At 41.6% G+C, this 137,954-nt stretch overlaps 2 protein-coding genes across 6 annotated transcripts in view; both read right to left on the bottom strand.

The window, feature by feature from the left end:
- PLLP (plasmolipin) overlaps positions 1-2,220 on the bottom strand; it is a 13,955-nt gene extending 11,735 nt beyond the window's left edge. The window contains exon 1 of the mRNA XM_072422493.1: positions 1,943-2,220. Coding sequence (XP_072278594.1) covers positions 1,943-2,077 — 135 coding nt within the window. The 5' untranslated portion in view covers positions 2,078-2,220. The remainder of the gene's footprint in view (positions 1-1,942) is intronic.
- Positions 2,221-16,509: 14,289 nt separating this feature from the next.
- On the bottom strand, positions 16,510-123,322 carry FHOD1 (formin homology 2 domain containing 1). Of its 5 annotated transcripts, XM_072422487.1 has the most exons (26): positions 123,055-123,322; positions 94,612-94,718; positions 61,436-61,500; positions 58,974-59,041; positions 57,855-57,960; positions 57,284-57,378; positions 56,182-56,293; positions 54,663-54,757; positions 49,401-49,424; positions 48,646-48,789; positions 42,378-42,742; positions 41,981-42,091; positions 38,324-38,347; positions 36,690-36,743; positions 34,890-35,056; positions 32,908-33,051; positions 31,002-31,864; positions 29,976-30,131; positions 28,534-28,716; positions 27,990-28,109; positions 26,783-26,944; positions 25,962-26,152; positions 24,975-25,167; positions 24,438-24,600; positions 23,343-23,519; positions 16,510-23,060 (listed from the first exon to the last, which is right to left on the bottom strand). In XM_072422487.1, the coding sequence occupies exons 1-26, from the start codon at positions 123,217-123,219 to the stop codon at positions 22,978-22,980; spliced, it is 4,137 nt and encodes a 1,378-aa protein (XP_072278588.1). In that variant the 5' UTR covers positions 123,220-123,322; the 3' UTR covers positions 16,510-22,977. The 5 variants fall into 5 exon arrangements, with proteins under 5 accessions (XP_072278588.1, XP_072278592.1, XP_072278589.1 ...); XM_072422491.1 differs by lacking the exon at positions 32,908-33,051; XM_072422488.1 differs by lacking the exon at positions 49,401-49,424.
- Between the last annotated feature and the right edge of the window lie 14,632 nt (positions 123,323-137,954).

The raw sequence follows: 137,954 nt of genomic DNA, 5'->3' as shown, positions 1-137,954 counted from the left end.
AGACTGGGGACAGGCTAGGGGAGATGGTCAGAGACTGGGGACAGGCTAGGGGAGATGGTCAGAGACTGGGGACAGGCTGAGGGAGATGGTCAGAGACTGGGGGCAGGCTAGGGGAGATGGTCAGAGACTAAGGACAGGCCAAGGGATATGGTCAGAGACTAAGGACAGGCCACGGGAGATGGTCACAGACTAAGGACAGGCCGGGGGAGATAGTCAGAGACTAAGGACAGGCTAGGGGAAATGGTCAAAAACTGAGGACAGGCCACAGGAGATGGTCAGGGACTCAGGGCAGGCTAGGGGAGATGGTCAGAGACTAAGGACAGGCCACAGGAGATGGTCAGAGACTAAGGACAGGGTACGGGAGATGGTCAGAGACTAAGGACAGGGTACGGGAGATGGTCAGAGACTAAGGACAGGCTAGGGGAGATGGTCATAAAATGAAGATGTACTATGAGAGATAATCAGAGAATGTGGACGTGCTACAGAGAACGGTCAGATGCTGAAGACGTGCTACAGGAGATCATCAGAGATTGAAGACATATTACAGGAGATGACCAGAGACTGCAGACATGCAACAAGTAACAGTCATAGGCTGCAAACATAATGGTCAGAGACTAAAGACATACTACAGGGAATGGTCACAGACTGAAGACGTACTATAGAAAGCGAGAGATTGAAGATGGTCAGAGACTACAGGCCTGATTAGAGACCACACACTTGGCATACGGAGAATGTACTGTTGTTCGAAATCTATATACAGTTTTTTTTTCACAGTAATAATAGGACAGTTGGAGAATGAAAATGAGGTGTTAAGGAAATAAATGAAAGAGCAAGCACATAAAAATGGTTATTTGTGACTATTAACTGCTGTGGTTAAAGGGTCACATAAGAGGTGCCAAAGAAGCACATGTCATTCTAGGGTCATGGACCTGAACTATTCAGTGTATGAAGACATACAGATATTCCCAGCCTCTCCATCTCCTCAAATGGAGGGCAGCTAAAGGTTGTCCAGGAACGAGGTTAGTTGAAGCCAAACTGTGGTAGCAACAGCCCTCCTGACCCACTGGGCTTACTATCTAGTCACCCTAACCAAGTAAGAAACTGGATCTCTGACCCGAGATCTGAGATTTCCGTGGCCCCCTTATTCATCGCGATCAAGGTAAGTCACCATTTACCACCGATGTTATCTTAGTACACGCAGCTGCAATGGATACAGAGTACAGGGTTACAGATAACAGGTAGTTCAATCGTCACACTTGTACTTGGCAGCACAATTGTTCCCAGGGGGAAGGAGGGAGGAGAAAGGAAGCAAACAAAGGCATGGAATGTAATATAATAACCAAAATGGCTTTTAAGGGCTCAAATTGGCACCTTAAGCTGCGGCTCCAAATCCTGAGACAGGAAGGTAGCTCCAAAGACAACGTAGGTGTTCCTGGTTTAGGAAATGTCACCTTGTAAAATGTCACCTTTTCAAATTTAGGATTTTTTATAATCCAACATCAATAGGAAAGGGGTTAAGAATGGCACCTCTTATGGTAGCTTCAGATGAAACAGATAGCCCAGTAGCATTGTGATAACTTTAGAAGAGGAGTCCTCAACTCCAGTCTCTGAGGGCCAAATACAGACCAGGGCTTGGTATGAACAGAATAATTTTCTGTAAAACATTTTTATATAATTTATTCCGATCTATTAGAGAAATACTAAACATGTGTGCAGATCCTGGCCATCAAGGACTGGTGATGAAGACCCTTATTTTAGCATTTTGAGTAGAGGAAGGTACCAGGGAAGGGTACCTCACTTATTCTGTGGTGTTCCCCATAACATGAATTAAATGAGTCCTCCAGCAGCAAAGGTAGAATCTTCTTGGACCATGGCAAGTTGGCTACCAGTTCCAAGATGGAGACATTTGTTCCTTGTTCAGAAGAAAAGAACAGGTACTCACGATTTCGATGATCATTAGGATTCCAGGGATGGACCTGAGGAAGGCAACGTCCGGCCTGAGGAATGATAGGAATCCATGACTGGCAGCCTCCTGCGTGCTGGTCTGTGTGCTGACTTTGGCAGGGAATTCGGCCATGGTTGTACGATGGTTTCAGCTTAGAGCAGAGGTGTCATAAGAAATACCTGGATCTTGGATAAGGTGTGTGAGTGCAGCCAAGCAGTACAAGGCAGGTCTGCGCCTTCTCTACCTGTCAGACCTAGGCTTCCCTAACAACGCCCCAGACATCAAGGTGCAGGTGGGCGGAGCAGGCAGGTTAAACAGTAACAGGATCCTTGATATATGGTGCAAAGTCTGGGAGGACTGGTTCCCACCTGTGCTGGCACAGAGTAAGCCCTCTCCCTTTTAATTAACCGTTGCAGCACCAACATGCCTCACAATCTGCCCAATTGCCAGTAAAGCCTATTAAAAATCTGAAGACATAGATTTATTATATTGCAGCTCACCAGCCTTTAGATGTGGGTGTGGAATTTGTTTTCTTGTATATGCTACATACAAACAATATGTATACTGTGCATGGAACTGAAATCTGGGACAATTAGTTATCATTCCTTGCTGCCTTCTGTATATCACAACCCCCCACTATGTAATGGAGATAAGGAGAGAGGGAAGTGTTTGTAGTCCAAATAATGATTACAATTCCTGCTATATTGAATAAAGTGACGTCTTATTGAACTTTCAGAATTCTCCAACATGCTTAGCTGCCAATGCCACGAACTTAAACAATGGTGTCACCTTCCCATGATGTAAAACAAACAAAGGGAGATTGTAGATGTAAGAGGGTGATTTTAATAGCTAGTGTCCACCTTAAAATAACTGAGACACTTTTGTTCGGTTATCATCCAGGAATCATACAGAGTTTGCTAGGAGTTCCTTCATCAATGAGCAATTGGCACCTCTCAGATCAGTGTAAGTGACACCAATGATCTTTTTGGCTACCTGTAAGGGTGACATTCTTCCCAATGGCCAGCCATGTTAGAGACATTCTTCCCACCACCATGCTAGAATACTGTGAGCTCTGGATATAGTAATTATAGAAGGGGTTCCCATGTTAAAAAGGTTGATCCAGGATCACTTGGACTGAAATTCCAGCTTAGAAAGGAGACATGCATGGAAATCTTTGGTGCCTTGCTGCAACATTACATTGTATAGTCTGATCACTGGAGGAAAGGAGACTGGGGAAATGTTACCTTCTACCTGCATGGCATCATCTTAGCATAGGCAAAATCACTGGACTGGTGCTAAAGGATGGATTTTATTAGGGTGAGCTGTACTGATACAGGTATGCCATTGCTGCATATTGGGGAGCATTAGAAAAAATAAATGTAATGTGTAAAGTTACTTAAAGGTTTATTTTAGGTGCAGTTATTATTATTTTTATTAAACAGGATTTATATAGCGCCAACATATTACACAGTGCTGTACATTAAATAGGGGTTGCAAATGACAGGCAGACACAGACAGTGACACAGGAAGAGTAGAGGACTCACTTGCAATGGTTCTTGGCCGATAATCGGCTCAGGGCCGATATCGGACGAGAATCTGGTGCGTGTACAGTGCCTGTCGTCCATTGTCCGAACAACCTTCCTGGCGGACCCACGGACGATGGACAACGAGCGACGAACGTTCTTAATGGAAGTGAAGGAGGAGAGAGCGCAGCGGGGTGCCACTCCGTCGTTCTCCCCTTCCCCTCTCCATAGAGCAGAACGGTTCTGTATGTACAGCACTCATTCTTAAATTTGTGCAGTAGTTTGTTGTTGGAAAGGATCATGAAAGATCCTTTCCAAAAACAATTATTGCACGTGTGTATGCAGCTCAAGAGGTGCAGTTGGCCTTTAACTGTGTATTTAGTTCATAGAAATGGCAATTTTTTCCAAAGCCTAATCTGTCAAATACTGTCCATGTAAGTTGAGGTTCCTATGGAAGCTGTGATTACCTGACCATTTAATAAAGGTATATTCCAAGCTCATTTAATCCAATAAAACCCATTCAGTGACAGCAGTCTACTTTCTCAATATTATAGTCAGCCATGCATTGCTGTATTGCATTGGTCCCCTCTACTCCCTTTTGTTTGTAGTCTGGTGGTCTGAGAACCCCACTTGGGATGCAGTAGACGTATTCCAAAACGCACCTACTGCTAGCTCCTTGCTGCACCAATTAGCAGGGAGTGTGAACTTTGCTGATTGGGGAGCTCAGCAGAGACCATGTTAGACCTCTGCGGAGACACTACTGCTTTCACACAGAGAGCAAGGGTGCTTCTCTGCTGCATGCGGACCCTTGGATAAGCTCAATAGACTGTGGCTGATTTCTGAATATACAAACACCTTCTATTTTTCCTTTTTTATGCCCCTGATATATATTTAGTTTGAAGAATTATTTGGGCTTTAAATCTTTATAGGCAGGCAGAGGCATCTGTAAGTGAAGGAAGGCTGCACGCTCCAATTGCATTCTCATTCCTCTGTTTGCTACACCTAAAATGACTTGGAGTGGGTAAAGTGCACATCCACACCCAAACATCTTCATGATTCATCTGTTTAATTATCTCCTGGTCCTAATAATATGGTCGGTGGAGAGCTGTCATGTGGTGAGGTTGTCATGGGTTGACAGTGCAGTACAAAACCCAAAAATACTACAAACCCAATCATTAATCTTTTTTTAGAAACTTGAATTTGCTGTTGCAATTTAATTACATTATCCTATTTTTAAATCTGAAGCTTTCAACAGTACCTTAAAGTACCTTTGGGTTCTTGGAGAGAGTGGGGGAGATTTATACCCTCTGTAAGGTTTTTTTGCTGTCTGTGTCGCTGATAAGTCACCCTGATCACCAATCATAGGAAGAGTGCAGGTAGTTCATTTTTATTAATTTATTATGAAAGTTTTATTGGTATCCCCACAACAAAAGACAAGGAGAAATTTGTCAATTGAGGATCCCTGTTCTGGTGATAACTGAAGGAGATTTCCCCTAGCTTTGGGAGACTTCTTCTCTTCCTAAATCCATGTGGTCACTTCCTATTGGCTGTCCACAGACTTCCTTTTGCACCTTAGGAACAGGAAGTCAAGGAACATTTCCCTAATGGCCCACAGATATAAAATAAAGAGAAAAAGTGTAAAAAGTGAGTGAATCGTTATTTCATATCTTCAAAAAAGCCAATCAAAGCTTGTAAAATGTTTTCCAATGCTTGAGATATAACAAGGGCTCATTCTTGTGCAACTTGGGCTCATTAATTTGTCAAGTGACATCCAGCAGTGACTTTTCTTTATAGGAAGAGACATCATCAGTCAGGTGGAAAATCTACTATGCTTGCATTGTCCGTTAATGTGTAACCAGCTCTGGAAAATATGAATGGATGAGCTGACATAATGTGATGGGGCTGCATGTGAGAAGGTTGAAATTAACTTTTTACCTTAATACTAAAACCCTCAGCATCCTGGATGGTGTGATGTGAATATCTAATGAGCCACCAGTGCTCTGGACTATGACCTAGTGCAGCGCTCGCCAACAGGTGGTCCATGAAAAAATCTTAGTGGTCCACAGAAAAATGTGGGCATTATTTGCGATTTTTATGTTTTATTAATAATAAAACAAAAATATTATTCTAATAAGTTCTTATATTCTGAATGACATTTTTCACCTTTATATTGAACTAAATTCACAAACTGTACTAGAGACTGAAAAACAAGGGAGGCGCAGCGTGACGTCAGTGTAGTCTTAAGTTGAATGAGGCAACCGGTGCCGAGCCGTACGCTTCACTCCACCAATACCGATTCTCATCTGATTGTTTTTTTTTTTGTTTATTTCTCAGATGCTTTTTTAGGTAACTGTGTATTTTCTTTAACTGGTATATTTAATGGCATCAAATAGTTTGATTTTGATAACTATCATTTCTTGTTTGGTCTTAGATTGAAATGGAATAAACCCATAATAAGTGAGAAAAAGCAAAATAATATTTAGCATTTCTTTAGTAATACCAAAGATAATACAACTAACGATATAAATAACAATAGTAATACTTCACTTAACTGTTAGCTGATCAATATATCAGAGCCTTCACAGTCTTTGTCAGGCACCATTAGGAGGATCATTATTTTACAAACGTATTTATCTTTAAAAAAAAAATCATATTATTGGTCCGTGGGATTTAAAATTATGAATTTAGTGGTCCGTGAGGTCTGAAAGGTTGGCGACCGCTGACCTAGTGGTTAAGGGAACCCTGTCACTAGACCATTTATTATTTAAAAAATCCTCCCATAACAATATATGTGCATTAAAAGGGTAACTTAGGTAGCTTACCTCGATGGAGCACAGAAGAGCACCAGCTGGTTATAATGAATAAGACACTTTCACTTCCAGAGTAGAGAAAGGTATGAATCTGCTACAAAGTTTGTTAATGTCTTTGCAATATACATATATTATGCTGAACAGACTGCTATTTTTCTGTAGTTATTCTTAGTAAGTCTATAAAAGCCTCCTTTATGGAAATCTAAAAAGCCCTGAGAATGATGTTGGGATATCAGCAGCCCCATCAGACTCACAGCTGTCACTCTGTAATATTCTCCTTTCCTCCTCTCCTAGCTGATACATAAAAGAGTATGTAAAGAGGTGAGGACAGAGACAGAGGAGCTGGACCAGCATAAATAGTATGGGATGCTATATTATAAGGAGGGAGGGGGCTGTGCTAGGGGATTAGGAGTCCATTTAGACATGGCCAATATTAGTCTGTTCCAGGGGTGCATGTGTAAGGATGACATTGCAATGGCACAATTGGGAGACAGTTGTCACTCTATACCAAGAAGTGTTTAAACAAGGACCTTCATGGTAGGATCACCAGGTATTCTTTCGAAAAGAATAAAAACAACTTCTAAAATGAATTAAAGTATAAATGTATCCCAAACTTTTTTTGTTAGTCTTCAATAGAGTAAGGAAGTATTAAAACCTCCATCAGTTTTCTTGTTGTCGGTCTCCTGGCTTAGTAGTTTTTCTCTCTCCATTTGTCTTGGTCACCATTTTCATTGAAACAGAAAGTTACAGAAACTCCAAAAATGTACAGTTGCATAATTCACAATTTTCTGAGATGACGACGAGGGAGTGTTTATAGCACAAGCTCCTCTTGTAGAGAAGAGTGCAGGTAAGTGACGCACACAAACTTCACACCTAGTGAATACAATGAAGAATTCATAAAGCAGCAAAACCTGCATGTGATTCTTTCCTACTACTTCCTTTATTTTCCCAAACTTGGTCAAATGTAGTCATTTAAAGCTTGGATGAACTATGGGAGCAATATAATGATTCTGATTGGAAATGTATTTGTAGAGGTAAATGTATAAAGATGATGTTCAGTATGATAATCCCACCTTATCCAAGTGGTGTTCCATCCCAGAATCTTCTATTTTACTATTCTTCCAGCTGGACTCTTCTTTGGATGTTCTGGTCACTGTCTGCATGATGCGGACACTTCCTTTTGTTAGTCCAGTACTGGCTTCAGAGCTGCGTTAGGAAACCCCTTGACCTGAGATGAGCACTATCAAGGGTGTTTGATGATGGATTTAGGTAAATCTTTCTTCAGAAGGTACAGAAACCTGAAATTGTAATTGTAATAGATTAAATCAGGTAAAAAGTGTAGGTAGAAGGATTTTGTGTAAGCAGAACTAAACCCATGTGACTCACCTATCCCCATTCCATTTTAGGGCGCCCACATCTTCATTCTTTTCTTCCTTCTAGAGATGTTGGCTATGTTGATTGGCTGTGCCGGGATGACGTAACTCCCCCACAAGCCGGGATTTATCTGGCAACCACTGCTGAGCTACACATGCTTTTTTGGCATTCCCCTGGCACGATCAGGCAGATAAGATGGATTATTGCATAGGGGACTTTATCTATCCCTTTCTGCAATAACCACCTATTATGTGCTGAGTGCTAGGGACGATGGGCCAGACCGCGTAGTTAGCCGACAAGCAGGTCCCTCAGAAACCAGATAGCACAGATAGCTTGCTCCAACTTGATGTTTCCTGAATTTTGGGTGTGTTGTAGATGTGTGTTTTTTGCAGCCCTCTTGCAAATTGGTCTTTGGTCACCTTATTGGGTACTTATTGATACAATAAGAAAAATACCATTATAATCATTCCTGAAGAAGCAGCCCAATTCTGCGAAACGCGTCGGACTGTTGATTCCCCTACCCTGGATTTGATCCTGAGATACAAATATGGGTCTCATCTGAGTCACCAATAGAGGTCATTTTGGACATTCAGGTTCATTGCAATGTATAGCAAAATACCATTTAATAAGTTTTTGTCAATGTGTATGAACCTTTTTTTTTTAATGTGTTGAAATAACATTTGCAAACTTTCAATATACTGCCTTTTTTTTTTAGTGCTTGTAAAGCCCCACTTTTGTGAACCTATTGGTTCCTACACCCTTTAGATATTCTTAGGTATGTAGCATATTTGTTCTGATCCTATCTTTCAGGACCCATTGCTAGGGACGATGCAACTTGTCCGTATGTGTTACAAAATTATTAGTGGCCAACCAATAGTCAAAAATGAGATTTAGGAACCCAGCAGATGCGGAAATAGCGATGGGCAGGAAGGGATGTTACCGCTTGCAATGCATGGCGCTGGAGAAGGGTTAAGTATGCAATGTTGTGCAATACATATGGCGAATTTTATCCAGCAATGGCAGTTGAGGTTTAAAAGGCAAACATTAGAAAAAAAAATGACCCTCAGAGGGATTGACTTCCAAAAGGGGGACCGAACTTATACCTGAAGTGGAGTTATTAGTGAAGGAACATTTCCCAATGGGAGACAGAAAACTGCAGACTATTTCTTATTCTATGCAAAAATTAAAGGAAAAATGTAGGCAATGCAACCCCTAACATGGTAAATAGGTTCAGATCTACTAAAATGAAGTAAAGTGTTTTATCTGAACATATCTATATCCAACCACTATCGTACATCTCAGAGACAAGCCTTTGTTACATAATGGACTTTATGGACAGATGGTGCACAGAATGCTTATCATGCAATAAAGTGACATCAGTCAGAACATGGGACCTGTTATGAAAATTATTACACAGTATTTATATAGCACCAGCATATTACACAGCGCTGTACAAGTTCATAGTCATGTCACTAGCTGTCCCTCAAAGGTGCTCACAATCTAATGTCCCTACCATATATCTTTAACACAGTCTAAGGTCAATTTTTTGGGAGGAAGCCAATTAACCTAACCTGCAAACTCCATGCAGATAGTGTCCTGTCCGAGATTCAAAGCTGGGACCTAGCACTGCAAAGGCCAGAGTGCCAACCACTGAGCCACCGTGCTGTCTGATTGGATAGCTGCAGTACGTCCTTTATTAGTGGACCATTCACTAAATGTAGTCTCTTCTATTTCTTCTCTCTCATTAAATTGCTTCCATTTTCTTTTGATTTCTAAACCTTTTTTTTGTTTTAAGTCCAGGATTCCCCACTTAGTTTATTGCCCAGGAATGTACGTCAGGCATCCCAGAAGGCTGCAGGGCTGCAGTTGTGGAAACCTAATGAGATTTTGCACTTGGATAGATGACCTGATGCCAGATAATAGGCAATGATAGGAAGCTAGATGTTGTTTTTTGCATGTGCAATATCTAGCACGGGGGTGTGTAAACAATGAATTGACTGCCGGCTCTATTATAGTGGTGTAGAATACAGGTCCACAGTGGTGGTGTAGAATTTAAAGCCAAGATGGCGGTGTAGAATTTAGGTCCAAGATGGCATTATAGAATTTAGATCTACAATGGTTGTGTAGAATTGAAGTCTAAATACCAGTGTGGGATAATTCCAATATGGCAATATGGAACCAAAGTCTACAATGGTTGTGTACAATTTAGGTTGATGGCAGTGTGGATTCCAAGACATTAGGTCAGGGGTCTGCAAACTCCGTCCTTTAGGCCAGATACGGCCTAGCTGGTAGTTCATTCCGGCCTAACGCCCCCTGGCTGCTCCCCTATTTACAGCGGTAGACCTGAAACTTCCACTGGCGCAGTGAATAGGGAAAGCTCCCTGAAGGGAAATCCCTTTCCTCCGCAATGCATACGAAGGAGAGGAATTTCATTTCAAGGGGCGTTCCCTGGTGCTGGGCAGGGCCATTACGGCGGGAGTCCGGCCTACTGTGCTCCCGCTCACCCCTGAAATGGCCTAGTGGCCATCAAAGTTTGCCGACATTAGGCAAAACTGCAACTATGAGGAATATATGCTCTTCACTCATTGTCAACTCCTATCCTTGTAATTGCTCACATTACCAATAAACTGGACTTAACTGGAGCTCACACAATTGCCAATGTTCAATTTGGTCATCATAAAAGGTGGCAACAACAGAAGCAATTAATCCCCAGGCTGTTCATTCTGGATTGAGGACCAGAAACTCTTCCTCTTTATCTCAATTCCAATAGGTGAAAATGTCCGGCTCTTTTTCCTCAGAGAACCATGCGATTCATACTGGCACACTTTCTCTTGACCACAAAGAGGTCCACCAGTCTTAGAGACAACATGCCACAATGGAAGCTTCTCCTCAAGGAACCTTAATCAGATACTGTAGACCATTGTTTCTCAACCAGGATTTCTCCAGAGGTTGCTAGGGGTTTCTTGAGTAATGGGTAATTTGTTCCTCTTTCCAAATGACACCAATGATCTGTAAGGGTGTCTGCCTTCCCAATGGCCCACATTGTGAAACGCTTTCTTCCAACTGACCACCAGAGTATAGTTGTAGATATAGTAATTATAGAAGGGGTTCCTGAAGACCTGAAAGTTATTTCAAGGGTTGCATCATATTAAAAAAGGTCGAGAAACACTGCTGTATAGTTTTCTTCCAGTCAGATGAATTTGACCTCCTCAACCTCAATATTGGTTCTTAAATAAGAACATAGGCAAGCCTGACTTATTCATTAAAAGTCTGGGCTTCCTTCAGCTTCCTAAATCTCTGTACTGGTTTTTAATTGCCCAATTTTACTTTAAAGGACTATCAAACAGAAAAAAGGAACACCAAACCCAGGTAATTGTGCTATGTAGACCATTTTTCTTTATCTGATGCCATTATAGGCTGGGACAGGCTCACAGGTGACAATGAGCAGTATTTATAGGATTACAGAACAGGATGATGTACAGAAATATACAACTTCCTTGTTGTTATATAACCACCCATGTGCAGTTACTGCTTTCTGTAATCCACCCGGAAGCTGGATCAGTAACTTTTTACCCTAGTAGTTAAGCAGAAAACAACTTATACGGCTTCCATTGTTAGCACTGACAGCGAGTGATTACTTTCCTACCAATGTGTCAGGTTAGAGGCAGGAACTCATGATGAGGTGACACATCTCAAGTATGGGTTGTATAATGACATCATCTGACCTCTGCACACACAAGGAGAATGTCTTACCACCGACAGAATGGATTCTAATACCTCAACATTGCTGGACGTATGAAAACCCTTAACATGGAATAGTAAAAAAAAAATTATGGAGATTTGCCTTTACTTCATGTCCAGAAGACAAAGGTCCGAGTTGTCATCAGAACATTGAAATATGTCTTATCTATTCCCGTTCTGATAGCTTTTGCCCTCAGTGATTTCCCCCAGGGGGAACATTAAGGTTGGTAAAGAATCACATTGAGAGGACATCAAGCTCATTTTATATTGGTCATTTTGGGTAAGTTACATCCAACACGTTACAGGAGTTCTAATGGTATTTTTAGGGGCCCCCCCTTCATCAGGGCTGCATTGTATAACTATTCATGTATGTGAGGAGACACTTATCTGGCCTGTGATTTCATGCCATGAGCCAACACAGTCTAGGTCGCCCTGTTTATCTTGTCCAACGATGTCGCTTGCAGCAGGAAAGGAGAGAAAGCAATGAGCTGTCTGTTCTCTGCTATGTAGCTTGTGCATCCCCGGTTTCCCTTTAGCCTTGCATGTGAATATCTCAGCATCCCCTGCACATATATTGAGACTGTGAAGGGAAGTGTAGTATGTGCTGCAGCCAAGGAGCAGATTAGTTCCTGACTATGATATTGCCCTGCCTGGCTACTGCTCCTTTATATCTTCTCAGCTCCCAGCCAGTTGTAGCGTTTAGCCTGGCTAACCTGCTGGAGGTGGGACAATCTGTTTGGATAACCTGTTGCTGACCCTGTGATTGTTTGCTTCCTAGACTGACCTTTGATAGTGACCCCGACTTTGTCTTACTTTTGGATAGCTTGTTTGGTGGACTGACTCCCTGTGTATGTATCTGTTTCCTGGACCCACCTCTAATGGACTCTTATTTACTGCTTTATCAGTGGATCACCTGGTTACTGACCCTGGACTGTCCGACTTCCCTTTGTCTTGTTCTTCTGGGCTCTTAGTCCTCTGTCAGTCCTTCCACAAACGCCAAACTTTGTACCCAGAAGACCTGGGGACAACTGTGTGCTGGGATAGTGCAACTAACCTCCCGAGGCTGAGCAGGGGCTTGCTATGGGTAAAGAGTTAGATTGGGGGGTTTGGCATCTGGTGAGCACTGGTTCTGCCCCAGGGCCTTACAATATAATGCACCAATTACCCAGTCATGGTTGTTGTACACCAGATAAATGCCAACTGGAAATTTTTCAACCTAAACATTTCTACAAATAGGCTAAAAAACAAGAAAAAAATCTGTCAGACCAGCAGTGCTGAAACACATAGCCGAGGTCTTGGATGTGAAACACGTTGTGTTATGGTCCACCACCCGTTTCTTTTTTCACCAGAAGAATGAATGTTTATTCAGTCCTCAGATAAGAGGCCCCCGCCTACCATTAATCTGTCTCCGGCCCGCGTCTCATTGCTTTTTGAGTCACTTTACACATAAGTCAACATAAGAAAATAAAGAAATGCACTGGAGAGATCCAATCAATACATTCTATAAGCTCTTATGTGTACAATGTTATCAGAAGGTTTACATGGCTGGATGACCTGTTGTGTCACCGATATACTCTAGTTGATGTATAAGTATTGCAGGATTCATCTCATGGACAGATTACCTGTTGTGCACAGAAAACCATCTCTCATATGTGATAGCGTGGGGGCAGCCATTTTGTGCGGGACTTTAAAGCCAGTAAAGCTGAATATTGAGCACCATTGGCTGCCAATTGGTTCAATCTCCCTGTGATGTGAAATTGCTCAAGGTCTCTTTGTATGGAGTGTCTAAGCCCCCTTACAGTAGTCAATATAGGAGGAGCAATGCTCAATTACCTTCTTTATAATAGTAATAACAGGCCTGAAGTTATGTTGGGAAGCTCATTAGCCAAATCCCTGACTTATAAAGGATTCAAGGTGGGTCATTTACCACTGACCACCCATACCCGGGCACCTGGGGCATAGTGGAGCACAATTAGGTCACTGGTATTTTATTGGAAGCCTCCAATCATCATATCTATTTGTTAAAAGGTTCTGTAACCAGCAAGCTTTGTTTGGGGCCTGCAATGATGGGCTTTTGCTCACTTCAAGAAGGTTAACAAGTCTATGGAAGCAAGGACCAGGTGAAAGCAGCCAGCGGAGGTCAATGCAGGGCCATTGCACCTCTCAAAATGATGTCAATAAGCCAAAAACCCTCCATCATCTAATCTGCACAACAAAAACACAATTGACCTTTGGCCACCATGGGCACCACTCATCATCCTCCACCAATTTTCATACATTAGCACAACTGTGGTTCCAGGCTGCTCCCTGATCTGATATAATATTACTTACAGAGGGGGGAGGATGAGGTTGCTTTGGCCAGCATAAAAGTTTTAAGATAGCAATGCTCAGAATGTTTTCTTTATGGAGGAAAAAAGTGGCATATGCATAATTTAAAGGGTCATCCAGCCTTTCTTAGCATTGGGAACATGAAGATTCGGATCCGATAGGTTATTATGTGCAGCCCAGACAGTTCTGATTATTCCTTGGTGATTGGGTCAGGACCCTGTGATTCAAGAAGCTGTAAATATATAAAAATGGTCACATGGTATGAAATTAACTGCTATTGGAAGCCATCAGGCAGGTTGCTCTGCCTAAACACCGACCGCCCCCTGTAGCTATGATCACATGACCAATGTCTGGGCGGCTGGCAGTTTATCAGTGCCAAACACATCATAAAGTTAGGGAAAATCCATCACCCCCTTCCCCAAATATGAGAGCCATATACAATCACAGGGCGTCCTTTTTACAATTGCTCAATTTTGTGGCAGCGAGATTCCTTATCTTCTAGAAACAATTTTATGAACAGATAAGGATGGTTTATCTTTATGATCAGGCCCATAAATACCATACAGAGAATTATCACCACTTGATAAAAGATTTCCTTGTTTCCTGCAGCAAGCTGATAAGAGATATGATAGGAATGGAGTAATGTGATTGGCTGACGTCTTGCTGTGATATGATAACAATGGTCACCTGACTCCAGGAATTCTTACATCATAACAGCTTATACAATGTAGGCCGGGCAGATCATGGGAATGTCCATGTACAAACATTTTGTCATGTGTATTACATGGATGACGTAGTTGGCCGATTTCCTGCAGCCTCGCCACTGATGGCTCCATGTTGTATCAAAAGACTGGCTTTATGACTGTGACAACCATGGGCACCCCGCTTCTAATACAAATCATGGCTCCATTGGTATCAGTGACACTGCTCTCTCTTGGTTTGCTTCCTATTTGTCTGACCGCTCCTTTCAAGTTCCTTTCAATGGTAACTCCTCCTCACCCACTCTCCTCCCTGTTGGTGTCCCCCAAGGGTCAGTCCTTGGACCGGTCCTCTTTTCTCTGTACACCTCCTCTCTCGGTAGTCTCATATCCTCCTTTGGCTTACATTACCATCTGTATGCTGATGACACCCAAATCTATCTGTCCACCCCTGACCGGTCTCCCTCAGTCCTGGATAAGGTCTCATACTGCCTGTCAGCCATCTCATCATGGATGTCTGACCGATTCCTGAAACTCAACCTGGATAAAACAGAACTCATCATCATCCCCCCCTCAAATTCCAAATCTTCCCCTGACATATATCTAACTGTTAACAACACTGTTATTCAGCCCTCCCCCCAGGCACGTTGTCTTGGTGTCACCTTTGACTCGGCCCTCTCATTTACCCCTCAAATTCAGAAAATTTCCAGGTCCTGTCACTTTTATCTATGCAACATCTCCAAAATCCGCCCCTACCTGTCCCCTGAGACCACCAAACTCCTTGTACATGCTCTTATCATTTCTCGTCTGGACTACTGTAACCTCCTCCTCTCTGGTATTCCACTAACCCGACTCTCTCCTCTACAATCTATCATGAATGCTGCAGCCAGACTCATCCATCCTTACCACCGCTCCTCTTCCGCTGCATCTCTTTGCAGTTCTCTTCATTGGCTTCCATTTCACCTGAGAATCAAATTCAAGCTCCTGTGCTTCACATCCCTCTGCAGTTCTTGTCCCACTTACCTTTCTGTCCCCCAGATGCTCTCTTCGCTCCTCCAATGATCCACTAATGACTTCCTCACTCATCACATGCATGGATACAAGACTTTTCCAGAGCTGCTCCAACTCTCTGGAATGGTCTCCCTCGTCCTATTCGGCTTGCTCCTACTTTCTGCTCATTTAAAAGAGCCCATAAAACCCATTTTTTAAACTTGCCTACTCGTCTTCTTCTGTCTTTTGAAACCGTCACTACTTCCCACCACTACATATCTCCCATCCTATTGTGTGCTACTTCCCCCACCTCCTAGATTTTAAGCTCTTTGGGGCAGGGTCCCCACCTCCTCCTGTGCCACTGTCTTTCATTTGCAGCCCCTATTTAATGTACAGCGTTACGTAATTTGTTGGTGCTATATAAATCCTGTTTAATAATTAAGCTTCTGCACAGCCACCAGTAGTCTCCATCAGGGGTGCATGTGACAATATGACAAGGCAATAAAAACTCAGGGTCAGGACAGAACGTTGTCAGTGCATACCATGTACCTGAGCAAGGAGAATCACCTGGTAACATTTTTTATAAAACCTGCAGATGTTTTTCCAGCCTTCTCACCACCTAATCAAAAAGTGCCCATAGACCAACATTGCCATAAATGTAGCAGCACTGGCCTCTAGTGGCCACTTACTGGTACTACATCTAACAGTGGAAAAGGGGCAACAAGTCCAATTAAAACAAACACCACCAATCCCCATTGTATCAGAAAACTTTCACAAACAAGAAGTGAATGATGACTGGCAATTACAAAGTGGCAATAAGGCTGATCACTATCTTTCAATACGCATTGTGCCGAGGTACATAACACTGCAATCCTGCACAAAAGCAGCGTTATTATTTTTAGCTAGCCACCACTTTTATAAACAAAGAACAAACAGAAACATGGAATTATTTCTGCATAAATTACACATTCATCTTTGGAAAACCCCCAGAAAACATTGAAGAACCCTCGATGAGAAACCCTGCTTTTCCTTGGGGTCCCATATAAGTCCTTGGAAATCTCCATCAACTCTAAAAACAGAAATCTTTGCAACACACAAGCTTCAAATTTCAATAATTTTATTGGAGAACAAAAAAAAAAATCCAACAACAAAAAAAAGTATGCTTTACAAGAAAATACATAGCCTATAGGTACAATCAGAGTGGTAGAATTGTCTTATAATACTGTTTTGTTTGCTCTTCACTCTCCGAATGGCACAGAGTCTTTGCTCGGCCCCGCAGGCGCCCAATGCCGCCAGCACGTGGAACATTTACTATATACAGGACGCCTTCGGTTTCCAGAAATTTTATTAAAAACAGCTTGGGACCCTGCAGGGCCGTTTTTTAAAATTTTCCTCATTATAAAAACTGTGCTAATAAGACCACAGGGTCACCCATTGTATACCAAGGCACTATAAACCTGCGACTTCTGAATAATAAATAAGAGTGAAAGTCCAGAGATTTGGATCCATTGAAGGATATGCGGGACGGATCGATCCAGCAGGAAACTGGGAATACAAGAAATGTTATAGTGTATCATCATCTTCCCAATACATTTGATGTCGGGGTGCGGGACTATTTATAAATGGGGTTTCTTGTGAATTTCGTTCCGATAGGTCAACATGCAGTGCTAGGATAAGGTGCTTTATTATCTTTATTAAGATCAAAGTGCCGGCCCCAATTTCCCAATATGTGAAATGCGTCAGCAGTATAGGTTGCAGCCCCTACAATTTTTATGCCCACGTCCTTCTGAAGCAAGCAAGTCAACCCCTCAGCCCTGCCATACCTACCCAAACATTATGTGCTGAGAGGCAAATGTTTGGATGGGTTTTGTTGCCTTGTGAGTGGAGCTACAACTAATCAAGGAATCGCCATGTGGTGTTATATTAGGTAAGGGGTGCTTTCTCATGCCCAGAAACCACGCCTGAGGCTGATACCCTACATAAAGTATCTCAACTGAGTTCTCCTATAAGAAATGAATGGTTGTGGTAGTAAAGGAGTGCTGCCCACTTTCAAATGTTAAATGGGCATAGTGGTTGGAGGCGCCCAATAGCTGGGCACATCTCATATAAACAAGTCTATAAAACGTATTTAAACCCAAGATCCAAAACATAACATATTGCAGCTCACAAGTCTTTAGATGCGGCAGCTGCATCCATATTAATGCTACTACTTCCTGTCCTACAGTGACAACGCTCCATGCACTGTATGTGTAGAGGAGCAGTGTTGCCACCCTAGGACAGGAAGTAGGTTAGGACTACAGAATGCCACTACTGTGTGTTTGGTTCTCCCATGCCAGGCATTTTCAATCTTTTTAACATGAGAAAACCCCTGAAATGACTTTCAGGTGTTATGCCCCTTCTATAATTATTATATCCACAGCTCACAGTACATTAGTGTTGTGGTCAATAGGATCAATACATTGCTGGCCATTGGGAAAAATGTCACCTCTACAGATAGACCATCGTCAGGTAAAGTGAACAGAGAGGCACAAATTGCTCAAGGAACCCCTAGTAACCTTTGGAGGAACCCTGGTTGAGATGTCCCATTCAATGAGCTGCACTTGTTTTATCTGCACAGTCAATGCAGATAAAACAGCTCAAGGTATTTATTACTGCCCAGCCTTTGACATATCAGCGGGGGATATTTTAAGTACCCAATGTTGTAAAAGATTTACAAGGGTGCAGCAGCGCTCCACTCTTATTCTGTTTTCATGAGACGGGACAAGCCTGCCATGACCTTTGTCCTAACTGGATGGGATCATGGGAAACGGAGGGAGCCAGAGCAAAGACGAGCGGGGAAAATATGCAGGGCATGGAATCAAAAAGTAATTCTGCTAAAACCACATGGACAACAAATGACGTAGGCGAGCGTCCAGTCCAAACTTTTTTTGTGGATTGCCACCTGGGACTCTGTCTGATCAGCTGTGAACAGGGAATCTGCAACAGGACCGGGGACAGAGCTGAAAGATTGATAGTGGTTATACATTTTTTGTTTTTGGCAGGACACTTGGTAAAGTTGGGTGCAGATCTGGTTGGTTGGTGGCTCATAATTCACAAGCGGTTATGGGTATCTAAACACCTGCCAGCTGCCCCCTTAACCACCAATCTACTGCCCCATGGTTTGACATGGAAATACTGAAATACTCTTGAGTATGGTTGAGTAGAGTATATTTGAATATTAATAAGGTTATAAAGGTTAAAAGCAGATGTCTCCATTCACAAAGTTCCCTTATGTTGACAACCCCATAGTATTGCTAAAGCATTAAATTGAAACAGAGAAAAAGAAGAAAAAACAGGGGCTTATATTTGTGTAATCTATTGTATTATATGTTTAGTAACAAAGAACATTTCCACAAAAGTAACATAGATGCAAGCAGTTAGATATGAGGTCCATAGCCCATTATTTTGTCTCTGGCTACCTGACACTATAAGAATCAGTGACAGGTCTTTGTACTATGCAGTCTTCCAACGTTCCTAACATACCTGAGGAAGTCTTGTGGTGAAACGCGTTGAGAAACAAAACGTTACTTCTTCTTTTATCCATCACCTTCATCTACCCCTTTAAACAGGGGGTCAATTTTACGATATCTACTATACTATGTATAGGAGAAGGTCCCATTTCCCATGATGAAATAATGGTCCATGGAACTCATATCTAACTGATTGCATATGATCTATATATAAATCTTTGTTACTAAACATATAATACATTGGACTTGCCAAATGTAACCCCTCATTTTCTTCCTTTTTCAATTTGATGCTTGAGTATATTTTACCTTTTTTCTGACCTCAAAGTTGGGGGGGAACTCAGGGACCGCCCTTTACCCCATATGTGCCAGGGAAGGGAAACTCACCATCAATATAAACAAGCATGTTATTGGGAGGATCACTGACCTGGAACGTAAGACGGTATTTAAATGGAGGGGTGGGTGGGAGGGGGCTTGCTGTTAGAGAGCATGTAACTGGGGAAGGGGTGTGGGGGGACTTGCTGACCACCAATGTCGGAATGAATGGTATATGGGGGTGATGGCATACCCACAAAAGTTGGGCACATTGACCACAATGGTTTCTTCCTTAAACCTATACATATGAAAGGGTTTTTTCCCCAATGCAAGATCAGGAAGGGGGCACTTATACTTTAGGTCATCTTTATTCCAGGTATACAGTAGTTTTGGATGGACTTTGCTTTTACCCCCATGGCCAAAATATAGATCTATGAAGGTTAAGTCAAAGCACCATTCCACACAAACCCAAAAATAATCATCAAAGGGGTCCTCAGCTAGATTGTATTATTCTAAACCCCCCAGCATAGAAGTTTCACCCCTACTGCTGCAAATGTAGTGTTGTAACATATGCAAACAATTCACAAGGAGAGACCCCACTGGCATGAATAAACCAGGCACTGCCAGAAACAGATGGACCCAGAGGACTGCTGACAGTAAAATAATTACACAGAAAAGAACCAAATATTCCACAGGGTTATAAGAAACGCTCATTAGTGGTTTAACATAAATTTGCACTTTCTAAGTTGGGGTCACCAGAACAGAGAGCCGGGGACACTTGTGTGCATTGTAACAGGCCGGGCTGGGTAAAGTGTTTCTCATCAGCGTTGCCAACTTATAAAGTGATCTGTGCAATTCCAAGGAAGAGGCCGGGTGGGCTGTGACTGTCAGTGGTGATCCAACTCCTATTTAATCACAGCGAGATTCCTCAGTACATGATAAAAATAGGAAGAGTCCGGCCTCCTCTGCCTGGGAAAATGCCGATGCCCTGGGCTACCCTATCATTTCATGGAGTCAATCACAGATCGGTCTCATTGGAGGAGCTGTACACATTGTGATACATTATTTGTGTGTCAGGCTGCCTACACGGGGCATCTAAATGAGATCTTCAAACAGATGTACAGTGAACATTTTTAGCAAATGATGGGCTTGCTTCTGGTTAAAGGATAATTGTATAGGGGGGGGGGGGGGGGTCCACCAGCACACTTTTAGGTTTGCAAGAATGGAAGCCATATTGCTGCGTTAAGATATTTCTGATAAGTTCAGCCCCAAACTATAAACTGTCTGAGCTCCCAACGATGATACGATGATAAGCCAAACATTAAAATCACCGGCCTGATATTGAATAGGTCCACCAATGCCAGCAATACAGAACTGGCATGGACTACACAAAACCTTTTGAGAGTATCTAGAAACAAGACGTTAGAAGAATATCTTCAATGCTTCCACTGGCAATAGTGAACCCTGCCTGCTGCCATCCCTTTCCCAGGTAAATGACACAAACACACCCAACCATTCTTATGATCTAAAAGAAAATGTGATTCATCAGACTGGCTTCTTGTATTTTTCTATAGTTCAGATTTGACAGTCCTGTACCATTTGTGGGCACTTTTTGGAGATGAAGGGGGTTTGGCATGGGCACTCCGACTGGTCTACAGCTACACTGCCCCATACACAGCAAGCCATTGTAACCAGATAATCCATGGGGTTATCTCCACCCATCAGTGGTTTTATTTTGCTGGTGATCAATGAATATATGAATGCAGAGTGCATTTCTAGCAAAGTGTGCTGGGGACTCCCTTTCATATTGATTTGCATACTGTCTGCTCAATGTGCACCATGAAAAGAGGTGTATATCAGTCCATACCGTCCTGATTTTTATATATTCTGCCACTTATATTCTGCACAGCTCTGTCTGGCAGAACAGAAGACCTAATTTTATTTGTGCAATCTCCTGTAGTCAGGTTCAGGCAGGAGAAATATTAACAGCCAATCTGCACAGCAATCTGCTGCAGTGTTCTCCCCAGGCCTTTTTAGCTGGGTGCACCACCCTGCCCTTTTCATTAACCACCGGCTGTTTTTGTGTGGTTTATGAAAAGCTGTATTACAATACAGGGGCTGCCACCCACCTACAGCTTCTTCCCACCCAGGTTAAAAAATCTCTGGGGAGAATACTGTACTGATAGGAGGAGGGAAGCTGAATAAGCAAATCAACCTCCTGCTGTTCTTTCACTGTCCAGCCAATAGACCTAGGTGGATGAAGAGAGGACATGACTGTATTCCTTCTACAGTCTATAACACAGAAAGTGTTGTCATCCACCGGGCTTTGCCACATTACAGAACTGGATAAACAAAAATACAAATCTATTTTTTCAGGTAAAACCTGACAGGTAACGGTTTGCTTGACGTTCAGCTGTAAAGAAGATCCACTCCAAAAGAAATAAACATTTTTATGGCCATGCAAATATATTGTGGCAGAATCTTTCTATAATTGCCAAGAAAGTTCTAAATGTGCAAATGAGTTCTATTAACCCAAATACCACAATAGATGAATGACCAATCTGGTTTGTCTTACAGCAGAGCTCAGGAGAGGACAAAATAAAATTATATAAACTTTGGCATTCCCAACATCCTTGTTCCAAGGTCCACTCCTGTTACGGATCATATATGGGTATGCTGCATGCAAAGCCCCACCTAGTGGCTAAAGGGAGCAAGCACAGTCATTTCAGTAAGTGGTGCTGTACTCATCGTTTCAATGGTTCAGAATTGACAACAAAGGCAAGGGTCTTTCTTCCCGAAGTGTTCCTTAGGGATCATAGCTATAAAAAGAGCTTGTAATATAATGGGTGCGCCAAACTAAAAAATATAATGTTCTACCTAGCTCTGTTCAGCCTGTACAGTGTCGGCATGGTTTAGATTCTCCTTTTTCTCTGTTCAGTCTCCGTAGAGGGATACTAACTTCAACCCATGCCTAGTGAGTGCACAGAATGCCAATATGGATGCCATACAGAACACTGCAGGAAGTAAACACTGAACCGGCCCCCCTACGGGTCAGTTATCGCACAGGTACTCTGATATTTTGGTTTGAATGTACAGCAAGCCTGTAAAGTGGCATGAAATGGGCAGTCAGTAACCACAGCATTCCCACTTCTGCTATTCAGACAATGGACATAACCTTTGCTTTGCCACCATTTGCCAGGTAGCCATATACAGCTATGGAGATGAAGGAGAAGAAGCAGCTTCGGTCCAAATCCATTCCTTGTGAGCAGATTATTTTCCCATCCTGCTACAATCTGCTTCATATAGGTCAGTGATCCCGGCTGGGAAGTGTAAAAAATGCAGATAAAGTTTGTGCTGTACCCACGCTGAGTTTTGCCTGGGCACAGACCTCTGTGGCTTTTAGGAAGACAGTATTTTGCAGACAGACAAGACAGACAAGCCCTTGAATGCGTCCACATGTAGAAGTCCTGGGAGCACAGAGCTTTCCGACACAACTCCTGGAATAGATGAGGATGGACGGACAGGCGGCTGTCGGAAGAAGTCTTTAAGGACGGTAAAGTAATGCAGCAACGATAACCGGGTTCTACATGCGCCACCTCTCTGGCTCCTGCTTGACATTGTCCAGGGGTACCATGCGTGTTAACCCTTCCGCTCCAGGAAAAAGATTGTTAAGCTTGTTTGGCCGGTGGCCAGATCCCACCACAGGGGGCAGTGGACTAATACCGAGAACGTTTATGGCGGAGCTAATTACACGGCCAACTCTGAGGTTTTGGACAGTCCCAGCGCCTGCACCAGATCGTCACTCAAACCGCTCTTCAAGGTTCTCCGCACTGTGGAGAGAAGTTGACAATTATGGAAAGGAAATGATAACAGCAGCAGATTTTAGGGCAGGTTCTGTTGATAGGGAACCCCCTCACGTCCAAACTCATGCCAGAGCCATATGGAATTTCTAATACATCTAAGCACTAAGGATCATGTGACCTTTTCCCCTTCCTTACTAGAAACAGCGATCAAACCCAAGTGACCAAATACAAGGCCCAAACACAATCACGTTGGGGCAGAAGCTGGTAAAACCTCCCACAGACTTTATACTCACACAAACTTATACTTACAGGATTTCCTGTTTGCTCTTGATCTCTTGCGTTCTTTAGGAGCCACCACCCTTGGGTTAGGGTTCTGTGTAACAGATTGGACAAGTCTATCCATAATCTCATCAGAAGCATCTACAGGGGACGCCCCAGATTCCTCTTTGTTCCCAGACAGGTCAGGTGGACTGGCACGGCCTAAACCTAAAGCAAGGATAAAGAGAAAGTGAAAATAATTGCCATTGTATAACAGAGTATAGTCTCAGGTCATTTGGGAAGATTCATAATTTAATTTACTTAAACTGTATGCTTATGGAAAACAGAATTGTGGAAATCTCTACAATACATTTGATCATGTTTGTTGTCAACCCTGCAGCATTGTCAGCCCACTACAGCAAGTTAGAAGCTTACTAGATAATTGGCAGATCAACAGGTGGTTTACTGCACTAGAAGAGGTGGGTTCCGTCGTTGAGCCCAGGGGTTCCTCCAGAGGTTTCTGGGGGTTCTTTGAGCAATGAGCAGTTTGTGCCTCTCAGGTGAAATTACTGACACCAATGAACTTTTTGTAAGGGTGACATTCTTCCCACTGGTCAGCAATGTAAGAAGCATTCTTCCCACTGACCACCACACTAACGCACTGTGAGTTGTGGATATAGTAATTATAAAAGGGGTTCTCTGAAGACCTGAAAGTGTTTTCAAGAGTTCCTCAATGATAAAAAGGTTGAGAAACATTGACCTACAGTTCTAGGTAACTATAAGTACCTTCTCCTGACCTAAAGTAACCCATCTTTCCCCATTCACAGATGAATACTTTCTGCATTTAGGTGGCCTTGGTTCTTCTCTTTGTTCACATTCAGTGATCTAAGTTCTCACTGTCCTAGCAACATCTGTCCATTACAGCCACAGACTTCTATTGAGCTGTGCCCAAGGCTACAGATGAGATGATCCCATTGAAGTCCATGGGGCTGTAATGTGCTGGTATGGCCAGGACAGCGAAGATTTGCAGAACTTGATGGAATCAAGGTTAGTAAGCATCGGTAGAGGGGGGTTATTTAGGACAGGGAAGAAGAGAGACAGGACAATTGAACATTTCAACAAAATGGATGAATGGACAATTCATACTTCGGACACCTCTGCTCCTCCGTGTGTTCTGTTCTCCGCTGGAAGAGATCAGGATGTTGGTCATGTTTTCATGGCCCTCCTCGGTTGACTGTGTTTGTAACCTAGAACTGGTCATTGTTACGTTGTTTTCAGTGGTGGTGGCTGCACTTGAGAACTTTGCAGTCTGAGAAAATCAGGACATCAACATTAGTAAACAAGAATAAGTAAATTCAGCCATTACCTAATATGAACAAAACATAATCTATAGATCATATTCGCAGTATTGTTTAACTCTCTAAATATTTTAAATATTGTTTTTTTGTTTCCGTTTCCCAAACTGGGAAGGAATCCTTAATGCCCCAGGTAACTTTTACATTCACAGATTCTTAAAAATAAATGATAAAGCTGAAGTTGTACTTTCAGCCAGTTGTGTGTAGTATATAAACTTGTCCACGAGATGGCGACATTGCAGCATTTATGGTGCAGCTGCATGGAACCACTGTGCTCAGTGTGTAAAGTTTCAATGGGATAAAGTGATTGGTTCTGTACTGGAATTACCTCTGTGATCATTCTCCCTCGTGTCTTGTTGCGTTCTCGGTAAGCCGCCCGCTTCTGCTTTTGTTGCAAGACTCTCTCACGGGTGGTTCTGTACTCCAGAGCAAATTCACTGATTATCCGGCAGAACCGGGTAATTTTCATATCCCGAGCAGATGAATACGTGTACCCCAGATACAGGAGAAATGAGCGGAACCTGCAGAAGAAGCACATGGTCTAAATATAATGACAACAAATCCAAAAACTTTTAATATAAATTATGCTATTGCTCACCTCCTTTTGGAAAACAGGAGAAGATAAAAACCTGCTAATCAGCTATTTTGCTGTCTCTGTCATGTTGATAAAATATACCTGCACTTCCTGCCTTGGAGACACAGCAAGAAGTAACAGTGACAGTTCTTGTCAAGGAGACAAAATATGACATATGTTACAAATATCACCAGAACAGATTTCACCTCACCAGTTGCTGTGAGAACCAAGAACTGGGCAAAGATCAAAGGAATTGGTCAATTCTTCCCTGTTTGCCCCAGTGATATGGGGTAAGAAGGGGGGGGGGGGAGTTGTTTAATTAAGCATGGGACAGCTGAGCAGGTCTAACACTGCTTGGGATCTCATATTGGACTCCAGGACCCTTAAATCTATAAAAGTCACAGTGGTTTATCTCAAACATGCTATGCTTTCTTCAGTATCTCATCAACAACATTTTTTTTTCCAGAAGAGCACCCAGCTGGGCACTATTCCTCCTCTAGTTCCTCCTCTAATGCTTCTTACTTTTATTTTGGGGCTTTATTCACAACAGCTATGCCCTATCTGAAGGCGAAACGCGTCAGGGAAGACAGAACCCAGCAGATAAAACGAGAATTTGTGGTGGTGCAGCCCAATCTCCCCCTTTGCTCTTTTCGGGGGTATGGTGCATCCAACAAATATTCCCTTGAAAGTCTGCTAGTGTGGTCTTTGTGTCACTGCATACAAGACTATCTCTTGGCTGACCTGTTGAGAATTCTGCGGTGTACAATCTTGAGGATGACGATTTTGTCAGTGCAGCTCTTGAGGAAGTCGGTCATTTTGTTCTTCAGGCCGGGCTTCGTCTCGTGCTTGGCGATGACTTTCAGGCTGTCCCATGATTCTCTGCACCTTTTCTCCAGCTGAACCAAACTCTCAGCAAGATCATCAAAGTCCACCTGGTCAGCACATGGGAAAAAAACGAACAGGTTAGAATAAATGCTGTCGGTCCTACTGCATAGACTAGCCCATCCTTCACTTCCAACTGCTTTATTCTCTCCCCAGAATAAGGATAAATACCCCTCACTTTTGGAGGTGGGGAATCATGTAACATTTCTCTTCCTCATCATGCTAAGGTGTCCCAGCCACCAATCAAGGGCCAAAAGGGTGAGAAGGAAAAAAACAAAGACCATGTACAGCTAATTCAACCAATCAAAGAGGTTCCCAATAATGTTCTAATCCAAATATAGGAATAGCCTGACTCTTCCCAATAGGGCACTAAGCCTTACTCTAGTAGCAAGCTAAGGTCTTAACCTAGCAAAACCTCAAAAATAATTCAATTGTTCATTTTAAGCAACTAAAATGATCGAACAGAATAAGAAACCACAGACTTTCAATGTGATCATTTTGGTGAGATTTTGACACTGGCAAGTTGATGCATCATTCAATAGTTTAAACAATAAAGAACTATTTATTTGTTTGAGATTCCTCATATTGAAGTCTGACTCATTGAACCCTATTTTTACCAATGATGTTACAATATCAGATGAAGTTGCACATAGCAAAGGCTGCTGGGCGAAGACATTTACCTTGGAGGACCTGGTTATAGCTGCGATTTCCGAGTACAGATCTGTTGTGTCTGGAAACTTCTCTATGACTATATTGCACATGTGATGGAGCAGCGTTTGTCGGTGTACTGTGTCCTTCACCTCTGATACCTTCTCCAAGTAGCTGAGGTCAAAACCCTTGGCCTAGAACAAAAAAGACACTTTAGAGCAGTGGTAACTTTACAGAGAAAAGACAGAGGAGAATGCAACAATCACTGGAATAGATGTACAACAATCATAAACATCTGCAGTGGCAGACCAGCATTGCTGTCTTATTGAAAGGTGCAAATTTAGAGTTTGTCCTATTTTTGTTAATCCCTGTTAAATATTGTGAAAATATATACTCACACTATACTTTTCAACTTAATATAATCGATTCAAACAATGCTCTTTTATTCTTTTATCTCTAGAAATGATTACTAACAATTGGTAGCCCTATACAGGGCTTAAACCATTTGTATTATGGAAGAAATGGCTGGGAAAAATTTGGTCAGAAAAATAGTGGTCCCATTGCATTTGTATGTCCAACCCCCTCTAGGGCTCATCAGACTTTAGACACACAGGTCTATGCAGGCTGTGAAGAAGAAGGAAGACAGATCACAGGATGAAGGCCAAAATACAACCCAGGAAGGGTTTTCTGCTCATTTTAAAAAGCAAAGGATGTAATGAAGACTATAATTATTATAGTATTATCCTTATCAAGTTCTGCCTTAATGAGTTACTATTATTATTATTACACAGTATTTATATAGCGCCGACATATTAGGCAGCGCTGTACAAAATCCATAGTCATGTCACAAGCTGTGCCTCAAATGAGCTTACAATCTAATGTCTCTGTCATAGTCATTAGTCTTGAATACAGTCCAAGGTCACTTTTTTGGGGAAGCCAATTACCCTAAATGCATGTTTTTGGGATGTGGGAGGAAACCGGAGTAGCCAGAGAAAACCCACGCACACACAGGGAGAACCTGCAAACTCCATGTAGAATGTGCTCTGGCTGAGATTCAAACCTGGGACCTAGCGCTGCAAAGGTCAGAGTGCTAACCACTGAGCCACCGTGCTGGCCTTACTATCATAACCTTTTTGCATAAACATACATGACACTCAGACAATAGCAATTATCCCATGCTGATTGCTCCAATAAAATGCTTAAATTATACAGGTAGTACAAGAAAGGGAGAGGACTTACATTTGAACCGTTCAGGAAATTGCCGACTGCCAGCAGTGAGGCTAGGATGACTTTGAACGTCTTGTTCTTGGAAAGTTGCTCCATCCCTTGCTTCAGATCAAACAGCGGCTCTGCGATTTCCTAAGAATAGAGAGACAAGGCAGCGTTTACCAATGTACTTACTAGTCCATGTGTGACATGTAAAAGCTGCATAAAAAGCCAGTTTAAATAAAATCAGCTCTTTGCCCATTGTGACCTCCTGTTCTGCTGACAACTATAACATTTTGGATTGCTGCTGGGCCCTATAGTGCTTTCCGCCATCTGCTACTACGGAACACAGAGGCCATCAGGAGGAATCACAGCACCAGCAGGGGACATGCTATCTTACATATCTAGAAATGTAAGATAAAAACCATGCCTGGAGCTGTTCAGGGCGGCAAAGATTTCACCAGCAGGAGAGGTTAAGTGTGCAATATAATATTTTACAGGGTGCTGCTGGTTCATCTTGCTTATACTGCCGACAGGGTCACTTGAAGTGCTCTGTGATTAGTGGAAAGTTGATTACCTTTTCCATGGTCTCATAGTCCAATTTAAAGGCCCAGAGCTGAAGGCGGGAGGTCAGACCACTAATAGAGGACAGGGTAAGGAGGAATTGTTCAGCTGATCCGAGTGGCATATCAGGGTTCGCTATCTGAGCTTCCTGAATCTTCTGCTTCTCCTCTTCCGTTGGGACCATCGTCAGGATTTTCTAGGGTAATTAGAATGAATAAAAATCAGTTATATTGGACAACACAATGGGCATTCAATAGCCGCCTACATGTAATTATGTCAGTCATTTCCAATTCTGGTAATAACCATCAATTAGGATATTACAACGTGAATCAGGGACTTGATTATAGACATTAGGGATTCGTCTGAGTTTACATGTTTAAACACTTCCTGGTAAAGACAGACAATGCTCTCTTCCTATCTCTTAAGCCCGGCTTTGTGACCTGGTTACACTTCAAATATGGAGACTACAATTGGCTATTTTCAATTGCATTACACAGGCTTGGGTCCACGGTTGGCACCATTATTATGATTATTATTATCATTAAATCAGGGTTACAAATGACAGATTGATGCAGACAGTAACACAGTGAGGATAGCCAAGATGGCCTGCAGTACAGGGTCCTGTACTGCAGGCCATCTTGGCTATTCAGCCATTGCTGGTGTGCATGTAGACATAATGTGTGCAACAGAGGATGAAAAAACTTTAATGTTGCCACTACTGACACATAGCCATGAGTTCCACTGACCCTTCTCAGAACAAGCCACCCACATAAAAGCTGATTAGCCTAATTTGATTTGCAGGAGATGTTTGATAAGTGAGCAGTCAGCTGCTGTGATGGGATTACCCTACTTACGTCACCAATGTATCTAACCACAAGATTAGCCGCTACAGAGGTGAGCACACCAAACAGGGTGTTTATCCCAACAAGTCAGCTGCAGTGCGTGACAATTTACAGGCGGCCATACTGTGATCTGAATCAGTGTTTATGGAGGAATGAGGACAATACAATAAAGAAACTCTTATCATTCACTTTATGGATCTGTGCTCTTTATGCCTTTTATTGCTCTTGATATTTTCCCTACCACTTATGCCCCCTAACCAATAAAGCCACGCACACAGTGGCAAAAGATCAATGACCACAAGCAATACTGGTCCTTTGTCCTCTGTTGCCTTCTTTTTTATATTTACACAGTACAGGTCCTCTTTAGGTTATCAATAATACGTCTTTTTTAATTTTTATCTCATTTAGGATGTCTGTAAGGAACTTGGCAGCTGACCTACAAATTACAGAACCCAGGCAGAACATTACAAGGTCACTGGTGTGTAGTTGTTTGCTGTACCTTCCTACTTTCTGTAGCACTAATACAAATAAATGTCCAGGGCAGATTTTAATCTAATGTAGCTTACAACATAATCAGTAACATCGTGTACAATATAAGAGGATTGGTACTCACCTCTATTCCCTCTTTGCTGATTGCATACTCATCAAAGTTCAAGATGGCTGTCTTGATGATGTGCACAGTGGGGAGGACGGTAAGGCCAATGTTGATGGCGTTGCTTCTCTTGGGGTCCAGAACAACTAAAGACTGCTTCTTCGCATCTGCTCCTTTCTGTGGCAAGGAAAAAGAAATGGCTTAGACTGGTACCTTTTTGAATAACACAACTATTGTTTAAAATAATCATTGCCTATAGCATGAGCCTGAATACTCAGAAGACGTGACGCCACTCCTGCTGGCCACACATAATATTACAATTACTTTATATTATGCATTTGTGGATTTGTGCTCAATCTGAATTACTGCTGCACACTTCTTGATTTGGGTTTAATTTCTATAATTTAAATAAATATTAATCAGCGCCAGTTCTGAAAAAAACAGAAGTCTACTGCTATATCCCATCAGCAGATACATAAACATTCAGGCCTATTGTTAAGACATATATCTAAAAGCAATTCTATTGGCTGGTGAATATAAATCTTTATACTAAAGACTGTAGAAATGTATGAAGAAATAATATTACATATTATAGATGGAAGGACCAATAGCAAAGCTACAACATTACTACAGCAATGCTTTTTCCTAAGTAGAAGGTAAGTCTTGCTTAGCAAATCGCAAAGCAATGGGTTTATTCCTCATTTTAGGACAATGGGCAAGCCTTGCAAATAATTCCTGTACACCCCTAGGTGTGCCTGGCTTCACTTTCTATCTTTATTTTGCACACTGCAAGCATAGGGTAAAACCTCAGCCATAATTTTTTTTTGTATTTTGTGAATCATTTGGAAGATTTTGCATTGCTTATGGTCCCGAAGACACAACAGGAAATATAAGATCTATGAGTTTTACCCCCTTAACTGTCAAAGAGCAGGTGTTTCACTCAGAGTTCTTACCCCTTCTGTGACAATTTGCCCTCACGGTAAAATCCTTCACAGATCCCCCAACCCTTCAATATTATATACATAGTATTTGTCATCATATATTCACCTTGGAAGAAACCAGCTCTTTGGCTTTGGATTCAAAAAGATGTTCAAGCTTTTCGGTGTCCACCATGACTTTATCCAGAGACTCCCACACGGTGCCTTTGCCAAACTTCCCCCGGCTCTGGCAGTCTGCCTCTTTCATCTCTTTCCAGAACAATTTCACTGTCTTCCTCTTCTTATTAAATGCTGGGGCTATAGAGTCCGTAGAGGTGGAACTGAAACTAGGAGGAGCTGGGGGAGGTGGTGGGAGTCTTGCCCCAAGCGGAGGTGGAGGGCAGGCAGGGGGTGGTGGAAGAGGTGATGGAAAACCAGGGCACCCACCAAGAGGGGGTGGTGGAGGAGGAGGTGGCAAGGGAAGTCCTGGAAAAGATGGGGAAGAAGAACAGTTTGCCATGGATGAACGGGAAAGAGAAGCTGACTCTGAGGCCTCAAAATCGAGAACGTCAAAGTCTTCCTCCTCACACAGGTCAGTAAAGTCTAAATCTTTAATCTTAAGCTCCGTCTCTGACTGTGGTGCAGACTTCTCCCACAGGGTTTCAGCTGGTTTTTTAAAGGGTGTCATAAGTGTTTTTTCTAGGTTCTTGGCATTAGTCTCAGCATCAATGCTATACTGAGCTCTCACAGCTTTGCGAGGCTCCGAGCCATTCTCAACTGGAACTTTGGTGGGAGAGCTCTCCGCCTCGCTTGATTCGGTCCTTGCTGCAGGAGCTCTTCTGTCCCTTGGCGGTTTTCCTATGTCATTGGCAGCAGTGTTCTTCGCGTTGAGCAGTTCTGTGTCCAGGTCGGTGCTTTGTTTTTTGTTGAACATATCCAGCATGAACTTCTTCGAACTGCTGCGGTCTGTGGTAGGTGGAGGAACGGGACTGACTAAAAACAAAAAACAATACATATTAAGGCAATGGAAACACAAACTATACGTGCATTGTTCTTGCAGTTTGGCAAAAGACACTTTTTAATGGAGGCTACTGATAACGGATAATTTAGGGTTTGGTAGATGTTGTATTTTTGTCCCCTCTTTGGGTTCATTCTTTGTGATGGGGCAATTCTGCATATGTGCTGCTGGATGTTTATTTTTAGCTATGGAGAATTTAACAGAGTGGGCAGGATCGCCAAAAGCTGAAAAGTGGGTGGAACATTGCTACCGAAGATAGATTAGACCCCCAAGAGGAGCCAGTTGACTAGGCCACAAAACTACTTTTGCAAGGAATATCATTGTAAGTGCTAGGTGCAGAGAGGTGTCTATGGAGGGATTGGGATCAGAATAAACTTGGGATGCAGAGCAGATCCGACTGAATACAGTACAGTGACTAAGGTTTGGCAGCTCTCAAAACATAAGGAGGCCTCTGGAAGGCACCTCGGATGAAGATCAAGGTGTTTTGGAAGCCAGACCAAAGACCATAAGAGCCAACTTTAAGATGAAATATATTTATTTCAATCTATTTTAACCATTTGAGTCAGACACTTTTGTAAGTTTTCAGCATATTTTGAATGAGACCCTAAAAACCTCCAAAACTAATGTATTTTGGACTCTTTATCCTTCCAAAAACCTTTGTAGTAACGAGCCTAGTCTACATGTTATGGTGTGTTTTATGCAACTATCTGCATGGAGTTTGCAGGTTCCCCCCATGTTTGTGTGGGTTTCCTCCAGGTACTCCCGTTTCCTCTCACATTCCAAAAACGTGCAGTTAGGTAATTGGCTTCCCCCAAAAAACCTTGGACTGTGGTAATGACATATGACTGAGGTAGGGACAAAGGATTGTGAACCCCTTTTGGGGGACAGCTACTGACATGACAATGGAAATGGACAGTGCTGCGTAATGTCGGGGCTATATAAATACTGTGTTAAGAAGAATAATAAGTGTTGTGTAGACCAACTGGAGTGCCATTGGTAAGCCGATGGGAATTCTTGCCTGGCTCTGATTCAGGCTCCTGTTTCTCTCCTCGTTCCTCCCTCTCCAAGGTGCTGCTGGCGGAGGAATCGCTGGACCCAGAACACAGCTCTTTCTCATTCACACTTTCATTTTTCTCTTCCTTCTCACTGAGGTCTCCCTTTCCTGTGTCCAACAAAGGGTGGTCATTATATGCCCACCCAAGGGGCAAAGGAGAAACCATGCTCATAAGGGGTGCACGCACATTCCAAGCAGGGAGGAGGTTATATGGACATTCACAGTGTCTATATGTTATACTACGGATCAATATATGGATAAGGGTGGATGGTGGGGTAACATGCATGTGGGATATTGGTTAATGGGAAAGGCCGAGACTACACAGAGACTAGCATGATAAAAAGCATTCATTTAGTAGATCAGAAACAATACATTTGGATTGACCACACAGCAAATGCAATACTGCCATGCAATGTTATATTCAGTGTAACTGCATTCATCACAATGAAACACGTGACAAAGAGAAATTATTGCTTCTAAAAATTAGGAGTCCAACTGGCTTTATTGCTTTTTGTAAAAAAAAAAAGAATATGGCTTCCTGGTCTCTAAATCTCTATTAGTACGGTCACAAAATCACGACACCAACAGCTAAAATGCTACTTGTGTAGATGGCTGAGGATGCCTTGCATCTAAAAACCTATTCCTGGAAAACTGACTAGCTTGGAATGGTTATATATAGTCACCCTGACATCTAGAATGTAAAATCACAATACAAGTCTTTTGGCTTTTATTACTTTTTTGAAGTCATAATGTTGGACCACCTTTTTCACAAGAACTCCAGAAGTATTGCTACAAAAATGGCTCCAACTCCAGTGCATACAGGTAATATACCGTGCCATGAAAACTAAAAACAACTTTTACAGATATAAAGGTACAACATGGCTGCTTTGACCTCTAGAACCCTGGATTTATGGATACAGCGGGGGCGGGGGGGGGGGGGGGGGGGGGGCTGTGTTGACTTCTAGGTCTCTAGGTATACAGATACATGACTGCCTTGACTTCAAATATGCAAAAACAACATGGCTGCTTCAACCTTTAGAACTCTAGATATATGGATATATCAGGTTTGAGTTGACTTCTTTAACCCTAGATATACAGAAACAACGTGGTGGCCTTGACTTTTGGGAACCCTAGATTTAGATATATAGATTGGCTGCCTGACTTCTAGAACCCCAGACATACAGATACAACATGGCTGTGCCAACATCTACAACCCTAGATATATGGATATTACAGGGTTGAGTTGCCTTTGACAGATACAGAAACAACATGGATTCTATGACCTGTAGGACCCTAGATATACAGATACAACATGGCTTCTACAACCCCTAGAACCCTAGATATATGGATATAACAGAGTTTAGTTGATTTGACTCTAGCTATACAGATACAACATGGCTTCCTTAACCTCTAGGACCCTACACATACAGAAACAAAATGGCTTCCATGACCTGAGGGATCCCAGATATACAGATACAACATGGCTTCCATGACCTGTAGGATCCCGGATATACAGAAACAACATGGCTTCCAGGACCTGTGGGATCCTGGATATACAGATACAACATTAGCATCTCTAAGATACAAGTTGTAGATATACCATGGTGTGCTGCTATGTTTTTTGTTGGGTTACGGGAGTGAAACGGTGCACCATACTTAAAGCTGAACTCTGAGCAGATATAGGATGCATACATTAATGCTCCTCTGTATTTATCAATAAATCATTAGCTGGAGTGTTACTTTAGCATAGAAAAATCTGGTCCTCTGCCCTGTCAGATGGGGCTGTGTTATGCGAGTTGAAATCTCAGGACTGGTTTGACAGAAACAAATCCTTTGCCAGGAGCTCTCATGTATAAACATTAGCCATGTGCCTGGAGTTCAGCTTTATTAAGGTGTTTCATAGCTTGCTGGACAGAAGGTAAGTAAGCATGCACCTACAGACATACCTTCATTCTGCTCTCCAAACTCACTGATGCCAGGCTGTTCTCCTGCCGACTCTTCATCCTCATTGCCTCCAGTGCGCACGGCTTCTGCCAAAATCTCCTGCCTTCCTTTGGACAAGGCCGACATTTTCTCCAGCTCAGTGGCTGCCAGATTCTCCAGGAATCGATTTCTGAAGCAAAATACAAATCTGTTATTTAACCCACAAGGAATGTAAAAATATCTAGAAATATAAAAATTCTCCCAGTCCATGGACTAGAAAACCTGAATGAAAAATGCACATTTCAGTAAAAAGAAATAAATCTGCAATGGTCCCCCATACGTGTGGAGATTTTACATTGTGGTGGCTGCCCTTTTAACTTAAGCAGTCTTATGGTGGCCGTGAACTATTTTACAGCCTAGTTGTTGTCCCATTTACTAATCTGCTCTTTACTAAAGTCATTCAGTTCCATCACTGCAGCACTGTCAAAGGAGGAATGTGTGTTTAAGCATGGTCACCGATTGGTTGTACGCCGACCCTTTGTGTGCCCCGGGGTCAGTGGGTAGAGGTGCTGCTGATATAAGTTAAAGCAGAGGAGATCAGAAGTTTCAAATTCATGGCACAAAATTGGGTTACAGCTTGTCCCATCACCACAGTCCTTCTGCCCACCAGCCAGTGCCCCAGCTTCTACAACTTGTTCCCCCATTATGGAACTCTTATCGGAACAGTGCCCCCATTAGTGTTCTCTTCATTTTGGTGCCCTCCATTAGCACTCCCTTCCTTATAGTGCCCCATTAGTGGTCCCTTCATTATAGTGCCCCCCATTAGTGCTCCCTTCATTATAGTGCCCCCCAGTAGTGCTCCCTTCATTATAGTGCCCCCCATTAGTGTTACCTTCGTTATAGTGCCTCCCATTAGTGCCCCCTTCATTATAATGCCCCCCATTAGTGCTCCCTTCATTATAGTGCCCCCCATTAGTGTTACCTTCATTATACCTTCATTATAATGCCCTCCATCAGTGCTCCCTTCATTATAGTGTCTCCCATTAGTGTTACCTTCAATAAAGTGCCACCCATTAGTGCTCCCTTCATTACTTCATTGTGCCTTCATTATAATGCCCCCTTTTAGTGCTCCCTTCATTATGATGCCTCCATTAGTGCTCCCTTCATTTTAGTGCCCCCCATTAGCGCTCATTTCATTATAGTGTCCTCCATTATTGCACCCCAGTTAGTGCTCTCTTTATTTAATGCACCAAAGCCCCCCCACCCATTAGATATTATGTATTAATATTGCACGATATATTCAAATATTTTATATGGTGTGTTTTTCCTTTTTAATAATTTTTATACACATAAAATATGCCCTTTTAACTTGATACAAAGTGTGACTACTTCAAAAGGAGTCAATTCCCTAGCAGAGCTTTTTTTCTTGCATCCTCTTCTCTTCTTGAGAGTCTAATCACTGTCTATGCTGGCCCAGCTCCTTGGACCCTCCCCTTCATTGCATAGCCTTTAATGTAGCTACCAGGGAGAGTTGGAGGGGACTTCTCTTATATATCCTGCATACAGGGCTCAACTTTTTGGCAAAGATTACCGTGCTCGTTTCTTCTCCCCTCTTGCAAACTGAATTACATATATGATGTGAGACTTAATTTATGTCTACAATGAAATTAAAGAACCAGTTTGCTGGTTCATCCAATCGTTATCTCACAATGAAGTATCAGAGAACACCATGGTGTCATAAATACCGCTCAACAAAACAACACATTCCGTAAATAAATCCGGCGTATGCACTTTCACACTTTTGCCTTTATAATGATACTTACTGAAATTTCTTCAGGATGGGTTTGTCACCATAACCATGATTATTCCTGTCATCCCTGCAGGAAGAACGGGTTAGCAGTTCTCAATGGATATGGGACGTGCCTACACTCCACACACGGGTAAGTGACAAAGGCATGCGGCTTCACACCACAAATGTTATTGGTCAATACAGAACGATGGCCACGGGGTCACATGCTCACTGTCCTTGAGAACCCAAACTATGAAAAAATGTGTTCTGCATGGCTTTCCTTTTTTACAGCTATCCTCCTACGGTGTTCTCCCCGGCCCCTTTTAGCTGGGCGCACCACCCGCCACTTTTCATGAACCACCAGGTTGTTTATGGATGGTTAGTGAAGAGTGGGGCCAAAATACAGGGGCTGCCACCCACCTACAATTTCTTCCCACTGAGCCTTAAAAATTCTGGGTTGAGCACCGCACCTATAATGTGTGATTCCGGTGTGTGATTTTATGTTGTAGAATCTGAAGATAGGTGGCTTGTAGTTCTGGTTTGCCCACCACGGTCATCTACTCCCTGTCCTGACATCACTATGGCACTGCTCACCCTATCTGCTCTTTCATGGCTGTGAGTTTGCCATGCAACCACCAACTACATTTCAATGAACCAAATCATTATTGTTTATAAGAACAGAAATTCTCACCAACTTTCAGGAAAATTGTAGAAAGAAATAAGGAGGCTGAGAATGGAAAATGCTATCTGCTTGGTTCTGCCTTTAAGCCGGGCGCACCACCCAGTATTTTTTGGAGATCACCCGGCTGCTTTTGGGTGGTTACTGAAAGGTTAGTCATAATACAGGGGCTGCCACCCACCTACAGTTTCTTACCACCCGGCATAACAAAAATTCTGGGTTCAACACTGCTGTCTTTGGTTTGAGTACATAAGAACAAGTGTGCAGCTCAGGAACGTAAAGTCAGGACTCCTGATACTTGTTCCGAGTTCCAAGCCGCTGGATCTCTATGAGAATCAGGCGTTTTCAGGTCAGCAGATGCAGCCTCCATACCTCCCTATTACAGGTTCTCTTTATGGAGTACACATTGCCTGGTGCACTTCTGCTTCAGCCCAATTCATCCTACTGGCCTGTGTATCAGAATGAATACTGCACACTCAATACACATATGTAAATGAGCTCGCATTCAGAGGAGAGGGGGTCTTCTGCTGATCACCGGGCCCTTCGGATGAATGCACGCCACTTTAGAAGCTTTACAAAGCCGGCTTCCTTTAAAAGCGTTCCATATGTACACAGGCTGATGGGATCTTGCAGAAGACTGGGCTTCTATTCCAGAGTTGGAAAGAATGGTTCTCTTTAATCAGCTTAAATCCCCCCAGCAACTGAGGAACTACAAGTCCTACATGCCTGCACAATCACATACAGGACTTGTAGCTCTCCTATACAGGAGGCTTTGGCAGCTCTGCCTGCTATAAACGCTCCAATTACAACACCACGGGGACACAATGTGTTACAGATGACGCCGGTTATAAAACCACACAATGATTCTGTTTTGCAATAATAAAACACACGCAGAGCCGTCACAGGACTGTGGGTGAAAACAAGAGGCTGCTAGTACAGGGAATAATAGGGAGTGCAGGGGTTATGGGGTGCACTCTGGAGGCACTTACCAAACAGGTTCAGTTTGGGGGATTCTAGAAAGAGAAAGGAATCAAAGACAGGACAAAGAGAGAGTTTAGGAATGAAGATGAGAGAATAGATGTAAAGTCTGGAACAACTGCATAAGACATCGGTCCGATTTATCAAAACTCACCAGGACTGGAGAAGATAGGCTATCATGGGAGAACCTGGGTGATCCAGCAAACTGGGAATGGATCTGATCCAGGATAGAAACTATTTGCCAAATAATAGTAAATGAGAAATCGATTTGCACGTTTGCTGGATTATCCTGGTTCACCCATGATAGTCTATCTTCTGCAGTCTTTGAGAGCTTTAATAAATCATCAAATCTATTTGGGGGGCATGGCTGACCCATAGATATTAGATGCTTGAATAAAAATCACAGCTGAGTAGTAGGTAGGTATGATAAGCAGTTGAAGGAAGCCAAAAGGGCAACGGTTTGCATGCTTGCTGTAAATTAAGTCAACCCTCTACATTATTCTCTGCATGTCTGCAGCTGTTAATATATCTTTATAGCTCTGACGTATACCACAGCAACGTACAGGGAGCACAGATCCATTCCCATAGCAGCTTACGCTCTAATGTCTCCACTATAGACAGAGACAATGCTATTATTCATCTGGCCTATTATTTAGCTCCTTATAAAAAGAACCGGGCCAGTTACATCATCATCTGCGTCACAGGAGCTTCAAATCTAATATGTCCACCCCCGTCACATTATATTTTTATCGAAGAGAACGTAAGGTATTTTTAATGACTGGTATCAACATGAAAAGAGATCAGTGTGACATAATATTATTTATGTGGGTTAACAAATACAGAATAAAAAACATATCTATGATCATAGCTAGCAGTTATCTGTGTACTTAGCAGAATCCACATGAGTTTGTTACATAATAAGTCATTGCTTGGTGCTTTGCAATGCTTTTGATTTTCTGCTTCTTCCCAACTCACTAAATCAATGCAATCCATGTGAGGCTTACAGAGATTGCACTGAGCCACAGAGAGCTCCCTCTAGTGGTTAATCTGCAAATCCTTATACTTAAAGTATATGTTTCAGTAAAGAAAAACACAATATTGTATCCCTTTATTATAGGAGGATACCTGTTGATCCTGCTAGAAATACAGCAAGTGAAAAATACTGCATTGAAGCAGTGTTGCCAGCCTTGCCCTGCCCTTCCATATCTATAATAATGGGGTCATATTGTTTTTTTCCAGCTTGCTTGAAATGTCAGCTCACTACAGGACATTGGGGGCTCACTGAATTTATGAAACATCAGAATGTATAATGTATATTGCAGCAAACTTCAAAACAAAACAAATCAAAACTTTAGGAAATTGCATATGTGGTTTTATTTTGCACAAAAAAATTAACGTATTTCAACCCAAATATGAAAGGGCAATGTTGTAAATATTTGAAATTATAAATACAAGAACAAGGAAACCTTTGCTAGTCTCAGAACCAGAGGAGCTTACACTAAAATGTCCCCACCATAGCATACACACATGTGAGTAATTTGGGTATTTCTAAATATGCCCCAGCATACCAGATGCTGCACCGCAGGAGCTTGCAATTTAACACCCCTTACAAAATCACAGTTTTGCTGCCTTATACTGAGGATTTTGGCCGGAATGTAAGAAATCAGCCCACAATTCTGCATTGCACGGATATGTTTGCATTGATGGGTGACGACTGTTGAATGGTTGGAGGGGATCTATGTTCTAAATGACACTCAGCGTTACAGGACGGCTCCCCCCCAGCAGGGGGTGCACAGGTGAGCTCCTCCCCTATTGCCCTCCTGTCCCCGCACAGCGGGACTCACCTTCACATCCTGTCCTGGGCCCAGTCCGAAGGTTCTGAATAGAAAGGCCTGGGGAGAAAGCCTCAGCCATTGGCATGGTAACCAGAAGATGACAAAAGGCAGCACTCTCCACCCCCATCCCCCTTTCTAGAGACTCACAAGAGCCCACCGCAAGGAACTCAACAATTTACAGCCCGCAAACTAATTTACTTTTCCAACAATGAACATCAGGCAGGTACCAAAGTCCCGGATCTGTTCAGCAATCACATGTTAAATCACTGAAACGGGGGCAAAAAAGCTATCCGATGCTACCCAGCCATTCCCATAGCACAACTGCGTCATTTATTTATCCGTACACTTGTTTTTTACACAAAGGAATGGATTGCATGGCAGTGGTTTGTGCATGTAACAGCAATAAGAAATGCAAAGATGCAGCATACAGCTCACCCTACAATCCATGGAGACCCTCAACCCTCTTCTCAGAGCTAACACATAGGAAAAGTGCAAAAATTGTGTATTTTGTAGTTTTGGACATATATGCATATATACATATGAAATTTAAAAAAAAATATATATAGAATAGATATATATTTATTATGATATGGTAATGCTTCATGTATTCTGTATGCTTAGACTTTAGGATCTGTTCTTATTCTGTATGTTGGGTGTACCTCTTGGTGTCTGTTCTTATTTTGTATGTATGGACCCTGCACAGTACCCATAATCTTGTCCTGTGTGCTGGGTGTAATTCTCGGTATCTAATCTTATTCTAAATGTTTGGACTCTGCATAGTACCACTTTTCTTGTTCTGTGTGCAATTCTTGGTATCTACTCTTATTCTGTAAATATGAACTCTGCACAGTACCACTTCTCTGATCCTGAATCCTGAGTGTAATTCTCGGTGTCTGTTCTTCTTCTGTATGTATGGACTCTGCACAGTACCACTTCTTTTGTCCTGTGTACAGTTCTTGGTATATGTTCATAGTCTGTATGTATGGACCCTGCACAGTAGGACTTCTCTGGTTTTCTGGTTTTCCTGTATTCTGGGTGTCATTCATGGTATCTGTACTTATTTTGTATACATGAACACTGCACAGTACCACTTCTCTGATCCTGAACTCTGAGTGTAATTCTCAGTATCTATTCTTATTCTGAATATATGGTCTCTGCACAGTACAACTTCTTTGATCCTTAACCCTGAGTGAAATTCTCAGTATCTGTTCTTATTCTGTTTGTATGGACTCTACACAACATGACTTCTCTTGTCCCATACCCTGAGTGTAACTCTCAGTATCTGTTCTTATTCTGTATGCATAGACTATGCATAGTACCACTTCTCTTGTCCTGTACCTGGGTGTATTTCTCGGTATCTGATCCTATTCTAAATGTTTGGACTGTGCACAGTACCACTTCTTTTGTCCTGTACCCCAAGTGTAATTCTCAGTTCTTACTCTGTGTGCATTCATATAAAATGATGCCGCAATGATGACACATTTACGAGGATGGCTCTCCAGCAGTAGAATTTATGTAGAAGAGGATTTTGCATGTCACATGACCAGCCTGAAGACTTCTAGGAAAGGTAAGTATACACAAGGGAAGGAAGTTTGAGGGAGACCTTTCTCTTCTGCACTGCAGCTAATTAGGAAAGTTTGGTCACCGACTCATCCAAAGTGACGGAGAAGCAAAATGCGAGAAAATAATATTTTTAGACCTGCCTGGATCACTGCTACAACCTCTAGCACCTGGCAAATACTGAAATATCCATCTGGGATGGAATGACTATTGAACTGGAATACCGGTTGAGGTCACCGGTCATCATCAACAAAGTCACAGGAGACAACTTACCTGAATACCCCCCGGTCAGCAACAATGGGCAACGTTTCAGCCTCTGGAGTGGATTTAGAAAGGGAGATATTACAGCTGCTGCTGTGAGTGCTGACACTTTCCGGGCTTGACCTGCACACATGTGAAAAGGATTTTTTGTTATATCATGGTATGCCATAGGATGGATATACATAAATGGATTCACAAGGACAACAAAGAGATGATTTCAGCTTTATAAAGAGGAGGATGGTGTGCCATGGCTTTACAGGGTTGTGTCAGGAATCTCAGGGATAATGGGATTCCCTCAGATTCCAAATTTGCTTATATATTTTTATGATTTACCCCTGAAAAGAACCAACCAATAGGAGTGCTCCCTGCTGTATTCAGACCCCCACAGAAGTTCATAGAAGACACTTACTGTTCTGATGGTGTAGAGGCGACAGGAGATTGAACTTCTGGGCTGCTCTCTCCGGCACTAGGAGGGGGACTGGGAGGCTGAGAATTTTCCACCGGGGGCTTTTTGGGCGGAGAGGGTGGCACAATGCAGACCTCAGGCTTCTGCAAGGCCTTTGGTTTAATAGCAGACTTCAGGGGAATGCTGTTCTCCACAAGAGGCGATGCTGGTGTGGTAACATGGTTGGTTTTGGCCCACAACTCGGCGCTGTTACCCAAGGATCGCCTTGGGCGCCGTGGCTCTTCTACCCCCAATGAATTCTTCCTACGATTCGTGCGGGGGCCACCGGAAGATTCCTCACTGTCGCCATCCTCAAGTCTTAATGCACTCTGCACAAAACACAGTAGAGTTCATTATTAACTGGTGGTACGCGCTGCCTAAAAGAACATCTCAGACATTTTGAATGTTTAAAAAGCAAAGTTTGCCTAAATGCTTACCAAAAATATCCGCCATAATCTTTGCCATTGCAACTAAACCCCTCCAAATACCACTGCCCTGTCCAGTGACCTACAAGTTACTGAAGCATTCTCACTGGACATGGAAATTGTGGTTGGCAAGGCTTAGTCTTGACGCTGGTTCTATTATTCCTTTATTCTATGATAACACAGCCTGAGGTTTGTGTTGGAATGACCTCACGAGGAACATTTCAATATGGCTGCTGCCACAAAGTCAGGCACACGTTACACAAATCCAAAGTATGGATACTTTTTTCTGTCATTTCTGATGTACTGATCACAAGGATGAATATCTTCCAACTTTACCCATTACTGTATATGTAATTTGTACATGTAATCTCTGCAAACAATGTCTGATTTTACAATATATACACATTGTATGGCTGAATGTTTGTAGACTTCGGCCCACCATCACTATGCCAAAAACTAACTAACCATCACCATTCTAATTCATTCAAATTGTACCAAGAAGGGTTGGGGACAGGTAATATCCCTAAACTGACCATCAACATTCCAATTCATCCCAAAGCTATTAACTTTAAACTGTTAACTTTAAAGAAATGTGGTCTGGTTATCCAAAAGAACATTTGTGAGGTCAACTACTGATGTTCAATGAGAAGACCCAGATTGAAAGTGTCATTCCAATTCTTCCCAAAGCTGGTAATTAGAGTTGGGGTCAGGTACTGTTGTTCTATATTATCCCAAGACTGTTCAGTAAGGTTGGATGGCAAGACCTTACTCACCATCAGCATTCTAATTCTAGTTTAGTAGGCTAAGGTCAAGCAATGATCTGAGATGCCAAAAACTAACTTACCATCAGCATCCTAATTCATCCTAGTGGTAACAAGAAGGGTTAGGGACAGGTAATGTTGTAAAATGGGAAGACCAAACTGGCCATCAACATTTAAATTCATCCCAAAGCTGTAGTCTCCTGCCCACCATAACTAGGACCTTGTTGACATCCCATTCCAAACTTGGGCCTGGTTATCCAAAAGAACTTTGTAAGGTCAGCTACAGATGAGAGCCATCTCAAAAGTGGCATTCTAATTCATCCCAAAGATTTAAGGTTGAGATCAGGTACTAAAAATGGACGAGAAGACCTAGTGGGACATCAGAATTCTAATTCAGCATGAAGGTGTTCAGTAAAGTTGGGGTCAGGTACTGATATTGGTTGGGATGATCTAACTCATCATCAGCATTCTACATTATCTTAAAGGTGTTTAGTAGGGTTGAGGTCAGGTAATGATTTTGCACTAGAATAACTAACTTGCCCTTGCCCCTGAAATTCCTATCAATTATAATGGTATTAAGTAGGGTTGGGGCCAGGTGCTGATATAGAATGGGAAAACTAAACTGACCATCGGCTTTCTAATTCATTCCAAAGCGATTAGGGTTCGGGACCAGGTCCTAATGATAATGGTGAACAGTATTTATATAGTGTAAGCATACTACATAGCGATTTACATTAAATAGGGGTTGCAAATGCCAGACAGATAGAGACAGTGGCACAGGAGGAGGAGAGGACCCTGCCAAGAGCTTACAATCTAAGAGGTGGGGGGTATTAAACAACAGGAGGGGAGATAAGGAGTGGTGTGAAGTAGTGAGGGTTTAGGAGACAAAAGAAGATGGGTAGGCAAGTTTGAATAGTTGGGTTTTGAGTGCTATTTTAATGGAGCAGAAAATAGGAGCAAACTGAATAGGACAAGGAAGACCATTCCAGAGAGTTGGGGCAGCAAAAGTCTTGGAGTTGTGCGTGTGATGAGGTTATGAGTGAGGAAGTCATTAGTAGGTCATTGGAGGAGCGGAGAGAGCGGCAGGGGGAGTATTTTTTAACCATGTCAGAGATGTAAGTGGGACAATAACTGTGTAGGGATTTGAAGGCAAAGCACAGGAGCTTGAATTTGATTCTCAGGTGAAATGGAAGCCAATGGAGAGAACTACAAAGAGATGCAGCGGAAGAGGACAGGAGGGAAGGATGGATGAGTCTGGGTGCAGCATTCATAATAGACTGTAGAGGAGAGAGTCGGGTTAGTGGAATACCAGAGAGGAGGAGGTTACAGTAGTCCAAACCATGTCCATGGTTTCGAAATTGGATGGCCATCAAACTCGTAGTTGTAATGGTCAGGTGCCAACAAATGGTTTGCCATACGGTGTATATAAATATATTTGTTGATATGGTAGCATCTGTGAAAAGTATGATCACATGTCCTTAGTAAAATGTCACACACTAAATATACACCTACAGCAAATACCATAACATTCCTAAGGCAGTGCAAACTGTATTGACGTCAGGTAAATCCTCACACTTCAGCTGAGTCACCGGAGCCACCTCCTAGTGACAAAATCCACACAATGCCAGTAAGTAAATATTAGGATCGAAATTCCCTACTAAGCCTGCCAGAATATATGAGCAATAATGTCACACTATCTCTGTTAACAAGCTGGCAGAATATTAGCAAACAATGACTGTTAATGATCCATCAGCAGTAAAGTGGAAATTAAAGGTAACCTGTCATGTACATAAGCCAGCTTTCTGCCTTTATTATCACATGGTGATCCTTCTAGGAATATACTGTCTGTCCAGGGGTGACAATCTTCACTCTTGTATCATGGTGTGCAGTGTTGTCACTCAAGGAAAGAAAGCATTTAAGAACCACACAAATCTCCTTTTCTCCTAACCTCTGCAACAATGCTGAGGGTGCAGGGTAGGCACAGAATCAGCTCTCAGGATTTCTGGCAGGCTCAGTTGATATTTTTTTTTTCGCACTTATCATTCAGATGCAACAAAAACCCTTTCCAGGAAGTAAATATGGTTATGAAAAGTTTGTTAGAAAGGCTTACATATAAACCATGATTTTTTTACCAGAAAATGCCATTAGAAAAAGAAGCCTAATTAAATACCCATCACTAGATGGCACTGTATCCTCATGTAAAGTGTACAACAAACTCTGGCCATCTGAGACAATGGGCCTAATTTATTAAAGCTCTCCAAGCACTTTTATCAGTGAACCTGGTTAATCCAGCAAACCTAGAATGTATATGATTTAGGATTTAAAATATTTGTTAACAAATAGCAAAAGCCTTTCAAAAAATCTATTCCAGGTTTGCTGGATCTCCCAGATTCACTGATGAGAGTATATTCTCTCCAGCCTTCACGGGAGGACACTGCAGCACAAGAGATCATTTAACAGTAAATGACCCATCATAACCATTCCAACACATTTTGTGCCCTAGGCTTATACTCGAGTCAATGCAGTTTTCCTGTTTATATTTACAGTACTTCAGAGAATTCAGTCTGACACATACCTGATTCTCCTCCAATACTAGTAAAACTGGCTCCTAAACAGAAATTGACTTTTCACTTCTGATCTCTTGTCTTATTTTATAAAAAGTAGAATCCAATTTCTATGGAATTTTAATTATTCTGCTGTACATAAGCTGACCAATAGTGACAGATGTATGGGTTCAGAAAGTACAGATGCACCAGAAATAGTAAACACAAAAACAAACACTCCGGCCCCCTGCAGATACTAAGCAACTGCAGCCAGCGAGTTCCCAATTCCCACTTTCCTGCTATGGACCTTCTGTTATTTACCTAAAAGGACTAAAATCTCATTTATCTGTCCCAATACAAACACAGAGAGAAAGCAAAACGGAAGACTCGAATAGGAAAATGTGGCTAAGACAGACAGTATACAGAAGTGCAGAGATTCTAGAAGAAAAATATAGAACATTGGAAAAACGGACAATAAAGCTAATGGGGACAAATACACTGATGGAAATGTCATGAAAGATTGTGTCAAAATATTCTCAGTGCTGGCCCAGCTACTCAATCCATCCACGTACAACAAAACATTTTATGAAGTGAAGGGCAATACTATTGAAAACGTTTTTTAGCTTGGGTTCTGTGGAACTCTGAGGTATCTTCGGAGGGTGAAAAGGTTCCTTCAACAGTGAGCAATTTTAGCATTTGAGACATCAATAGTCATTTGAACCACTTACAGACCACCAGTGTGATGGGGCCCTTCTCTCACTGACCACCAATGTAAAAAGCATTTATTAAAATTAACCATCAATGTAATGGGGCCATTTTTACACTTAGAGACCTTTCTACTACTGACCACCAATGTACGGTGGTTATTTTTCAATTGACCATCAACATAATGGGGCCCTTGGCTCCATGACTTACAATGCAATGTGGTCCTTTCCTCATTGACCATCAGTGTAATGCGGCCCTTTTCCCAGTGACTTCCAACTTAAAGTGGTCCATTTAAGGTGGTTATTTTACCACTGACCACCAGTCCAAGGTGGTCTTGCTTCAAGGACCAAGGAGGTCTTTCTCTAAGGACCAGAAAACGCTAAGCTTTTTACTGACAACCAGCGTAAGGTGGTCCTTTACTCATTGATCATCAGTGTAATGGGGCCCTTGGCCTAATGACTTCCAATGTACCATCACACTTTTTCCACTCTTTCTTCGCCACCAGACGAAGAAAGCCTTCTCCCTCTGATCACCAATGTACAGTGGTTATCTGCCTATCAGCCATCAGTGTAATGGGGACCTTGGCTCCATTATTTAAAATGTAAGGTAGTCCTTTTCCCACTAACCATCAAAGTAATGTGATCCTTTTCCCCTTGACTTTCAATGTAAGGTGGTCCCTTTCCCACAAACCATCAATGTAATAGGGCCCTTGGACCACCAGTCCAAGAAGGTCTTGCTCTAAGGACCAGAAAATATTAAGGAGCTTTTCACCGACAACCAGTGTAAGATGGTCTTTTTCCCACTGATCAACAGTCTAATGACTCCCAAAGTAATGTGGTCCTTTTAACACTGATCACCAGTATTAGGAGGTCTTGCTCCAGGGACCAGAAAATGTTAAGGAACATTGACACAACAATGACCAGGGTAAGGGGTCTTGACAACTTTTAATGTTGCTACATCCAAGATGGCGGAGCCCAGCAGCAGTCTTGGGTTTTTTGGGTCTTCACAAGAGAGGTAAAAAAACATGCCTGAAATAAAAAATCAGTGTTTCTCGACCTTTTTACCATTGGGGTCCCTCTGCTATATTTACTATATCCACAGATCACAGTATATTAGCATGGTGGTCAGTAGCAAGAACAATTCTTACATTGCTGGCCAGTGGGAGGAATGTCACCCTTACAAATAGCCAAAAAGATCATTCATGTTAGTGGTAACGGACCTGAGAGGCACAAACTGCTCATTGCTCAAGGAACCCCCAGCAACCTCTGGAAGAATCCTAGGATTCCACGTAACCCTGGTTGAGAAAAACTGTTGAAAAAAATAAAAGTTTAAATTTTTGGGGAGGATTGTTGTTGACATGAATGGTCTGGTGACAATATCTCTTTATGGATTCCAGGAAGTGTACATTTGAGATAACAATTCCCAAATGGAAGGGATACAAATCTTACAAAATACCGTTGAACAATTATTAAAGTTTGGCATGTCTAGTAACACTAAACATCGCAGAAATGTATTTCTGGAAGGTATGTAAGGAATTTTCTGACAATAACATGACAGTTCCACAGGCTTATTACTGACAGCACGTAATCATTAACTGCACTGCCGGTAAAGAATGAAAGCGGCTTCCTGAGTAAGACAAGGAGCCGCTGGATGTTGTGACGGACAGAACTCGAGACATCTGGAAGAGACAATGTCTCACATGTCCCAGAACCCTCAAGTAAATCACAGCTTGGGGATATTACTCAGCTGTCAGCCCTTTCCTGTGGAGAACGCGATTACAGCAAAGCCTCGTACTGACCTCGTAAAGAGCCAGCCGCTGCTTGAGATCGGGGTCTGTCCCCTTGTTGTTCATGTGTCGTTGGATCAGCTTCTCCATCCCCTGCTGCTCCAGACAGTCGGTGACGTCGTAGAAAGAGTCCTGATCAGGAAGAGCGGCCAGTGTCTGCACAAACACAAAAATTAGCAATGTGAGAGCTGTAAGAACAATGGGGCCCCGCTATTATTGGGGATCACAATCAACAAGAAGGTACGTCAGTCTACTGAAGCATGGTCACACAACGGCTCTCCGGCTGCTGGGGAACTACAGGTCTATGAATGCCTTGAAGGTCACTGGTTCCCCAACTGGAGGAGAGTTATGGTTTGCTTGACCTTAAACTATTCTATAAGGGTTACTTCAAATTTATTTCACCTTTCAAACCAATTTGATATTCTAAGGCAAGGATGGCAGTGAATTAATAACTGTCTACTTTTTTGTTCCACAACCACTGTACTTTTACAGGCTTTTGAAGTTTCAACAGCACCTAATTGCATATATTTTCATTGTTGATGCTAACAATCTCTCCAATCCAGCAAATAATGTTTAACACTCCCCACTAGGCACAATAGAAATTTCCAGAGCCTGTACAAAAGTTCTTTATCTTGCAGTTTCGCCCGACAATATCAAATTTGCCAGAGAGATACAAAAAAAAAAAAAGGAAGGGTTATACTTTGACAGTCCAGTGCACAGCAAAATCAAAACGTGGAAAAGGACTTCACCGCCATTAGAAAACTCACCTTTACTCCTGAATAATGGATATGCTAAAAAAGATAATAGCTAGATTAGAAGCTCCAGGGAACAGATATATCAAGCAATGCTTGAAGTTAAGGTGCATGCATAATGGTGAACAGGCACAATTCCACGTGGTGCATCGTCATTCAAGTTACACACACACAGTGATGGCTAACGCGTTTCAAGTTTTGGTGCAAATAAAGGTGTTCATACACATACTAGCAAAGTGCTCGAAATGATGGGGGTAAGGGTGTGGTATAGCAATACAACATAACAATCAGTTATAGTTCATCTATAGTCAAAACTTTGTTTAGTTCTGAAAAGAGCAAGGAATAGGTAACACAATCTGTCAGTGCCTCCTTTGGAAAAACTATCCTTAACTTCCTGTCCCAGATATACAATAGGAAAAGAAAGAAAATTTCCCCAAAGGGAGGGGAAATATGCCTTAGACAGTTGTCATTGGAACAATTGTCTCTTTTGTTTTTGTCCTAAGGACAAAGCTCCGGAGGATGAATGGAGAGAGCAAATCTTCCCAGCAACAGACACAGACGTAAAAGTAGTAGTTTGGTATTTCTATAATATAGTACCGACACATTTTTTGGGGGGAAAGCCAATTATGCTCCCAATATGTTAAGATGTAGACGGAGACCCATGCAAAAATGGGAAGAACATACAAACGTCATGAGCAAAGTGTCCCATATTGCAAACCTGGGACTCAAATTCAGGAAGACACCATGCTACCCCATGGTATATGAGATATTAAAGATCATTACTGAATGTTTTCAAGTCCAGGTAAAAGTTTATTCAACAGTAAATTCAAATGAAAGGATATACAGGACAGCCAGTGAGTTTCGGGGGTCAAACCTTACCCCCTTATCTAAGCTTTGAAGCTGTAAACCAATGTACCACCCTGGTCAACCCAACTACTGCACCCATCAAAAGAAAAAACAGTGGCACCAAATAATATTAAGTCTTTACAATGTCTCATTGATGGATTTTTTGAGAGACATACAAATTCAAGCAAGTGATTCTACCACCTCAACCAGAACTGAAATTTGTTGGACACCATAGGATATACGAGGTGTTCCTGAGGCTTCATGCAATGTCTTTATTGGAAGACAGCTACACATCAAAAAAATATGTCATCTCAGGATCAAAAATGTATCTTGGTCACATTTAATAATCAATAAAGGTCTTGTAAATATAAATTTCAGTAAGCATTTTCCAACGCAAAGCTTTCCTCAAGCCTGAAGTAGCTTCGTTGAAGCATTTAAAGCAAACTTCACTTTTAATATCGAATTTAAACAAAGAGATTCAAAGCAATGCTAACTATCACAGTGCTTGTCAATATTTTAAAACCCCAAAAAAGGCTTTTATTGAAGGGTTAATACTTTCTCTTTTCACGCTGCCAGTCACTTTGGATTACAAGCCATCTTTGGTATCTGGGAGAATTGCAAAAATGTCAAAGGCCCGGCACCCCCTACGGAGTGCAAATATTGCAGCCACCAGCACCTATGTTTCCGAGTCTTGTGGTGAGGTAAGGAACAATCAAAGATAGAAGAGCACAGGGGATGAACAGGCATCTGACAAACCTAGAAGTATTCTTCAGCAAGCTCTTTCAGACATTGAAGACTGGCGGTGTGGTTGGTGGGACAGTTCGGGTTGGTTCAGATGAATGATATTTGCTGCATTTAGAAGATGTGGTTATCGGGCTGGTGAAAGCCAACCAAGTGCTAGCTGACTGCTTTCTCTCATGCTCAATAGTTTTGAACAAATGAGGGAGTTCACAAAGGTGGTTGTGAGGGGTTCTCAGGTGTTTTTTGGAGTTGATTGTTTATACCAATTTATCCCAATGCCTGAATTGCTGTAAATGCCTGAACCCACTATGGACAGCATCCATGCAGCCATCGCTGAAGTGCATGTAGAAGGTAGCCACCTTCTGCAGGAGATCAGCAGCAGTGAGATGGAACAACAGATATAAAAAGATGAAATTGGCTTCAATTTATATAATGGCAACTACTTATACTACACAGGGGTTCTAGTCTAGATATCATATAGTTGAGGTTTACATATCGGGCCTGATTTAATAAAGCTCTCCAATGCTGGAGAGGATACTCTTTCATCAGTGAAGCTGGGTGATCCAGCGAACCTGGAAAAGATCTGGTCCAGAATTGGAAACATTTGCTAACAAAAAGCAAATGACTTTTAGGAAATCCATTCCAGTTTTGCTCCCCAGCCTTGGAGAGCTTTAACAAATCAGGCCCATCAACTCAGGTCTGTTGTCACCAAGATGGCACAAATCAACAAAAGCAAAGCCAGGAAAGAGCTGCCACTCTCCTATGCTAGCTATGCAGCCGCAGATCACAGTAAGATGGGAGGGGGGCTGCTGGAGTACGTGCATTACATATCTTTGGCAGCTAATGCAGTTCCCGCATATGTGTTAGCTGCTTGGCTAAAGTTGCCCATAATATGAATCTATCGTCTCTTTAAACTCCTTCCCTCTCTCCTGCCTGTATTTGGTATTCTGCACTTTGGACGACGTCTGGCGGTGTTGGCTGTGCCTCTGCTGATGTCACCCCCGTCCTGCAGGCTGAGGATGTAAAATACAATATAGTGAGGCCTGCCTATGATGAGGTGGCTGCTCGGCCATAAAATATATTATATGCACGGCCTTGCTGGGACACGTAATGCTTACAGAGAACTCATTTAGTAATCTATGTGAAGGAGAATGCTGTCCACATTTCAGGGAAATAATCTCCATAATAAAGTTCCTGCATGCTTTGAATGTTTTTAAAGTATCCATAGTGCCCAAAAGGCGATGTCATTTTATTTAATGCACAGATGAAATCTATAAATGGGATTGGTTTTACCTGACCTGATTTGTATTTCTGTCTATACAGTCCTGAGAATAACGCAGGACCCTTATACAGAATACAGAGGTGTCATCTCTCCAACCCAGCCTGATGATTGGTTAGTAAAAGAACAGCGGATGTCTGATAGGGCCATCTCTCTGCACCTATCAGCATGTTCCTTGCATGAAGCACTTCTGATTGGCTTTCAGGCCCGCCCCTTTCCTCACCATTGGCCCTTATAAGGACCAGGTGGAGAAAGGAAGTCAAATAATATTCTCTGTTGGGGTGGTAATTTATTAAAGGACATTGATACTAAAAAAGAAGCTTTGTAACAGAAATGCAAAAACGATTTCGAAACTTTTGAAAGGAGTTATAAATAAACTGAAAAGGTTGTTTTTTCTGTATTTGGCTGGAGTTGGTCTCCAGCTATAACTATACTTTTTCTGCCAAAAGGTTTATCCGCAAACAAAAAGCAGACACTGCTCGTGGCTGAATGCTGTATTTTGAATGGGGATCTGGACTCGGTGACCCCTCAATGTCTGAACAGTCAGGCCAGGTACAAGGAGAGCCACAAGATGTTCTCTCCGACACACGCCGGGCTCCTTAAAATTATTAGGCTGTACACACCGGGCTATTCTGGATGGACAACAAAGCATGAAACTTTGCTGTCATGTGCGCTATAAATTTGCGGTTTCATGGGTTTGCCAATCACATAGGAACATAAGGGAGTGAGACCGTTCACATAAAAATCTGGGAGGATTATCCCTCGAAAGTACAAGTGCCAGAATCTTTGGAGTCGGTATTGATGAGCTTGTGTCAATGGCAATGACATCAAATTGAGATGGTTCTGGGATCATTCGGAATTTATCACTAGCTACATCTAACCTGTATTTGACCTACTTCAAGAAGGTTTTGTAGACAAGAATCAAAAACCTGTTTGAAGTGAACATAAGCCTGACGCAGGCCAATATTTTATATTGTATTTTCAGTAATGATTTTTGTGTATCAAAACCAGTTTTGGAGAGGATAGGATTGACAACCTTGTTTCTCCTGTTTTATTGATGTTTGTGTCCCAGCTAGGAAGATACAATCTCTCTACTTGTCCACCAGGAAACACAATGGATCTGATTTATTAAAGTTCTACATGACTGAAGAAGATAGAATATCATTGGAGATCCTGGGTGATCCAGCAAATCTGGAATCGATTTGGTACAGGATTGAAAATATTTGACAACTGATAGCAAATAATGCTGGGTTTGCTGGGACTTCCATAATTGTCTATCCTCTTCCATAATTGCCTATCCTCCTCATTCTTGGAGAGCTTTAATAAATCAGGCTCATTGTGGGGAGACCTTTCACCTAAATGGAGAATTCACCCTTTCACACTCTATCAGAAATTTAAAAAAAATGGTTTCCTTTTATTTGGACCCATATTCATTGCTTACTGTCTGTTGGTTAAATCCTACGCCACCCAGTTCTTCTAGAACCAAGTCACCTCCCAAATATTTAAACACCTCATTCTTCAATAACTCATTTATATCCTTCATATTTAAAGCCTTCTCTCACCTCCTGGTATTCCATCACTAAGTCTATCTTCACCCATTACTTTTAAGTCCACCATGTAAGTCTTATGTCCACCATTTCTAATATATCTGTATTACAGTAATACTGTATTACTCTTTTCTTCAAATTTAGATAATTTTTTTAGATTCTTGTGTTTAAGGATAGCCCAATGGATCTTTCTATGAACAATAACACCATATGACCCATGAGCCTTCCAAAGGTGTCACCCAAATATCTTTTTAGCACTAAGCTGAACTTCTTTCTAGGACACCAGGTCCATTTTTCTACAGACGGGGTAATACCCCAGAGGTATGTTGTGTAACCACTAAGTGTTCAGAAAAATACACCCAGGTGATAAACCAGCCTCGACCCTTTCACCCAAAAGGTAATCTTGAAAGAATTTTTGTCTTAATCAACCAACTTGTCCAACCAAGTCCTAACCAATTTATTGAGGATGAACGACCCGCCAAGATGGTCAGAATGCCACCCTTACAGACAGCTAAAAACAACGTTGCATCTGGCTCTGCTAAGAAGCATTGGCCCTGGGACTAGGCAGGTGCCATCAAATGGGAGGACAATTGACCACAGGTCAAGGAATCCCTAACAACCCCTGGAGAGAAATGTTCCTCTAAACAATAGGCCCACCTCACGTATCTTTTTTCTATTAGTTACAATCAGCACAACCTATTAACCAAGAACTGTGAATATGCCAACATAAGCACACAAAACTGCCAAACAGCCACAATGAAAGATCAGCGCATTCATAGCCAAAATACTCAAGTAGCCAGATCACAAGCCTGCAAAGCTCTTAGCAGTTCTGTGAATGCAGCGTGCAGGGCCATCTCTTCTTACCTTGTTGATTAACGTCATGGCATACACCAGCAGCTCAGAATCTGCGCCGTTCTTCTCCTCAAGGATATCGATCAGGTTTGACCATGAGCTGGTACCTGGGCAAAAAGGGAACTTTTAGAACTATTGAACACCCAACAGTTAAAATTAATTTGCATGGCTCCAACTAAGCATAAACTCAATTAAAAGGATCAGTCTGCCTGCTTTACAAACTGAATAACCAATTAAAAATTTGGAATTTTGGGGACCCAGAAGTCTATACCATCTGCTTTTACTGGACTCATGCTTGAAAGCACCTTTGCAACCCCGAGTGATGCGTCCTGGCGAAACAGATTAGGCAGCGTAAAAGCTTTGCACCCCGTACCTCAACCCTTTGGTTGGCATTAACTAGAATGGCAAAAGCCACAGAGTAGCTGACACATTTGCATTGTCCATACTGGTACCGCACCACTCTATCAGACACCAACTACTTACAAGTAAATTCTTGCTTGAGAAGGGACAGACAGGTGAACACCTTTCATTAAATGTCCCATTCTCTGGGCTTACTGTAGAAAAATAAAGGTCATAGCTAGGCCAACAGGATATATCCAAATCCCAGGAATCTCTCTTGGTTGTCTTGTGGATGATCTAGCAATGCCTAATGAGGGAAAGCCAATTGGCCAGGATAGATTTTAATACTTTCCTGTGGATTTCCTCTACCTTCCAAGCATATGATAGCTAAAGTTATGTATAGGCATTACATTTATATGGCTGGAAACATTCCTTCATTATAGTTTCCACTGACACCAGAAAGGATGAGCTCAGTACAGACATAACTGCTCTGTTCTATGGCAAGAAGAGGGGAGAAGAGAAGCAGCGGGCACTCTATTGCATCCTCGTCCATGACTGGAAATGACTGTGGTCATGTCTGGTTGGTGGTTTAGTGATCCACCACCATAGATCCTTCTACACACGTTATATTGTCTCCCAAGACGATCATAATCATGAACAACATTCTAGCTTTTTCCCCAAGCCAGGTCTGAACCAGGAACAAACAACTTTAAATATATTTTTTTTTGTCCCTGCGTGTAATCAGGATGACTTTTGATAGCGTTTGTTTGTGTCTATGTGGTGGGACATAGACATCTGCATGAGCTGCCAATTTACAATCAGATCTAGAAATATTTGTAGGCACCTGAACAATACTGCCCAGCACTCCATGGCTGAGCCTACAAAGGGGATAATTGTACAGCTTTTATACAGACTGATATTTATAAGGATAGTGGGGTTAGATGAGGACTGCAATCTAAAAACAGCAGATGTGCCGTATTCAGAGGTCAGGGAAAAGCCAGTTGAATATATTTTCTGCCTGTCTGTCCCTGCACCTGACACAACATGTGGTGCCGCGATGGGATCCCAATACTACCCCTCAACTGCTTATGTGTTCTACATGTGTGGCTAAAGTCTCGTCGCCTGTGCCAAGTGAGATATAAAATCTAACGAAAGCCCAGATGTGAGGATTCACTCAAAGCAGAAGTCTTACCCCTGTTGTGATCTACAGTGTTTACTGCTTTAATAAGCAGTGGAGCATTGGACTCCGTGTACTCGACAAAGACGATTAAAAGTTTCAGGGCTGTTTTCACCACCAAGCGATACTATAAGAATAAAAAAATTTTGTTATTAGAATAAACTACAACAAAAAAAATTGAAAAAAAAAGACAGAAAGCTGTATTAGATGCTGCAAATAATGCCTTATACTTCATACAATGCTCAGGATGGTGCAGAACTAGAATCGCACTGACAAATATAGAGCCAATGCAACAATGACATGTTAAGGTCACTGCCACGGCCTGTAGCTACGAATTTCTCTACTCCAAAAGTTACACCCTTAATCACCTGTCTCCCATAGATTTATGTGTTTGTATGTTATAATTAGTGTGACAATGTGTACAGTGATCTTCCCATTGCAATGCTATCTAGATTGCCATACTGCCAAAGCGTTTTGCAAGGTAATTATGGTCATTCAGTATGTTGTTACACTTACTTTTACTGAAATTAAGTTAGAATAGGCATTCATTGTAATTAATCCTATTAGTGTTTATGACCACATGTTTCAAGCCAGACTTCTGTTCATTGTACAGGTATAAAGTGGTCAATAAGAGAGCTTGGAAAAAGGCAGAAAGGTAACTTTAATGCCCTCTGTATTTAACCTAATGGGTTTTCCATTTAATTACATAGTACTGCAATAACCACTTGAACTTTTTTATAGTAATATGATATGGGTGTCTGTTCTTCCAGGATTAAGGTTTTTTTATGTTGTCACCAATCCAAAGTATTCTATTCCACTGGCCCATTGTGTTTCTTTTAAATAAATGTGGTGGGCAGGTTACTGAAGCCCAGCATATGATCAGCTGCCATCTAGCAAACACAGATTACATTTATAATTTCTTCCAGTTAGTTACTGAGCTGATGTCTCAGAGACGTGTAACTTGTCAGTGGAAGCAGAAACCTTAAAATAAGATGATGAAGAGAGCAGACCCTCAGTGTTTATACATTGCTCCATTTTGGGTGGCACAGAAAAGAAGACATAAAAGAACATACCTGGAAACTAACAAAAAGAAAATATTGCCAAACCAAAGACTCACCGGACTGCCGCAGAGTGTGTACAGCCATTGGATGGTCTCATTGTGATTGATGACGCCATTCATGCCATCAACAAATAGCATGATTTGACTCAAAGCTAAAAATTAAAGAGAAGAGTGATTCGTTTTTAATGTCTGTCACCAAAAGTTTCTTTTTTTTTGACCTGCACAAATATATATGTATTGTTTTGTATTGCCATTTGTGATATATTCAATGTTGATATTTCCCCAACAGGCTTACCAAAATTCTCTGACAATTACCACTGACACTGAGAATTCCACCAGTGGCATACAAGTAGTCATATACAACTGTATTTGTTCAGAAATGCTAAATAAGGATAACCCAATAACGCTGAATAAAGTTAGCCAATTATCCAAGAAGTTTCTTTACTCCAATAAAGTGTCAGAACGTATTTTTAGGATTTATAGCCACACATGATACTCTATAGGGACAAATGTTTGTGGATACCTGGCCATCACACAAAATCTAACAAAGTATACCCAAGAAAGTATCATCTGTATAGCTTTCTGGCAAGAAAACAAAACCGATGTTGGTTACAGCAAACACACTAACCTCGAAGAATGTAGTTCTGATAGTTCTGATCGGCCTCGGCCCCCACTTTGATCAGGCATGTCAGCCCTTCCGAGTTAACAAACTCTGGCACCAAATCTTTGTCTTCCTGTGGAAGAAATAAGAGCAGTCAACAAAGAGTGGCAACACAAAGAAATGCAATATCATTTAATACTTATAATCACCACATTTGACAAATCTATTTGTATCATGTCCAGCTTTTTGCTGCTAGCATCAGTGAGGTCTGGCAGTCTCGTTTAAATCTATTCTTGGGTAGTGTCGATGAATTATTGCATACAAATTGCATGACAAGCCTTCCTAGTCCTGTGCTGCAACATTACTATTATCAAAACACGGCAATGTGTCTAAGCAGTGTATCCAGAGAGTAAAGGGTTAAATCCCCTGGAGAGGAGTTAAAAATCCCTTTTTTGGGATTTTGACAAAAATGATGAGCTGCCACCAGGCCATTATGCCCAATGGCACCCAAACCAAGAGGTTTTACCCAAAATATTGTTTCCTATTTTTTGGCTGCCATGTTAACATTCTCATGTCCCGGGGCATAGTGTTTGGGGTCTTAAAAGGATGCGAAGCAGCCAAAAAGTTTCAAAGAAGTCCAATTATAAATCTCAACAGAACAGGAGAATTATGTTTTATTAAATATTTAGGGTTTGGAATATGAATAGAGATTACCTGCAATCTAGAAAACACTGACCGCAGAGCCGAAAACTTAGCAAGAGAGCTTTGTAGCAAGATTGAAGAAAGGCACACAACCCGAGAGCTAAGATTTGGAAGAAATGGAGCTGGATAGAAAAGAATCTGGACACTAGAATATACTGCACAGCATCTAGGTGCAACTTTTCTTGATACCATAACAATGTAGTTAACACATACAGCTCCATCAACACTTATGACAGGCCTTTTTTAAAAGGCAAACAAAGAATAAAGTATTTTATATCTGTCGCCATCATTAGAAAATAAAAAAAATAAAGAGAGTGGAGAAAGACAACCGGCATAATAAACTTTACTTGTTCATATATTGGAGGGGGCTCGGCTCGGAATATTACAGAGCGGCCTAGCGAGACAGTCTGGCAAAAAACGACCACATCATCAAAGAATTCCTACCTGGAAAAGCTGCTTGAGCGAGAAAAGTGATCGCCTTAGTTCGGGCCCATTAGAGTTGTACAATTTTTCTGTAGAAAAAAAAAAAAAAAGAGAGAGAAAATACAGTTATGTGTACATTCCACTTCTTCCTAGCTGTTGGTATATAAGACTGCGAGGTGATCGTTCCGCTTGCAGAATGACGCGCTCCGTCTCTCCAGGAGTGAGAAAAAAAGTATTTTCTGGATTCTGATACCAGTGACACAATAATAAGAAAAACAGAGGTAGGCGTGTTATAGCGCAGGCAGAGAACGACGGCTGCTGCTATATATCTCTCACAGGAGCTGGAATAACACAACGTCTCTCTCGTAAAGCCTTAATGGGAGGAATGGACTGCTATCTGGGAGTATTAATCCATCAGATAGTCAGAGCAAGCCATGTCTACGGCTCGTCTTATATTACAGTATACACAGAACGAGGCCGGAACAATAAAAGATCCAGCTAAAGGACAAGTAGGTATGACAAATCATGGGTGACAGGGTATAATAAAAAATATATATGACACTCCCAAAAAGTGGTCTGCAACTTCTAAGTACCTGCATAGCCACTGCTTGATATTGTGTGCCCGGAATGTGTCAGGAAAATTGACAGTGAAGCACAACTAGAAAATGTGCTGGGTTTCTTAAAGAATCCCTATTTAATGTACAGCACTGCGTAATATGTTGGCGCTATATAAATCCTGTTTAATAATAATAATAATAATAATAATAATAATAATAATAATGCTTAACAGACATTGCAATGTAACAGGGTTGCACCTGCTCTGCATTTGTATAGGAGGAATTATTAAATTACTTTTAATAACCTTATCCCATGCTCTCCCACAGCTGACACACTTCTCTTCTGTCTGGTGCTCCATGATTATTATTATTATTATTATTATTAAACAGGATTTATATAGCGCCAACATATTACGCAGCGCTGTACATTAAATAAGGATTGGAAATGACATACAGACAGTGATACAAGAGGAGAGGACCCTGCCCTGAAGAGCTTACAGTCTAGTAGGTGGGGGAATTTCACAAACAATAGGATGGGAGATATGATGCGAGTAAAAACCTCATTTACAGTATAGGTCCTGCATTGAAGATGGTAAAGTCATTGCCTTTGATCACAGCACAGAGCGCCTTAGAGAAAAGGATGCAGGGGGGTCGGTTACAGAGTTAGCCAGAGCAAGCAAAGGTAAGGGCATGACCATTTACCTCTTTTGGTTCAAGGGGAGAACCACTGCAAAGGTATTTTTTAATTATTTCATCAGCTTAAAATATAGCATTTGTAGAGTACTTGTCACACATAACACACCTTTAAATGAAGAAGTTTAAGCTGAAAATTGACAATTAGTCACAGCCATTAAAGCTGAAATCCAAGCAGATATAAAAAACACAAATAATGAAGTTCTGTATTTATGAATACATCAGTTCATATATATTTTTAAATGCAGATGTAAGCACCTGAATGTAGCCTATTGTTATCCCTTACAGTAGTGCTGCAAGGGATATGATAGGAGGGGGAGCAGAGATATATAAAGAGATTATATTATTAATTTGCTGCTTCTCCTTTACTGTCCCATCACAGTCTGGGGGAGGGGGGGATAGGAACTAAAGTATTACTCAACTATAGAAGAAAAAAGGTCCCTGTTCTTCAAGGCTGTGTGGCATGGGTGTGTTATTCCTTTAGCCAGATGGGCAGAAATACAAACCTGTTAAAAATTAAAAAAGCTCTTTTATATGTGTTTCTGTTCTGTATTTATGGGTTTGCCAGGAGTTTGGCTTTATTTAAAAAATATACATATATATATATAGCAGACTAAAGGGAAATAGGAAATGCTCTGAGATATACTCTAAACTCAGTGCGGGGCCCTTAGCATCGCTTTTTGTCCAATCAGCAGGCTGGGAAGCACAGGTGACAAAAGCAAAAACTTTAGCATTTTTCCCATGGTCACCTATCAGATAGATGGACATTGCAGGGAATTCAAAGGGAGAAAAGTGTTGAACTATGCACAAGTAGGGTATAGGTTAATTTTTACCTGGCGTTACACATTACTGTATATTGCATGCACCAGATTTGTAATTCAAAGCCCTCACTGCACATGTGATTCTGGAGGTGTTACCTTTTAGAAAACACCAGAGGAGTCTGCAACAATTATTAGAAAGTATCAACACGAAGGGAAGCAAAGGACTGGTGAGGATGGATTGTGACCACAAAAATAGTCAAAATGCAAAACTGCTCAAGACTAAAGAGCACAAGAAGCCCATAAGTGAACGTTTTTTATTTTATCAACTGGAGCTTTTTAGAATGGATTATAGAAGTTCCTGCAGTTTCCTTTTCTCCAATATGTTGGGTAACTGGTGAAAGTACAGTGGGATCAGCAATAAGTTTTTTTTAGGGTCATGATACCAGTTTTCGTGAACATATGGCATACTCACCAAGGATGGCGTGGACTCGCACAGACAGCTGCGTCCGGAGGATGAGAGTTGGTCTCCGGCCTTTGCTGGAAGAAAAAGAAGTAAAAGATGTAAAGATTGTACATTCATCCTTACAAAGTACACAAGCAATCTAACAATACATACACGTAGAAATAGTCATAGAAACAAGCAACAAGACAACACCCGACACATTTTGGGGACCATAATAATCTCTCTTGATCCGGGGTTAAACTACTGGTTTGGTAAACTTGAGTTATTGGAGGGAAATGCAACCAACAATAATAGTCCTACACTAGCTGAAAAAGAATGTTCTAATAATAAAGCCCGGTGTTTCTAAACTTGTTTAACATGGGGGTGGTCTGATTGGTGTTTAGTAATAGAAGCCTATATAGCCTCAAGACGTAAGCCCACCAACCCAAGCATCAAGCGTGAAGATGTAAAGCCACCAAACCAAGCCAATAGTGAACCAGTTGGTGGAGGATCTCACTGATGACATTTACAATTGGCACCTTATGTATACAACTATTTGGATGTTATTTATTTAAGCTGAGAACCGGTCGGGGCCTTATGAGTTATAAAAGCACCCTTTGTAATTTTATAGCAGTACTGAAGAACGGTATCAACCGTTACATTCTGGTGCAGCGTCTCTTACCCTTTTAACATGGGGGAACTCTTTAAATAGCTTTCATGTCTTCAGGGAACCCCTTCTATAATAATTATGCCCACAGCTCACAGTGATCAGTAGGGAGAATGCCTCTTACACTGCTAGCCTTTGGGAAGGCACCCTTACAGGTAGCCAAAAAGATCATTAGAATCTGTTAAAATGACCTAGGAGTCACAATCTCCTCATTGCTTAAGGAACCTCTAGCAACCTCCGGAGGAACCTTGGTTGAGAAACACTGATATAGCCAGTTGATTGAAAAGCTGAATGAACCCAGAAGTTTGAGCCGTGATGAAGGGTTATAGGTCCCGAAACACGTTGGTATGTTGTCCTTGGATTTAAACTATTAAATATACACTCATGGCCTCCTAAACCATTTTGGTGGCCCACTTGTTCATCCTATACCTCCTAGCATTCATCTAAGGTGCCTTTAGGCCTCCTGAATCCTGGAGAACCACCCAGTCATTTACTGTACACTACAATACAGATTTATGTTTACTTTTATTAACCTAACTAAAATCCAGAACATCTCATCTACCCACATGTCTTATTTAAATTGTTGTCTATACATAATCCGTGGGATTACTCCCAGTTTCAAGGTTCTCAGACTCAACATACTCCTAGTCTCAATTTGCCAAAATACTATCTTGGTACTGTCCATAAAAAACAGATTCCGGTGATCTTTTATTATGCATAAGTAACAACAAAATTAGAATCAGGCATAGACATGAGCAACTAACCATTTTCCATTCCTATGAGTCAGGTATAACATGATATGTCATAGGTCATAATAAAAATGTTGTAATAGGATTTGTTGATGAAGAAGGTTTAGGACACGTGTCTGCATGTTCTCATGAAGCTGTTAGTCAGCAGAGGTTATTAATATGGATGTGACGCATCACGATGGCTAAATACTGACAGTAACTACCAGACTATAGGAATGTTCAGTACGATGGAAAGGCCACTAGGGGAGCCATTAAACTGCTGGATCTCGCCAACTCATCTCTCCGTAGAATAATAAGGCAGAGTCACCGGCCTGGGGATTCAATGTACAGCAAGGAAAAACATCCGTTGTAGACAGAATTCTGCACAGTTTTTAATATGCACATCCATCATGAGCACTAGAAAAATGTAGTGCATTCTATCATTTCACAAATAATATAAGTTAAAGGCATTGTTTCTCATCACTAGAAAAAGAGAATTATACCTTTAGTTTTTACTGCATAAAGAAAGGTTTTGATTAGTTGCTATGGTCAAGAATTTGAGGTTATCAGAAGAAAAATGTTAGTATTTCCCAACAATGCCACATGTGAACCTGGTAAATTATATTATTTTGACCCTTGTAGTCACAGAACAATGGAAAAAGAGCAGTGGCCCTGGAGCCGTGGAAGGCCAATACTTCAGATGCACCAACATTTATAGACACAGTTCGATGCCAAGCTGACAACTAGGGTTCCAAGACACTGAGGCTTGTGGTGCGAGAACAATGACACACCTACACCTACAGGGTATGCAAACCATGACACATTGACACTTGGAGACCAAGAACAATGGGATACTATCTCCTGTGGTCTTAGAACAATGCGACACTAACACAGGGGTACCTAAACAATAACAGTGACTAATGGGGTCCCAGAGGAATTGTAAACTGTCACAGTAGTAACAAAACAACATGATACTATCACTTGTGGTGCCAGAACAATGATATATCTACAACAGGGTACCAAAATAATGACACATTAACACTGGTTGTCCCAAAACAATGACATACTAGCCCTTGTGGTCCCAAAACCATACCCTGACAATGGAGTATGATAACAATAACAAACATGGAGTCCAAGAACAATGACAAACTAACAAAGTGGTCCTAAAACAAAGACGCGCTGAAGCTGTAGTCCTGAAATAACAACACATCCACATATGAGGGCATGCTAAGGCTACGTACGCACGTCAGATGATTCTCGTGCAATAATTGCCTCTAGGCTGATATCGGCCGAGAATCTGGCATATATACAGCGCTTGTCATCCGTCGTTCCGTCATCCATGCTAGCGGATCCACGGATGACGAACAATCATAATAAAAGTGAAGGGTAGAGAGCACAGCAGGGTGCCGATCCATCGGTCTTCCCCCCTCCCCTCCCCATAAAGCAGAACGGTGCTGTATGTAAGTCTCCCACAAATATGTGCCCAATGTAACCAAAGATCTCTCCAGCCCCTTTTAGCTGGGCACACCACCTGGCTCTTTTCAGTAACGGCTTGGCTGTTTTTGGGTGGTTACTGAAAAGTTGGGTCATAATACAGGGGCATTTGAAAGTTGGGGCATAATATTAAGGGGGTGGACATTTTAAAGTTGGAACAATGTTTGGAGAGGTGATAGAAAGCTGACAATTACACGAGTTGCTAGATTCTTATGGAAAAAACAACTGGAAGCACTAAATTTGTCATAATTTGTCCCGAAGACTTTTTTTTACCATCTGCTTCAGCTTCTTTCCACCCAGCTAAAAACTATTTCTGGGGGAACACTGTAACCAAATCTTTTTAGGACAGTAGCACAATATAAAATAATATAAAATAGGATAAACTCAACTCTCAAACAACAAATCACTCACCATATGGCCACCTATCAGGAAAATGTATATCTCCTGGGTGGATATACCACCTTGATATGGCTTGCACATGCACCTAGTTGGATGGTAAGAAGTCTTAAGCTACATACACATGTGCAATCATTGTCGTTGGAAAGGTTTTACGATCCTTTCCAACGACTAAGGACTGCACGATGCATGAACGAGTGCTGTACATACACCATCGTTCTGCTCTATTGAGAGGGGAGGGGGAGAACGACGGAGCAGCACCCTGCTGCGCGCTCTCCCCCTTCCCTTGCATTAGGATTGTCGTCGTCCATCATCCGTGGATCCACCAGGACGGTCGTTCGGACGATAGGTGGGTAGACACGCCAGATTCTCGTCCGATATCGGCCCCGAACTGATTATCGGGCGAGAACCATAGGACGTGTCTACCCAGCTTTAAAAGGAGCTACAAAAAGCTCTGGATTTTATTGCCCCAACAAGGTGTGATATGCAGTGCAGCACAGTGGCTCAGGGGTTAGCACTCCGGCCTTTGCAGCACTAGGTCCTAGGTTCGAATCTGCAAAGAGTTTGCAGGTTCTCCCCGTGTATGCGTGGGTTTCCTCCGGTTACTCCCGTTTCCTCCCACATTCCAAAAACATGCAGTTAGGTTAATTGGCTTCCCACTAAATTGACCTTAGACTACATTATTGACATATGACTATGGTAGGGACATTAGATGAGCTCCTTTGAGGGACAGCTAGCAACACGACTATAGACTTTGTACAGCGCTGCGTAATATGATGGCGCTATATAAATATAATAATAATGCAGTGTTCATCCCAGAAAGCTTATTGGGATGAAGCTGTAGGAGGGTGGCAGCCACTGTATTGTGACCAACTTTTCAGTAACCACCCAGTTGTTTTTGGGAGGTGCACCTGGCTAAAAGAAGCTGGGGAGAACATTAGATATGAAATATTAGGTTGTAGGAAAAGGGTCTTAAAAATGGACAATAGAATATTGAACCATGGATATTATTTAGTTGTGTTAGTTACAACTTATTTTATGGCGAATTAGGAAGCACCAATACGCTGGGTCACCACTGAAACAATGTAATCTGTCGGTACGGCTAGGTTAGGAGGTAACCTTAGGTCTTTACCCTTCCCAGACATTTTAAGTCTAAGATTCTTTCGTACGACGTCAGTTTGCTGAGCAAGAACGTCTCAAGCTTTTCTAGCCAGTGTTACGGTGTTGCTACGCTACAAACCAACAAGTGTTCACGGAGATAGTGTATGATCTTACTGGGGGCAGAGTCCAACAGGAAACAGGATTAAGTATTAGGAGACCAGATGTCAAGTCTATGCTACTTAGTGGTAAAGAGCTCAGTTTTTCCAAACCAAGACTGTTTATTAAAACATGTCTAGCTTATCCTACAGTACTCAGAGAAGGGGGAGTAGTGGGGTCTTGCCACAACATAAACACAAGGAATCCTAAAATGCCAGAATTCCAGGAGGCCACCAAATGCAGCCTCAGCATGACAAGAGACCGCGGTGAGGCCCAACATTTGAAACACTACAGATTACCCGCTGACAGGAGGAAAAAGCGGATTCCTAGAGAGCGTATGGTTCGTGTATACATCTGTCTTATAATAATGTATATACTCCTTTCACTGGGGAACATAGGTGGGGAACTTTCCACTAATTCATCAAGAGGAATACGGAAATATTGAGGGATGATGTGCTAAAGGGTGGACGAGGGTGTTTCTCAGGATTATTAGTGGTATTGATGACGCAGAGGGGGAGTATATTCTTAGCACACTAGAATGGAAAAAAAGAGCCATGGTATGTTTGCAAAAAAGGACAAGGGAAATTCTATTCAGTTGTCCATATGCTAGAGAATATTTGTACTTGAACCTCTTTGGCGATTCCTCAGGTACATTCTCAACCAAAACAAAATTATTACCCCACCACCACCAAACAGTGGCTTTCCTTGCTTCCTCCTACAAGAAGCGACTGATTAACTTCACTCCTAACAGTTTAGATTACTGCTTCCTTCTTCCACCGGTGACTTACTGATCCCACCAGTGACATGACACCTTCCAATCTCTAACAAAGAATGAGAGGTTTGGAAGAAGGGGATTAAGAGCTGCCGAGCTGGACAAAAATCAACCTAAACCACTTCAGTGCTTGTGCTATGGAATATTCACTCCACAGTGGCTGCAGCTACAGAGGTCAGTGGGAGCTTATTCTGAAGATATGCCATTGGTAATGTAAATTCCCAAATATCTAAAGTCTGGAGCCCACATAAAAATCTTGCATCTCATTGAAATCATGATATCATCAAACATCTGGAGTCTCATCAATATCTAACAGACTGTTTTTGCCCTGCACTATAATCTTTCACCATATTGATAACATTTCTCAAGAAAAGCTGCAGAGAATAATCTTCCCAAAAAGAGTTGGCAAGCCAATACAACTGATATCTTCCATTTCTGTCATCAGCTCAATCTCTGTCTTATTTATGTTTGGCTGATACGTTGTGAACATCCAGTGTTGAAATTTCTGACAGATCTCCCTATGGATGAATGATCTCGAGTGGTCTGCAAGTCACCTGTGATATACACAACGCTGTGCAATGTAATGAATTTCATCCAGTGCTGCTCGGCAGGGAGGTAAACATTGTTGGAAAAGTGTTTACTTTGGCTGGGTTGTGGGGAATAGTTGGAGAACACGCTGGGTGTATATTGTTTATTTGCTCTGTGATCATTATCTCTTGGCCCAGAGCTTATCCAATGTCATACGCTGGCCCGATAATACAAAAAACTGGGTTATTCATAGCACTGCCCAAACAATGGGCCTATTTCTGCTAAATGCAGACAACACCATCCAATTTCATCTGGTGGGGCAAGTCTGTACAAGTGCACAACCATTTCATTTTAAATGCTGATGATAAATAGGGCTTTTATATCCCTATTTTTGTTTGTGGAATGCACACGGTAAATGAGCCAACAGACATTAGAGGGAACTCGGCTGATCTACACTTACAAGGTTTGACTGACTACATTTTTAACAAGCAGGGGATGGAAGCAGGGGCTATTACAGGCTCATAAAGCATTCTGCCCTGTCCAATTGGTAATCCCTTTTAAACATATCTGGCAGGCTTGGGCAGCTCCTGCAAACATCCATCTGCAACCTTTTTAGAAGTCATAGTAATAGCCATTTATCTGGAATATTCATTGCAGAAGGCTATTTTTTATGCAGGAGGAAAGAATAGAAGGTTCTTTACATTTTCTGGAATCCCTAATGGGATGAGTTGGCCCTCATGTCTTTGAGAAACCCTTTTGAGGTTGGCTTCGAGCCTATCAATGGACATGCGAGGGAAGCCGACATGATCTGACTAATCGGGGGTAGGTCCACTGGCCGATAGACCATAACATATATATGCATAGGCTTTTTTGTTTTATATATATATATATATATATATATATATATATATATATATATATATATATATATATATTTTACATATCTGTATGGAGTTTGAATGTTCTCCCCGTGTTTGTGTGGGTTTCCTCCGGGTAATGTGGTTTCCTCCCACATTCCAAAAACATGCAGTTAGGTTAATTGGCTTCCCCCCAAAATTGACCTTAGACTGTAATAAAGACTGATGACTATGGTAGGACATTGGATTGTGAGCCCCTTGAGGGACAGCTAGTGAAATAGACTTCGCTGCGTAATATGTCGGCACTATATAAATACTGTGTAGTAATAATAATAATAATCTGTCCACAGTTGATAGGTACTGTACTACAACACTTTATAGAGGCACCTTTAAATAGTGGTGTGTCTCCCAAACTCTCTCTGTCTGTATGGAGCTGGCTTTGTACACAGGGGAACCAGTCATGCTAGGACACAAAAGGGGCTTCACCGAACTGTTGCCCCAAGGTTGGAAGCTCACAACTGTCTAAAAAGTTTATGTATGCCATGGCTTTACCAGTATCATAGAAGGGAAACACCTAAACTCAACCAATTGCAGGGGTGTTCATATAATAAGCCATATAGTAGATGTGATGGCAAGTTTTACTGGTTGGACCCAGATGGAATAGATATTTGCAGAACTTTACCAGACTGCAGTGTTCTCCCCAGCCACTTTTAGCTGGGCACTCCACCAGGCACTTTCCTGTAACCACCCAAGAGCAACCGAAAAGTTGAGTCATATTACAAGGGCACTGGACACTTGAGGCATAATAATGCAACAGGACAATGGAAAAATGGGACACAAGAAGGGGAAAGGCATTAGAAAATTGGAACAAAGTATAAAGGGTGCTAGAAAACTGACACAATTATAGGGGTTAGTGGACACAAAGAACTGGAGCACTAAATTTGTCACGTGTTGCCCCATCCACTTTTTTTACCACCTGCCTACAACTTTTTCCCACCCAGCCTAAAAGATTTCAGGGGAGAACACTGGACTGGTATAAGATTACATTTCAATAGAACACCTCTTTAAATATTGTATAATATAATTTCTTATTTACTTGCACAAAATTTCCTTGGTCTAGCTTCCAAAATCCTAGTCTAGTGTCACGTAATAAAATCAATGTTTCCTGATATAATGCAAACAGTATGGTGTTACGTGCAATAAAAAGTCCATAAGTCACATTTTCTGACAGCAAATGTATATACATCCTGGTTCAGTGGCCCTCAAAGCAGACTATATCTGTAATGCAGCTTTGGAACTTATGGAGGAATTTTCAATTTCTTTCCTGTTTACAAATCACATTTTTCTTATTTTTGCATTAAAGTTATAAGGCGTATACAATAATAGGGAGGGGGGAATCACATAGATCTTCTTGTTTTTATTACAAGCACAAATGGGTTTATATGCTTGTCAACGTGCGTTAACACATAAAGCATTTGTCAAACAATAGCTGAGAATAATTTTCCCCAAAAGGTTGGCAAGCCAATAAGAAGAAGTCCATTATTATGACTTTCGTGTGATTTAAAACTTTTCTTGAATGGTTTTTTTTTGGTAAAAACTTGTATGTTTGTGAAGTGTTCTCCCCAGCCCCTTTTACCTGGGCACACCACCTGGCACTCTTCGGTAACCATCTGGCTGTTTTTGAGTGGTTGCAGAAACGTTGGGTCACAATACAAAGGCCACCACCCACCAAGCTTAAAAAAAAAGTTGTCCTATGTATACGGTGGAAGTTGAAGAAAGCAAAGGTCTATCTTTGGAGAAATTGGCTGGCAAAATCCATTCAACTAGTTCCCAGAGCAAGCTTGGGCAAGCAGAATCTGTGTCACACCACAAACACATTTTGCAAAATTTTCATACATAATTAGGGATCCAAAGATCTAAAGATGGCAGAGCAGTGGAAGCCCTGCTGTGCAGCTGGCTTTGTTAAAATTTGACCCTTCCGGGAGCGTGGGTTTGAGACCCTGGTGCTCTCAATGGTTCCTTCCACCGGCCTTTGCACCGCACCGGACACAGTAGTAATTTAGGGGCTGGCAGTTCAAACCGCAGAGAGGAAAGGGAAACTATTGGGCATCAACAACATTCACAGAACCAATTCCCCTTTAAAAGAAAAGGGATAGCTATTGCAGAGCTCCTTATCCGTAGCATGTCAGTTTATAGCTGGCTCTCCGGGGACTGCGGCTTCCCACAGTGACTCAAATCTTCTAAGAATACTGCTGATGGCAAGGAGCAGGATGAATCATAATTCAGAGAAAATTTAGAGTTCACTGTCCTAGTCTGGGAAGATGGATATTCCTTTTGGTATATACGCCTAGCAGAATATAAACATGGAGGATCTAGCCGGGGTGGGCAAACCTTTCGGCTCAGGGGCCACAATGAGTTTTAAAATTTGACAGATGAGACTGGGCCAGTATCAGATAGATGTTTAAATAAACTCATATAAAAAACAAATGATAATACCAAATAGAGATGGAAATGATATAAAACAAAACACTGACTATATATAAAAACTATATAAAACCATCAAAAAAATGACGTTATCGATTTTTGGCGGTAGGCTGATTTGAGTTATGGCAAGTATGAAAAGTGTCAAAGAGGCGGTGCAACTAAATGCAGAATCCCACGATCCATCTTTCCCACACAGCCCTGGGAGTGATGGAGAGACTAAATGATACCTGTAATTATCCATTTGGAGAAATACAGTGCCTTCATTGTATTCTGCATGCACGCAATTACTAGCAGTGCAGCAGAGCGTGCAGGGACCGCGTGTCAGGTGGGACCGCGTCTAATATTCCTCCGTCAGCGCAATTATCCCAAAGAGGAAAAAAGCAGTCAGCGCTTTACTGTGCATTGGAACTGATTGCAGTCATCAAGTCATGGCGATGACAAACTATTCCTGGTGGTGATGACAATACAGAACATAATGTCACAGGAAATAATATGGTCCAATAACATAACGGGTCTATCTATATCAATTCCAATGTGAATCTATCAATATGTCAATCGATCAGTCAATGTAAATTAATCTACATCTATCTATATCAATTCCAATGTGAATCTATCAATATGTCAATCGATCAGTCAATGTAAATCTACGTCTATCTATATTAATTCAATTGTAGATCAATCTCTTGATAACTAGACATAAATCTATCCAAATCCACTCATCTATTTGTATCAACTGAACAATCTCTTCCTCTCCATTCATCACTATCCATCAACCCATCAACATTACTACCCATGTACGTATCCACCTATCCATCCATGGACCCAGGTCCACCTATGTATCTATATCAAACTATCTCTTCCTCTCCATTTATCCTGCTTTCTATCTATCCATCCATTAATGTATCTACCTATCCACCTATCAACCAATCTACATATCCACCGATCCATCCTTCTACGCAGGTCCACCTATCTCTTTCCTCTCCATTCACCCTGCTCCATCGCTCGGTCTATCTATTAATTTATCTATCCATCCATCAATGTATCTACCTATCCACCCATCAACCCATCTACATATCCACCTATCCATCCTTCTACGCAAGTCCATCTATCTCTTTTGTCTCCATTCACCCTGCTCCATCGCTCGGTCTATCTATCAATTTATCTATCCATCCATCAACGTATCTACCTATCCACCCATCTATCTATCTTCCTATCCATCTACTTTGGTAAATTTTAGAGACTGAAATAGATTAAACAGGCTGAAAGACCAAATAAATATCAATGAAATACAGGTATCCCATTAAGCTCTATAATGAAAAGTGATCATATCTTGCACAGCAATCAAGGTTGCCCAGTGTTCCCCTTTTAGCCAGGTACACCAATTAGCACTTTTCAGTAACTACCTGGCTGTTTTTGGGTGGTTACTGATAAGTTGGGTTACAATAAATGGGCCACCATGCGCCTACACCTTTCTAGAAAAAAAAAAATACCTGCAACAAGTTTATATAACCAATTTTACTGTCCGAGTTTTATATAAGTAATTTTTTTATTTTATTTCATTGGACAACTGAATCAAAAATTGAGAATGAATAATTAGATTTCTTCATGAACAGAACACATAAATCTAGGTAGCAGGAAATCGTCAGCCACTTTATTCTGATACATATAAGGAATGGAGTGCCTTCTTGAGTTCTCATATTAGAATCAAAACAATAAAGAGGCACAGAGGATTGTAAGGATTTTTTTGGCAAATAATATTTATAATGTTGTCATAAACCAAAGAAAAATATTTACAGAGGGTACCTAAGATATTTATGCTTATCTTAAGTAAATTAACATTTAGTATCTGTCCAGACCCCATTTATCCTGAAGGGGTATATTTGGACTATTGGTCTGTTGGACTAGACAGAAAAACTCTATACGTAGTTCAAAGTGATTTATTATCCCCTTAATGGATAATATAGAGTGTAGTCATAAATCCCATAGATACCGAGGCGTTTCGCCTTATTGGCTTTAAGATAATACTACTCGAAGATATGCATGAATATCTTAAAGCAGATCAAAACTCAACATTTTTACTTTACACAAAAGGGTAGACAACCCTTATATGTAAAGTAAAAATGTAATTTTTACTTTACAAAGTATGTAAAAAGAAAAACAGAAAAAAGGGTGCAGCACCACCCCTTTAAGTCTTGATCTCCGCAGCAATCAAGACTGAATGTGAGCACAAAGTATCTTGCAATACATATGTCACCTATCCCGGGAGGCTCTGGCTGCTTAGTGGAAAAATGCTCCTTCTGCGCATGCTTGAGATTGGACATGCGCAGAAGGAGCATTTTTCCACTAAGTAGAAAAAGATGTCGATCTCACGCAGACGCAGTGAGATTGTCTCTCTTTTTTCCCCTTTACAGCGGGCTACGTCACTTGATCTTGCATCTGCGCAGTGCCAGATTGGGTGATATAGCAAGAAGACTGGAAAAGAGGATTGAAGATGGGACAAAGAAGACGAAGCGGGACCGGATTAAGGGAAGGTCTGGGGACATCGAGGGATCTGCGGGAATAACCCACTGAAAATAATTTTCTTTGCTTCATGACAACATTATAAATATTGTTTGCAAAAAAAAAAAAAAAAACCTGTACTATCCACTATGCCCCTTTATTGTTTTGATCAATATATGTTTCTCTAGGGGTTGCCACTTTTACCACCAGGAAATGGGAAAATCTTCTCTTTCTATTCTGTTAAATATGGGTTATTCTCATATTAGAAAACTTTTTGCAGAACTATGGAAGGGAACTCTTAGAAGGAAAACAGTTTTTAATATTTGCAGTTAGGACTACTTTAGGTGTCTAAAGAGAAGTCTATAGGTCTAAAATTGATATAATTATTCGGATGCAGACAATCGGTCACACATTTGACGTGTGACAGATTTTAATCTGAGACTCCAGGAAGATGAATACACAACACAAGTTTCACACAACGACTTCCCCTAGTGACATCGGTCACCAAGACAAATAACGAGGAAGAATATCCCCAACAGAGACAGAGATGGCAATAAATACCTGACAATTGAGATAATAATACAAAGTCTCCATTTATTACACCTCAACAATTTAAAATGAGATAAACCTAAAGTGAACCTTCTATTTAAAATGAAGGTGCACAAACAGACCGGGCTACCTCTTCCTTCTCAAATCAACTAATTTGACATCGCTGGCATTTCCGGGAAATATCCTGGAGACAAATTCTTAAAATACCCTTGCCATGGATTGGAGCGCCTTTTTGTGCAGTTTTTCCTGCTTTATGGATACCAAAAGTCTGCCAAAAAGATAGCGATATGTATAGGGTCCCGGTAGCAAGTTTTAACATTTTTACCATGGGCAGCACAGTGACCCTTGGGAAAGGCCCTATCTGCATGGAGTTTGCGTCTTCTCCCCGTGTTTGTGTGGGGTCCCTCGGGGTACTCCGGTTTCTTCCTACATTCCAAAAGCATGCAGGTTCTTTGGCTTCCTCCCCAATATATGACCTTAGACTGTAATAATGACATATGACTGAAATAGGGACATTAGATTGTGAGCCCCTTTGAATGACAGCTAGTGATATGACTATGGACTTTGTAAATAATATTATGTCGGTGCTATATAAACACTGTGTAATAGTAATATTATACTTCATTAAAAGTATTGTGAACACCAAAACTTTGTTTTGACTTTTTTTTTTTCTTGTTCTTGCAGTGGGCAGTTGGGAAAACCTCACTGTTCAACCTCTCCTAGATCTATAGTAGGAACTGAAAAGAAATCTCTATAAAGCTGAGTAAATGGGCCTGATGTATTCAAGCAGAGGGGTGAAGAACATATAAACCAGATTAAAGGCTCTCACCCTTTTCCATTGTATCCAAAGCCAAAAAGTGCCTTTAGACAATAAAATATATCATTTAATGATCTATCCATGGCGGCTTTTACAGTTATTACTATTGTTATTTGCATTCTATTTAGCAGCAATATCGCTAGCAATTAAAAACTGCATAATGTAAGTAAAGTAAGTAAGTAAAAAATATAAGTCATCACCTAATATATTAAGTAAAAAATATTGTCATCACCTAAAAGGGGACTGCATGTTTTACCATCTCTGAGATATACTTCTGCATGTGATTACTTGTATATGTATAGTATAATAAGTAAATATAGCTGTCCCACACATACATATATTACCTAACATGAAAGTTTCCATCTTAGCCATTCTGCACAATGCTTTGTCTTGTTGACCCAACTATCTATCTGTAAGTCAACCAGACAGGGTCTGTCTGAAGAAAAGCAGGCAGAAACGTGCCAATGAACTTTTTAAATTTGTCACTTGAGAATGAACATGACTTAGACCTTGTCCTTGTCACTCTAGAATGACATAGACAAGCCAGCTGATTTTCTTTGGATGTGGCAGAAACCATGTAATGTGAACTGATTTAGATGTTATACAGATCTGTTACAGGGCGCTGGAGGAATAAAGAACGACAAACATTTTAGTAGAGGGCAAGGGTCAATGCCGCTCATAACTATGACATACAGCCGTTCATGGTCACCTGTAGAGTTGCTGGAGGGAAGAACAATGAGGCGCAGCCAGATGTTGCTGTTGGTCTATTGGGACTGTAGATCTGAATGCAAAAAGTAAAGTTCTATGTTACAGGGAACATCAACAGAAGAAGTAATGATTTGTGCCTAAGCACCACCATGAAAGAATTTGCTTTTGTCTTGAATTTGGGTTATCGTGAACATCTACGGGAGAAGTAATGATTTGTGCCTAAGCACCACCATGAAAGAATTTGCTTTTGTCTTGAATTTAGCCTGAACAAAATCAAGGCACCTTGTAATTTGTGTGCCGAGCTCAAAAGCTCTCTAGCTATGGAGCTCGTAGACATTGCTGCCTCTTGCTGATAATCTATGAGTTAGAATTGGTGACCTTACTGCTGTCACTCAATGTTCTCCTTGTTGGCGGCCCTGACAATGGAAAGCAAATTTCTGCTTCCACCAAGATGGCCACCTGGTTACAGAGAACAAGGCACGGTACTAAGTAATGGGGTAAGAAGTGTTGTAGGTAGACCAAAGGAAATTCCATTGACTAACCCTTTGCCTGAATTTTTTGGCCAAGCCTCCAAAGTTTGGTTACTTTTGAATATTACTGATCAGGATTTAAACCTGTCTATTGGCATAGTCCCCGCCACCCACAGACAGTAGTCAACTGAAATGCATCTTCCGAAACCATGGACAATAATTTGGCCAACATGGCCAGACTGGTCAACTCGTTCAAGCTCGACAATTCTGTTCAGAAGTTCATTCAGCAAGGACCCTTTAAGAACAGATTATAATAAATGCCTGGGCTGTTGGTGATCTCTTGTTTGTGTTTATGGAATGGTCATTCCAGAGATATCAGTGTCTCAACATGAAATTCCTGGCATCCTGAGTCATAACACTAATTACTGCAGGGACTGGATTATTGCATCAACTTAAATTCTGAAGGTCAAAAGTTGCAATTTACCTATTTGCTGAAACTGTTCAAGAAAAGACTAACATAAATGGTAGCTCTTGTATACAAAATCTGCTTCTACAGACTATGGCTCGCTCATAGTCAATTATCTGATTATAGTGGTCAGAGAGTGACAAATCTGGTTGTTTGGTATGATGAACTGCTATTATCATCTACACCATAAACATTTCATATTTAGCTGGGAATGGGAAGGCCAGCAAAATTCTAAAAGGGTAAGCCTATTTCTTTTTATATTCTCCTTGCTCACTAATGAAGAATTGCACAAACGTTTTGAATGGTATACACAGGTTCGTTTTTTGTAGCGTGGTTTTGTAGCTCTGGGCGAGTTCAATTCCAATCAAGGACTGCGTGAAGTTTTCAAGGTGGATGTTTTAGCAACTTTACAGCTCTAAATGAGTACATTCCTGACATATCACAACATAAAGTAACAGTATAATTGAAAAAAACTAGTCTAGTAAGCTTGACCAGGATGATGCCGAGATGATACCAGATCATGCCATAGTCTGATGAAGGTAGGAGAAAGCATTTCTTCTGCCTGTCTGTGACTGGCATCTCAATCTAGGACAGCATTTTGCTACCTTTTGACATGGAAAAAAACTTTCAGGTCCTTGGGAAACCCTTCTATAATTGCTATATCCACAGTTCACACTACATAAGAATGGTGGTCAGGGGAAGAATGCCTATTAAATGACCGACTATCAGCAAGAAGCCACCCTTACAGATAGCCAAAAAGATCCCTGGTGTCTGTGGTGAATGACCCAAGAGGTACAAACTGCTCATTGCTAAGGGAACCCCCTTGGAGGAACCCTAGGGTTCTACAGACCTGAGGGTTCTACAGGTTGGGAAACACTGATCTAGGTAGCAAATGATAAGCCTGGATGATGTCAAGAAAGATGGTTCCCCTGGAAGGGGACACTGATGAAGTAATTTTCATATAGTTACACAGTAAGTCAGGTTGAAAAAAGACATAAGTCCATCAAGTTCAACCACTAGGGAAATAAACATATCCCAGATATAAAACCCAATGGACATCCCATAAGGCAATTGGATGTTCCCTGGATCAACAGTCTCTGTTATCTTTACTTTGAAGCTTTAATCCCCAGTTATATTCTATGCTTCTAGGATTCATCCAGCTTTTTCTTAAAGCAATCTATAGAACTTGATGAAACTACTTCCTGAGGGAGCCGATTCCACATTTGCACAGACCTTACAGTGAAGAATCCCTTCCTTATCCGGAACCTAAACTTCTTTTCCTCCAGACGCAAAGAGCACCCCTTTTTCATTGTAATGGCCTTAAAATGAATAATTGGAAAGCGAGTTCTCTATACGGACCATTTATATATTCATACAGGGTGATCATATCCCCCCTTATACGTCTCTCAAGGGACAATTGATTCAGTTCAGCTAATCTCTCCTCATAGCTGAGCTCGTCCATTCGTTTTTATAGTTTAGTTGCCCTTCTCCGCACTCCTTCCAATCCCACAATATCCTTTTTGTGAACTGGTGCCCAAAACTGGACTGCATTTTCAGATATGGTCTGACCAATGCTTTGTACAGGGCAGGATAATGTCTTGATTATAGGTAGTACTGTGATCGCTTTAAGAAGCAATTTATACCTAAAAGTGTTGCACTTACTCATTACTAAGCATGCACCTAAAATTAAAGAATATAACTTTAAGGTTAAGGTCCCCTTTAAGCCCCCCATCAGTGTATATTTACTTCAAATCATTCAGGTTCCCTGGTTAAATCTTTATTAGCAAAGAGAAGCAAAGGTTTACAGCAAAACGCAATCACTGTTAAACGATCTGCAAATACAGAAATGTGCAAAGAACAACTCCAGACTAAGCAGATCTCTTCCACCAGGCAAATTCTACATAACTGAACGCAGACGAGGCTGGCACCTCGCCATGCTTGAGAGATTGTGTAGAAGATAAAATAACTCTTCCAGAGAAAGTCTGCTGACTCGTCCTGTCATCAGGTCTCTGTCCTCCTATTACATATGACACGCTGAACATATGGCTGAGATAACCGATTACATGTGGATGCAGAACAGCGAAAATGTAACAATCTGTGTGTTGTAAACCCAACCACTAAAATCTCTTTAGCTTAAATGTGGTCATTTCATTTACAAAGTTCTTTTTTAACAATTTTAAATCATGATCTGAGCTTTTATTGTTTACTATACATTGGTCCCCTTTTCAGCATTGAATATTAGAAAACAGAAAATTCCTGATCGATATTTGATTTATATACTGAATGAGAATTTCTGTTCTTTGCCAGATCAATGTCGTTCCCCCCGATTCTGACCATCAGTAATGTAACGCAGCAGGAAGAGCTATCTCCACTATTGGAATCAATCCTAGGTCATTTTTTCTGATTTCGATTAAACAAATGAAATCTATGTCAAATGAAATCTTTATTAATTGAGAGATCAATCGATTAAAAATAAAGACAGATTTGCATTTCTGATCGCTGCAAACCAGACAGGTTTTTTTTTTTTGCAGAAAGGGACATACTCACCTGCCATGATCACTCCCTTAGCTGTCAAAAGCACATGCGCAGTTAAGCATTGGCTGAGGGAGTACCGGGACATCCCAGATTCCAGGACTGAAAAAACTCTGGTGTGCCTGTGCAAGAGTTATGTCATCCCAGCCTAGCCAATCAAGATGGCCAATGATCTAAACAAAAAAGATGGCGGCACCGGCGATGGAACAGTGACAGGGGTTAGTTCCACGTTAAAAACAATTGATACCAAAGAACTTGTTTTTGGAGTCCAGTAGTATGACCAATTGATTTTTATGAATTCTCACATCAAACATTTGCATCAAACAAGTCAAATAAAAAGGAACTAAACCCACAATAAAAAAAACACACACACTTTCCTTTAATCCCGCAGGTCTGTCAATCCGTTAGGAGGTTTTCTTTGTTTGGGTGCCACGTCATCCCAGTATCCGTCTTTGGCCAGACATAAAGGAAACATCGGACGCTGACATTTGTTTTTTTGGGTTCTTCTTCTTACGTCACCCGATCTCGCGAGAGATCAGGTGATGTAGATGGGAAAAAAGATTGCCCATCTCACTGCACATGCGTAAGATCAGCAATTTTTTCATTCCATTCCAGAAAGGGCTCCTCCTCCTACATCACTCATCCCAGGATGCTCTTGGCTGCTCCGTCTGCGCATGCCATAATCTCAGGCATGCGCAGAAGGAGCACCCAAGAGCCTCCCGGAATATGTGACGTAGGTATCCCAGGAGGCTTTGCACTCCATTTGCGGCAGCGATCAAGACAAAAGGGGAGATCCTTTGGAAAAAAAAACAATTTTTACTTTAAATAAAAGGGTTGTCTACCCTTTAATGTAAAGTAAACATTTTGAGTTTAGGTTCGCTTATCATTAGAAATCACTTGAATTATCTCTGCATCTGTTTTAAGGGAATATCTGCCCCACCCCAGTGCCAAATCTGTTGTAGATCTGTTCAGGATCACAGATGCGGCGCTGGCAGATAAATATAACAATTGTCTTCTGCCAGGCATCTACATTTGTCATTAATTTTGTTTATGCATGTTGTGTCGTTCGATTTTATTATCATTTGTTTCCACCTCTTTGTGATTGATCACAGCTCACTACATGTGTGGCCACTATACCACAAAACAGCATCACGCTTCTTCCATGCATGGCCTTTAGCACAAAATGGAGAAGAGGACATCAGCTCGGGAAGGATAGACATTTTGCAGGGTCCCCGGATGCGGCACGCAAATAGAAACTCAAAACATTTTTTCTTTCCGTTTCCAACGCACACACATGCCTTTAAACCATTACTCATAACGCTAAAATGAAGTACAGCAGCTTGCCAAAATATTTAGTAACACAAACCAGCCATTCCCTTTGCTGGGATTTGCAGGACACGCGGGATTCCCTGGGCTCTCTTCATATGGATGTAATGTACATTCTGTTGTAAGACTGAAAAGTTTGCTTATTGCAGGACGAGTACACAATGTCCTTTGCCGGCTCTTTGCCGTTACCCAATCATTGACTGGGCGCTGATGTAGGGGAAAAGAATTTGGACAGGTAATCCGCCTCCTGAAACGGCCGATGCGGTGTCATTTCAGGCTCTGGCTCAAGATCAGAAAATCCAAAAAAAAAAGGAGTAGGCTCAGCATTTGGGGCCCTGCAATTAAATTCTTCTCAAAATCCACTTTCCTGTAGGCAAGAGTATTATAATTGAGCCGTCTGAGGGGGGAAGCACAGAAACCTGTAATTTGGGAGAAAGCCACCGGGCCATTGGGGTAGACTTCTGTCGGCAAGTCTTACCCCGCAGCTTTTACCTAAACGAGACTAAGGGGGAACATTTCTACCTAATTAAAAAAAAATCCCTATTTTCAGCCAGCAGTCACTCACTACGTCATGCGGTAAAGCTACATGCAGCTTTATGACTCCCATAAAATATTCAAATTAATTAATTTGAAAGAACTTAAAAGAGACCCTGTCACCAGACCATTTATTTCCGCCATGTGCATGGGAAACCAGGATTGCCCGTTATCCCTGGCAATATATGCAATCAGCTGGGCAGTGATCAGGCAGGTAAGGCAGGTCTCCTGCCCCTTTCTGCAATACCAACCTTCCTGATCACCAGTTTTACAAAGTGGGGCTTTGGTTCCACTTTAAACGCCTACCTTTCCATAGGTTTTTATGTACATTTAACATGTTTTTACCTATGCACTGCCACTGGGTGATACAATCTTGGATGTGATGTCAGAAGTTCTAGTAGACTCAAAACTTTCACTCAAGTTAAACTGTATAGCATTGACATTCCCTTCTCTACCAGGAGCTATATAAAAGTGAATGTAAAGAAGTGGGAAGAGGTATGGAGGTGGTGGACCAGCACAGAAAGAAATTTGGCACCCTCCTTTCCCCCCAAAAAATTGAAATAGCTGTAATTTGCAAAGAGGCTGAGACAGGAAACTGACCCTTCCTAAAAGGTGACAAATTTACGTCATTCTGGCCTGGCCAATCAAGATGGCCGAAGTTCCTGAACCCAGAAGAGTACCAGAGGTGGAGTTGCAAAAGAGCAGGAAGGTGTTATGATAGACTGAGATCAGGCAGATAAGTTAGAGGAGAGTAACATTGCCCTTCCCTTCTGCAAAAATAGAACCTGGCTGCAGTATTTTATTTTTTTTTTACTTTTTTAACTAGTTCTGCTTTAATGGTGAAAAAGGATTAGAACTTCTGACACTCTTTTCATTGCAGTCTGTGCATTCCAGTTTTGGTGTCACAAGAGTTGGAATTTGGGAAATTGCCTCAATTAGGGCCTCCACTTTCTCCAGGGCCATTGACAGATTGTCAGGGGTGCACGGAACCAAAATGCTGTGCATATGGGGTCCTCTGTTCACAAGTGAGCAGGGCCACATATAAATTCCTTTAAGGTGCGAGATTTGTTGGAACTGGTAGTGCATGGTAATAAATCGGTGTCTTCTAAAAAGTGCACTTGCTGGCATTCTTTCACGGGAAACCACTTCCCAGGCACGCCGCTAAACAAATATTGAGATAAAAGAGTCGTCCGTATTACTCTTCTTTCCCATTAAAGATGAATGGTTAGTGCTTGGCTCTCTTCCTATTCCTGAGTGTTGGATAAAGGCCCGCCGCGCGGTAATATTAACTTGTGCCTTATAAACACCTCACAGTTGGTAGGAACAGAAAATAAACTGTTTACTTGAATCTTTGTTGATAGGAACAGTGATCAGGTACAACACTGTCAGAATGCGGCTTTGGAACTTCAATGGAATTTGCTCATTACCAAATACAGCGGAGTCCAAATGGGTTTTTTATAGTGATTTAAATAGATCTCTGCTACCTTTCACTTTTTATAGGGAAAGTGTGATATAAAAATAGACAAAGACAGAGATAATTTTAGGCAAAGGTATAAATAACCTTAAAGCTAAACTCTGGGCAGTAGCTAAATGCACATATTAAATACATATAAGGCTTGTGTTTTTGTTCAGGTCAGAGAATTCCACAGTCTGAGACCTTAATTCTTCCTTGTTGTAGTTATATAGTACAACCAGGTCTGGAAACTAAAGTACTCCAAATATCAAATAGAAACCCAAGATCAGACCCCCTGGCCCACTTCCTTTATGCCCATACAAGTCAGTAAAGGAATATATTACAAATGGGCCAATTGGGGGAGGTTGAAGGTTATAAAAAATAGAGTTCACCAATATCCAAGCATTTCAGGAACATGTACAGGAACTTGTAGGGGCCTACAACCTGTATCACCATTTTAACTAGCAAAGGACCACTTTAAAAGCCCAAAGCCCCTTTGGTTTTTTCTTGAATACAGTCAGGATGGGCAACAATCTCTGTTATATGAATGTTGCCTTTTTGTCAGGACAGCAAATATTGGACATCTATCCATTACACATGCAGGTAAATACGCAATTGTAGTGAAGTTTGTACAGTGTGCACAGGAAGCTGCAGCAAGTTACATAGAGCCCTAGTGTTCATCCTGGCTGGAGGTCATCCATCATCTTGTCCTTCCCTACCCAATATGACCATCTTTGACCCACCCCTTTCATTCATTGGATTTCAGTTTTTCAATCACGAAGGCTCAGCATCACATGCGGGCATAGCACTGGTTTCCATTTTCAGGAAACTATGTATAGCTCCCTGTCAGTCATTCCCACTTGCCATGGTCTACCTGCATTGCATAGAGAAGACAAAGCAAAATAAGATTATATTTCAGCTTCAAGGTTATTGCAGAACATCTACAACCCTCAAGCAAGGATAGTGTGGCCAATCCTCCTACTCATCATGCGGCTTCCAGCAAATCTGAACAAGAAAAAAAAAAACAATTGAGATAGTCACGCAGGACGTAAAAACAACCAAACGTAGAAAAAATATTTACTACCTGTCTTGCTCTATTATGTTTGAACAGGCTCGTAAAAAATTCACTGAGCTTAAATGGAAATGTTCAGATTTGCTTTTTTATGTAGACAGATGGAATGCTGATTATTCCAGAGACAGCTGTAGGCTACTGTGTCTACAGCTGCAATATGGCAACCAGCAAAACCTGAACGGTGATACATCGGGTGGTTCAAGGACATATGATTGCTCATATAAAAGACCTGCCATAAACCTATATTAATTTTTATTGTTGCCCGTGTCCTTGCCAATGAAGTTCATCCTGTGTAGGTGTCTAGGTGAACATATTGGGAAAGAAAACCAAACGTTTACAGTTGTCAACAGAACAAGAAAGTGGAAATCTTCCAATGGGGACATTTGTTATAGTGACTTTTGCACTCATGCTTGGTCAAGTCATCAGGCTGATCCAACAATATTCTGGGCCACCATATTACTTAAAAGCTGGACAGTCTTCCAGGTGGTTCAGTTTTTAAATATAGTGTCTAGCATGTGTTTGAATCAAAAGAATCAAATCCTTTGGCAAGTAGAGTCCTTCACATATGTTTATTTTACGTAAGAACTTGGCTGCAGTTAAGCTTTAAAGTTGAAGTGAACTTCTTCAAAGAACCTGGGGAGCTTTAATGAATGAGATGAAGGCAATGAATACTATCTAGGAAGGTCTCGCCTGGATTTGCCATACAATTTCACCTTTGTTAGCATGAGGGCCCTCGATGTACAGAGAAGACGGATGTGTAGGTGAGAAGAAGGAAGACCTGGGAGCTAGCAGGGGTCACATTCACTTCCATATGACCCCCTTCATACCTCGTTATGACTGCAGAAACACACGACTGCTATATTTACCGGAGACACACTGACAGCTCTGCAAATAGTTGAGTGTCCCCAACAGATGACTCGTAACACAGAGCCATTTGTCACCAACAGATAAAGAGAGGCTTCTGCTCTGCGGTCCTCAGTGATCCTCTGATTATGATGTAGGTCATCACGTTGGCCATAAATACGAAGACCACAAGGTCCGTTGCTGTGTATTACAGTGTCATGGCCCAGCATTCCCAGTGCATCGTCCTATGAAGAATTCAGGTTGGCAGCATCTTAGCGAAGAATAAAACGCTTTATTGGTGATGGGATAAAATCTCTGGACAGTCAGACTGGAAAGTCTCAAACTGAAATTGAATAATTTGTCCTCTCTAGTTTCTCCTTTCCACCATGCAAACAGGAAGTTGCTGGGTTTCCATGATTGTAAGGAACTGAAATCCAATGAATAAAAGAGGAGACCAGGGACAACAAGTCTGGTGAGATGCATAGGAAAATTCTGAATAAATCTCAATATTTGTCAACCTCCTATCAAAACCAGCCATGGCAAACCCTGAGCTAGATAAACAGCCATTTCAAGTATTTCAACTGCAGAGCCCAACAAGAAGTCCAGGAGGAAAGAATGTGAACGCAAATAGATGAAACTATTATTTTCCTATATTTATGTACTTACAAAAACAATCTTACATATGCATACACATCTCCTTTCCTCCTGGACTACCTGTCAGATTTTACAATGGTATTTGGAATCAGAATTATCCATCCACCGAATAAAATTTTCAAATCAGCCATGAGATAATTGTGCAATATCCCACATCGTGATACCATGACAGTTATCATACTGTGAAGAATTCATAATAATGTAACCCTGCTCGTGACCTTACACACCTTTAACACCATCTGCAGGAACAAATTTACCAGACTTCACCCCATTATCCAAAGGCCTTTATTTTGAAATGTGGTCCCTGAGAAATCAGCGCTGATAAGGGTGACACAAACACAGAAAGAAGGACTAATGAATACAACTAATATTATAATAAAAATGTAGAAAATCGATTTAATATTCGTATGCACTGAATTTTGTTTTAGCAGTAGGGAAACTCTGGAAACAAACAGTTTTCTGGAACCAAAACTTTTTCTAAGGTTTTGATTTTTAATCACTCTAAAACAGACAAAATTTTTGTTTTCAACAAAAAAGTGTGTAAAACCTGCTTGAAAAATCTGCATGTGCAGCAAGTGAAGGTGCTAAAATAAGTGCTAAAGAAGGGTAGCTGCTTCTATTGACATCAGTAAAGTGCACTGGATTGTATTTCGGTTTTTCCAGCCTTCAAAAGCCTGATAGAAACTGTAACTTCTAACCATGCCGAACAGGGTTAAGTTGCCAACTTAATTTAGGAGTTTCTGGGACTTGCAGTACCTTGGAAACTGATGCGCACAGTTGCCTATTCTTGACAGGGACAACCAAATAAAGGGCAGCCAATTGTAGACAATTATAGACCAAAAAAGTCACCCTGATCTCCAGCTGGGAAGCACCTTCTCCTGGTGCCTATAAGGGTTCACTTACAAACGGATGAAATTTTTGGCACGTGCAACATACTGCCAAAGCCAGGCAGAAGCATTGCTCCATGTTTAACAGTAGCTCAAAAAGGAAGAAAAAGAAGTAGATAATGTAGGAAAATCTGGGAACTCACCATCTTGTCTGTGTCATCGCAGCAGCTGAACCCGGCAGCTCCACGTCCTCCCTGGGACATTGCCACACTGAGCCCTTATCCAAACATGCTGCACACTTGTGTGGATATTTCCAAAAAAAGTTTGTGTGGTTACAGAAAGGAGACCATTCATTTCCCATGTAATATAGACATCCCTACAGCAAGCCAAAGACTAAAAAGAAAAATGAACAGGAATACTTCTGGCTCTGTCAGGCAAATTTCACCTTCTATATTTATTAGTGCAATGAAGTCTGGCTGCAATAAATAGGCCTGACTTTGGGTTTATTTTTGCTGCTCCAATAGACGTGTTGGCAGCATGTTGGAGATTTGGACTGCTGTTCTTACACAGAGCACAATGGTTTTGGTCTTTGTGGTACCTGCACACTGCTCCAATCAACAATGCAACCCAATGACAATCGGCACATTGAATGGAGCAGTGTGTAGGGGAGGAAAGTGAGAACGCTGGCAAGACAGTTTGCAGCTTCTAAAATACAGCAGCAGTCCAACTCTCAAACTGCAGAGTCAAAGGGTAATAAAACACTTTTGCAGTTCCTATCAGCTAGAAAAAACCTAAAGCATGGTGGCTCAGAAGTTAGCACTCTGGCCTTTGCAGTGCTGAGTCCCAGGCTCGAATCTCAGCCAGGACACTATCTGCATGGAGTTTACAGGCTCTACACGTCTCCAGGTACTCTGGTTTCCTCCCACATTCCAAAAACATGCAGTTAGGTTAGTTGGCTTCTTCCAAAGTTGACCTTATATTGTATTAAAGGGACGCCCCTTTGAGGGAGTTAGTGATATGACTATGAACTGTGTATGTGCTGCGTAATGTCGGCGCTATAATAATACTGTGTAATAATAAAACAGCAACATATGTATTACTGTATCTGTGGCCTGATTACGTTACAGTAATATAGAGCCCCCATCCTCAACTAGGGTTCCACTAGAGGTTGCTGATGGTTTATGTCACTCCGCCTGCCATCTGATGGTGTCTTCATAGTTCCGGATCTATTAACACTTGGCAAGGCCACAGTTATAACACCATCTTTTTACCTGTCTGTAAGGATGGAACTGCCACAACCATGGTAAGGGAGACATCCTTCACACTGGTTAACAATGTAAGGGGCATCTATTTTAGACCTGAACAATATATTAAGGGTTCCTATGGGGTAAAAACAGATAATTCTATAGGGTTTTAAACATCATGCCTCTCAGGGTTAGCAAAAGTTCCCTTTTTATTGCAACAGACCTGACTGGTATGCATGGGCTCAAAACTCAGGACACGCACAATTATATAACATCAACGTTCCTTTATTTTAAATATGATCTCTAGAAGTTCCTATAATAAAGTTTAAAATTCAGTTCCCTGTATGTATTCTTTTTTGTAGCTGTTATTCCAGATCCAGGTCCAGCGTTAAGATTAAATCACCGCTGCAGCCGTTTCTGTTATGTATTAAGCACACAGAAGCCATGAGCAGGCCTAAGGGGATATAGCCGTTCAACAATGAACATAAAACCTTAAAGTTAATTCAAAAGAAATGCAGGCAGTAAATGAAGATGTCCTTTCTGCACGTATACTGAGTCCAGCAGAAACACAAACACAGAATTGCACTGGCATGGCGCATAACAATGTACAACACCTGCTAAACAAATTTACACTTCCAGGAGGTTGGATGAAGGAGTGTCTCTGGCCTGTGGAAGGGAAGAAGCATGACAGAGTGTGATCAGGGCGATAGGAGAGTCCTTATCAATGTGTGTTAAGGCTTCTAAATATAGGCAGTCATTTTACACACATTGGTGGCCGCTCATTAGAAAAGCAAAGAGCATGTAAAAGGTTTCGGGTTAGACACACTAGCAGAATCAAATCTATATTGCAGAGGTTTACTCTGAGTGTGCAACCTTGGAGTGAAATAGGCTTATTTAACAACGGGATTCCGTGAGAAGAGAGTTTAATTGTTTCTACATGTTAGTGGTATGAGGAGGTATCAACTTTTACAACCACTGGCCAATGGGAATGCTGCGTAGCCACCAGTTTGCACCCTGATTTAAAAATCTACAATAAAAAAATTACAATACCCAAAGTTATCTATAAAGGACATTTTAAAAGTCTTCATAGCTCATCAATTTAGACTGAAGTGTATATATGCCTCTAGAATGATAGATCTCACTCGGGCTTGCACTACAATACCTAATATAAGCGGCACAATGTCCCCTATGTGAAAGCATGGTGCAAGTGACAGATTCTCTTTACGGAAACATCAGGGTCTATGGCGTATCTATTTATTACACAGTATTTATATAGCACAGACATATTACGCAGCACTGTACAAAATTACATAGTCATGTGACTAGTTGTCCCCAAAAGGAGCTCACAATCTAATGTCCCTACTATAGTCATATGTCTTTAATACAGTCTAAGGTCCATTTTGGGGGGAGCCAATTAAGCTATCTGCATGTTTTTGGAATGTGGGAGGAAACGCATGCAAACACGGGGAGAACCTGCAAACTCCATGCATATAGCGTCCTGGCCGAAATTCAAACCTGGGACAAAGCACTGCAAAGGCCAGAGCGCTAACCACTGAGCCACTGTGCTGCCCATACTATGGCTCTATCTGTTAGGTTTCTATTACTGTGTCCTGTAATGGTGCAGAGGTTGGTACAAGAACCCAAAAAGTGAGGGGCGACCAGGAGATCAATAACCTTGCAAGAGTTGATTGAACTTTGCTAAATCCTCAAAGAAATATTTGTTGGCATGGACTAGGTAAGTGCATATTTTCTTGCTATAAACAATTTTTTTATTTTTAGAGACATTCACTTTATTGACCTCTTTTTTTGTATATATCATTCTATATATAAACTCACATCCCACGACCAAGGTTTGGCTGTCAGTTGAACTTCCTGGTTCCTCTGATTGACTTCCCTATGTGTTTCTATGTATTGTATAGTCATTGGCTTCCTATTGGTTTCCACGTTGGATAAATAGAGAGAAAGTACTGTAAAGAGGTGAAGCAGGAAATGTGGCTCGAAGCCAAGCCACAGTTGTCACATGAGGTCCAGCAATGAGGGGAGAACACCATACAGAAACAGAGGCAGCGGGAAAACCCAGACGGGGGATTAAATTAACAGACTCTGCAAAAAAAAGTTACTTTTTCATAACTGTCCTGGCAAACTTGTCTCACCAAAAATAAAGTCTTCAGCATGCCAAATCTGTCATGGAATTCGCAAGGCAGGTTTAGGAACAAGGTACAACTGTGATAATAATCTCCTGCAACTGCAAGACTTAATTACTTGCTGATAGCCATCTCCCTAAACTCCATACAGATGTCAGATGTCGGATTACTGTCACTGGAAACAATCTTTTGTGATTGTTACCAGTGACAGATAAAGGAACAAGCGCTATACACACAGCACCCGCTATGCTTTCTTCCATATCAAAGCACAGTGGTCATTTACAATCGGAAGTTCATCAATCCTCCAGGGTAGATTGGTAAATGATTTTGGGTGACTGCTGTGCACATGCTATATTTACACCCGATATTGGAACAACCATTCGTCATTGGCGACAATCATTGGGCTTTGTGCACGGCATGCAGCTTAGCTCTTGCATATTTGCAGCCTGCAAATTCTGCTTTGTGCTTTGTTTTACTACTTGTAAGGAAAAAGAAGAGCCAACATTGGGGGGCGCTGTTCAGACAGGGGTTGCCTATTCAGTCCCTGTCTGGCCTGTAGTGGTGGCAGATGGTGGTTCCTTCAAAACACAATGGAAGAAGCTTAGTGGGCTCTTCTGAGTGCTAATCTCAGGGCATGGTGGCTCAAACGTTAGCGCTTTGTTAACGCTGGGTCCCAGGTTCGAATCTCGGCCCGGGCACTATCTGCATAGAGTTTGCAGGTTCTCCCTGTGTTTGCGTGGGCTTCCTCCAGGTAATACAGTTTCCTCCCACATTGTAAAAACATACAGTTTGAATAATTGGTTTTCCCCCAATTGACCTTAGACTGTAATAAAGACATATGACTACGGCAGGGACATTAGATTGTGAGCCCCGCTAAAGGACAGCTAGTGACATGACTATGTAACTTTGTACAGCACTGAGTAATATGTATAAAGCGGTTATATAAATACTAGTTATTAATAATAAAAGAGGCTGCAGAAGTTGCCCATTTGTGAACACAACTAAGAATGGCATCTCTGACCTGGCAAGTAGATTCTGACCCTGGATGATGCCTGAACAAAGTTAGCTCCATCCTTCTGGAGAGAAAATAATATCATGTAACTGTCAGGAAAGTACATGCACTGAAAAAAATCTTTCTGGCAAGTCCACTTTCATTGGTAATAGAATTTGTGTATCAGGAACTTTGATTTTGCATGCAGTTTTGCTACACAACACGTAATTGGAAAAATCAGATAAAGTGAAATTCTTTTCCTTCCGACAGTGGTAGCACATCTGGGCCCCGGAGCTCCAGGCGGGGATGGAACAATTATGTACAGAGACATAGGCGTCCTACAGTTGTTGTACAGTAGTAGTGGGCTCATGCAGTGGCACCTCCCAAAGACTCGATTACAGGACCCACTTCCTCCATGCTGTGTAATTACTGGCATCATGCTGCATGGCCGTGTTGTGTCCTGCATGTGGTATTTATATCATACAACCACAAAGCATATGTCGGATCTCTTCTTCCTTTCTGTTGAGTTACAACACTCACTTCCTGCATTAATAAGCACAAAAGGGGAAAGCACAGCCGGCAGGAGCCTTAAAAGAGACCTCCGCTAAGTACCACTGGGGTGTAAATTGCTGCATAATCTTCCCCTATTATCATTTTTGAAATACCACAAGCTGTGAAAACAAGCCGAGTTTAAAGCAGACGTAAGCCCAAAATGTAAGTCTGCATTATACAATTAGAGGGGTATTAGGGAGGGGTGGGGGTATTAGATTGGCATATATTTAAGTTAACGCTAAGTTTGGGATTCCTGTACTTATTTCCCGCTCTCCTCGGATTTGTGCAACCCCTAAAAAGCTTAATAAAAATTTGTCTACTTGCCTTTTTTCTTAGCTGCTTTTGTGACATTTCATCTTTGCTCAATGTTTCCTCTGGAGGTGGGTAGAGGGGAAAGCAACACCATGGAACTACAGCATACCCCTCTCCTCATTCCCCTGTCCAGGGTGTAAAAGACAGGCAGCTCTAGGAAGGAAACGCCTACAGATTTACATTTGCAATGCATGGTGCATGCGGTACTGAGAGTTGTAGTGCAATGCACGACGGGTCATTAGGGTCTGTGTAGCTTTCTATAAAATGGAGGCAAATCATGGTTGGTGGGAGGGTCTGCTATGGTGCTGTACATAGCTTCCAACAAAATTGCAGCACCCTGGCTTTGAATTCCTCCCAAAAGCCCTGAGCCGTGGTGCCAGCAGTTGGTTGGCCATTGGTGTTAAGTAAATATAAAAAAAAGCTTTAATGGGTGGCTATCAGCATGGAGGGGTGAGCGCTCCTAGGCAGACTGCATTTTGGAGTCATTTCTAGGTGTTATGCCATGCCATGTGTTTGAAAGAACTGAAATACAGTGAATGAAAGGGGCAGGCCAGGGACACTAAGGATGGGGAGGAAAGGATTTGATGATGTTTGATGTCTTCCAAGCAGGTAATAAGATGCTGACTTGCTGCAGCTCCTGCCATAGCAATCTTCATCAATTACACTGCACAGAGAAAACCACCTGAGATCAAATACAAAACATCAGAATCCCAATCGACAATATGCATTACACACAGACAGAAAAGGACAACGTGGGGAAGTCCTGTATTAAAGAAGGAAGAATGAGTGCAAAAACCGCAAAACAAACTGGCAACACTCCTATCGTGTATAAGCTGCATTTACCTGTAAAAACCTGCTGAAAAGCGGAACATCCCTTTAGGAATTAAACACAACTCCCAGAGGGTGGCTCTAATGCATGTCAATGTTTACCATGGAGCCCGATGATAAGTAGGAAGAATCAACATTAAGCCCTGATGATTAAAAGCCACAGCAACAAAATAACAATCTACACACTGTGCAAAATTGAAGCCAACAATGCCAAGCAACAGACTTGCTTCCATTCCTGGCCTAACAAAACATGTTTCTCTTTTCCAGACTCCGGGGAATTGCTGATGTAATGAATGCCAGAACCGAGTCCATGATGAGAGGTCCCCATGGGATTCTCAAGAAGTTTCACACACGCTAGTTCGTTTTAAAAACCCTTAGCACTGGTTATATACAGAGATGGAATATTCCGATTGATGATTTTTAAGGACATCTGGATGTAATGTTTTTGGTCTAGTGAAGACATGAGAGGCAATCTGGAAATACTGGCTATGCCCATAATACGGTTGCCTCCAGAATTCAAACATAGCTAAAAATTAGTCCTATACCTATATCGCCTATATCCTTTGGCTGACCACGTGAATGTAAGTGCTTGCTAAGAATGTACTGATTCACTAAAGATCCCTATTCACTGGTTGGATTGTGGGCGCTTGCAAAGTCCAAACTCAAGTCTTGGCCAGCATGCAGTTGATCATTGGTAAAAAAAAATGAGGCCAATGGACCTTATGCACTATCTCTAAATTGGTACAATATAGACCAGGGGTGGGCAAACTTTTTTGCTCACAATGAGTTTTAAAATTTTTCAGACAGGCCAGGCCTGTGGAGAATGTTTGTATAAACAGATGTAAAACCCATTACCTAAAAGTAAAAGAAAACTTACATTCAAATTATATTTCATTTCAGTGGGAACAGTGTTGTTGGTCCCCCTTTTTTGCCAGTGGACAATATTTTACCAACATTTTACAGGCAGGAATAATAAGCCCAACGTGCTGTATATGGCCCGTGGGCCTTTATTTTCTACGATATAGACCCGGGGTGCCAAACTCTGGCCTGAGGGCCAAATCTGGCCCTTAACGTCCTTTTTTTTGGCCCCCAAAGGATTCCTAAATATGAATTGCAGCTGGCCCGCTGCTGCATTAAAATAGCACCCCTACTACAATTCCGGCATCATTCGTGTCTTTAGACCAACGGGCTCTCTGCCTATGCGTGGCCCCGCATTGGACTGTTTTATAGAAATGCCGGGAATTTTAGTAGCGGCGCTATTTAAATGAAGAGGGAGTTCCAGCAGCGGGCCACTCATAAGATTTAGCTCCGCATTGGCCGCGTCTGGCATTTCCAGCACTCCCCCTCAGCTGTACTTTTCCTTGCTACTCCAAGGCATGGACTTGAATGGTTGGATTTTCATAGAATAATATTGTTATTATTATTGTTAGCCTGTGCAAAAAGGTTACCATTGAAATTTAACTCAATGGCTACAAGGCTACAAAAAGAGGCATAAGATTTTTTTCTTAAATAAAATTAAAAAAAAATTCTTATGTCTTATTCTCTATTATAAGCTTGTTCCAGATTGAATGAGAAGCAAAACCTCTTTGTTTCCATATGAAAAGGTTTTATATCTGAAAGGAAAAACTTCCTCAATTTTTAAAAAGAAAATGTCAAGGATGGCCCATGACTTTGTCTAAGTTTTTAATTTGCCCCTCTGTGTATTTGAGTTTGGCACCCCTGATATAGACCATTAGCACTCCTGCATAATTTCTGGGTTGGACCAAGAAAAATCACCCAAAGGCCACATACTGTACACCCCTGTGCTCAGGGACAGAATCCACCCCAACCCATCCTGGCCCTGTTTTATTTTTTGTCATTTGAATCAATGCCTGGGGTTGAGTTTGGAGATCCAAAATAAATGCAGGTGTGGAGCTGGAGTGAATATTCTGTCCCTGATCACACCTCTAGTGCACACTGCAAATGTGGAAGTAGAGCAATAACTCCTAAAACTTTAACCAGTCAGGTGATAGAGCCATACACAAGAATACAAATAAAAAAGTCCCTGATAACACATAAGAGCTCATTTAAGTTTAGGTAAATCCAATAACCCAAAGTGTTCAGGGAAATTCTTTACTATGCAGAAGATGCAAGCCAAATATTTAAATTCCATTCACCTATATCACCACTATACTATATAGGCAGTGGGTAGCAAGCTGGCCTTGCAGGACTAGGGGTCCAAGGTTTCAACCCCGGCCAGGACACTTTCTATAATATTTGTGTGTTCTCCTCGTGTTCACGTGGGTTTCCTCCGAGCACACTGTTTCCTTTCCACATTTCATATGGTAGGTTAATAGGCTCCCTACGCCAAAAAATGGTTTTAAGATTGTTAGAGAGATCAGGTTATGTCTATGGTTTGGACATTAGATTGTAATCCCCTCGAAGGATTGTTAGTGATATGTTTACGAACTCCAGAGACATTGACCCACTTTCCCAAAGTTTTATTGCTGTTTATGTTCTCATTAAAGATATGTACACACTGTTTTTGTTCTGGTTACCATTGCCAGTGAGGAAAACGCAACATTTTGAATTACCAATCACACCGGAAATGGAATCCACTTTTTTGCATTGCAGAAAATCAATCAGACTACAGATCAGTCTATAGAATGAGTTGATAAAACATCAAATATATTTTCAATTTTTATTCTGATTGTATGCCAATGAGTAGGATAATGAAAAATATTGAAAGGAAATTACATTGCACATGGCTAGAAATAGCCAGGTAAGAAAAACAGACGTGGGCTATGGAATGGAGAGGACGGGGGTGGTGGATGTCAAGGAGGTTAGAATGGTAAAGCGATTTGGTAAAGATTTAGGAAGCTGAGATCCACATGCAGTGTATAACCTCTTGTGTCAAAAAAAAAAACATTCATAGTAAAAATCCTATTTCTTAAAAGTTCCCTTTAAGAAACAAAACACTTATGTTTTCTATAGAGTGATCTTGCAGGTGTGCACAAACCATATCCTTTACCCAGTAATTTTTGCACGGATGGCTTTGTAAATTTCCATGTCCATTTAGCTAAATATCTGTGTATCAGTATTTCTGAAACCTAGAAGGGGTAGTTCCCAACAAACTGAGTACAAAGGGGGCAAAAAAGCTGAACTACAACTACATTAAGTTTTACATTCACAGTAAAGATATCTAGATATTAAATCTTCTTACCTGATGTCTTCAAAAAAAGCTTCCAGGTAATCTCTCTGCTCAGTCAAGGAGAGTTCTATATCCAAGTAGTTTCCATTGGTGGATAACTGGAGAGTGCAGTCTTCCAACTGTAAGGGGCGAAAAAAAGAGACGTTGAAATGCTTTATCCAAATACAATGATTTCCATCCTGTGCAGGAAAAGGTCACCTTGCTGTGCCAAGTGTCCCCTGTACAGGTTAATAGTCACCTCGGGTGAATAGCTAATGTTTCTCCCGGTGCAGACTGTATACAGTCACGAGGTTCCCTACATTATTCACAGTGCAAGCTGAGAAGCTTCCAACACTTATGGTTGAAAGGAAAATGGAAGGAATTTGGCCACGTTGTAAGAACACAATTTCTGTATATCGTTATTTATAGATAGTTTCAATAACAATGCTCAATCCAGAAATTTTTTTGAGCCAGGTGGGAAGAAATTGTAGGCGGCTGGCAGCCCGTATTGTGACCCAACTTGTCAGTAACCATCCAAAAACAGTTGGGTGGTTGCTAAAAAGTGCCGGGTGGTGCGCCCAGCTAAAAGGGGCTGGGGAGAACACTGATCATTATTATGAAACTTTAACATGATGCACACACCAGAAATCCTTCAAATAAGAATATTAAATACTACGGCAAAGCAAAGCTTAGTTTTTAGTTTCAGGTACTGACAGCCCCATTGCAGTGAATTTGCCCTTTCTTCCTGTCCTGGTTGCATAAATTCAAGAAACTATTGGAAATTTTTGATTTAAAGAAAATGACTAAAGCTGTATAATGATTTCTGTCGCTTTCATGACCTTTGCCTACAGACAGTGCTGTTCAGTTCTATGGAGAGAGTAAAGGATGATTGGATAGCCCCCCGCTGCGTCCTCCTCTATAGGATATACCAGCGGTTGTCTCAGCTTTGTTATTTAGTGATCCACCAAAGTGGATTGCTAAATGGCATCAAGGGACGCCAATGTCTGCATGCTATTTTTCCCCTAACATGATCAAGAATGTGCAAGAATTTGGACTTTCCAGCATTTTAGTTCTCATCCATGAAATCCTAGGGTTCCTCCAGAGGTTGCTAGGGGTTGCTTGAGCAATGAGCAAATTCTGACTCTCAGGGTTGATTAAGAGGCACAATGATCTTTTTGGCTCTCTGTACGGATGATATTCCCTCCACTGAACCGAATTATAAGAGGCATTCTTCTCATTAACCCCCATGCAAATCCGATCTAGCTAATGCATATGGATTAAATACTTGTACTCAGTCTAATCTTTCATTTCCGTCCACTTTCTGATCTGATACAATGACCGAATGAGAAGTATTTTGGGCTTTTGGTGGATAGATTTGACATGTTGGTAAATATTTTATCACCTTTCATCAGGTAGTCTATGGCCATCTAAGAAGTCATTGTTCTTGGTGTACACCAATGTGATGTTGTTCTAGGTAACACATCATGGTGCCATTGTTTTTAGGCCCATAGGCAAAACATTGTATCATTGTCACCTTAATTATCAATTTGTCCTTTAACCGGGGTCCTAAGTATCGGTGTAGCTTTGATCTAGGTCACCTTCTCTGTCAGTGTGCTATTTTGGCACATCATGGTGCATATTTATAAATTTGTAAATTTGTAAACCTTTCAATGCATTTAGGTGACAGTGATTGATTTACTACCAGTGAATATTTGGTGAAAGTACCATATACCGCTTTATTAGTATGCACCACTTTTTTGCCATATTTATAGCACCCTGTCACCCTAAATATTGGCATGCTGATGTTTAAGGAATAAAAGTCAATGTGCCATTGCCCTAGCACTCTAACTGGCAGAATGCCATGGTTTCATTCCCCCAGCATGTACCATGGCAATGTTCTATAAGTGCAACATATCAAGACTGCCACAGTTCCATCACTTTATATAATAGTGTGCCTTACTGGCAGTATACCAATGCTCCAGTAGTGGCAATGGCAATGTGCCATTATTCTAGAACTCCTAATAGTACCATATGTGCCACGGTTCTAGAACCAATAATAGCAATATGATACTGTTCTAACCTCCCATAGGTAAGTCTGCCAATGCTCGCTTCATGAATGAGTGTGTCATTGTTCAAGCACACTATGAGTCAAAGTGCCACTGACCTGCAAATTAAACTATATGTCAAAGTACCAATGTTTGCTTCCATTGCCTTAAAAGCATTTCCACAGTCCATGTGTTAGCGAGCCACTATTCTAGCTCCGTAGTTGGAAACGTGTTATTGTGCCATCACCGTAAATGGAAGTGAGCACCCCATGAGTCGGTGTGCCACATCCCGTGACACCATATATTCAATGGCACTGAATCAATCTTTGCTCCCATGATCAATCTTGGAGAAGCCTGATAAAACAAATTGAATAGACTTTTCCACAGCCATTTTCAGTGTTTGCTCCACTCTGCCAGCTCCTCAGGCACTCTGGCCTGTCAGTGAAATGATGTTTATGAGGAATTTTGTTCCATTACGTAATTTAGCCAACACGGTGCAAGAACACAGCAAAACATCAAGAAATCACAAACGTTCCAAAAAGTAATAATCTCAAAAGCATCTGAATAATAAATCTTGAAAGCGAACCCTCCATGGGGGTTCAGAAACGTGTCAGCCATGATGATTGTCGAGTTGTAGTTTAGAGGGTCTGCATCAAATGCTGGAGAATCTAAAGAGCTGGATATGTTACCTATAGAATCAATTAAATACCGTACAAGTAACAGGTTTCTCCTAGTTTATGGGGGTCTTTCCCAAAACCAGAGGTGCAGCTAAGTTTGGGGCAGCTTTAAAAGACACAAGTGGCCAGTGGCTCAACAGATTGGTCATCCCTATTTAGGTGAATGGTGCAAAGGAAATAAGAGGGGATGAGCAATGTGGGCAAACTTTGCCAATACTGCCTATGGTAAAGCAGGAAAAGTAGAAAAAGTCCAACACAGCCAGAACCCCCCACCACCACCACCACTGACACAACATTAGCATCCAATCTGGCTTAAAAATGTCTACACTGAGCAATTCTTCTTGCGTCTATGGCTAGACAGAGTATCCATGCATGGTGAGAGTTGGTGGCTTTGAACATTGGCCATATCTAAAATTGTCCACATATGCAAAATCATACTCTGTGGTGCACAAGCAAACCTTTTGTGGGCTAAATGATGTCTACTCTCAATAAATTTAGTTCCTATAAACCCAAGGCATCAAATACCATCCCCTTGGAGCATTGGCCATATCTAAAACTCTTCACATGAACAAAACAGTACCCTGTGCAGTGTTCTCCCCAGCCCCTTTTAGCCGGGCGCACCACCCGGCACATTTCAGTAACCATCTGGCTGCTTTTGGGTGGTTACTGAATAGTTGAGTCACATTACTGGGTAACCACCCGCCTAAAATTTCTTCCCACCCAGCTTAAAAAAATTTCTGGGTTGAGCACTGCTGTGGTCCACAATCAAAACTCTTAGGAGTTGAATAATGACTATTCTCATTGAATTCACTTCATGTGGGTTCAAGGCATCAAGAACCTGCCCGATGGAGCATTGGCCATGTCTAAAACTCTTCACATATACAAAACAGAATTTTTTGGTCCAAGAACAGTTCTCCTTTGGGGTGAATGATGCCTATTCTCATTGAAATTGCTTCTTGAGAGCCCAGGGCATCAAGAACCTATCCCTTGGAGCACTGGCCATAACTAAAACTCTTCATATGAGCCAAACAGTTATCCCTGGTCCACAACCAACCCACTTATGGGTTGAATGACCCCTTCTTCGTTGAAATAATTTCCTGTTAGCCAAGGGCATCAAGGACCTGTCCATTTGAGCATTGGCCATATCTAAAACTCTCCACATTAGTAAAATAGGACTCTATGGTCCAAGACCAGTCCTCTTACAGGTTGATTAATGCTTACTCCCATTCCTGTAAGCCCAGGGCATCAAGAACCTGTCCTTTGGAGCACTTACCATGTCTAAAAGTCTCTGCATAAGCAAAGCAAGACATTAAGGGCCAAGACTGGTCCTCCCATGGACTAAATTATGCTTACCCTTATTCCTTTGAACCCAGGGCATTAAGGACCTGCTCCTTGGAGGAACCAGCTGATGGGAATTTATGGTCAGTAAGCAGTACATACATAGCATGCCGTGCAACTTTCTCCCGATTTCTCTCTACTTCCCACTAAACCAATCAAATCAAAATTTTCAAAGCTGAAGCAAATCTGATTAGTGGTTCTTGGAAACAACTATTATCTTAGAAGAAACCAGCAGCGATCAGACATTGTTTGCTAAAATTTTGCGTCACTTTCTCCCCTAAAACAACCGTCATCAGCTGCTTCAAAAACGTCCTTCCTGGCTGAATAAAAACAGTCAGACTAGGAAATTGTCATTTCATGTCTACAGCTTCCTTTACTTAGGTGTTCAGGTCAGGTAGGGTTTAAATTGTGAGTCAGAAGTCAAGGTAATGACTGCCTATAGAAAGTGTCTTGAATCCATTAAGTTCCTTATTGATATTTTCCATTTTTTCATAATGGTACACATTTATTTTAACAATTTCCCTTTCAAAAACACTGATGGTTTCCAGACAGGACCTATGATTATGATAATGAATAATAAGACCGAGCGCAGATGGCGAGAAGAGCTGGAATGGAATCTGTGTATTTCTGCTGTTGTATTGCAGGACTTGAAGATTTGGAGATGCTTATCGTCTCATCACTCCGCACCTTGGCTGCGCATCAGAAACGGCTCAAGCTGAACAAATAGCGTTAATTGTTTTCGAGTTGAGATGGCCTGCAGGGCAAGGATCCTCTGCCAGAGATGAAGAGGATTAGGGGGAACGCCGCATACACGAACCGGGGGTGGTGGTGAGGTATCACGGGATTTTGCAGCAATGACTCATCATTTTTCAGATTAAGAAATTGTTACATTAACAGATAATAAAAAAGAAACAGTTAATTGTTGCGGAGGATGACATTGATGAATTTAAAAAAAATAGATATCTGAATTCCTGAAATTAAAGGGGCATGCCATGCACCAATTTTCCATTGAAACTGACCTAAAACATGCAACCAGTCGCCGCTAAAGGTACTCAAAGACATCTTAAGTGTTTTGTCAGGCCAGGAGGACGCAAGTGTTTGGGGAGGTCCAGGCACTGTTGGTTTGCCACTTTCTGTTGAAGAAATCTCTACGTAGAAAACAAAAGGTCCTAAAATAACCAAGGAACCACATGTTCCAGCATGATTTGCTGCCATTTGCTAACTAGGAGAGAACCAGAAGTCCCTGCATGCTGGGTTATCTCCATGAAGAACCCCAGGTCCCAGCATTGGCAGATGGCTCCTAAAATGCTGTAAGTCCCAACATACCGAAGGGTCTTTCCACAGTTACTGAGGAGCCACATCAGTATTCTCCCTAGAAATTTTGGATGGGAAAAAGCTGTAGGTGGGTGGCAGCCCCTGTATTGTGACACAACTTTTTAGGACCACCCAAAAACAGCCGGGTGGTTACCAAAAAGTGCCAGGTGGTGCGCCCAGGTAAAAGGGGCTGGGGAGAACACTGATAATGCTGTGCTTTCTTTTCAAAGCAGCTGAAGAAGTATAAATCCCAAAATGCTTAGCTGTTCTTCAAACAACACAGAAGAACCACAATGCCTACCTGTCTTCTTCTGTCTTTTAAAACCCTTACTACCACCATTCCATATCTCCCCTCCTATTGTGTGCTAATTCCCCCTCCTCCTAGATTGTAAGCTCTTCGGGACAGGGTTCTCTCCTTCTCTTGTGACACTGTCTCTGTCTGTCATTTGAAACCCCTATTTAATGTACAGTGCTGCGTAATATGTTGGCAATTTATATATCCTGTTGATTAATAATAGTAATAATAATAATCCCACCATGCCGAGGTAGCTATTGAGGAGCCACAAGTTTAAGCGAGTTGCCCGTCTTTCCAAAACTACTGAAGAAATGAGAAGTTCCTGCATGCTAAGCTACCTTTTCCAGGCTTCCAAAGAACCTCACGTCAAAGCATTATTATGCGATGCTTCCCCCACCTTCTTGATTGTAAGCTTTTCGGGGCAGGGTCCTTTTCCCCTCATGTGTCACTGTCTGTATCTGTCATTTGCAACCCCTATTTTATGTACAGCGCTGCATAATATGTTAGCGCTAATCAATCCTGTTTAATAATAATATTTCAATGGATACTGAAGAACAGCAAGTCATAGAATATGAAGACAACTGAGGACCCACCAGCCATGACGTGCTAAATCAATGTCCTAAAGCTGCTGAAGAACCACGAGCCCAAGAATACCAAGCACAAAAATTCAGAGAATCCGAATGGTAAATTCACCCTCTGGATCATGGGATGTCTTAGAACCTCATCCAGGAGACAGGCACCACCATTCTTTTCTGACACTCCACTCATAAATAAAACACACGTGTGGGAGTTTCAGCTCGAGGTACATTGGCCACAAGCCGCACTGTAACATGGTACAGAAATGTGAACTATGCGAACGCACTGTCCATGTTACGCAAACATCTGGATTGAGTTCCGTGAGCATTGTGGCGAGGAGATTTTATCAGAAGGGGCTTCTTGGGTTGTATAACATACTAAGGGAATGTAAACTGCTCGTGGTTTGTTCATATTGAAGAAGGAGAAGACGGACACTTATGTAAAGAACATGAACATATGTGGATGAAACCTTGAATACAAACAATGCATGAGCCTTCCAGATCCATCTGGAAGCTTCATTGAGGCTTCAATCAGCTAAATGGTTATGGGTGTCCCAGGGACTGTTCCAGTTTGGTACTAAAAGTAAAACAATGTTGCACATACATATTAATATTATTAATATACAGTATTTATAGAGCGCTGACATATTACACAGCGCTGTACAACGTCCATAGTCATGTCACTAGCTGTCCCTGGAGCTCACAATCTAAAGTCCCTACCATAGTCATATGTCATTACCACAGACTGATGTCAATTTTGGGGGGAAGCCAATTACCTAACTGCATGTTTTTGGAATGTAGGAGGAAGCCCACACAAACACGGGGAGAACCTGCAAACTCCATGCAGATAATGTCCTGGATGAGATTCAAACCTGAGACCTAGCGCTGCAAAGGTCAGAATGCTAACCACTGAGCCACCATAATAAGCAAAAGAATAAATCACTATTCCAGGTCTGCTATTTATACTGTGAAGGAAAGGAGGAGAAATAAAGAAAACCTACCAAAAGGTCACATGGGGTAAAAATGGGATTTTAACCACTCCCTTTGAAATTCCTGTGAAACAATTTCCTTTGGTATTCATAGCCATAAAGGTTTTTAAAAATCATTTGGATTAAAACCAAGAATCCACAATCACCAAGGGCCAGGATCTGCACACAGTTCCAGTATTTCCTAATTATACAGCAGTAAATGAAGCCAGACTATGCTCTGTTTATACCAGAATCTAGGTGGTATGTTGCTCTCAAAGACTGGAGTTAAGGGCCCCTGCTTTAATTAAACAGAAGTATTTATCACAAAACGGTCTACCTGCAGTAATACTTAATACACTTTAAACCGCTACTGCATCAATACTCACCTATAAATCCAAGGTTGTCCTCTGCAGTACTTCTGTTTTGCCAGTAGATGTCTTCTTTAAAGGTAGAATGACAACAACAGTATTCAACCAACTTACACTAAACTCAGGATGTCATGGACCAGCCCCCATCCTAAAAACTTTAAGTATATTAACAAATTGGGTCTTTGTGATGCTTTCCCCTCTCTGAAACTGAGCTCCGTTGTACAAGGAGTACAAGAGGCTAATGCCAAGTCCAGTTCAGGTATTCCCACTGTCTGCATTTGAAAAGTACATACAAATGGTGTATTAAATATTACAAAATTGCAATAATTTGTGTCCTTTTAATACGTCTGCTCAGCCCAATTTAATACTTAGCTTTAAATTCCCTAAGGAATCATATACATTATTAGCTATGGTAATGTACAGCCGCAATGCTATCCCATCCCAGTCTTTAGCTTGAGCCATGTTTAACAAAAGCAATAATATGTGTTGCTGCTCCATAATTTCAATGCTGATATGCTGAGAGATAATATAATGACCAAAAACTAATTCTAGCAGCTTAACTCTTAGGAACGAGCAATGAGAAGACTTCATTATATATTGCCTGTCCACCAATATAAGGAAATAAGGGGTGGGTCAGTTGCAAAAAGCAATAAAATAGACTACATGTAACTTGCAGGAACCAACGTTGTTATCCTTTTATTAACAACAGATTAGATAATAAGACAGGAAATATAGAAAATCCCTTTAAAATAAGGTGATTGCAGCCCTCAGCTAAACAGACAGCAAGATGTAACAGCTTCGGTATTTCATTTCTCTGTAAGCCGAGGCAACTTACACAAGAAGGAAATTAAAATTAAATTATATCCTAAAAATAAAATACTTTAGGCAAATTGAAAATGAACGCAGACTAGTCCTAACAAACAAACCTAATTCACAAAATGAGAAATTTTGAACTAAAAATAACATTTGCATGAAACAGGAAGCGCAGAATAAAACTCTACTGGGGGCTTGTTCATAGGGATGAGGAGATGGCTGTCGTCGCTCTACCGGTTCCCCTATCAAAGAATTGAAGAAAAGGGTTTCAACAATAAGGTAGGTGACAACCTTTCATGGTAGATTGAACGCGTCCACGGGTTGTTCTCCTCGACCCCTTTTAGCTGGGCGCACCACCCAACTCTTTTTAGCAATCATCCGGCTGTTTTTGGGTGGTTACTGATGAGTTGGGTCACAATTCAGGGACTTCCACTCGCCTACAGCTTCTTCCCACCCAGCTTAAAAAATATTTCTGAGTTGAGCACTGGACTCAATGAAGCACAATGCAGTTGGATATGAATGTAAAGTGTGGACAGGTCCCAAATGATGGGGAAAAAGGCCCATACATAAAAAGATATATAAACAAAAATAACTCCAAATCATTCTGACATCTCTGTAACGATCACAAGCTCAATACAGAAGGTTCTGTCTTGTCACAAGGCTCTGGAAAGCCTACAGAGGAGGAGACCGTTCTAGAGATCTAAGCCGGCTTTCCCAAGGCTCTTTCCAGAGCAGCAGACCAATATTTAGACAAGAGCGCAGTTACATACAACACAAAGCACTCTATAACTCATGTCAAAGAAAACCAGCCACCAATATCCAGGGGGAATCTATTTTCGGATCCTCCAAAAATTGGACAAAAACATTTTGTGTACAGAACACAGAGAAAAAAAATTGACTGATGAGAAAACAAGGCTGATTTAACAACAGTTTACCCATTATTGCCAGTCTCCAGAGGTTACTCTCTTCCTTCTTTGCACTTTAATTGCATACAATTGGTAAGCCAGTAGATGGGTCATGGGGTCATTTTTGGCATTGAGGTGGCCATGACTGTGGAGAAGACTCGAAGATATTTTGCCACTAGAACAGTGTTTCTCAACCAGGGTTTTAGGAAACCTTTGGGTTCTTCTAGAGATTGCTAGGGGCTCCTAAGAAATTAGCTATTTCTGCTTCTCAGGTCAGTTTAAGTGACCCCAGCGATTCCTTTGGCTATCTTGAAGGGAGACATTATTCCCAATGATCAGCAATTAAACCTTCTTCCTATTGACTACCTCACTATTATACCGTGAGTTGGGAATAAATTAATTATATCAGGGGTTCCCTGAAGACCTGAAAGTTATTTCACCAGTTGCCCCCTGTTAAAATGGTCAAGAAAGGTTGTATCAGAATGTAATTGTTTTTAGTGTTCATCAAAGGGTGCTTTTAAAAACTTAAAAGTGTCCCCATAACTTTATAACAGGGGATTATTTTACGCATAAGATCCTAACTGGTTCTCAGCATTAATAAATAACATCCTCATTGTTGTATACATAAGGTCCTAATTGGAAATATCATCAGTAAGATCCTCCACCAACTGGTTGACCATTGGCTTGGTTTGGTGGCTTTACATCTTCATGCTTGATGCTATATAATCCTCCATTATCACAGACCAATCAGACCACTGGGGAGATCTGGACCATGGTTCCCATCAGCCTGCCCTTTAATTTGATGTCTATTGACCAGTCTTGGTGTCATCCAATCTAGTTCTGGTTGGACACACGTTATGAAGATCTGGATTATCGTTGGCCTGTATCTTTATATCAATATTTTGTTATTCATTATAAGAATTTTGGGTCGCTCCCTAATGAACACCATGGCCATCAGCCCGCTGAACCTTTTCGAGTATGTGTTTCTATTTCCCTGCCGTTATTGGCCCATTGTACCATCACACCTACAATCACATCTGAAACCAGCACAAGACAACCTTGCCAAGAGCTAAGCTGATTTATGCACCTTGGGTGAAGATGACTTAATAAATTTCTCGTCATGGAAAGCATGTCAAGCTTCACACGTCTGAGAAATATCAACCCTGCATGTGATGTTTTTATAGAGGGAGGACACTATGAATGTTTAGAAAGTCCTAAACTCAGATTCTTTTTTTATCCAAGAGAACCCTGACCATACTGACCATAGATATTAAAACTAGCTGAGCTCGATGAATGGCTAAATATGCAGATGAAACCTATATGAGAGCTGTTTACTCTACTTTGCAATTTTCTCTATCCATTTCAGAGATTTACAAAGCATTGCTGAACATCACAGTCCTGTCTGGCAGAGGAGGAGACCTGTTTTTTCTGTGTCTTCTAATCAGTATACAGTGTTCTCCCCAGTCCCTTTTAGATGGGTGAACAACCTGGCACTTTTCAGTAACCACCCAGCTGTTTTTGGGTGGTCACTTCTAATCAGTATACAGTATACTTCTAATCAGTGGTGTCTTCTAATCAGTATACAGTGTTCTCCCCAGTCCCTTTTAGATAGGTGAACCATCTGGCACTTTTCAGTAACCACCCGGCTGTTTTTGGGTGGTCACTGAAAAGTTGGGTCACAATACAGGGGATGCCACCTACCTACAGATTCTTCCTATACATTTCTGGGGCAAATACTGGGTATGCTCATGCAAAACCAAGTAACTTGTGCTGCCTCTTCCAGTCAGGGTTTTGTTGTACAGGGGTCCAGGTCAAGTGTGGGAACCTGCACTGTTTGCATTAAAATGGCATTCATAAAAAGTGGTCTAAAAACAGGCTTGTACACACTCAGTGGCAATGGGTATGGGGAAAAGATAAGTACAAACCTCTGCAAGGGCTTGCTTTAGAGCATTGCTGGAGCTTAGGACTGCATATTATTCCACACCTAACCTGACCACACACAATAGAATCTGACCTTATGACCAAATTTCTCAAGAATACATAATACAAGGGCCTACTGTACACAAACAGAATGCACTATTAGATTGCGGAATCAAAGTACCATGTCTGGCTGGCTTGGCACCCCGCTGGCCACGCAGCCTAATGATATTCAGTCATCTAGAGAACGAGGCATTGTTATTAAAAAATGACTCTGCTTTAACTAAACACTAAACCGGTTCATCCTGTCTAAGTGGGATGATAATTTAGGCGCCCCGGGGCAGAGATACAACAATGGGGATTGTGAGCTGCCTGAGAAAATCTATCCTGCATATTAAACTCCAGGAACTAAATATAGTCTCACCTCAGAGTAATATTTAAATAAGGTTTGAAAAATGCACGGCACGAGTGACACGAATCTCATGGAAGACACTTCGAAAATATAGAAGGGAAGATCTTCCTGCCTATTTGCAGCATTGGGTGAACATTACTGCTTCAGTCCAGCTTCCCGATAGTGAGAACGGTGCACCATGCCTGAGCAATGTGTGTGGGCATGGCTGCTCATAATCTTCACCAGGTGAGAAGCTGGCAATGCAGGATTATAATTGTCACCGTAATAGAAAGTGAACAAAAATCTTCATGGCAGGGTCACCAAGTATTCTTACTCTTAAGCTGCAGATATAAAACAATATTTGGACATGCTTATAGAAGGCCTGCAACACACGGGTCAATGATCAAATCTAAAGTGGATCTGGAAGGAAATCAGCAGCCAACTGAACAAAGAAGACTATCTTTTTGGCTTTCTGGTCACATTTCTTACAAGTTTTTTTGCCTTTCCGATGGCTGAGTTAATTACCCATTTGTTGGTGCACTGTGGTGCTATTCAGTCTAAATGGCACCCAAATGCACCTTTTCCATTACTCTACGCTACAACACCTGGCAATGCACTCCAGTGTTCAAACCAGAGCTTTTTTTTTTACCTGGGTGGGAAGAAATTGTAGGCGGGTGGTAGCCCCTGTATTGTAAGCCAACACGTTAGCAATTACACAAAAACAGTCGGGTGGTTACAGAAAAGTGCTGGGTGGTGTGCCCAGTTATAAGGTGCTGGGGAGAACACTGTACTGTTGTTGTGTACACTGCTGGCAATAAAGCATCGTTATGTGCAATCCAAAATGGTGCAGGGCCAATACTGTTGTAGGGTATAGGGCAGCCAACACCAATAAACAGGTTGCCCTAACACAGTGCATGGGAATGGGCAGCTGGAAGACATGGGCACAAATATGCTTTGCAGCACCATGCACCATTTCCTTACATTTTCTCCTTGGCTCCCATATATATTTTATGGGAATATTTATTTGTTTTCCCGGAATTCACCTTTAAAAAGAGTAACTAAAGTTCCACTTTTACCAATCCACCATCAGGCAGGTCATTATCGTAGAAAGGGACCGACAATGTCCCTTCTGTAATGTTCCCACCTACCTGCCTGATTGATTCGGGTATCTGGCAAAAAGCCAAGCTGCGCATGTGCATCAGTTTTGGTTGCCAAGATACCCAGTAATTTTGGCTTCCCCTGCTCATGTCAGTAATGAATGAACTTCCACACACATCTGCGCGTGAGTTACTTCAATCGGCTTAGCCAATCAGAATGGCTGAAAGAAAAGAAGAAGATGCTGGCGCCCTGCGAGAGAACAGGGAGAGGAAAGTATTGCAAATTAGGTTCAGCTTTAACATATATATATATATATATATATATATATATATATATATATATATACTAAAAATAGCCTTATGCCATCTATCCAGAAACAAAGGAGCGATTTGTGGTCACTGCGACTCTCCTGCTTCACACCTGAGCATCTCTGGAATGTGGGGAATGCTGTAAGTACTGATATGCAGATGGAAGTCCAAAGGTACCCAACTATAGTAAAAAACAAAACAAAATTGCATATCACACAGAGATGATAACACCAGGTAAAGTGCAGGCATGATAACACACTGCGAAAATCCAAGACGAGCCTACAGCGAATAACCCAATTCAATAATTAACCTGTTAAGAGAGTCGGTGATACGACAGCCACATCTCATGTTAATGTTAAACCGGCGTTTCTTACAGTCCGTCTGTTCAGCTTAATCTTGTGATCACAGAGACCTGTCTGCTCCCAGCCAAATCCTTCAACGCAATCAGCCTTAACATAGACAGAATTACAGAGCAAAAAAGAACCTGGATTACATGGTGCACGTACAACAGATGGGGGTGACACATATCATCGTTATACACGGGGAGCCCGGTAATCCCACAGATATTTCAAGAGGATTTACCCAATTATGACCATCCGACCATCAGGGAAAGTGTTTTAAATAAAGAATAAAAGTGAATCTTTAAATGAATGTTATCAAAAGTCTTGCAATGGGGTCACCTGCTGCAAGTGATAAATGAATGGGTTGCCCCGCGGCTGAGAGCACAGCAGCATTGTAGTCAGCTGAATGGTGCGCGCCTTGCCCAGTTGTCTTTTACCTAAACTTCTCAAACTTTCCTTTGTTTTTGAGCAAACACCTTTGCATGTTCCGGGTTCTCCTGTTACATTTTCCGTAGTATAAAATATGTTTTTAAAATCCAACAGGGATGGTGGGAAGCCTTCATAATGGGCACAGCAGGTGTACAAGACCAGTAACTCAACTCAGGGATGGTGGAAACTCATATTGGGCACAGCAGGTATACAGAACTGGGGTACAGATGTGGTGAAAGCCCCTCATTATGGCCACAGCAGCTGTACAGAAGTGTGAATCCAGTTCAGGGATCGGGAACCTCTCATACATGGGCATGTCAAGTGTACAGACATGGGAACCTGGTTCAGGGATGGTGGGCACTGTTTAAAATTGGCAGAGCATGTGTACAGACTTGGGTACTTAGTACAGGGATGGTGGGGACTGCTCATAATGGCAGAGTGGTGTAACAGACAGATACTCAGTACAGGGAGGGTGAAGGCTCCTCAATATGGGCACAGCAGCCGTACAGACCTCGGAATCCATTATAGAGATGGTGGGAGCCTTTTTTAATGGACACAGCATGTGCAGCCCAGGAAGTCAGTTTGGAGATGTTGCAGTGTACTCCCCGGCCCCTTTTAGCTGGGCGCATCACCCAGCACTTTTCAGCAACCGCCCGGCTGTTTTTGGGTGGTTACGGATGAGTTGGGTCACAATACATTGGCTGCCACCCACCTACAATATCTTCCCACCCAGTTTAAACAAATTTTTGGGTTGAAAACTGTGTTGGGTACCACTCATATTGTTGGGCACAGCAGCCTTTCATAATGGGCCCATCAGATATCCAGGCTATTCAGCTGAGAGATGGTGGGCACTGCAGCTTCCATCAAAAGAATCATTGTTTAGGCAATTACTGTTATTGAGTGATAACTCCTAACTGTTCTCCTGTTCTCTTAACTGTTGTCACCTTGCTAAACAGGCTTCCAATGGAGACTACAAGTGGCCGTTTCCAGAATGATCCATTGCTATCACCATTAGGAAACCCACCCTGCGGTGAGTAGTGTCATGCAGCTGAAGTGCAACAAGGATGCAGGAAATCAGCAGCACTGAAAAGAATAGAACAAATGTCCGGATTGTATCTTTTACAAATTGATAATGGTTTCCGATACATCCAATTAGGGTTTACATCAAGTTTTCCACAAAATATTCCATTCCATATAAGCTTTTCACTGTGATTTCTCAACCCCCCAAGTGTTAAGGACCCCCGTCCTCCTAAAGCCGATGCCAAACTGTTAGAACACTTCATCCCATGCCAGGGGAGTAACTAAAAATGGGACCTGGCAGGGGAAGGCCATAACCACAAACAGATGTGACTGCCGAGACAAGACGCTGTTTGCAAACACAGAAGGGGAGCCGTGGGGTACGTATGCTATAAAGTCACATGAGTGGAGGGGACGATGGTGGGCCAACGCCGTCACTATGGGGATGATTCTTACCCAGAACATTTTTGGGAAAACGAGTTCAAGGATTCCCATGAGTGTTGCAAGAAAATTGTGCAATGAAAATACCTTGAAGCTGACGCTTTTTATTGTTTTTCTGTAGATCACAAGAATTTGTGAAGTTTATACCATTTATGTGTGCACAGACAAAACTTTTGTAGGGACACTGGGTTATTTTTTGCTGTCCGTGCACCAATGGGGAAATTTCGTATCACTTCCTGCCTCAGACACACAACAGGAAGTAATAGTAAGGGAATCCCCTTCTTGCAGTTGTCCCTGGACCAAATATTCCCACCGGACGTGTTCCCCTCGCCTTTTTCTAAAACGGGAAGTGAGCAATGAAAACAATATATTTCTCTATTAAAAAGATTAGGGGATTCCTAGTGCTTGGGATAAATTCCCCCAAAGATGCCAATAAGGCATGGCAAAGGATCAAACTAACTTAAAATGAAATGTTACGGGACATGCAGTTCTAAATTTTATTTTTCATTCTTTTTTACCTTTAATTTCACATTGTGTTCCAGACAGTAGCAAAATTGTGTTCTAGAGTGACAACTCATACTGTAATGTATCAATGAAGCAGCAACGTTGTCACTCCATAACCCCTCCCCTCCTGCCATATAATAAATAAGAAAAGGGGGTTGCATTACACATAGGGGATTGCTTGGAAAGCTAACAACACCATTTGATATATCAGTTTGGTACAAAGGAAGTGATAATGGCATTGGAACACCAGCAGGATCAACAGGTATTTTCCATACTTTCGCCCACCATTCTCATGGGCTGGTAAGCTACGATATTTGGTTCCCGGCTTCACATATCGTTGTGGCCAGAGGTTTTTTTGCGGGCACAGCGAGCGGTTTTAGGTGTGTGCCATGCATGTGCTGCGCTGACAAGACACAGGGATACAGTGACATCATGGATGAGAATAGCATATCTCATAGATTATTAATAGACTCCGGGCCGTTATTAGAGAGCAGCTGTCCGTGTTGTCAGCAGTGGTAGCGGTTTAAATAAATTCCCAGCTGGCTTCACTTCTCCAGCACGCAGGTCACCCTTCTGCACCTGCTATAGTACATCTACACCTTGCTGTCACAAATGGCTGCGACTGAATGCACCTTACCATCATGGTGACTATATATCTGTGCACCAAGAATTGGTGTCCATTCATACGTACATATTGCAGTAGATTGTAAGCTCTTCGGGGCAGGGTCCTCTCCTCCTGTGTCACTGTGTTCGTCTGTCATTTGCAACCCCTATTTAATGTACAGTGCTGCATAATATGTTACCCGGCTGTTTATAGGTATTTACTGAAAATTGCTGGGTGAAGCGCACAGCTAAAAGGGGCTGGGGAGAGCATTGTTATCGGGTTCCTATGCACTGGTGCCATGCCTAGTGGTTTATTAAGGCAGCCTACTGAGAGCACATCCATATCTCTCTATATACTTGTGCATACCTGTAGCCTCAGGACTCACATTTTCCAGCACACGCTGCACCACAGGGCAATGCATTATGGTGTGTTCTGACAAAAAAGGTGCAGGTTTGATTTTTGGACCTCCGTTCTGCATTTCTGCATTCGGCAGATCATTCAAGTGAACGTGCATTGAAGAGCGCTAGACCATTCCCATGGCACATCAATAACGGACGCATTCCTTAAAGCATATGGAGCAACTTTTGCCAATATTTTGAACATGGGGGAACTCTAAAAATAACTTTCAGAACTTCCGGGAACTTCAGGGAACCACTTACTATTTTCACTATATCCACAGCTCACAGAATATTAGCAAGGTGGTCAGTAGGAAGAATGTCTCTTGCATAATTGGCCAGGAGAAGAATGTCACCCTTACAGATAGTCATAAATAACCAAGATCATTGGTGTCACCCTAAACTGACCCAAGAGGCACAATCTGCTATATGCTCAAGGAACTCCCAGCAGACTCTGGAGAAGCCCAAGTTGAGAGACACGGGTCCGTATGCTTTTTGTCCATATGTTCCATTCGCATTGCCGGCATCTGTAACAAATTTACTGAAACTATCTAAACCCAAGGACAAAAATATCATATATGGTGGGCTTATCAGTCGTTAAAAAAGGTTAGGTTTTCTGTTTGCTCCTTGTTTTCACCTGATGGTCCTGCCTGTAACATACTCCTGTCCTGGGGTGACACCGCTCACTTTATTATATCTATGGAGAAGCAGTGTTGTCCTCATCCACAGGACTACAGAACACTCTGTTCCTATTTAACATAGCGGCTCTGTGTTCTATAGACCACAAAAAAAAAAAAGAGTGAATTGTTAGACTTTACAAACACTTTAAAAGCTCCTTGTGGAATTTGGCATCGTAGATTGACATTTCAAAAAACAGGACGACGTCAGCGTCTCACATTAACAAATCATCCATCTACTGGTTTGACCTGCAAAACACCTTGTTGCAGCCCTGCAAAAAAAAATCACAGGTAGCAGCAGGGGGTAAAAAGCCAAACATGACCCCTGCCCTCTCCAAGCAACAACCAGATGCTTGCTGGAGGGGACAGTAGCTTGTTAAACACATACGGGGTCATTCGATGCTTTTTAGCAGAACAGAATGTCACACCGGTAGCATGTCAATAGAAGGGTAATGAGCACTAATTCACTGAGCCAGGAAAAGTATTTGACAAGAAAGATAAATTGGTTTTTAAAATTTCAGAAAGCAAACATGCCATCATAAAGAAAAGTCCTAAAGGGGACCTGTCATCGGAACAGAAGGCTGTCATTGTGATTTTCTCCTTCTGAAGGTGTTCGTCATTCAGCCATCATGTGGAGTCTCTTCAATACCGATGAGGATTACCAATTCCAAGATCCACATACAGTGATGTGTTAAGGCAGATATTTTGCATGCATGGAAACCTCATAATAAATACCCCAAAATAGGCCCCTGATCTAAGTCTTACCCTTGAAGTGGGTGCTCTTAATACCTGACCCAAACAGGACCCCTGATCCAAGTTTTACACTTAAAGAGGGTGTTCATAATATCTGACCCAAACAGGACCCCCAATCTAAGTCTTACCCTTGAAGTGGGTGTTCATAATAACTGACCCAAACAGGACCCTGATCCAGGTCTTACCCTTGTAGCATGTGCTCCTAATACCTGACCCAAAAAGGACCCCTGATCCAAGTTTTACCCTTAAAGTGGGTGTTTATAATAACTGACCCAAACAAGACCCGTGATCCTAGCCTTACACTTGTAGTGGGTGTTATTAATACCTGACCCAAACAGGACCCCTGATCCAAGTCTTGTCCTTGTAGTGAGTGCTACTAATACCTGACCCAAAAAGGAACCCTGATCCAAGTTTTACCCTTAAATTGGGTGTTCATAACTGACCCAAACAGGACCCCTAATCTAAGTCTTACCTTTAAAGTGGGTGTTCATAATAACTGACCCAAACAGTACCCTTGATCCTAGTCTTACCCTTGTAGTGGGTGTTATTAATAACTGACCCAAACAGGACCCTTGATCCAAGTCTTGTTCTTATAATACCTGACCCAAAAAGGACCCCTGATCCAAGTTTCACCCTTGTAGTGAGTGCTCTGCGTGGCAAGGGCCATTTTAGACCCCCAGTAAGCCACAGTGTCCTGCCATGGGCTCAACCACAGTCCCAGGCACTCCCACTAAAGTGAATCAGGGCGGATTTTGCCCAATGCAGTAGCTGTTTAGAATTTGATCCGCAGCCACGTGCAAATGTGCAAAACTGCATGATTTTACACTGTGGACCTGAAAGGGTCTTAAGAGCTAAAAGCTTAATTGTATTTTTCTACGGGAGTAGAAATAAGGGGAAATACCTATTTTGTTCCAAATACCCCCAGGCTTCCTTCTCTTTGCACCCCATTCTCTTTGCTGCCTGAGCAAGACCAGTGGTTCTGAGGAAGCCAAATCGATTCTTATTTGATTAATGTATCGATTGGACACCAGGAATGTCTATTCTTTGTTCAACTGATGTTCTTCAATTGAAGTCCCCCAACAATAGGAATATGTGCTCCCATCAACCCAGCAAATTGTCAATAGAAGAATCGTGTTGCGTTGGCTGTTAGAGAATGCTCCTGGGGAAATATCCAACTTTGCTGATTGGTTGGTGCAGTTGGTCATGCTCCCTTTGGCTACTCTGTAGCCACCTTTAGAATCTGTTGAACATTTGTGCTTTAGCTAAAAGCGGAGCTTTAGAAGGATGCAAATCTGGGGAATGTACAGAGGAACTTTTTCTGTATCTTGGAGTCAGATGTCAAACAATTCAAAGCAGCATTATGAAGAAAATGCAATTATTCCAAACCAGAGGTGGAGGTCAAATTCCTCTGGACTCTTGTCTCAGACTAAAGGCTGTTGTCAATGTGAAAAACAAGGAAGCAGCGCAGTACAATAATTAGAGAGGGGTGGGGGCCGGTCAGCTGGAATAAAACCATAATAATAAAGGATTATCCCCCCACTCCCATACCAGTTTTTCTCCTATAAGCCCTTGTTGCTGTAATCTTCAGCAGGAAAAGCACCATCAGTGGAGAGAATCCATTCTTGTGCTGGACTAGGTAAGCCTACTCACAAACCTAAAGCAGACCTCCACAAAGCCACAAAGGATATGCAAAAATGGTTGGCTACAGCAAAACTGTATTTCTGACAATGGTGTGCATTGCATTAGTTATACAGAGGTCTCTAGACCAAAAAAGAGGAACACTAAGGAGAAAAGTGGGACAGAGGGGCGATTTCCCCTAAATTGGAGTCAATCAGCAGCACAGTGGCTCAGAGGTTAGCACTCTGGCCTTTGCAGCACTAGGTCTCAGGTTTGAATCTCGGCCGGGACACTATCTGCATGGAGTTTGTAGGTTCACCCCGTGTTTGTGTGGGTTTCCTCCAGGTACTACGGTTTCCTCCCACATTCCAAAAACATGCAGTTAGGTTAATTGGCTTCCCCTTGAATATTGACCTTAGACTGTATTTATGACTATGGTAGGGACATTAGATTGTAAGCTTTGAGGGACAGCTAGTGACATGAATATGGTTTTTTTAAGTGCTGCATAATATGTTGGCGCTAATATTGTGTAATATTATTCTGCAGCCATGTTTGACCCCCCACATATACATGCCAATGCTTGCAGATGTGCATTTGCACATGCACTGTTCTGCATTTGTGAAGCAACCCATCCAACTGTCTCCATAGGGACCATGCAGCGAAATGTATGCAAAATATTGCAATTTGGAAAACAACGCATTTCCCTTGTCTGTCTATTTTGCTTGCGCTGTACAAACTGCGTGATGATCTGAGAAGGAGATACCAATCTCTGCCGACAATTACCCTGTGATATTATGAAAAGAACAATGTGATGTTTATATAAATAGGATTTCTCAGCCGGCGAATGTAAACACGCGGGATCCAGCTCGGGTCGTGCGATAAGACTTCTGTACGGGTGTAATCATGCATGACATGTACATTGTAGTGCTTGGTGTGAAGGGACAGATAAAGAGGCCCTGTTAAGAGGGAGCTGGGATTCTAATCTTGGGTTATGTCCCTCTGGGAGGATGCACAGCCACACAGAGCAGAAATCTGACACTCACAGAAGCTGCACATACCTACACTATTGTGCAGTGTGCTAATAAAAAATAAAGTAGATGCAACTCAAATAACTAAAATCTCTCATTTCCCAAAAAAAAATATTGTCAATTGTTTTAAATCTGCAGCTAATCCTTCCATGAAGGTTTTTGTTTGGGTACTTCTGTGACAACATCCTGCCCCCGTTTACCCGTTCTGGCTCTGGCGTTGTCACCTTGTCATGGGCATGCTCAGTAGAGATTATAAGGGGTTGTGGCAATGCTTTTTTTGCAAATAGTCCATGTTTGTCACCATCCAGAATCCTGCCCCGAAAAATTAATTCAGCCACCACTGGAGCAACTGCATGTAGGCAGGAAGTAAAAAAGCGAAATGCAACAGCAGATCGGCAACACTGAATGAAAACATGACAACTGTCCATGATACTCATGGCTTTTATTTATATAGAGATCTTATTATGTCATGTTAAAAAAAAATGGATGAATGGCGTTCATTTCTCAAGGATTTTCATATAATTATCAGTTGGTGTGCAAACAATAGATTGACGGTTCCTACAAACCAACGGGCATCCAAGGCCATTTGTACCGTGAATGAAGAGTGGGTTCATGAGACCTAAAGGGCCACAGTATAGTGTTAAAAGTAACCAAACCCAAAATACAAAAAGGGGGTAGAAGTTTTTAAAGAAATGTTTTTACCAAAAGTCTTTTTACTAGCACCAGGTGGCATTTTGTTTTTTTACTTACACTGCACAGTGCATGTAGGGTAAATCTTGGCTCTATCTTAATAGCCAATAATAAAACTGGATTGCAGGTGGCCGTCTGATGGTCAAAGAGGGTCGTGGAAAACCCGAAGGACGATAAAGCAATAACAAGATCCCTGACCGTCTTTGCTGCAAGGAACTGGGCAGGTCTGTCCAATAATCAGGCATTTTGGCAAAATCTTCCACCCAATGTGGGTTTGGATATAAACAAGTTCATTCCAATACATTTTAAAAACACGTTTCAGGGGCTAAATCCTACCTCTCTTCATCAGGGCCAGGCCACAAAAAGAAACTTTTTCTCATAAGAACTGACAGAACATAAATCTACATTTAATACAAAATATTCAACCCACAATTTATGGTGAACTTATCTGCAGCTGGTGGTCATGGCCTCAATCGCCAATCATAGTTAGTTCCGTTACTTTGGATTAAGCAATCCCTTCAGTAGAGTCATGTGTGAGCAAGAAATTGCGATAACTCTTCAGAAAAAAAATAATTTATTCTTGATTAAACATGAAGAAATACCATTGTATCATCAGAGTGATGATATCGGCTATGATCACAGGCGTGAAGTCTGCAGCCCGGGGCTACGGTAATCCTGCACATTACATGCTAGAATATAGAGATGAGTCTTCTGCAGCAGCCATGTCTGGGCACTGTAAGTGTATGGGTAGGGAGCCATGAGCTGCATTGTTGGTGGAGTCATTAATGGAATTTAATTATGCCTGGTCACTGCATTAGGGTATATTATTGGGAACATATTGAACTGAAAGTCCATTTAAAACATTTTTGAGTTCTGGACAGAACATTTGTCTTGTTCAAATAGCAGGTGGGGGAGACTTCCCACATTCCCCGATGACCATGTTCACCTAGACAAGTCATGAAGTGAATGGGGTAGGTTACACCTTTTTTATTATTTTTTTTGCCTTTGTTCTTGTTGGAGAAAGTTTCTTTTTTTCCAGTTCTGGTGAGCACTTTCACTAGGACACAAATTAAGGATAAGCTGGAGTTCCAAAGCAATAAATGGGGAAGCGGTGAGCAGACCCAGGAAGTAGACCCAGCTGGGACTTTGCCAGGGCAGTGCTGGAAAGGAAGGGAGGGGGAGATACACCTAAGAAAAACATTTTCATTTTACAACTATTATAAAAAGTTTACTTTGTGGCGTTAACTTTTAAGTATTCACATCAGGGGGAAAGCTGTGAATCTGACATACAGCAAACATTTCCTGGTGGTGAATGAATCACGCTCATTAAAAACACATGCACACAGATCGTTCTCCACCAGTGAATGCATGCTGAAAGTCAGATTCACTGATTAATAACTAGACCGCCATAGATCCACACAATATTAAAAAAAATTACCAAAGTCCTGGAGTGAATTGTACAAATCGCACAATGGATAAATGAGAAAATGGGCAAATCAACTCCATGATTCATCCAATTTATCATCAAGCTTTATCCATGATTCATACATTTTTCAAATTGTAAAAAATGTGTACATTTTGGGTGAATCTTGAGTGAAAATATTTACAAATAAACCACAAAGACTCTGACTCAGCTTTGTACTGTTGTAGCAGTGTCTATGTATGTGATGTTATATATATCTCCCCTCTGAACAATGTGAGGCACAGGGGGAATAATCAGACTCACAGATTTGACCCCCCTGATTGCAGTTGCGAAATGTCCCCCCCTTCCAATCTTTGCAGAACATCTAAAAATGACTAATGGTGCGAGTAGTGTGAAGCAGGGGCAGGATATTCAGTAGCCACAATAGGAAGTGCGCACCGCTCTCCCACAGGGCACTGGGAACACAACGGCAGGACAGAAAAATAAAAACAATGGGATTCATTTCCATAGAAGTCGCTTTCCAAGATGAGGCCACTTCAAGGCCATCTATGGTGGCTTAAAGGGGAACCCGTCACTACCCCAATCCTTGCTTCATCCACTGCACTGAGCGGGTTCCAACAGCGTAGATCCCAATAGAGAACGTGCCCTTTGAACAGGGGCGACGTGCCCGTTAAGCAGGGGGGCTCAGTGAGTGCAGGACGCACATGGCACCCCCTATAGCTAATCTAACAATATCTACATTTAAAGCACCGTTTCAGGCCCACTGTTAATCGCATCATTCTGCCATGGATTCAACTGAGGTCCTATTCACTTCAATGGGAGCAGGAGCATTTTTTTGCACGCAGCTATGGCTGCAGCAAATCATGGTATGTTCCCAAATTGCTTCTGGCCATGCAGCTGCCATGCCCGCAGCTGTATGCACTTGCAGTGCAGTTCACAGCTCCAGGATGCACAGCAGCAGTTTTGGCATGCCTGTCTGTGCAAAAAAAACTTTTGTGGAGTCCCTGATGGAATTAAATTAAACCTGATCACTGCATCTGGGTATATTATCAGAAACCATGCAGTTTCACACTATCATGATATACAGAACTTCAAAAAAACTCTGCTTACAGGGAATACAGATCACATAGCACAAAAAATGGTAAAACCTAAACAACAATGGCTCTGTGTTTCTGGGAAGAAAGAAGAATGAAGGTATTGTAATCTCAGTGAGAGATGACACATACCTGCAAGTGTTATGCTAATGAATAAATACAAAAAAAAGATTATATATATGACAGGTCCTCTTTACCACAAAAATACAGAGGCCACAGGGGTATGCGGGGGTCAGTAATCCCCAGCATTATGTCAGCCTTGGAGCCTCTCAGCTGCAGCAACTGACAGGTAGATAAGACAGCAAAAGATTTGGCAGTCACATGACGGCGAGGGGGAAAATAAACAGCCGACGCATTACCGGCTCACAAGTAATCGCAGGACGCTGATCCCTCCAGCGCAGCCGGTTCAATACCGCGACAACCAAGTCAGGGCTATTTTTACATCAGCTGCAGCATTCACTGAAAGCAGGCCGTTAGGCTCTTCAAATCCATTTGAATGAAGAGGGAAAGGCAGCGAGGGGCCAATCACAGTGCTCTGCCCTGCTGCGTTGCAATAACACACATTTTATAATGCGTTAATGTGCGTTGCATTAAGGCAGATTGGTCAAATGCATGAATGCAGCAAAAAAAAAAAAAAGTTAATGTACTATTTTATTCATGGAAAACCACAGTTTGACAACTACAAGAGGCTGATACCACGTCAAAGTTAAATGAGAACTGGCCAATTTTTATTTTGTAGTCACCTGATCACTTACTGAGCAGCTGATTGGCCAAATAAAGATAAACTTTAAACACCCAAAACTTTTGGTATAGAAAGGTTCAGAATGTTGGGTTTTAAATGTCATCTGTGTCCCCCATGGAGGAGATTTGCTCTCTCATACACCCACCATCGGAATAGGAAGTGAGAGAAAATCTCCTTCATGGGGACACTAGCCTTAAAAAGCGGTGCTGGAAATGTTGTTTATGTTGTGGCCTTTGTCCCCATTTATGAGGTTTGTCCATACTTCCTGTTTTGTCTGACATCAATGAAATAGAAAGTCGAGAGCACATTTTCTCATTTCCTGTTTTCTCTTATACCTGTTAAAGAAGAAATATACTTTAGGTTGCCAAGAGCAACCTAATCATGACATTTTCATCCATTTCCAGCCATCTATTTATATCTACAGGCAACGCCAGTAACCCGATATACTTTATCTTGCAAATGTTGTCTTTCTAGCATTTCAGATTCACCCAGCCTTGCCCGTTTAGTTGCCATGGGCAACACTGACAGCTTTTCGCACATTATCAGTGCAATTATGTCACGGGTGACTCCAAATGGTCACTACCACCCATGTGTCTATTTGTTTATATCTATGGTCCACATTGTGATATCTTAGTTTGGGAACCCCTTTTAGATTTACTCAACCATGTCTGTCAAGTCGCCATGGGCAACTCCATTTTTTACCCATCATGGTACAAATGCCCACCATGTTTTCCATAGTTCACTTAAAAAAACACCTTATTTACTGACGGTAAAGCAGACAATGAGGGAATAGTTAGTCAGTGAGTGCAGCCCTTGGCATGACTCACATTCATCAGGTTACACATGACAGGGCAGAACTTTCATCGGAGGAAGACGCGCGCGCCTGACACTTTTAAGACAACAAAAGCAAAGACACGTGCGACTCAAAAAAACCTGTCTGACAGACATTTTGGGCCAGAATATGCCCCCAAGGTGGGTGGTATAAAACCAGCCCCCCGTTACTAGGATTCCAACCACCACAAACAGGTGCAACCAGGCCCTGCCTGACCTCAGTGGGAAACTAGGCCCTGTTACCATGGCAACCTAAATCTTATTAAGGAGCCAAAAAGGAGGTTTAGGTGAAAAAAAGAAAAGAAGAGCGATCAAAGGGTCACGAAAGGAGAGGTATGTTCCAGCCAGACTTCACCAAGCTTGCCAACAGTTACTTCAGCTAAATTTGGGATAGACACATATATGGAAGCAGGGCGTGCTTGTATGTTCCCAGACACAGATTAACCCTTTCACCTGTCAGTGGTACAAGGCTGTTCTGAGACGGAGCTTGCGGCTTAGGATTAGAGGCGTTTAGGGATTATTGCGAACCGGATGGCAAATTCAACCTGTGCAGCCATTTTTTTTTTCAAGGGCCCTCCTTCCCCTTTTTTTGTAAGCATCCCCTCACCGCACAGATGTTCACCAAAATGCATCTTTGTTTACGGAATGAACAGAGTGCAACTGGTCCTATGGACTGCAAATCCTCTGAAGATCACTGGAAGAAGAGGCTTTAGCAGAGGAGGATTATTATAGGGGGATTGAAGGGCCAGCTAGGGGCAATGACAGGGGCCAATCTGATGCGCGGACAACGTCGGGGCTCGAGAGGTTTTATTGCGGCCAGATAGAACGTGAAGTGACTACAAAACAATGATTGGCTAGTTAGATGCTCCCAGGGGGTCACACGGTAAATCCCAGCATGGCCATAAAGCAATACAGAGGGCTCGGGACTGTCATCAACGCAGTGCACCCCTAAAAAACGCCAAAGTACCCCTTACATGTCACATGATCAACTACCTACCTTTTGGGGTCATCAGATTCCCCAAACCACATGAATGCAAGTTCTGCAAGGTTGCATGTGTTCCTGTCAGCCCCAAAACATACCCACTCCATGCGCCATAACAATGAACCCCAAAAATTACCTTTACCAAACTGCAGGACGTTCACTGCTAAAATGTAACCCCCCCAATTCACATTGAGATAATTACATTTGAGGAAAGGGTACAACTTTTGCCCCATAATCATCAGCCTGAATGATCCCTACCTGGAGTAACAAAAATACAAAGTGACAGTAAGCCCCACCACGTCAACCCAAAGTTGCACTGACCCTCCAAAAAAAGGAAACAATGGTTCAAATGCTCAGTTTGGCAGGGACCCCTTTAAATGTTGCAGATCACATACACTTCACTGGTGAACCCCAAAATGACCCCAATGTGGTAAGGCCACATCTGGGGGAACCAGTCCGCAATGAGTCGGTAGAACTTCGGGAGTGCGCACCGCCACTGCAACGCTGCACTGAGTACTAATTATATATCAGAGTGTCCTCCACTCCAAAATGACATTAACCCCAGAAATGACACAGCAGTGGACGCCATCAGGAAACCCCCCATCCTCCATCCCTATAACAAGCCTACACAACCCCAGATGGCAAATACTGCAATAATGCAAGGAACCCCAAAATGTCATTAACCCCTGAAATGCCCCTGAAGGTGGCCTCTGTTTATGAATGGGACCTATTTCCTTCTACAAGGCTGCACCACCACCACCACCTACTGCACATAATAACAGACTAGCATGATGCACAACCAAGTGGTATTACCCATAAAATGCCCAAAAAATGGGAGGGTGGTCTTGATCTATACTGAGGTCCACCTAGGTGCTTCTAAAAAAACACCCCCCCCCCATCTGTCCTCTTTTTTTCAATTGTGACAGCACATAATCAGAACATGCACCTCCAACATGGCATTAACTCATCATTTTCCAGCAGCAGGTTAAAATCTATTAAATATAATATATGACAGGACCCCCTAATATTCCCAGGTACGTCCCACCTTTGTAGCCATCATGCAACAAGACACAAAAATATGACATAACCCACAGAGCACAGGTGTTACAGGTAAATAGTGAACCCCAATCATTCCTAATAAAGCCCCCCAAATTATGCAACACCTTTGTCAATAATGGGACATGGACTCAAACATGTGTTTAACTCTTTAAATTACACTGCAAAACCTCAAAACCTCTCAAATAAGACCCCCCCAAATGTCATATAACAGCATAGATAGGACAAGGACCCAAAACAAGTCATTAACCCTCTAAACACCAATGCAGAGTCCCTAATTCAACTAGAACCCCCACCTAAGAATAGGACTCCCCCAATCCTAACAAATCAACTCCCCCCTCCAAAAAGTTATGCTGCAGTAATGTTATCAATGGACCCAAATATGACATTAACCCTTTACATTCCAAACAATGTCCAAGATTCTTCTGGATGCCCCAAGCCTTCTAAATTACACCCCCTCCCCCAGTAATGGCATCCATTGGACATAAATCTCATTAACCCTTTACATTCCAGTGCAAAGTCTCTAATTCTTCTAGAACCCCCACAACTTCCATGTGTCCCCAGGGATCATGTGACAGTAAAGAGACATGAGCCCCATTATGACATTAACCCTTTAAATTCCCCTGCAAAGGCCAATATTCTCCTTCCAGGACCCCCCACACCTTCCATATCTTCCATGACACACAAACATGGCATTAACCCTTTAAGCCCTCAGTAATAATAAGGATGCCCCATGACATTAACATTTTCACTCCCCAGCAAAGTCCCAAATTCAGCTGGGTCCCTACATTTCCTGAGCCCCCCATGGCATCAATAGTACATAACCCCCCCATAGGGTACCTTGAGCGGAGCCTCCAGCAGCTTGTGCAGGGCGGGCAGCTGATCGATGAGCGGGCTGTCCTCCGGGAAGTTGTACACCGGGGGTCTCCGGGGCTCTGGGAAGTTGGTGCAGATGAAAGGATCCATGTCATCCAGGTACTGCACCCGGCACGGGATGGTCGCCATGATGGAGGAACTCCGGGAGGGATCGGTGCCCGGGATGCCCCACTGAGAACTGCCAGAGCAACCCGAGCACAGTTCCGCCAGCACCGGGGACTGAGGGGGCGGGGCTGTGACTTCACCGGGGGGCGGGGCCTCGCTGCCTGCTAGGAGAGAGGGACAATGTGACAACCATACAGTGTGACTGCTGGGGACTGAGAGAGGACTGACTGCAGGAGAGAGAGAGAGAGACACTGACTGCTGGAGAGAGAGAGAGAGAGAGAGACACTGACTGCTGGGGACTGAGAGAGAGAGAGAGAGGACTGACTGCTGGGGACTGAGAGAGGACTGACTGCTGGGGACTGAGAGAGACACTGACTGCTGGGGACTGAGAGAGGACTGACTGCAGGAGAAAGGGAGAGACACTGACTGCTGGAGACTGAGAGAAAGAGAGAGGATTGACTGCTAGGGACTGGGAGAGACACTGACTGCTAGGGACTGAGAGAGAGAGAGGACTGACTGCTGGGGACTGAGAGACAGAGGACTGACTGCTGGGGACTGAGAGAGGACTGACTGCAGGAGAGAGAGAGAGAGAGAGAGACACTGACTGCTGGGGACTGAGAGAGAGGACTGACTGCAGGAGAGAGAGAGAGAGAGAGAGACACTGACTGCTGGGGACTGAGAGAGAGGACTGACTGCAGGAGAGAGAGAGAGAGAGAGAGACACTGACTGCTGGGGACTGAGAGAGAGAGAGGACTGACTGCTGGGGACTGGGAGAGACACTAACTGCTGGGACTGAAATGTGCCTGGGATATTGTGCCATATTGAGGGAAAATTCACTCCTAGGGACTGACAGAGGTTCTAACCCCTCCTCACTTGCCCTCGCTCAGTGTGGAAGCTGTGGTCTCTCTGCAGAGGTCTGACCCTAACCCCCATGCTGACACAAACTGAAGGTTCTCTGATGGTGAGCTCTGTCTCAGTAGGGAGTCTGTCAGACCTCTGCAGAGAGACCACATGAAATACATCCCTGGCTGGTCAGCATTTCTGCTCACTAACCATGGAAATAAAAACAATTACATGATAAGCCACCTGTATAGTAAATGACTCTGGGCCTGATGCTACTCATAGCAGAACCCCAGATCAGGAAGCACGGCCCAGCTGAAGCAAACACAATGATATCCTTACAGGTAAACAAATCCTAATTGTATACTAATAAAAAAAAGGAAATACAAAGAGACCAACACCCAGGAAGATTTCCCTTGAACAATGGAATGCACAGAGTTCACTCAGCTCAGTGAATGTAAAGTTGTCTGGGAAGTTTTTGTTTTTTTTCACCCAGTTTTGGTTTCCTTTCACCTAAAGCCAGTTGAAGAAGTTGATTGGCAGGAAAACCTCAACAAGTAAACTTATTCCCTCCCCCACAAAACAGGTTTATTCCTTGTGAAACTGGGGCAAAAAAGTCCTGGATCTACATGACTGTGTCACCTCTGATATCTCAAAACCCAACCCTGGATGATGCCCAAACAAATATGGCTCCAATCTTCTGCAAAGTAAAAAAAAATGCTTTGGTCACCTGGAGACCCCCCATGTACAACTTACTGAGCATACGTACACCTAATAATAAATAAAGAGAATTGGTCACCTTCCGTCTATGAATAAAGTGCACTAATCCACAGCAACCAATCAGAATCCATGTTTCTTTGATATCCCTGCTGGTTTATCTGATTTGGCATCTTAGAATAACAGGGTCAGTAATGACTTTTCTGAATATGTGACATTCTTTGAGTAACCCCCCAGCCCTCCTTGTGTGTGAATTCAAGTTAGCATCTTCCTGCAACTTCAAAGGACTGTCCTCCTTCTAATTACCCCCCCCCCTCCAACCAGACCAGGAACTGCCCCCCACCCATGTCAGTCATGTTTCAATACAATTCACTTTTAAACCTCCTAAACAATAGCAGGGGTCAGTATGGAATACGCCAATACCATTGATTGTAATATTGATTATGGGGTGTGAGGAGCACGAGGGTCTACAAGGATATCAAAAGTTCTGTGTTGAAAGCTGAACTGCTGATTGAAAGAAGAAATGATTAGTGATACCAGGAAATAAAAGAGATTTTAAAAAAATCAATGAATATATCAATTAATGGTGCTGTAAATTTATTGATACATTGTTTATTTTTTTTTCATGCAGGCAGTGTAAGGCACACATGGATCAAACTTCCATCCAATGAAATGATCAGATCAGAAGGGAATTCCACAGCCAACCAATCATTTGGTCGGCCAATCAAAAGTTGACCAATCAAAGACAATAAGTTTCTTTTCACATGGAAAGATTGTTGGCAAAATATAAAATGAATTAAGTATGTTAGATCAGAATTCCGAGTTCTTTCTAGCTGAGAAAAACATGGAAATGTAGTGTTTTGGGACTTCAACCCATCGATTAAAAATCAGAAAACTGATCAGATTGGTCAACCCAGCGCAAAACAGACAGCAGATCTGCTCATGTGTACTAGGTTCTTAAGCTATGCACACATGCTAAGCAATTGCTGCTCTAAACAAATCCTATTGTGTGCTGCTTCCCCACCTCTTAGATTGTAAGCTCTTCAGGGCAGGGTCCTCTTCTCCTGTGTCACTGTCTGTCATTTGCAACCCCTATTTATTGTACAGCGCTGCGTAATATGTTAGCGCTATATAAATACTGTTTATATTATTATTAATTATAATTATATTATAATTAATAATTAATTATTTAATAATAACTGTGATCATATGAGGCAAAAATCTAGCATGCCTGCATTTTAGAGATTACAAAACGACTGACCGCTGTCATTTCCTATGGAGGAGGACGCAGCGAGACCTCCTGCTCATCCTCCCGCCTCCCCTCACCATAGCACTGAACATCGCAGTGTATACAGTACTCGTTTTTTCTGACCTCACTAAAAAAATAATTTAATTTTAATGCCTATACGCAGCCTAAAGTTCTTGGTATGTGTTTCTTGCAGACCCTGTGTAACAGATTTGAAGAGGAAGAGGCAGAATAATTAGCTTACAGCAAGTTGTTGTGCTAACAAGGGTCATGCTTATTGGACAGGAGAACGAAGTGACAGAAAGAAGACCTTATCAGTCTGCTGCTCCTCCATTCCTCATCCAATCACAGGCTGGGGGAGGAGCAAGACCTGTAAGCTCTTTGGAACTGCACCAGGTGAAAATAAGGTCTTCTGCCCTGCCAAATAAGGTCTATAGATCTGCTTTATGACTTCCTGGTCTGGCAGATCATTCCAATCCAGTAAGATTCATTTTAAAGTGGAGTCTTTTTTATTATTACATTAGTATTATTATACAGGATTTATATAACGCCAACATATTACGCAGCGCTGCACATTCAATAAGGGTTGCGAATGACAGATGAAGGAGGAGAGGACCCTGGCCTGAAGAGCTTACAATCTAGGAGGTGGGGGAAGTAACACACAATAGGAGGGTTTTTTTTAATCATACCACTAATTTTAGCATGACAGTTTTATTTAAGCCTAACAGGTGGGGCATCATGTCACTGTGGCCCTTTTTCTGGCATTTATCATGGTTGCCAAATACTTGACAGTCGGTAAGAGGAGAAGGCCAGCGATAAGAAAGCCACAGAACCCATCCAGGAAACATTCCCCAGAAGGGTGGAGGCACTCATCACAGCCGGGCTGACACCACCATAGTAATGATAGGCTGCTCATAGTTCCCCTGAATTGCACCTTTCTAGTTGTCCTGGTGAGACTGTTGTGTCACAATTCGCATTCTTTAAATAATTGCAACATGCATTGTTTCTGTGTTTGTTTACCATCCACAACCACATGATAAAACAATGCAAGATACCCATTTGCACCTCAAGGCAAAGTGAAACAGAAAACAGATTTCTTGGGGATTCCATTATTGAGATCTTAACTTTTCTGGTCTCATAGAGCAACTTTTCAGCAGCTCTCTATATGCCCTGGAATGACAACTTCAGAACATTTTCCTTATGGTGACAACAATAGACCATGCAATGTTAGGTGTGTTTAATTTATTGTGTCCATCAAAGGCTTGAGGGACAGGCTGACAACGTAGGAGCAAAACAAGAGACAGGGACAAAGCGTTGTCACCCCATTACAGAAACTTCCATTAATATTATTATTGTTAAATAGGATTCATATAGCATCAACATATTACGTAGCGCTGCACATTAAATAGGAGTTGCAAATGACAGACAGGTACAGGAGGAGAAGACGACCCTGCCCCAAAGAGCTTACAATCTAGGAGGTGGGAAGAAGCCTCACACAATATTATTATTTTAATGGAAGCTGTAGATTTAAAAAGAATAAATGTGACATATTGCTGCATTTTAGTGGTTAGGTTTATATTTTCTTTAAGGTGCCCATGGAGGTAAAATATATACACGCAATCCGATGATCAGCAAACACCCTCGTGTTCCCAAAACACAAGCGGAACGTACCTGTTTATTCCTGTATGAATGAATAGAGAAAGAGAATGCTTGCATGGATCTGGTCGTCTGTCCTGTCCAGTAAATGTCTCCCAATGGGCATCTGACTGAGATTGTTGGCTGCTTTGGCTGTTTTTGGGCTGTGCTGTCCAGGAATTTCACCGGCTTATTATATGTATGATATCATTTATCACAGATATTCTTCACATAGTGATTAGAAATGTCACACTTATATGTTGTATGACTATGAGCACACTCATTGTAAATAAAGGGTTGGCCAAAAGGCAAATATTGCTGTATATTTTACCCTTTCATGTATGTGATACCTTGTGCAATGGTGGCCAACTTCTGCCCTTGCAGAACATTTTGCCCATTTTGTCCATCTTCTAAATCTGCCCCCAGTTCTAGAGTTTACTGACTACTCTCCTAGTGGGACGAATTAATCAGCTGCACCCTTTGATTGGATTCTGGTGCTCACCAATCAAAATCCAGCATTAAGCAGTCACTCCCACTAGAAGAGCAGTGAAAAAATTGCAGAATAGGAAGAATAGAGAAGTGAATGACTTCACCATATAAAGGCAGAACTGGGAGACAATTACAATGAAGAGTAGAACAGCAAAGAGAACTATGGTATAATAGGAATACAAGAAGTTATTTCCTAAAACTTACACAGTGTAGTATAAAAACTTGTTTAACTTAAGTATATAGTTACATAACGTTTTTTAATTAAGAGATTGGTTTAAACTCTGATCACATGATCAGGAATTTAGACCTAGGGACCTGCGTCCAGCACAATAAAGAACATTTAGCAGCATTTTCTTTAGGAAAGGTAAGCAATAAATACTTCTTGTTCTTCTCCTATTCTTAAAAAAATGCTTTTTTTATTATTAATTTTTAATCATATAGTGCCATCAACTTCCATGGCAAGCTACAGAATACAATATAGACCACATTTTCAAAACCTTTTTGATCCAGGGGAACCCTTGATATGGTTTTCAGGTCTTGGGATAACTCTAAATATTGGGATCAATAGGAAAAATGTCCCTTAAGTTAGTGGAGAAAATGCCAACCTTTTCAGTGGTAGTCATAATGTCACCCTTACATACAGCTGGCTCTACCAAGTGGTGGTCACTGTGAAGGCATCACAAGAGGACAATCATTAGATTTAGGGGTTCCAGTGAATTGTTGACAATGACTAATATAGACATTAGTGGGTACCATAATTATATATATAGTTCATGTATGTATGTACAATATAAACATCTTTCCAAACTTGCCTACCCGTCTTCTTCTGTCTCTTCAAACTCTCCCTACTTTCCACCATTCCATAGTTCCGCTCCTAGTGTGCGATACTTCCCTCACCTCTTAGATTGTAAGCTCTTTGGGACAAAGTCCTCTTCTCCTTCTGTGTCACTCTCTGTCTCTATCTGTCATTTGCAACCCCTATTTATTGTACAGCGCTGCGTAATATGTTGGCGATATATAGATAGTAGTACAGGCAAGAAACACTGGGGTACTCTGCCCTTGTAGGCGTACAATCAGAACTCTCGGACATTAGTCAACTTAAAAGAACTAACCAATCAAAAAGACATTAGAACAGGTGCAGAGATATCACTGTTTGGCGCTTTACTGGCCAAACCTAAAATCCCACGTCTACCTGGAATGACCTTTATAATTGGAAATTTTTAGTATTATGTTGTGATGGTAGACCTGCCCTTTGCTCCTGTTTTGGGGCACCTATGAAGCAGGGGGTTAATGATCACTTAATTCTGGGTTGTTTATTACTGATTGTGCTTTCTCATTCCATCCCTGACCCTGCTTCCCGTCTAGATAGTAAACAGAGGAAGGAACAGCTGAAAAGATACTTTAATTTGCAATCATAAAGGCAGGCCATTCTTGTGAATGATAATTAACAGGAAATGTTTTTGTGGTTCCTTCTTAGAAGAGAGATGGAGACTTCAGGAAATTATTATTACACTGTAGCTGACGGTTTGGCTCTCTATGAGCTTTTACATTGGATCTGTCCAGAGGGCGATATTAAGTACTTTCTTGGGGAATATTTACCATGCGGCCACAGTGACCACACAGTTTAATTAGAGGGCCATTCCAACAAAGTAATACTTTAGATATAGTTGGAGCCTAGTGGGCTGAGTCAGCCCCTTGCTTCATATATAGCATTTAGCGGATTTGCCAACATCTTTCTGCCATCATTTCTGACTCTCATCCTGACAACAGCAAGATATCACTAGACAGCTGAAAGGTCCAATGGCACACTGTTTGGTCACTTTCATTAAACGTTGTCATACTTGCCACAGCATTGAGAATGCTTCACCTTTAACCTTCTCCTTTATTGGGTTTCTCCAACCGATGGCTTCTTGGTAATGGCCATTGTGATGCTTATGTCTAAACCCTGTGGGAGTTTAATGAGCAATGGAGGAGATTAAAGATGGGGCTTCCTCAATTCTGTGTCCAAAATCAGTTTTTACATTTTAAAGTGTTTTGTACTTTTGAGTTGGTTATGATGGGTCGCTTGCTCTTAAATGATCTTTTGTGCATTACTGTTGGCCACCAGCAGATGGTGCTGTGTCATCATGTAACGTATGTAACAAACTCCATTAATGTCTCAGGTGGCTTGAGTTTGTTTTACAATTAGACAAAGTGCCATCTAGTGGTGTGATCTTAGTATAAACTGAGATTCTTTCTTTAATGACATTTTCAGGTCAAGAACTCTTGTTTTTTATTTAGGTATAAAGTGTAGGTTATTGAGACCCAGAGAATCTTGTGGAGGAACTAAGTTATGCTGACTTGCAGTTTCACTTAACAGGTCTCTAATAATTAGGAATAATAATAAATGCCTTTATCGTTAGTAAATACATATTCTGTATATATTCATATATAAACCAATAAATTTTTGATCTGAAAGTGCCAATAGAAAATTAAAGTTGACTTATACTTAGGTGACAGTTAGTGGCATGACACATTGGGGTAAGTGATCCATCATAACAAACTCAAATGCACTAAATATTTTTCCTAAAAAAAAAGGGGGGGGGGGGGAAGACTGTTTATAAAGAAATGTTTCAAAACAAACACATATCACATTAATTGTATTTATTCACATTCATTTTACTGGCAATTCGGTTGAGGACCGTTTTAAATGCTGGCAGTGATGGCTACATTTTGTGACTTAGGTTTATACTTGGGTCAGTTAGTTTTCCTGGTATTTCGGGACCTTGGTTTATATTCGAGTATATGCTTATATAAATTAATTAAACATCTCAGTTACCTTTTTATTATTTACAATGTGCTTGAGAAAAAAAGAGTTAGTTGTCTTAAAATATTTCAACTTACTATAAAGACCAAAACTTGGTTAAAACATGTGGCCAATGTTATCAGAGGGCCAGCCCCCTTCTAACCTTAATCATGGCAGAAAGCTAACCCTGATGATGAAAGTGGCCACTCTCATTCATCCAGGAGTAAGAGTTGGTTCCGGTTGAGTAACATTGAGTTTATCTCTAGTTCTAGTTTTGGGGGTAAGCATCTGTCCCATACCCTGGACCTCATACCTGTGTGAACCAAGCTATAAAAAAAGAATTCAATATGGTATATTTCAGAATACAATTATAAAGCATTTTTTGTTTTCTATATAATGAATAGAAAAGGGGTTTAATTAAAACTTGCCAAGCAGCATAGTGGGGGTGGGAGTACCTAGCTAGGGGGTAGCAGCAAACCAGGGAGGGGGATATACAGGAATATACCAGAGCACACAAATAACATATTAGGTAAAGCTGCACCAGGGGATTTACACTTTTTTGCCTCTCAAGATTTATCCCATTGCATACAGCATTTGTTTTGACATGTTTTGTGCACTGCATGGATAGGTAGGCTTACATTACAGGATAGCTCACCTGTATACCATTACCCATCAGACATGAAAATTGCACAGAATAGAAAAGCTTTTCAAGGTGATGTCATCTCCTTGTGAACATAAAATCAATATCTCAATTGAACATTCACTTTCAATCAATAAATACATTCCAGGTGCACCAAACAAAAGGTGTTCCATTGCCATGCTGTATACTCCCATTGTCAGCTCACCCAGGGACGTTCACAGCCATTGCATGGAAATAAAACCTGAGCATTACTTTTCACCCAGAGGTTTTTCCTGTGTATAAAGACAGCAGTACAATGTACATTGTTGTATTTAAAAGACAATATAGGTCTGGTATGCAGAAGCCGCACCCAAGATTTCACTTTAAACAATTACACCTGAAATGTCACTCCATCGTTAAACTGAACCTTTCACTAACTTGGCAAATGGGTAAATATTTTTTTGATGTGTCACAATATACAGCAGAGCTATCATATTTCCGCTTCACTTTTTATCATTAAAAAGCCATAACTTATCTCCAGTGACTTTGGCTAGGCTGAAGTGATTTTATCAGTCTGCTGCAGGCAAGAGGAAGCATTTCCCCATTCTTCTCCCCCTCAAGTCATCAGAATGAACATTATAAATTTGTAGCAAGTCAAAGGAGTAAGGTATAGGTTCTAATACTTTCCCACGGTTCCCATGCCATTACTATTGGATGTGAGATTGGATGTGAGTGGTGATGGTGGTACCACAGTGGGCACACAGGTACCACCATGGCAGATAGTTGGAGGGAGACTGAGGCTGCAGATTATTAAGTGAACCTTCCTGCCCTTGGTTTGCAGATCCTTGCTAGTTATGATGGTTTGCAGTAACCACTCCACTAAAACAATCGCCCAGGTTGTCACTCCGCACCGGGATCTTCTAATTAAAGTCTCAGAAGTGCCACTCATACTTCTGCCAGCTGCCTCAGATGCCATCAGCATAGTGACGCTAATGCTGACGGAGACTGAAGTGCTGCACGTCAATCTGTCACCTGTGTACTCAACAGTTGCTTGCCATAGACCAAGAATGTAATCGCTGTCTAGGAAACATTACAATCTGCAAATTTCACACAGTGGGTTATTTTTGTTGTTTTATTCAACTACAAAATTTTTCACAATGATATTTTGCATATTCTTCAGTGCTAGGCTGCTCTTCAAAAATGTTCAGGTTCCATTTGTTCCTTTGAAATATAATGACAACAATGACAGACCTCAATAGCTCAAGCTGAGATTTACACACAACAGCTTTTTACAGTGTTCTTGGCTAGCATTGCATTTTTTTGTCACATGACCCCTTCCTCTGGCAAATACAGTGGACAATGCTAATAAAGATAACACCGCAGCCATAAAGACTGGGTAAGCTGGACTGGAGGATGTCAGCAAAACACTTTTTTCTTGAATGTCTAGATGTGGTAAAGGAGGATTAGGGCCTCTACTGGGTTTATACAGACATCTGTGACTCTATTTTTGGGATTCACTTTCTGTCTTTGGTCAAGAAATGAAGGGATACAGGTCACTAGGAATATGTAAACACTTTGTATTTATTCATTACTGGAAATGATATATATATATATTTATGTAATATTGCTAATGCTCACAGCCATTGATGAGAACACTGTATATAGCAAAGCAGGCAGCACCTCCTGCTGGCTGATAAACGGTACTGCAATTTGGAAACAAACTGCTTCTTGATTTAGATTTCTGATTTTTTTAAATTTTTTTATTGATGTTTTTCACCCAAGATTAGTATAGATTTTTCCATGCACGTGATTTGACAGTTGTAGTCAGCAGATCTTCATCTCATAACTAACTAAGGTAAATACCTCTTGCAAGGTGATCATTCACTTTGCTATGTAAACATCTGTTCCTTTAGTAAATAAACCTCATTGATAAACAGACATCATGTTGTTGCATAGAGCAGATTTGCCATTTTTACAGTGCAAAATATTTTTAAGAAATAGAACATAAGTATTGATTAGAAGGGGTAAATTATTGTTCGGGGTTAAGGTTAGTGATTAGGGAAATGGTAGGTTTTTGCAGACTGCAATCTGCAATTAGCCTTAAATCAAAGTTTCCAGTGCAAGCACTTACAAGTCCACTTATTGGTTTTACATTGGCAAAATGTGTCAATAAAAGTAATAAAAAAAAACCTCTAGGCTTCCATACTGCAGTGAGTGGCATTATCCTCTCTTCACCAAGATCCTAAGACAAAATCCTTTTAAATAAAATCAAAGAAAATAAATTGAGCTTAAAGAAAGATGAAGACATCCTCTTCTATCTTAGTTCACATGGCCAAAATTACAATTCAAAACTAAATGTTTGAATTTTAGAAATGTCATAATGATCTCAGCCACAAGATGGCACCAGAACACCATTTCTCCTAATACAACCCCCAAGAGGCAGAAATTTTATTCCAGAATTTAAATGGGTTCAGCTATTATTTTTTATGACAGCATGACAAGCATTCATGGAAGAACATGCTGTTCTCATTTCATGATATTAAACTTTTTAGGTAAATATAGAAGATAGAAAAAGTATAAAAGAATAAAATTCAAAACTTATGTCAAGGCAAAATTAAAGAAAAACTAAAACTATTTATTGAATTTCTGGAGTGCATTCATATTTTGCCATGTTTTAGTCTTTAAAAACTCACACATACTCACACGTGCAGTTACAGTCAGTAAGTCCCTCTAGGGATATATTGGCTTTTGTTGTCAGTGGAAAGAACATAGTTTGTAGCAATTAGGAGTTGAAAAATTACTGACTAGGTAGCTGGGGCAGCCCGCTATGGCCTGGTGGTTATAAATCTCTGCCTTGGAGGTAAAGGTTTTTTCCTTATTAACAGCCAATTTGCAAAGGTTTGTTTTTGCCTTCATCTGAATCATAGGAAAGTTTAGGAATCCTAAAGGAGTCAGAGGGTAAAAGTGACTGATCTCAATATTCCTTAAAGCCCCATAGTAGTTTAATTCTATGTATTCAAATCAAATAATCCTCTAATTTTCTTGTGCAAGCGTTCTTTTTGATAGGTAGGAGCAGGGTGGAAAATGTTGCCTTATATTGTACTTCTTTATCAGCTTTGGGTCTGAGCAGTAAGTCATAACCCCATATTCCCTGTAGTCGTTTGCAGATCTTTACATTTTGGGTGGATGGGAAACTCCATAAGATATGTGGAACGTCCTATGGAAGTCCAAGTCTACAGGTCTCTTAAAAAAAAAACATGATATCTCCCATGAACAGTGCTAAGAAAACCATATTGGGCTCAGATGAAATCCTTAAACTGGACATGGATACATGCCATTTATTTGGATGATAGTGGGAATTAAATATTCTTGGACTGCTATAGAAAACGCCAGAGTAGAATAGAAGTTCCAGACAGATAGTGACATGGTCATTTAATTTCTTAAGGACCATGGTAGGAACGCCTATAAAGTAATAAATGGCTGCCACCTTTCATGGATGATGGTTAAAAACCCTATACATTAAATGGAGTCTCTTTGATGGAAGCATCAGCGTTTACACATGGACACCTGTGAACTCTTTTGGAGGATGATAGAATATTTGTACTGTAGATTTCAGTTTTGGATTCCAATTTAATGCCATGGTTTATGAGGGCCATGGACATTTGTGTTTTGATTTGGACAGAAGTTTTTATAGTATTTCTGCAGGATTTGCAACTCATTGTCTGAATTCTGGATCTCATATGGTGGTATATTATTATTATACAGTATTTATATAGCTCCAACATATTATGCAGCGCTGTACAAAGTCCATAGTCATGTCACTAGCTGTCCCTCAAAGGAGCTCACAATCTAATATCCCTACCATAATCATATGTCTTTTATACAGTCTAAGGTCAATTTAAACCAACACAGACATGGGTAGAACCTACAAACTCCATGCAGATAGTGTCCTGGATGGGATTTGAACCAGGGACCCAGTGCTGCAAAGGCCAGAGTGCTAACCTGCTAATGCTGCATATTCTCTGTAAAGTAGCTATATCATGGTGGAGGGTAATATATTGGCAGGCACGCATTTTACATTCACAATGTGTAGAGTCTGGGCCCCCAGACATCTATCCATTCTGCAATTTTATATAAATGCAATCAGTATCAAGCCAAAAATGAATCTTGTAAAACTTTGTGACAGTTCAGAATATTGATCACACAGAAACATGGCAGCTCAAGATACCCTGATTCAGCACAAGAAACCTCCCACACAAGAAATGAATAATATTCACCATAAGGAGCAATGTCAAGCTGCAGCCTGGAATGCCTATAAAACAGTAAATGATATGGATACAACAAAAAAAACTCACTCAGGGGCTGCCATCAAATTATATTCCTAGAGAGAAGGCAGAAATTATTCAGTATATGAACATTTTGTACAGAAGTCATTCTTGCTGGGGTCGTGCTGTCTTTACAATCTTCCTAGCTTCACCGTGACTGCAAGTACCAGCACGTCACCAAAATATTGGTTCAGGATAAAGGAGCAGTGCGTGCACATTGGAAAACCTTGCATTGCCTGTCCTTATCACATTAACAGGAAAAGTTACAAGTCGTACTCATAGGGCCTGATTTATTAAACTCTCCAAGGCAAGAGAGGATACACTTTCTTCAGGGAAGCTGGGTGATCCAGCAAACCTGGAATGGATTTCTTTTAGGTCATTTGCTATGTTTGTTATGCAAATGGTTTGAATCCTGGACCAGATCCATTCCAGGTGTGCTGGATCACCCAGCTTCACTAATAAAAGTGTATCCTTTTCAGCCTTGGAGAGCTTTCATAAATCAGGCCCATTGAGCGTGAGTTGAAAATCCAATAGATAGTGAATGAAGCACCAAATGCAAAGATGACATAAACATGAAGTCATTAGCAAGGGAAGTACCCAATGTATTTTAGGGGAAGCTGCACCTTTCTCAAATCTGGTGCCCCCACCTCCCTACTTTGTAAGGATTTTTATTTATTATTATGCATCCCTTCAAATAATTACCTTGTAAACAGGTTGAATATCCAACATGCAGATTGGTTTTGTTAGAACAAAAGCAGTTTATTGTATGAGCTTACGTTGGTTAGATAGAACAATGCACACAGCTGGTGGCCACTGATGGCTATGTGCATTAAGCACAGGCTCCCAAGTCTAATAACTAATGCTGCAATTCCATCGCTTTTGTATACTGCATGCAGAATTCCCATTGGTTGTCTGGGGCAGATCCACCACCTACTTTATAATATATTTACATTAACATGGCAAATCTTTCAATTTTCAGTTTTCTGGGGTCTCTAAATCCTGTTCACTTTATTACTAAATCACAAAGATAAATATACTTCACTTTAAGAATGTGTCATTGTAACCAAAAATGGCACACAGGTGCCTCCAATCAGCTGTGACTGCAGGCGAACTCCAGATGAACTCTCAATGAGAGTTTCCCCATTTAGAGTTCATCTGAGTTCAGTTCCCATGGTCACCGGGCTGTACTTATCATTGATAAGTACAGCCCAGTGACCGTGCGAACCTGCGGTTACAGCTAATTGGAGGCACGCTGCCTCCAATCAGCTGTGACTGCAGGCAAACTTCAGATGAACTCTCAAAGGAGATTCTCCATTGAGAGTTCATCTGAGCTCAGTTCCCACGGTGTGCCAATGTTTCTGACTTTTTTGATAGTGTATGTGTGTTGCATATTTTGTTTGACTACATGATTTTGTTACTGTTCTGTGAATTTTATTTCATTTGAACCTTCTCAATAAAACCCTTTGGGTCTGCTGTATAAAAAGTGCCATGCACCCATCTGTATGGCTATGCATGAATCAAGTCTTTATTGAAAACCAAAAATGAGAGTCAGTCCCTGTGTACATGGATATAAAATTTCAATTGTCCCCTGGTACCATATTTGGACAGCAGCCTGGAAAAGTCAACCAAAACGCCCTTAGAGGGGTCTTTATGGCATTAGGCAGGCCTCAGGGCAGAGACAGAATGCTTGGGGTGTCCTAAAAATGATTTATCCCAAAAAATAAAAAAAAGATGTGATCCCAATGCAGATCACAAGATGGTTTTCCTAAGCATTTCCTCATTTTCAGTTACATTTTTTGGAAAGTAGAAATAAACAACCCTACCAAACATTCCATCAGTTCATGCAATCTCAGCATTGTAGATTGCCCTTCCCTGTGTGTGCAGCATTCTGTGCAGAAGTGACATCATCACTGCTTGGCCAATCAAATGGCTGAAGATTCATACCCCAAAAATAAACTGGAAGAAGAGGGAAGTTCTGGCAATGGAGGGGAACTGTGACAACTTTCACATTATAGAACAAATCTCCTCGGTGCTGAAACATTTGTGATGAACCTTGAAGTGCTGTTGCAGACCTTTTAACAGCAAACATTTTAACTGTGTCAG

The sequence above is a fragment of the Pyxicephalus adspersus genome, chromosome 9, assembly GCF_032062135.1.
Source record: "Pyxicephalus adspersus chromosome 9, UCB_Pads_2.0, whole genome shotgun sequence".
Classification (NCBI taxonomy): domain Eukaryota; kingdom Metazoa; phylum Chordata; class Amphibia; order Anura; family Pyxicephalidae; genus Pyxicephalus; species Pyxicephalus adspersus.
This window is presented reverse-complemented; position numbering and strand designations above follow the sequence as displayed.

Excerpts from the sequence above, each read along its gene's own strand:
- FHOD1 (XM_072422487.1), bottom strand. The coding sequence starts at position 123,219 with ATGGCGACCATCCCGTGCCGGGTGCAGTACCTGGATGACATGGATCCT. Across the intron at positions 59,042-61,435 it reads GCGAGTCCACGCCATCCTTG|AAAAATTGTACAACTCTAAT; the intron begins GTGAGTATGCCA and ends TTTTTTCTACAG. Across the intron at positions 35,057-36,689 it reads CCCATCCTGAAGAAATTTCA|AAATCGATTCCTGGAGAATC; the intron begins GTAAGTATCATT and ends ATTTTGCTTCAG.